Genomic DNA, 121,896 nt, shown 5'->3' on the forward strand with positions numbered 1-121,896 from the left:
CATCATCTCCCTTTACATTAGGATCCACTTGAAGCAGCTGAGCATTTTCTAGCAAGTCCAAGCACTTGCACAGATCTTTGATGTCACTTGTAAATTTCTATGTGGTGCCCCAACACCTACATCCAGACTGTCTGGTCATTGACCTGAAATATAAACACCGTTTCACTGAATGAGCTGCTGAGCCAACTTCCAACATTTTCTCTTTGTATTTTCGATTTCCAGCATCCTCAGTACTTTGCTTTCATATGCAGAAAGAAAAGACATTATTGAGGTGATATGTTGTTGGGCAAATAAAGGACTCATGTTTCAGAAATGTTGGACTTCTTTTCCCCATGGGCTAAAGTTTTTCAAAGAAAAAATTTGGAGAGAAGAACAAAGTAAATTTGCAAAGGCATCAAGGGCCATAAGCTCCAGTGATGAGGCAAAGGGGAGCTTTTCAGGGTTAATGAGACAGGCATTGCAATGTTTCCACAACAACTGGGAGCATTAAACAATATATCATCACTCTCAGATGGCCTAAGATAACATCTGACCATGCTGGGAATGATTTTATTTGTAGGATCTCAGCATGCAATGTCTACAGAGAATATACTCCTGGCAATGGAGGTGGCTGACTTTGGGGCCAATTCTTAATCCCAGTATGGAAAAGAAGATGGAGTTCTATGTTTCCCCTACACTTCCTGTAAATGCAAGGACAGAGAAAAGAGAAAGATGACACTTGAGTGACCAGTCAAATTATAACCTGGATCTGAAGTTAAGGGATAGGAGGTCAGTTTTTTTTGTCGTTAATAAAAGTTCTGAGAAATAAAAGTGATCCCAAAAAACTAGCAATTCAGCCCAGGAAAAGGAACTGTGCTGGCATTGTTATCACATTTAGGAGGTGCCAAGTGATTTGTTTTTGATTGAAGTTTATTTATAACTGTGGCTGCACACATTCATTCACAGTCCAAAATACAGCTTGTATCCTGCTTCTCAATAGAATGTTTTGAGTTGAAAGATTGAAAAAGCTCACATGGAACATGTCTGAAAGTCAGAATGTTCAGCTCAGATCACAGGGGCCCTGTTTTCAGCGAGGTGACACTCGCCTATAGATAGATATTGGGCAGCCCTGGCCACACTCTTGAATAAAAAGCATTCAGATTAGTTACAAGAGTGATTGCTTACAAGAATGTTGCAACACAAATTGTACAGCAACCCTTAAGGTTGTGACAAAGGCATTCACCAACATACTGCTTGAAACAGTGACAGTTCACAGAATATTAGATTAGATTAGATTATTTACAGTGTGGAAACAGGCCCTTCGGCTCAACAAGTCCACACCGCCCCGCCGAAGCGTCACCCACTCATACCCCTACACATCTACCCCTTACCTAACACTACGGGCAATTTAGCATGGCCAATTCACCTAACCTGCACATCTTTGGACTGTGGGAGGAAACCGGAGCACCCGGAGGAAACCCACACAGACACGGGGAGAATGTGCAAACTCCACACAGTCAGTCGCCTGAGGCGGGAATTGAACCCGGGTCTCTGGTGCTGTGAGGCAGCAGTGCTAACCACTGTGCCACCGTGCCGCCCACTATGAATCTCATCAAATAAATTTAAGTTCTTGCATTAGTTCAACCAGTAGCACTTTTGTTTCTGAGGTAAAAGGTTGAATGTTTAATGAGGATTTGAGCATAAAAGTCCAGCCTGACACTATAAGAGATCCCATAGCACTATTTCTGAAAAAAAAAGTTATCCCTGATATCCTTTTTAAATACCAATCATTATTCGACATTGCAAAAAAAAGGATTATCCAGTTATTAGCACATGGTTGCTTGTTGAGGTTGCTATGGATAAATTGGCTGCTGCTTTGCCTACATTGCAAGACTGCTGCTTTGGCTGTAAAGTCCTTTGGCCCTGAAGTTGACAGACAACCGAGCTCCTCTTTTCGCTATCTCTTTTGACTTGTCCTATGCCTCATATCATGCCTTCCATCATTTGTCAGATAAATTGCTATCAGGTTTCTGCCAAAGTTATAGTGTCACCAGCTGCTATGAAAAGCCCTGGTCTGACCTATTTACCCACATGGGAAATGCTTGGGCTCTGTGGCTGAGACAAGGCACTCAGAATGTGCCTTCCCTGGGCTTGATTGACTAACGCATTGTGACACATGGACACATTGAGCAAGCAAATAACCATTTACAGGAACACTACTTAGAAGCAGAGAAATAGGAAAAAAAACCCTGAGCCAAATGGGACATTTAAACCAAAAAAAAACAAAAAAATCCAAAAGAACATAATGACAGTTCACAAAATTATGGGAGCATAAACAAAATAGTAGGGTCCAGCAGAGTATGAGCAATATTAATAGGATAACCAAAAACAAATCACAGAGGAATGGATAGCTATCGGAGTGCAACAACATAATAAAATCAATAACTGACAACAGGATGCAAGAAATCATACCAATCTGGGTGGCAAAGGGAACCTAATGTATAAACAATGTCAGAATGTTTACAAAGATTTGTTCATTTAATTCACCATTTTTAATTCACAACATTTGACATGAACTTGGAAACCAAGGAGAAATAAAGTGAGATGGTATCACTCATAGATGAGCTGCTCTCTGCAAATTCACAAGAGACTGAGAAGCAACATCCCAGGAAACCATGCAGTTGCATTTTCTAAACGAACCTTACAGCTGTGAGTCAGAGTCCCAACAGCTCTGAGCATCCATCATAGACCTCACAAACTGATTCTCAGAGTGCCCCAACTCTTGACCAAACAATAATATCTGACACTTTTCAACAGAGGGATGTTGTGTTCCTTCCATTATACTTTTAGCTTCAAACTGTTTTTCTTCAATTGCACCTTGCTTCCAAAATGTTAAATATTATAATTAGAATATTCAGCAGAAGTAACAGACATGACTTCTGCTTTTCCAGATTAATATAATAACCCAGACCTTGATAAACTGGGCACAATTTCAAAATTTTCGAACATCTCAAAATTTGCAAGTATTGTGAACTGTGAAAAGGAGGGCAGTGTAAAGATTCAAAAGGATGTAAGTCAGTTGGACAAGTGGCAGATGAAATTTAAAGCAGAAAAGTGTGAAGTGATTCATTTTGGTAGGAATAGTGTGCAGAGACAATTCTAAATGGGGTGCAGGAGCAGAAGGACAAAGATGTGTAGATTAGATTCCCTACAGTGTGGAAACAGACCCTTTGGCCCACAAGTCCACACCGACCCTCCGAAGAGTAACGCACCCAGACCCATTTCCCGCTGACTAATGCACCTAACACTATGGGCAATTGGGCATGGCCAATTCACCTGACCTGCACATCTTTGGACTGTGGGAGGAAACCAGAACATCCAGAGGAAACCCATGCAGTCACATGGAGAATGTGCAAACTCCACACAGACAGTTGCCCAGGGCTGGAATTGAATCCGTGACCCTGGCACTGTGAGGCAACAGTGCTAACCACTGAGCCATTGTGTCACCTGCATGTACACAGACTGTGTATGTATATAAATAATTAAAGGTTATAAGATAGTTTAAGGTTATATTAAATAAATCTCAGAATACTTTATGCTTTATCAAATAAGAGTATCAAGTACGTAAAGAAAGGTGTTGGTTTAATGGTATTATTGCTAGACTATTAACCCAGGGATCCTGGCTTGAATTTCACCATGGCAGATGGTGAAATTTGATTTTAAAAAAAAATCTGGAACTAAGAGTCTGTTGATGACCATGAAACCATTGTTAATTGTCAGAAAACCCATCTGGTTCACTAATATACTTTAGGGAAGAAAACTACATTCTTATCCAGCCTGGCCTATGTGTCTGGCCTACATGCTTGAGTCCCACAGCAAAACTCTTAACTGCCTTCTGGGCAATTAGGGATGGACAATAAATATTAGCCAAGTCAGTGATGCCCTCATCCTATGAATGAATAAAACAAAAGTAGTCTTGTTGAATCTGTATAAAGCACTGACTCAGCCTCAACTGGATTATTGCATCCAGTTTTGGGCACCACACTTTGGAAGGATGCAAAAACATTTGACAGATTGTGGAAAAAACTTCATGAGTATGGTTCCAAAGATGAGGAACTTCAGTTACGTGGATAAATTGGAGCAGTCAGGAATGCTTCCTTGGAGATGAGGTGACTAAGAGATCTGGTAGCAATGTTCAACATCATGAGGTGCCTGGACAGAGTAGATAAGGAGAAACAGTTCTGTTGGTGATTTAATATAATTGACAACAGAAGTCAATGGTGACATGAGGAAAAGCTGTTACTATATTAAGGGTCTGGAATGCACTGCCTAAAAACGTGGAGGAGGCATGATCAGTCAAGGCATTCAAAGGGATTGGATTATTATCTGCAAAGGAAGCAAATGCAGGGTTATGGGGAGAAGGCAAGGGAATGATAATAGGTGAACTGATTCTTCCAAATATTAGTCCAAATGCCATGGGCTAAATGGCCTCCATCCATGCTGTAACCAGTGTAATTCTGAGATCCAATCCATGATCACTGGAGAATAACTATCACCCACCTAGGATTTTGTTACATTCTAACTGGAAAATTGGAACTTTCCGTTCACTCCTGCATCCTATTATTTTATCTGAGGCATAGAAGAGCGGAAAGGTTGTGAAGATGTTATTTTAAAGCTGGTCTGACTGCAGTGTTGTTTTGTTCGTATATGCCAGAATGCTGTTATATGTATATATACATAAGGCTGTGCACCTCTAATACGTTAACCCACTAGTCCATCTGCCAAAATGTAACTGTATACCATAACCTAAGCTCTCAGTCTCAGCTGTACAATGATATATGCTTAATGCAAACCAAATACTCCAGACCCCAGAGGACAAGCTGTACTTTCAATAATGAATCACATATAGTTCTCCATCATATGCAATTGGTTCCCACTGGGGTGGATTTCAGCTGGTCACATGACCAGATGCCTGGTAGTGGGGAGCTTTAATTGGGAGATTCCAATCTGGCCCATATTTGATCTCATTTGCCTGAAGGTGAGATCAGTTGTTGGTGGCTGTGAGGCTCTGGGGGAATTGGTGTAATTCTGCATGGCTTTTCCACATTAGCCCAGACTTCAACAGGTTTGTTTGTCTGTGTTGTTACTTGATGATAGTTTGATCCTTACTGCTGCAAACTAATCACTTTATTTAACTGGAGTTGTTTGTTACACTGGGATTCCACATGGTTTAATAAGTTGCAGGAACACCATGTTACACTTACAAGTGCAGCCTTCCACCATGGCGGACAGCTACAATCTCTCATCCACTCATCTCATTTGTTGTTTCAAACTGAGCCAGAAAGAGAAAAGTGCTATCTCCATCACAATCATTTCACCCTGTTGTAGATTATAAGTGGAACTTAAACTATCATTTATACTCTCTTTAAAGAAAAAGTTGGAGTGGGCTGAATAAGCTTCTTCTGTGCTGTACCATTGTAAGATTCTGAATACTTCAACTAGTGCAAGGTTTGTTGCTCTGATAATATGTACAGACCCAGAGAACATCCTGTTTAAGTACAGAATAGAGACAGTAAACAATTCATGGCAGCATTTTAGTATACATGACACATGATAATGTATTGTCAATAATCCATGACTGTGATGGAGACATACAACTATCTGATGAGGATGGACAGTATACCATACTGTGTGACAAGGAGATAGTGAGGACTGCAGATGCTGGAGATCAGAGTCGGAAAGTATGGCACTGGAAAAGCACAGCAGGTCAGGCAGCATCCGAGGAGCAGGAGAATTGACGTTTTGGGTAAAAGCCCTTCACCAGGATTGTGTAACTAGTAGTTCTGTCACTTTTGATTCAGAGTTGTGCATTCAATCTCCACACCCACAGGCTGAATGCATAATCAGACTGATACAATTGAAATTAATGCCAAATGAATTGCTACCCAGACTAGTTTGGAGTAGTATTTTTTGCATGAATATAGGCCACATATTTCTTGAAGCACAAATGAGCTGGAGGAGGACAGGTACCCGAGAGTACAATACAAAGCAGTCAATGTCGCTAAGGTCATAAAAACCAAAGAAAGCACTGGGTTAATTTCTCAAAGTAAAAAATTGAAAATCAGAGGCTATGTTAAATTTGTTCAATATCGTGGTTAGATCACACCTGGAATACTGTAAACAGCACTGGTCTGCATTATATATAAAAAATGTAGAAAGACACTGGGGAGAGCCAAGTAAGGTTAAAATAGAATTACACCAGAATTTTAAAATTATACTTCCCAGGAAAGATTGAGCAAGCTGGGAATCTTTGAGGAACGAGACTTGATGGAAGTCTATATGACTATGAAAACATTTGACAGCATGAGAAGCAAAAATATGAAATGCACAAAACTCACTAAAGGTGTATTTGATTTAATATAGATACATTTAAGGGGAATCTAGGTAAACAAAGGATAAAAATTGTTAAAATTTATTGAAGATAAGTGGCTCATTTGGAGCATTAACACCACCTTGGATTTGTTGGGTCAAAGTTCCTGTTCTGTATTGTAAATGCTACACAATATGACATTAATACTACATTGGAAATGCTATGATTTTGCTGAAACATTAACTATCTATCCCTCAGTTGCATATAAGATTCTATGATGTCAAATGAAGAACATGGAGAAATGGACATGAAATATGAACATGACAAACATTTATCCCTCAATTAACATCAAATCACATTATTTATTGGTTTCTCTCATTGTTTATAGGATCTCACTGCACACAAATTAGCTGTTGCATTTCCCTACATGAGTACAGCGAATCTTCAAAAAATAAAAACAAAGAACTGCGGATGGAAATTTAAAACAAAATCCAATTGTTGGAAAAACTCAGCAGGTCTGGCAGCACCTGTGGAGAGAAAGCAAAGTTAATGTTAGAGTGTAGTGACTCTTCTTCAGAATGCCTTCTTCAAAATAAATTGCTTGCTTATGAAGTGCTTTGTGATTTATTGTGGATATGCAAATTCTTTTAGTATGAGCTATACGAGCTAATTGAAAAGCAAATATGCTTACAAATATGAGTCACTGACAGCATAGTTCGCCATCCCTATTTAAAAAAATGCCTAGCCCATCTTAGGAAGTTTCAAAATTCTCAAAATATGTTTGTCTTGCCACCTCGATCTCCATTTTCAAAAGTCTCATTAAAACCTACATCTCAGAAATTGCTACAGATTCATTAAATAGTGGAAACAATAGAGATATATATCCTATGAGATATATCAATTTTGCATCAGCCCCATTGCTTATGTGATACTTGTGAAAAAATAGAACCAATTTATCAATCTTTCTTTCATTTCTGGTATTATTCTGGTGATTGTTTGGCATCATGTGATCCTTTCCATAATTTGGCGCCCAGAATTGGATACGATATTCGAACTGACATTTGGTGGTACAGAGTTTGATAGTTGCTGAAAAGAGCAATAAGTGTTTGGCCTAACACTCATCAAGACAAATCGAAGAATGACAAATTTCAAATGATCACAACAATACGTGCAATAGGATAAAAAGGGTGCTGATTGACTGGCAACAGACTATGATTGGCAATACTTCAGCCTTGAAGAAAGAAAAACAGCACAGAAATACAGCTCCCAAAGTCCCTGGATAATTTAAAAAAATCTGCATGGATTGAACATATCCTTCTTGTTTACAGGTTCTGCAGCTGAATTTGTTTCCAGCAAATGTAAATAAGCCACATTTTGAACATGACTGATTATCTTAAATTGGTTAATAGTACAACTATTATTAGGCTCAGGATGAGTTCAACTGCCCAATCACAGAATCGCATTTAACTGTAGACATTTTGTTTGAAAGAGGAGGGAATTTGAGTCCTACTTTGCCTAACATAAATAACCAAAGAAACATGCTAATAAAAGCAAATTATTGTGGATGCTGGGATCTGAAACCAAAAGAGAAAATGCTGGAAAATCTCAGCAGGTCTGGCAGCATCTGTAAGGAGAGAAAAGAGCTGATGTTTCGAGTCTAACTGACCCTTTGTCAAAGCTAAAAAAAGGGAGAAATAGGGAGGTATTTATACTAGGCTGAGAGAAGGTGAGTCATGGCTTCAGAAGCAAAGGTAGCAATAAAGAGGTGATAATGACAGTGCAGAGAGAGATTATAGGGAGATTAGGATCTGTGAATGACCAAGGCTGAAGACAGTGCTATGTGACAAAATATGTGGGGGATGGGGGGGATGGGTGAAGTAGAGACAAAATGGAAAACAGGGGAGAAGGCTAGCAAAGAGGGAAGAGGAGAGGAAAAAGGTGATAAGGGAGTGGGGAGCAAGAGAAAGTGAGACACTCAAGAAATATGAGGTACAGCACAGTGAAAAATTTTTTTAAAAATACATAAAAAAAGTAAATAAAATAAATGAAATAAAATTACAGAGCAGAATGAAAACAGAGGGGTCGAGATGGGAAAATCATCTGAAGTTGTTGAATTCAGTGTTAAGAGCTGAAAATGTGTTGCTGGAAAAGCGCAGCAGGTCAGGCAGCATCCAAGGAACAGGAGAATCGACGTTTCAGGCATAAGCCCTTCTTCAGGTGATTCCTGAAGAAGGGCTTATGCCCGAAACGTCGATTCTCCTGTTCCTTGGATGCTGCCTGACCTGCTGCGCTTTTCCAGCAACACATTTTCAGCTCTGACCTCCAGCATCTGCAGTCCTCACTTTCTCCTCGAAGATTTTAACCTACTGCGAATCCTCTTACAAGGATGCCTTCCTTGAAGAAGCTCTCTTCCTCCCTCTACAAGGATTTCAGTGAGTCCCTCTCTCACTGCACACCCCAGGTCATCTCCTCTGCACAGAAGCTCTTCAGCCACGTTCGGATTCCTGAAGAAGGGCTTATGCCCAAAACGTCGATTCTCCTATTCCTTGGATGCTGCCTGACTTGCTCCGCTTTTCCAGCAACACATTTTCAGCTCTGATCTCCAGCATCTGCAGTCTTCACTTTCTCCTCGAATTCAGTGTTAAGACCAGCAGGCTGTAACGTGCCTAGTCGGAAGATGAGATGCTGTTCCTCCAGTTTGTGTTGAGCTTCACTGGAACATTGCAGCAGGCCACGGTGGGTATGGGAGCAGGATTGTGTGTTGAAGTGGCAAGCCATGGGGAGGTCCGGGACTGTTTGATTCAATCAGCCAATCACTCGGCTTCACACCTACATGCCTGGCAATAATCTCAATATTACTGATCAAGTGCTTATGCCCAAAACGTCGATTCTCCTGCTCCCTGGCTGATACCTGACCTGCCAAGATTTTCCAGCACTACACTTTTAGACTCTGACTCTCCAGCACCTGTAGTCCTCATTTTCTTATCATCTTGGCAGCAAAGTCCACAAACATTGCTCACTACATATCTTTTCAGAGTAAGGAAGCATCTTGTTAACAGAAAATACAAATTGTGCTAGCTTTATGGTTTGCATCACAGTATGAAACAGCACAGGAATGCTCCCCTGAGACTGATTAATGTGTACGCCCCAGTGGGAAAGAGTGAACGGTTGGCCGACCTGCAGCAGCTTCCACTATTGCTGGCTACGTCCAGGCCAGTCATTCTGGCCGGAGACTTCAACTGTATCATTGATGCAGATTGATGATCCGGCGGCGGGGGGGACAGTAAACTGGACGCCACATCCAGAGTCCTAATGAAAATGGTCAAAGATGCCAAGCTGCACGGCGCCTTCAGCACCCCTGCAGATGAAGCGCAGCGTAGATACACCTGGTCGCAGGCAGACGGGTCTATCCGCTCAAGGATAGATTACCTGTTTGTGTCCCGAACGCTCTCAGTCAGATCCACTGACGTCAAGCCAGTGTTCTTCTCTGACCACTCCCTCCAGCTGGCCGACTGTCACCCACAGGACGAGCAGTGGTCTGGTAAGGGAACGTGGAAGCTGAACACAAAGCTGTTGACCCCGGGAAACATTCTGGAGCTCAAGACGGACTACGCAGGTTGGAGAACCATGAAGCCCCTGTAAGAAAGCTCTGCAGACTGGTGGGAAACAGTAAAAGGGAACATCAAGAGGTTCTTCATCCTCAAAGGTGTTCAGGAGGCGAGACAGAGGCGGGGAAAACTGTCCCAGCTCCAGGAAAGTATGCAGAACCTGCTCCTGCTGCAGACGATGGGGGTGGATGTCACGGAAGACCTCAAGGAGGTGAAGGGCCAGCAAGCCTCGCTCTTTGCCTCGGAGGCCTCCAAGATAATCTTCTAGTCCAGGGTCCGCTCCGTGGAGCAGGGTGAGACGTGCTCACGTTTCTTCTTCCAGAAGGTGCACAAAGAGAGCTCTGTGCTCAGCAGCATGAAGGAAGAAGATGGCTCGATAACGTCATCTCAGGCTGACGTCATGAGGATCAGCAAATTCTTCTATGCCAATCTGTATGACGCACAGCCAACCGACAGCGCAGCCTCCCAGTCGTTCCTGTCCTCTATCACGGAGATCTTAGACGATAGAATACGGGAGAGGCTGGACCAGCCGCTATCTCTGGACGAGCTGACCAAGGCCCTCGAGCCCTTCGAAAAGAATGAAACCTCTGGAAGCGACGGATTATCGGTCGAGTTCTATTCTGCTCTGTGGGACTTGATAGGCCAGGACCTGCTGGAGGTGTATGTCAGTATGCTTCTAGCAGGTACCATGAGTGAATCCATCATCAACCTCATCTACAAGCGAAAGGGGGAGAGGGAGGAACTCAAAATTTGGAGACCAATCTCACTGTTGAATGCGGATTCCAAAATTTTGTCAAAGGTTATCGCCAACTGGGTCAGGTCTGCTCTGGTGTCGATGATTCACTCTGACCAAACCTGTGCTGTGCCGGGCAGGAAGGTCGCTGAGAGTCTCGCACTCCTCAGGGATACGATCGCATACGTGCAGGACAGAGGGTTGGACACCTGCCTGATCAGCCTGGACCAGGAGAAAGCCTTTGACAGGATATCACACACGTACATGAGAGATGTTCTCTCCAAAATGGGCTTTGGGGAGGGAATCTTCAATTGGATCAGACTGCTCTACACCAACATTGTCAGTGCAGTCTCAATCAATGGGTGGGAGTCAGATAGCTTCCCAGTCAGATATGGAGTCAGGAAGGGCTGCCCTCTCTCTCCTGCCTTGTTTATGTGCTGCATAGAGCCATTTGTCGAGTCCATCAGGAAGGATGCGAGTCTGAGAGGGGTGACTATTCCTGGCAGCAGTGGCCTACAGGTTAAGGCCTCCTTGTACATGGATGACGTCGCCGTTTTCTACTCGGATCCCCTGTCCGTGCACAGACTCTTGTGCATATGTGACCAGTTCGAGCTGGCCTCGGGGGCCAAGGGAAACCGAGGTAAGAGCGAGGCTATGCTCTTCAGGAACTGGTCCGACCAATCCTCGATCCCCTTCACCGTCAGGACCGACCACCTGAAGGTACTGTGTATTTGGTATGGAGGGGCTGGGTCATGCGCCAAGTCTTGGGAGGAGCGTATCAGCAAAGTGAGGCAGAAACTAGGCAGATGGAAGCTATGGTCGCTCTCCATCGCGGGAAAAAACCTGGTCATCAGGTGTGAGGCACTGTCATTGCTGTTATACGTGGCACAGGTCTGGCCTATTCCCAGAACCTGGGCCGCTGCAGTCACCCAGGTCATCTTCCAATTTATATGGAGGTCAAAGATGGTCTGAGTCCGAAGGGACTCAATGTATAAAAGATCTGGGCAACGAGGGAAAAAACACACCCAATGCCACCCTCACCCTGATGGCCACCTTTGTGTGTGGCTGCATCAAGCTGTGCGTGGATGCCCAGTATGCAAACACCAAGTGTCACTAGGTACTGAGGTTCTACCTGTCCCCGGTGATGCAGCAGCCGATCCAAGCTCCTTCAAGACAGACGGAGGAAATGGAAGAGGAGGGATCAAAGGAGGCAGAGGATTGGATTACTGTCAAAAGCAGGAAGAGGAAACCTCCCAAAGCCACCCAGTGAAGGGGGAAGGGACACCTACATGATGAGGATACAGGCAGCTCTTCTGATGGTGAGGACGGACTCAAGGAGGGTCGTCACCAGAGGAAGAGACAGAGCGCCGCGGGGAAAAAGGAGGGCAGCATCGCCCAAGCAGGAAAAGATGATCCCTCTGAGGGGATGGGTAAAGGCCTCCCCCCACCCAGTGAGAACCAAGAGGTACCTACCAGCCCACAGCTCCAGGAAACTGGGAGCAGCGGTCCTGTGACAGCCCCGGTGACAGACAGAGAACTGGACTATGCGGACCCTGGGCCCGACCCGAAGACACCAGAGCGGGGAAATGGCTCCAGCGTGGAGCCGGACAGCTACTTCAGCCCTAGGAGGGTCCAGCAGTTTGCCGTCACCACGGGGATGCACACAGCTACCCCAGAGAGGCAAGACCAGCAGAAAATGGACAGTGTTAACCTCGTAAACTGTTAAAATGGGGTTAAAAATTGCCAGCATCAATGTGCGTAGCATCAAATCGGCTACGCGATGTGTTTCTACGATGGCCTTCCTGGCCAACGTTAAAGCCGACGTCCTGTTTCTGCAGGAGTGTGGGATACCGCACCTCAGCAGCTACAAGAGATGGTCGAGCTTGTGGACCCATGGGCCGTCAGTTTGGTCGGGGGGCAACGATAGCTGCGCCTCCGGCCTGTGTATCCAGTTGCGAGGAGGCAACTTCACCATCTCCGAGGTTAAGGAGGTGGTGGGCGGGCGCCTCCTCGTCGCCGACGTCATGTACAGGAATACTCCCCTGAGACTGATTAATGTGTACGCCCCAGTGGGTAAGAGTGAACGGTTGGCCGTCCTGCAACAGCTTCCACTGTTGCTGGCTACGTCCAGGCCGGTAATTCTGGCCGGACACTTCAACTGTATAATTGATGCAGATGGACGATCCGGCGGGGGGGACAGTAAACTGGATGCCACGTCTAGAGCCCTGATGGACACAGTAAAAGATGCCAAGCTGCACGACATCTTCAGCACCCCTGCAGACGGACCGCAGCATAGATACACCTGGTCATGGGCAGACGGGTCTATCCGCTCAAGGATAGATTACCTGTTTGTGTCCTGAAAGCTCTCGGTCAGATCCAGCGACGTCAAGCCGGTGTTCTTCTCTGACCACTCCCTCCAGCTGGCCGACTGTCACCCACAGGACGAGCAGCGGGCTGGTAAGGGAACGTGGAAGCTGAACACAAAGCTGTTGACCCCGGGAAACATTCTGGAGCTCAAGACGGACTACGCAGGTTGGAGAACCATGAAGCCCCTGTAAGAAAGCTCTGCAGACTGGTGGGAAACAGTAAAAGGGAACATCAAGAGGTTCTTCATCCTCAAAGGTGTTCAAGAGGTGAGAGAGAAGCGGGGAAAACTGTCCCAGCTCCAGGAAAGTATGCAGAACCTGCTCCTGCTGCAGACGATGGGGGTGGATGTCACGGAAGACCTCAAGGAGGTGAAGGGCCAGCAAGCCTCGCTCTTTGCCTCGGAGGCCTCCAAGATAATCTTCTAGTCCAGGGTCCGCTCCGTGGAGCAGGGTGAGACGTGCTCACGTTTCTTCTTCCAGAAGGTGCACAAAGAGAGCTCTGTGCTCAGCAGCGTGAAGGAAGAAGATGGCTCGATAACGTCATCTCAGGCTGACGTCATGAGGATCAGTAAATCCTTCTATGCCAATCTGTATGACGCGAAGCCAACCGACAGCGCGGCCTCCCAGTCGTTCCTGTCCTCTATCACGGAGATCTTAGACGATAGAATACGGTAGAGGCTGGACCAGCCACTATCTCTGGACGAGCTGACCAAGGCCCTCGAGTCCTTCGAAAAGAATAAAACCCCCGGAAGCAACGGCTTACCAGTCGAGCTCTATTCCGCTCTGTGGGACTTGATTGGCCAGGACCTGCTGGAGGTGTATGTCAGTATGCTTCTAGCAGGTACCATGAGTGAATCCATGAGGAAAGGCATCATCACCCTCATCTACAAGCGAAAGGGGGAGAGGGAGGAACGCAAAAATTGGAGACCAATCTCACTGTAGAATGCGGATTCCAAAATTCTGTCAAAGGTAATCGCCAACCGGGTCAGGTCTGCTCTAGAGTCGGTGATTCACCCTGACCAAACCTGTGCTGTGTCGGGCAGGAAGATCACTGAGAGTCTCGCACTCCTCAGGAATACGATTGCCTACGTGCAGGACAGAGGGTTGGACACCTGCCTGATCAGCCTGGACCAGGAGAAAGCCTTTGACAGGATATCACACACGTATATGAGAGATGTTCTCTCCAAAATGGGCTTTGGGGAGGGAATCTGCAATTGGATCAAACTGCTCCACACCAACATTGTCAGTGCAGTCTCAATCAATGGGTGGGAATCAGGTAGCTTCCCAGTCAGATATGGAGTCAGGCAGGGCTGCTCTCTCTCTCTCTCCTGCCTTGTTTGCGTGCTGCATAGAGCCATTTGCCGAGTCCATCAGGAAGGATGCGAGCCTGAGAGGGGTGACTATTCCTGGCAACGGGGGCCTGCAGGTTAAGGCCTCCCTGTACATGGATGACGTCGCCGTTTTCTGCTCGGATCCGCTGTCCATGCGCAGACTCTTGTGCATTTGTGACCAGTTCGAACGGGCCTCAGGGGCCAAGGTAAACCGAGGCAAGAGTGAGGCCATGCTCTTCGGGAACTGGGCCGACCAATCCTCGATCCCCTTCACCGTCAGGACCGACCACCTGAAGGTGCTGGGTATTTGGTTTGGGGGGGCTGGGGCGTGCGCCAAGTCTTGGGAGGAGCGTAACAGCAAAGTGAGGCAGAAACTGGGCAGATGGAAGCTACGGTCGCTCTCCATCGTGGGAAAAAACCTGGTCATCAGGTGTGAGGCACTGTCATTGCTGTTATACGTGGCACAGATCTGGCCTATTCCCAGAACCTGTGCCGCTGCAGTCACCCAGGGCATCTTCCAGTTTATATGGAGGTCAAAGATGGACCGGGTCCGAAGGGACTCGCTGTACAAAGATCTGGGCAACGGGGGAAAAAATACACCCAATGCCACCCTCACCCTGATGGCCACCTTTGTGTGTGGCTGCATCAAGCTGTGCGTGGATCCCCGGTATGCAAACACCAAGTGTCACTACGTACTGAGGTTCTACCTATCCCTGGTGTTGCGAAGGAAGGGCCTGGCCTCGCTGCCGCGGAATGCTCCGAGTAGTTGGACCGATCCGTATCACCTGTCCTTCGTGGAGAAATTTATGAAGAAAAACACCTTTGACCACAAATCCATCAGGAAGTGGTCAGCACGTAGTGTCCTTGAGACCCTTCGGGAAAAGGAGAGGGGGATCCTATCGAGCGGTTCCCTGAGCAGACTGTCAAAGCCATTTGGCAGAATGCCTCATCGCCAGAACTTTCCAACAAGCACCAAGACATGGCTTGGCTGGTGGTGAGAAGGGCTCTGCCTGTGAGATCCTTTATGCATGCCCGGACTCTCAGCCGCACTGCACGCTGCCCTCGAAGCGGCTGCGGGGGGGAGGAGACTATCACACACCTCCTTCTGGAATGTGCCTACGCAGAAGAAGTCTGGAGAGGAATGCAGTGGTGTTTGTCGAGGTTCGTCCCAAGCAGCGCCGTGACGCGGGACTCCGTGCTCTACGGCCTGTTCCCCGGGACACACACCGAGACTACATCAACTGTGCCTGGAGGATCATCAACTCGGTGAAGGACACTCTCTGGGTGGTCCAAAACCTGTTGATCTTCCAGCTGAAGGAGTTGGCCCCGACTGAGTGTTGCAGACTGGCACATTCCAAGATCCAGGACTATGTGTTGAGGGACGCGCTGAAGCTTGGGGCAGCTGCCGCCAAGGCGCGGTGGGGAAAGACCACCGTGTAACATCTGCCTGCCTAAAGAAGAACAGGGGGCCCACGCAGTCATTTGGGCTCCGCTGACACCTCAGCTAAAAATGTAACCGTACAGACCTGTAAATAGGAATGATTACTCTGTTTTCGGTATGCAAACAAATTGAATGTTTACACATGTCCAACTGTACAGACCATTAAAGTATTTTATGAATAAAATATATTTTTGAAATAAAAAAAAACCTGTCCCCGGTATTGCGAAGGATGGGCCTGGCCTCGCTGCCGTGGAATGCTCCGAGTAGTTGGACCGTTCCGTATCAACTGTCCTTCGTGGAGAAGTTTATGAAGAAAAATACCTTTGACCACAAGTCCATCAGGAAGTGGTCAGCACGTAGTGTCCTTGAGACCCTTCGGGAAAAGGAGAGGGCAGATCCTATCGAGCGGTTCTCTGGATAGACTGTCAAAGCCATTTGGCAGAATGCGTCATCGCCAGAACTTTCCAACAAGCACCAAGACATAGCTTGGCTGGTGGTGAGAAGGGCTCTGCCTGCGAGATCTTTTATGTACGCCCGGACTCTCAGCCGCTCCACAAGCTGCCCTCGAAGCGGCTGCGGGGGGGGGGGACGAGACTGTCACACACCTCCTTCTGGAATGTGCCTATGCAAAGGAAGTCTGGAGACAAATGCAGTGGTGTTTGTCGAGGTTCGTCCCGAGCAGCGCCGTGACCTGGGATTCCGTGCTCTACGGCCTGTTCCCCGGGACGCACACCAAAATGAACATCAACTGTGCCTGGAGGATCATCAACTCAGTGAAGGACGCTCTCTGGGCGGTCCGAAACCTGTTGATCTTCCAACTGAAGGAGTTGACCCCGACTGAGTTTGGCACATTCCAAGGTCCAGGAATACGTGTTGAGGGACGTGCTGAAGCTTGGGGCAGCTGCCGCCAAGGCGCGGTGGGGAAAGACCACTGTAGAGAAAGTGAGGTCTGCAGATGCTGGAGATCAGAGCTGTAAATGTGTTGCTGGAAAAGCGCAGCAGGTCAGGCAGCATCCAGGGAACAGGAAAATCGACGTTTCGGGCATAAGCCCTTCTTCAGGGCATTCCTGAAGAAGGGCTTATGCCCGAAACGTCGATTCTCCTGTTCCCTGGATGCTGCCTGACCTGCTGCGCTTTTCCAGCAACACATTTTCAGCAAAGACCACTGTGTAACATCTGCCTGCCTAAGAAGAACAGGGGGCCCACCCAGCCATTTGGGCTCTGCTGACGCCTCAGCAGAAGAGCTGGATAGTAAATGTACAGACTTGTATAGAGGAAAAATAAATTTCGATGTCTGTATGTAAAGCAATGTAATGTGTGCACAAGAATGGCATGACCAATTGTAAAGAGATCCAAATAATTTTATGAATAAAGTATATTTTTGAAATAAAAAAAATGAAACAGCATGCTTGATCTGCTGCTCTGGAGCCATACTGAGTCGAAGAAATTTAGATCATAATCTTTGCTTGCATCTTGTTTTTTTTTGTGTTCTTTTTCTTTTGATTGTTTATTTCTTTCTTGCCCTCTTCATGTTATATGCAGATAACTATTATATGGCCATTCACACCTCATCTGGACATGGCATTTGGCTCTTTAGTATACCCATTACCACTGCCTTTTGTGTTTCAAAACATCTAACTGAAAATAAATTAATCACTCCAATCCACCACTCTATCAGACCAACTATTTTCTTCTTCCTGATCCTTTTATTGGCTTTTATAACTTTGAAATTTCCATCTTTCTTTAGTTCTCACAGCACAGGGGATCCAGGTTTGATTCCAGCTTAGAAAATTGCAGCTGCTGCATTCTCCCTGTGTCTATGTGGCTCCACTGGTTTCCTCCTAAAGTCCAAAGATGTGCAATTTAAGGTGCATTGGCCATGCTAAACTGCCCCATAGTAACCAGGGATGGGCAGAATTGGTGGATTAGCCACGGGCAATGCAGGGTTAGATAGATAGGGTGAGTTCCGGCTCAACGGGCTGAACAGTCTCTTTCCACACTGTTGGGATACTATGATAATTCTAAAGTTATAACAATGCAGCATCTGTGGTGCAAAAGTACAAATTTCCTACAGTTTACATTTTTGTTTGATTTCCAACATCCACAGTATTTTGCTATTTTACAGAGAAAATTAATGTCCTCTTCCAACCAGCTGCTGACAGAACACCTCCTGCCATTAATGACTATCAATAGCAAAATAAAAAACATTTTCTATATCTTGTGAGTCTCCATTTAATGGAGAAAGTGAGGACTGCAATGCTAGAGATCAGAGCTGAAAATGTGTTGCTGGAAAAGCGCAGCAGGTCAAGCAGCATCCAAGGAGCAGGAGAATCGACGTTTCGGGCATGAGCCCGAATTCCTGAAGAAAGGCTCATGCCCGAAACGTCGATTCTCCTGCTCCTTGGATGCTGCCTGACCTGCTGCGCTTTTCCAGCAACACAATTTCAGTCTCTATTCAATGCAGACATAATGAAATGATTTATCATTGCCTCCAATGCATTAACTCAGCCGTTAGCTGACTGAAAGAATAAAGTATTGGAGGATCAGATCTCAAACCCAAGGCCACGGCTATAGTGATCCCCAAACTTTGGAGAATTGGATGGCCAAGGAGCCACTAAGCACTGGAGAAGCATTAGCAGTATGTATCGCAACATATTCTCCCAGCAGCTAGGAAAATGGTCAAACAGCAGCATCTTCCAAGTCAACTTAACCAGCACAGAGATGCTAGTCACACAAAACTAGCCTGGATTCTAGTCCTGACTCCCTACACAACTGCTCCATGATGAACTCAGTCATGGTAGAAGACTCCCAGGAGAACAGTGGGAACACTTCAGTGGTGTACTCAAAACATCCCAAAAGAGATCAAACATCTCTGCCAAGTCATAGAACCCCCTGGTTTGGGTGTGAACAAAATGGAGAAAGCTCAATCAGCAAGGCACTGAATAATTCAAAAGAGGCAAAACCAACATGAAAGGGGGAAGGCATGAGCCACCACCAACCAATCTACCCAACCTTCCAACTACAACCTGACCTAAATGTGACAGAACCTGCAGATCGTGCACTGAACATAACAGCCACTTCAGAAGGCATCAGGTTGGCAGGACTGCACAAGAGCAGACACTCCTTCACTTTTACGTAGCACATCATCAAATACTTTCAACAATTCCTTTAGTAATTTTCCCCAATCCTTATTACTCCTAATATCTATTTTAACTTGAATGTCTGAGGTTGGTTGCTAAGTTACAAGGGTTTATTGTAATTGGAAAGAATCCTTATTGTAAATGACAAAATTAGAGAGCATGCTTCACTCAGTAGCACTGACCTACTTTATCAAAAAAGTCACAAAAAGGTATTTTAACATATTAAACATCAAAGCATCAGTTCAGTATTGTTCAGTGAAGGAAGAAATGGTTAAAATTGAGGTCATCAAGCTCCAATACAAACAGAACACCGGACAGTTAGGAAAATGGAGATTTAGATTAAGCAAAAATCTTGCTCAATAAATTAATAAGAATAAAAAGCCGAGGAAGTCAGTGCTGATGTTTTGTACTTAAGTAGCTCAAGGATAACCCATTACAGAAAGCTTTTTAGTCAGTGGCGCTACTGTTATCCACACAGCTGTTATTAATGACCTTATGGAATGATGAATTTTCACTTCAGTTTCATGTGAACAGATCATGGCAGTAAATTAGCATGATCTTAGGAAAAAATAAATACAATGTGATTCCACACATGTGCCACAGACATCACTCCTCCATCCTCTGCAAGCAATTAGGAGCACTGGCTTGAAACTGGCTTAGGGGGTTAAAAGAAATATTGACAACATTCAGCAGGGCTGAGCTTTGGAAGTTTGCTTTAGTTGTTGCAAAACTGGCCCCTACAGTCAGGATTCCAACTGACAACATTCCAGCATCAAATGGAAAAAGAGATATCTCAATGATTGAGAAATACCTCTTGGGGCTGATGCTGAGCCATATAAAACGTAAACATCCCAGTCTTGTTTCCTGCTCTGGGGTAATTTAACTGACTTCACTGGCATCACTCCCAAACACGATCCTAGCAGAGAAAAAGTTGGCAGTTTGGGATCTTTCTAGACTACTACCCAGGCCTCTACCCAAACCAGACCGTGAAAGAATTGTCAAACTTAACATTTCCCTTCAAAAGTTTACTATCCAGACTACTTTCAAGACTATTCCGTCCCCACTCCAAAACTCCACCTGCACACAGGAACAAACTATCCTATCACCGTCAATTATCACTAACTTTCAGAGAAGTAGAGATTTGCTTCTGGATTCACTTGAAATCTCCATGAGTTGGAAGACTAAAACTCTGTCAGGAAAAGGTGATGGGGGGGTGAGGTGGGGGCGGGGGGGGGGGGGGGGGGGAAAGAGGGGGGTTGTGCAGGGTGCAGCGGATGCTCGCAGGTAAAAGAATGACTGGAAAATGGGAAGCCTTCAGATATGAGACAACAAGAACCCAGAGACAGTATATTTCTGTCAGGGGTGAAAGACAAGACTGGTAGGTGTAGGGAATGCTGGATGACTAGAGAAGCTAAGATTTTGGCCAAGAAAAAGGAAGCATAGGTCAGGTATAGATAGAAGAGATCAAGTGAATCCTTAGAATGTGAAGGCAGTAGGATTATACTGAAGAGGGAAATCTGGAGAACAAAAAGGGGACACGAGATAGCTTTGGCAAATAGAGTTAAGAAGAATCCAAATGGATTTTACAAGTACATTGAGGACAAAAGGGTAACTATGGAGAGATAGGATCCCTTAAAGATTTGCAAGGCAGTCTATGTGTGGAACCACAGATGGGAGAGATACTAAACAAGTATTTTGCATCAGTGGAGAAGGACATGGAAGATATACAATGTGGGGAAAAAGTTGGTGACATCTTGAAAAATATCCATATTACAGAGGTGGTGGTGCTGGAGCTGGATGTCTTAAAATGCATAAAGGTGAATAAATCCCCAGGACCTGATCAGGTGTACCCTAGAACTCTTGTGCGAAGCCAGGGCCCCTTGCTGGGACAAGCCAGGGAACTTTAGACCAGTGAGCCTGACATCAGTGGTGGACAATTTGTTGGAAGGAATCCTGAGGGACAGGATTTACATGTACTTGGAAAGGCAAGGACTGATTAGGGATAGTCAACATTGCTTTGTGCATGGAAAATCATGCCTCACTTTAACTTGATTGAGTGTTTTGAAGAAGTAACAGAGGATTGATGAGAGCAGAGCGGTGGATGTGATCTGTATGGACTTCAGTAAGACATTTGACAAGGTTCCTCACGGTAGACTGGTTAGCAAGGTTAGATCAGATGGAATATTGGGAGAACTGGCCATTTGGATAAGAACTGGCTTGAAGGTAGAGGGTTGCTTTTCAGACTGGAGGCCTGTGACCAGTGGTTTGCCACAAAAAAAAAAAATCGGTGCTGGGTGCATCATTTTCATCTATATGGATGCAAACATAGGAGATATAGTTAGACAGCTTGCAGTTGACACTAAAATTGGACATGCAGTGGACAGCAAAAGTCAGATGAGCCAATGGGTTGAGAAGTGCACTTTGGAAAGACAAATCAGGACAGAACTTCTACACTTAGCCATAAGGTCTTGGGGAACGTTGCTGAACAAAAAGACTTTGGTGTGCAGGCTTTTGGTTCCTTTGAATTGGCATCACATGTTAATAGGATAGTGAAGACAACTTTTGGTTTAGTTTCTTTTATTGATCAGCGCATTGAGTGTAGGAGTTGGGAGGTTATGTTGCAGCCGTACAGGGCATCGGTTAGGCCACATTTGGAATACTGTGTGCAATTCTGGTCTCCCTCTTAAAGGAAGGATGCTGTGAAACATGGAAGGATTCAGAAAAGATTTACAAGAATGTTGCCAGAGTTGGAGGTTTTGAGCTATAGGGAGAAGGTGAATAGGCTGAGGCTGTTTTCCCTGGAGCTTCAGAGGCTGACGGGTGACCTTATAGAAGTTTGTAAAATCACGAAGAGCATGGATAGGGTAAATAGACAAAGTCTTTTTCCCTAAAGTGGAGTGGTCCAGAACTTGAGGGCGCAAGATTAAAGTGAGGAGAGAGATCGAAAAGGGACGTAATGGGCAACTTTTTCACACAGAGAATGGTGCATGCATGGAATGAACTGCCAGAGGAAATGGTGGAGGCTGGTACAATTACAACATTTAAAAGGCATCCGGATGGGTATACAAATAGGAAGGGTTTAGAGGGATATGGGCCAAATGCTAGAAAATGGACTAGATTAATTTCGGATATCTGGTCAGCATGGATGAGTTGGACTGAAGGATCTGCTTCCGTGTTGTACATCTGTATGACTATGACACAGTTGGAAGCAACCATACAGTTAAAAAAATAGTGGTTGAGTTTTCTCTATTCCTCTGCAACTTTGTACATATTCACACAAAGCATTGGATGTTCACAGTAAGTACACACTATTTTACTGTTTATTATCAGTATTTAAACATAAACTTACGGGAATCATGTCTGTCTTAGAATCTTACTATGCAGGTCACATGAAATTAGACATAGCATTATAATTGACTTTTTATTAGCTTATGTCAGAGATATTGTTTTGTTAGATGTAAGTTTTACAGCTGTAAGAATACTGGTTTCATGTGGAGAAAACAAATTGCATCAAAATAAACACTGTAAAAAAGGGTCCAATCTCTTTAATCAAACAAACAATCTTTAATGATTACTAATTACCTTCACCTTTTAAATGGAGCAGTTAAACCAACTCACTTTCCACAATGATAGTTAAAAGCTCTGCTGGTGTGTCGAGTAAAAGCCTAATGTTCACTGATGAATGCAACTGTGGGGTTCCACAAGCTAAAAAACGGACATCTCATGAATAGGGCCGTAACCACTTGCCCACCATGCAAGAGTCACAGTGTCTAGCACAAATATGTTGGATCTCTTTCCCTATCAGCACCTCATGCAGGCCACAAGTTGCCCAAGAGAAAAAAAACTAAAGAGGCTGAAAATGGAAATATTAAAGTTACTTTCACTCCTTCAACGCCCTGTAGCAAAACACAATACATATACGTGGCTAAGGTTTACAATTATACTTTGAAGTGACACAGAGGCAGAAGTATTTTGGTTTTATTGGACACAATACACTACAATTACTATGGCTTGTGGTGTTTTCAGCTGCTTTCAAAGTTTTGGAGGTCCTGATAAGCGCCAGCCTTCCATCATGCCCATCTTTGTGAGAGCTGCGAGTGTGCCAAGGCCAAGGCAGGCAGAGGTACCAGTCATATAGCTATGAGCTGTGAAAAGAGCCAAGGTATTCTTGTATTAAAATTAGAAAATTCTGACAAAACATCATGAATCTAAAACATCATCTTATATCGACAGTAATGCTGCCATACCTGCTGGGTTTCTAACATATTTCTGAATGCATTAGGTTGAGAAACCACGACAGTTTTTGTTTTGCAAAATTATAGCAGTACTGTTTCACATTACTGAAACAAATACTAAACCAATACATTGAAATGAAACATTTAATATGTACTCTGGAGAGATCCCCACACACCTGAAAACACTAACTGCATACCTAGAGCAACACATGCAAAACTTTGTAATAATCACAAACTTCAATCACTTACTATTAGGGATTATAACCCTGAAGTATACTGGAAGCCTTTAAAAGCTAGTTAGGATATAGGTATTAGCATGCAGAGTTTCAAATCTTTGTATTAAATCACAAATCATGGGAAATAATTAGGTGAGAGAATATTACCATGTTTGGTCCTTAATGTTTTCATAAAACCATCTGGTGCTATCTAGTGGACAACATTAGAAACAACAAGTTTAGATAGCAGTATCCTTCAGGGGCATTCACTGATGTCCTTCAATTGTAACCCCTCCAGTCGAACAAGAGAAACAGCTCTTATATCCAACTTGGGGAAAAAAGAGGGAATAATAAATTTAACTCGGATACCCAAAATTCAAACTACTTTTAGAATAAATCAGAGAATCATCACAATTGAAAATCTCCCAATTATACAACTCTATCACTGTAGGGAACCTCCACAATTGAAAACACTAATCATTCTTTCTGGTCATTACTAGAACGTTTGCCACCCTGCTGGCCACTGTATAGTATATAGTTCAAGAACCTGAAGGTAAGCAACAAAATTAAATGGGTAGAATTCCGAGGACAGCATTCATCTTAAATGAAACGACCGCAAATTTGGGAATCAGCCCATCACATTCTAGTAATTCATTGAATGTCCCATCCAGGATTACTTAGTTAGTTTGTTAGGAAGTCTATATACAAAATTTGGGCATAGAGTTATAATTCAACTTAATAGGAACTCTAACATAATACACTTAATAGCATCTGTTCACCCTGGGAAATGATGGTCTCTACCCAGACTCTACATTACTTCCATACGGAACATCGCCATAGCGACTGCAAAGGCCAATGTGTGAGTGGGAACTCCTTTCATACTGGCACAAATGAGCAATGTTAGCCCAAAGTCAACTCTTGTTTTTAATGCTATCACTTTTCTATCATAGAAACGTACAGCATGGAAACAGACCCTTCGGTCCAACCTGTCCATGCCGACCAGATATCCCAACCCAATCTAGTCGCACCTGCCAGCACCCGGCCCATTTCCCTCCAAACCCTTCCTATTCATATACCCATCCAAAAGCCTCTTAAACGTTGCAATCATTTGGTCATTTCTTTTATCCTCAGCTCTCTCTATAACTTCTTGACTGCTAGTCTCCTGCACATCGGTCAGCACAAGGACTTCCCAAGTATTGGCTCTGATCTGACTAACTTGAAGTCTTACTGTCGTTCTTTTATTGTAAATGTGGGTGGCAAGTTGGTTTTCTGGTAACAGCATCTCACCATAGAGCATGTAACTTTGGGGATGCAGCCATCATCCATTTGGCTGACATGGCCTAGCCACCAGTGACATTGCTAACCCAACAGGGCAAACATGCTGTGGAACCCTGCATGCTGATGCACTTTCACATTCAACACTGTCTTACCAGATGACAACCACTATTTTCAGATAATTTAATACCAACCAGTAATATTGGCTAATACAGCATATAGCTGAAAATGTGTTGCTGGAAAAGCGCAGCAGGTCAGGCAGCATCCAAGGAGCAGGAGAATCGATGTTTCGGGCATGAGCCCTTCCTTTTCTCCTAATACAGCATATATTTGACCAATTAGAATGTAAGTTATCCCCTGCCAACCAGGCTTTTATACACACACACACATCCCTAAGAATTGGTTCAATTCAAACAAAAATATATAACAAATATTGAAGGGTAGAATAGACTTTATTTTTAAAATGCCACTGAGGATGACTACTGCACTTTTTTCACTATTTATTTAATGTAACATGGACAATAATGAAAAAATGCAAAAAAAAATGTACAAGTTTAGAGTGCGAAGGCCCGGTAGAAAACTAGTCCAATGAAATTAAAAATCTGGCGAGGGATGCACTAAGGTCGATGAGATAGAAAGATAGTCTCAGTAATGTTATCCATAATTATTTCCCCTCAACAGACCTACATGCTCATGTGAAACTATCCAATTTGCAGTCCAATGTAATTATTAAGTTAACTTCTTTGGGAGGATGAAAAGCATAACACCTTTGCTACAGATTTGTAGGGTTTTGTAGCGTGTTCCAAAAGAGTGACAAAGAAAATTCTACAAAAACTTGGAGAGAAAAAAAAACGAGGCATCCTACACCACCCTCAGTTTAAGAAGAATCAAAGGCCTCCTCACAAAAGCCACTTATCAATTTGTTCATTTCTGAATCTGAACTCCCAATGACATTTTACCATCAATGATAACTTGCATAACGGAATGATTGCCATTTTTTTTGCTATACTGTTACAACATACAGGAATCTAGGCAATAGGTTACCTACTTCAAAGGCAAGTATCTCAAATTAAAGTTTGGCACTTGCTAGTGACAATGGAGATATAGGTTAATCAAAATGTACCACCAATACAGGAACAGAAGTAGGCCATTTATCTCATTAAGTCACTACACCCACGCTTTGTCCCCTGCCATTCAGCCAATTTCCTAGTCAGGTCAATAAGTCATCTTCTTTCTATGAATTTCCATTTCAACTAATAGTTAGTACCCTATGATAGACTTTATCAAATGTCTTTTGGGATGCTTCCTTTCAAGTTAAAAGCCATTCAAAGATATCTTGGAAATGACTGCCAAACTACTCAGACCGCTTGGCATTATGGTAGTCCACAAACCCACCAACACACTAAACGAGCAGCTAATGAACTTGAAAGACCCTATACAAGCAACACTAATGTCATTTACAAGATACCTTGCAAGAACTGTAACAAACATTACATTGGACAAACAGGCAGAAAACTAGCCATCAGGATACATGAACATCAACTAGCCACAAAACAACTTGACCCACTCTCAATAGTATCCTCACATACAAATGAGGAAGGACACCACTTTGACTGCAGTTGACCACATGCCACCAGTGCTTCATCCGGAGGCTCACTGATGATGTTACCTAATATGGTGAAGAAACATCTGAAAATGAACCTTCCAGCTCAGCAAGCAAACATACATCCTAAGAGCCATTTCTTGTATTTTAAGATATCTTTGGTGGCAAATGAAGTTCTTAACCTTTAGGATTTGCCTGGTTCTGCATCTCGTACCATTCTTTTCTTAACACCTTCCACTGGTCTTCCCTTTTGTTTGCACAGTACAGGTCCCTGCATACTAATGCACCTTGCATCTACCAAGTGTAAATAAGTCAGGTTGAGTTCATGTGATTATCTTAAATTTCAAAACCTTTTGCTTTATTTTGAGTTAGAGGAACCTCGATTATACGGATATCAATTATCCAAATTTCGGATTATCTGAAGATGATTTCAAGGTCCACGGTGGCACAGTGGTTAGCACTGTTGTCTCACCGCGCCTGAGACCCGGGTTCAATTCCCGCCTCAGGCGACTAACTGTGTGGAGTTTGCACGTTCTCCCCGTGTCTGCGTGGGTTTCCTCCGGGTGCTCCGGTTTCCTCCCACAGTCCAAAGACCTGCAGGTCAGGTGAATTGGCCATGCTAATTGCCCGTAGTGTTAGGTAAGGGGTAAATGTAGGGGTATGGGTGGGTTGCGCTTCGGCGGGTCAGTGTGGACTTGTTGGGCCGAAGGGCCTGTTTCCACATTGTAATGTAATCTAATCTAATCTAATCTAATTACATTAAAGAGGTATTTCCAACTCTAATCAAATTTTTTGTTTACAATGATTATAAGTGAATTCGGCTTACTGAAATGCTGCCGAGAATAATCCTGGACATCGATGGGATCCCAGGCACCGCCTCCAAATGACCCTCTCTCTCTCTTTCTCCCCACACTTTCCCTGGAGCTCTACACAGAGGTGTACTCAAAATCCCCCTTCCCCAGATAATCTCTCCAACATTGTCCTGTATAGGGCAAAGGTGGAACTTGTCAAAAAACTTGCAGTAAAAAGTTGTGTGTGTGGCTCAGTGTGTGCTATTTTGAGACTCATCGCCCAAAGGCAGCAGCAGTCTTGCTGTTGGTGTCCAGTCTGGTTGCGAGGCTGGGGGAGGGGGGCTCACGCTGTGTGCTGCTGCCTAGTCTCCTGAGCTGACCTAGCAAGTGTTCGCTGTGTCAATCCCATCGAATTGATGGGGTGGTTGGGGAGGTGGGATGGGGGTGTTACAGCGGAAGGCTTCAGCAGTGCTGTAGGTCCCTAGCACACAAGTGTGAGGAAAAAGGAAACTTCAGAGTCCCAGAGGAGAGGCATTGAATCAGTTAACCAAATAATCAATTAGCCAAACAAAATACTGCCCACCTATCTCATTCAGATAATCGAGGTTCATCTGTACACGAGAACTAGGGAAGACATTGATCTTCTGCTGTTTCCCATCATCGCAATGCCTTGGCCAAAGTTGACTTGCCAACCAATCAACAGCATTTTTCTAATGTATTATAAAACTGATTGTTTGAAATATGTCAATTCTTGCATTTGCCCTAAATCAAGCCTCCTTTGAAGAATATTCAAATTCTGTACTAGGTCATTATGTATTTATACAATATCTTTGTGTTATCCTTGATTTTACTTCCAAAATGTTTTAATGCCCTTTCTCTGCTTTCCTAATTTCTTTCTAATTTAAACCCTATATTTTGTGTTCCTCCAGGCTTTTGAAATATGTAGCACTTGAAATACAACACAAGCGTCTCTTCTTTGCCTGATCCCACTCTGCTCTTTCACATTCAGTTGTGCTTGGATTTCTGAGTTCCATCCTTTTTCTTTTGTGGGAGTATACTATCCCATTCATTCTTAAATGTCGCCATTCCCACTGCTCTGATTTTGACTTATCTTTGTGCAGCTGCTTCCAGTGCACCTTTGTGAAATCACATTTCAGAATAGTAAACTGGTCTTTCCCTGGACTGAATACATACACACTTAGTTAAGGGAAAGGACTGACTTAGACTATGCTGACTCTAACTGAATTGTGATCCCTACACCAAAGTATTCTCTCACTATTATATGCTCCAACGGCCCAACTTCATTTTGAATTGATGTGTTCAAGTAGATGTTAATTAATAAAACTGGAAAATTAGTTCAATGCCTTTACCTAGATATAAGATCTTAAGAAGTAGATGCAGACTTGTGCCTGAGTATATTCAATGACACAGCTTTCACCTAGAAGAGAATTTCATAGACTAACGACCTTCTGAAATAATAAATTGCTCATCTTTGCCTTAAATGAGAGACCCGCACTTCCAGTGCAGACTGCCCTCACAAATGCCTTATACAAATGTAGCAATACATTCCCCTTTTATATTCCATCCTTTTGTAAGAAAGACTAATATTTTCCAGATGCCTTCCTAACTCTTTCAGGATTAACTTACAAGGACATCCAGATAGTTCTGTACTGTAGCATTCCACAGTCTCTTTCTATTCACATCATATTCTCCTTTACTGCTCAATTAGATCTCAGACATGCCCACACTATACTTCATCCAGAATTTTTATCCACTCACTAAACTATCCCTTTGTAGACTCCTCATATCCTCAACTTATTTTCCTACCTAGCTCTGCATCATTAGCAAATTTAGCTAAATTACACAGTCTGTCCCTTGATCTAAATCATTAACGTAGATGGCAAAAACCTGAGGTCCTAGCACTTAACACAGTTTTCCAACCTGAAAGTGAGCTATTAACCAGAATCGGTTTCCTGCTAGTTTGCCAATCTCCTATCCAATCTAATATACCACACCCAATACTACTAGATCTAATTTTGAATAATAATAATTCATATGCTACCTTATCACGTGTCTTTTGGAAATCCAAATACACTGCATCAACCAGTTGCTCTTTATCCACCCAATTTGTTACATCCTCAAATAATCCAAATAAATTTGTCAGACTATTCTCCTTTCACAACTCCATGTTGACTCTACTTGATTGTACTATTATTTTCTAAATGTATGCACTACCTCCTTAATAATGGATTCTAGCCTTCTACCAATACTTGGTATTAGACCAACCGGTCTACAGTGATTTGCTTTACAGCTCTTACCTTACTTGGAACATTTGCAGTTTTCCAATCTGCAGAGACTTTTCCAGAATCTAAATAACTATGGAAGATTACAACCATTGCATCAACTTCAGCTACTTCTTTCCAGTCCTTGGGACACAGTCCCGTGGCTTGATGGCCTATCAGCCTTTAGTTTCATTAGTTTGCAAGGCACCCTTTCTCAACTCAAACTAATTTTTAAAAATCCTCTTTCCATTTGTTTAAAGATTTTCTACAGTTCTTGGGACATTGTGTCTTCTAAGTGAAGGCAGTTATTGATTTTGTTTTGTTTTCAAATGCTTTGCCATTTTCTTGTTCCCCATTATTTATTCAACAAATCTCCCCACTAAAGGGACCAACTTATTTAATTAGCCTTTTTCTTTTTATATACTTGTAGAAGCATTTACATTTCTTACTAGTTTTCTCATATACTCCAACTTCCCCATCTTTACTGTTACTTTTAAGTAACTTTTGTTAATAAAATGTTAACAATGTTCTGGGCTATCACTAATCTTTCCACATTGCATGTTTCTTTTCAATTGTTTTTCTCTAAATTGTTCAGCTAATCAAAGACCCTTCTAGGAGTCTTTCTTTCTTAAATGGAGTAACTGTTGAGTATTAGGAAATATCTTCTTAAATGCCTGCCACTGCTTCTCGATCATCTTACTCCACATTAGCCAACTCTATCGTCATAAAGAGTTAAGACTAAACCATGAGCTTCAGATCCAAATTTCTCCTGCTCAAACTGAATGTTAATTCCTATTATGTTATATTCAACCTTATCTAGAGGATCCATTGCCAGGAGGTGATTATTTAATCCTGTCTCATTATCTGCTCTAAAAATTGACTGTTCCCGGATTGGATCCAAAATAAATTATTCCAAGAAAACACTCTCAAATATACCCTATGGACTAATTTTACAGGCTACTTTTGTCAATTTCATTTATCTAATCCAAATTTAAACTTTACCACATTATTTGAGAAATCTCTCACAATCAATTATTCATTGCTTCATATTCCTTCCTTTAGTGTAATTATGAAGGGAAGCTATTCCCAATAGTTACTTGCTTTTTTTGTTATTTCATATCTCTGCTGAAACTGATCTTACATGTTGATTCTCTGAAACAAATCATTTTTCACTATCACGCTGCTCTTGTCCATTATTAACAGAGACACTCCACCTTATTTTCTTCCCGTCTTTCCAAAAGAAAGATCAAATACACCTTAATATCCAGAACTTAGCTGTGGTTACATTGCAAACATGCCTCAATATTGGGGATCATATCATATTCATTAATTTCTAATCATTCTATCAACACATTCATCTTGTTTAAAATGCTGTACACATTCAGACTGAGATGTTTTAATTCCCTGCTTTTTGCAATTTTAACTAGTCTGACCGGTTTATGCTTTCTCTTATATCATCTTTGTCCCACACATTAAAAATGTAACAAAAATGAGAGATTAAATCTAATGAGTTCCTTGCATTGTCAAATTTCCTTAAAAGAAAAATATTTGTTTTGAACATATTGTTTTCCAGTAGCCATAACAAACTTCTCAAAAAATTCATTCACCAGACCACAGTAACAAGCACTCACTTCTCACTCCAAGAAGGATTCCTGAAGCACAGCCTCCAATGAAATAATTCAATGGATCATCTTCTGTTCCTCTTATTTGTGAAGTAAGGCAGGTTGTTACTCCAAAAATTGCACCAAGTGCAGCTAAAAAGCAAATGGATATTAGGGCTTATTATATTGCTCAAAAGACAGATTTCAAAATATAATGTGGTAATTGCTAAATTACGAGATTTTTGGTCAAACACCACCTGATAAGAATAGTCCAGAATTCAATCTATTGAAAAGGAAGATTGAGGATATACTGAACACAACCTGATTTCTTTATGCAGATGCCAAACAAAATTAATAATGTAAAAAGCAGTGGGTCCACAAAATTCTAGGACAGTAAATACTGCATGATAATCATGCAATGACTCTGGATAATGCAGGTTTAACTGTCAAGTTTTTTTTCGATTTTACTTACTGTGCAGGATAAAGAATGGTCATCTGTTGAAGCAGAAGTCTCCCTAACCATTATGGCATTTGTATTTTAATTTGATCAATTTTTTTGTCTTATTATTTTAATGTAATGGTTACAAATGTAATTTATATTCATTTCTAACCACGTCTTTTTATCTTACTTTCTTGGTAGACTTAAATAATCTAGATCTATTTTACATATTGGTGTTACTTAATAAAATGAAACACTTAATGAAGCCCATCTTTGACCTATGGTAGTTTTGGAGGTCATGCTAAATCTACACAAGGTACTGGTCAGTCCACACGTGGAATACTGTGAACAGTTTTGGACCCCTTATCTAAAGCAAGTTACAATTGCATTGGAAGCAGCGCAGAGAACGCACATTAGGTTCATCCCAGGTATGGAAAAGAATGAGGGGAGACTGGATTGAAATATACGACTGTCAGAGAACTTGACAGGATAGATGTGAAAAAGCTATTTCCCCTTGAGGGACAGTCTAAGAGCAGAGGGCAAACTCAGAGTGAAGGGTTGCCCATTCAGGCAGAAGTTAGGAAGATATTTTCTTTCTCTCTCGCTCTCTCTCTCTGTGCTAAATCTGTGAAATTCTTTACTGCTGAGGGTTGTCAAGGCTTGGTCATGGAGTACAATCAAGGCTGAGATAGACAAATTCCGAATGTTTAAGGTAGTCAAGGGTTATGGGGATAAAGCAAGAAAGTGGAATTGGGGATTATCAGGTCAACCATGATCTCATTGAATGGTAGAGATCACCTGATGAGTTGGCCTACTTCTGCTCCTATATCTTATGGACTTGTATCAGAGAGCTCAAACACATTCTGTTTTTCCATTTTCTCCTCGAGTCTCAATATTCCTCTCCTCCATTAAACTAATAATCTTCATCGACTCAAAGAATCATAGAATCCCTACAGTGTGGAAATAGACCAATTGGCCTGACCTTCCGAAGAGCATCCCACTCAGACCCACCACCACTATCCTATCCCTATAACCCTGCATTCCCCATGACTGACCCACCTAGCCTGCAAATCCCTGGACACTCTGGGTAATTTAGCATTGCCAATCCACCTAACCTGCGCATCTTTGGATTGTGGGAGGAAACCAGAGGTCCTGGAGGAAACTCATGCAGACACTGGGAGAATGTGCAAACGCCGTATAGACGGTCGCCTGAGGCTGGAATCAAACGCAGGTCCCCAGCGCTGAGCCACCATGCAGCCCCAAATCAATCTCATTTTGTTCCAACACCCAATTATACTACTTTACCTCAACAATCTGAAATACTGGCAGCAACAACTAATCTCTTTCCTGCAGAAGCACTTCAAAGATCTTCCAACCAACATTAGAAACGAATGGGGATGTTGATTATGATTGCATGGTGCCAATATAATTCACAGTTCTTCAGATACTGAAGCAGTTCATGCCCACAGTCAGCAAGACCTGAATAAAATTGAAGCTCGGGCTGATAAGAGGCAAGCAACATTCAGTCAAATGCTATGAATATCTCCAAAATAGATAATCTATCATTTTCATTTGACGTTCACCGCTATCAACTCATGAAGTTACCATCTTACTGTAACTGAATGAAAAAGCTACTTAAATCCTGAGGCTACAAGAGCAGGTTTGAGGCTGGGAATTCCTCAGTGAGTAACTCACCTCCAGACTTCACCTAATTCTGTCATCATCTCTAGTGGTTCAAGTCACAAGTTGTGTTGGAATATTTTCCATTTGTCGAGAGGAAAGCAGCTCCAATAACACAAGAAGCAAAACCAAAGCAGTAAGCTTGATAAGCACGCCACACCACCTTAAATATTCTCTTGATATCCCCTGACATAAGTAGCAGCAGTGTTTACCATCTGCAAGCTGCACTGAGGCAGCTGACCAGGTTCTTCAAAGCACCTTCCAAATCAAAACTCTAACATCTAGAAGGACTAGGATAACATATGCAAGGGAATGCCATAACCTGCAAGTTTATCTTCAGTCACAGACAATCCTGATTATTAGAATTATAAAATTGCTCTTTCACTGGATCAAAATTCTGGAAACTCCCTCCTATATTTAACAGAAGATACGTTCCAATAGTTTAAGACCATGGCTTACCACCACCTTAAGACAATAAGAAAAACAAACAGGAGTAGGCCGTTTGGCCCCGTGAGCTTGCTCTGCTATTCAATAGGATCATAACTGATCTGACACACCTTACCCACAAGTTTTGAGAAGATTTGTAGCTCCGGTTGAGGTTCTGGATGTAGGTTTGCTCGCTGAGCTGGAAGGTTCGTTTCCAGACGTTTCTTCACCCTACTAGGTGACATCTTCAGTGGTCCTCCAGGCAAAGCACTGCTGATAATTCCTGCTTTCATAGGAAATAATATCACCAACCCAAAGAAACCCAAACATATAAATAGAAAACTGAAGATGTTACCTAGTAGGGTGACGAAATGTCTGGAAATGAATCTTCCAGCTCAACGAACAAACCTACATCCACTCCTTACCCACTTTTCTGTCATTTCCTCGTAATGCTCGATTCCCTCCTCTCTTTCAATCTTAAATACACACACTTTCAAAAGGATAATTAGAGATGAGCAATAATTGCTGTTTGTCAAAACCATATATAAAAAATTTCCACATCTCCTTTACACCAGTTGTCATCATCTCCTTTGTTTGCATAACAGTACTTGCCATTTTAAACATACAAACAGTTCCCTTGATGTTACACTGTCTAAAATCGTATTCATGTTGGTCATATTATTCTGGTTTAGGTTTAAGAATTCAGCAAGACTATTGAAGTGCTCCAAAAGAGAATGATTCATAAGCCACTTCCAAAATGTTCAAACAGTACACTCAATATATTACATTCATTTCTCTTTCTTAATACTTCACTCCCACTGGTACTTTTATACTTAAGGTAAAATTTATGCTGAACGTTTCCTTTGCTGTGCTATCAATGCCCCAGCGCAGCCCACATTGATCCTAGCATTTAAGAACCCCATAGAGTGTCAATGTCTCTTAAGAATTCATGCTGCCAAATAGAACTACATTCCCCAGAATCATAAGCATCCACAGTACGGAAGTAAAACAATAAAAGTACTTGATGAAGACAGATTCTCCTGAGAAACAATGAATGAGAAAAACTTCTTTGAAAATAACAAACATACTGGGCTATACCATACACAATGCCTCCTTACCCATAGTTAGGGTGCCATTGGTTGCTGTACGCACTGCCTCAACAACACTTTTAGGTGGCAATGCAACAATATGATAGGCCGAGCCGACGAGACCTGGAGAAGAGAAAGTATAATCACAAAATCACATCAAAATTGCACACACTGTTGAAAATAACCATTAACACAAACATTTTCACTTACAATGTTCCCTACCACAAACAATTGCCAAATGTTACCCACAAACCTGAGTAACGAGATCCAAAACAGGATTGTTCTGAAGATTTCTTTGTTTCAAACACAAATAATCACATAGCTAAGTGAAAAATCTAACTTAAAAAAAAAGTGTATTCCATCTAATCAACTCATATACATGCAAGAAAGTTCAAGAGCTCGTGTAAGATTCACGTCTTAAACTTAAATAAAGGCAATTACAAAGGTATGAAAATAGTTCAAATAGTAAAGTGGTTTTAAAAAAAAAGTCAACAGCACACATCCAAGAAGTTTCATAACTCGCAGCAAAGATATGTTCCTTTGAAAAAAATGGTAAACCAAGAAAGTTACAGATACTATCAAATTGAAAAGTACAAAATGCAATGCTGTCAAGGTTGGCGCAGTAGGCCAGAACATTGGGAAAACTTCAGATACAGCAAAGGATGCCTTAAAGAAAAGAGAAATCAGCAAGAATTAGAAACTGAAAAGAGCAGCTAAAGTAAGCATTTGCCTCTAATAGGGAAGGGACTACAAAATTATTGATGGATAACGAGGAAATGGCAGAAACATTGACCAAGTATTTTATATCTGTCTTCACAGTAGAAATTACAAAAGCAACTCAAAAATACTAGAAAATCAAGATTTAAAACGGAAGGAGGAACTACAATTTATCATAACATTCAAGAAAATGTATGAGGAAATAATAGAAACTAAAAGCTGACAAATTCCCAAATCTGATAGCCTACATCCTAATGTCTTTAAAAAAAAGAGGCTGCAAAGATAGCGAATGTGTTGTTTGCATTCTTGCAAAATTCTAAACATTTTGCCATGCATATTGGACAACTGGAGTTTGGAAAACCCAAGATTGGAAAACCACAGCACGGTGGCACAGTGGGTGGGCGGCATGGTGGCACAGTGGTTAGCACTGTTGCCTCACAGCGCCAGAGACCCGGGTTCAATTCCCGACTCAGGCGACTGACTGTGTGGAGTTTGCACATTCTCCCCGTGTCTGCGTGGGTTTCCTCCGGGTGCTCCGGTTTCCTCCCACAGTCCAAAGATGTGCAGGTCAGGTGAATTGGCCATGCTAAATTGCCCGTAGTGTTAGGTTAAAGGGGTAAATGTAGGGGTATGGGTGGGTTGCGCTTCAGCGGGTCGGTGTGGACTTGTTGGGCCGAAGGGCCTGTTTCCACACTGTAAGTATTCTAATCTAATATTCAAGAAAGGCTGGAGACAGAAAGCAGGCAACTACAAGCCAGTTATTCAAAAGTCTGCTATTGGCAAAAGTCTGCTATTGAGAATTCAATATTAAGGGAGCAGTAGCAGGACATTTAGAAAATCAATATACAAACCATGCATAGTCAATGAAAAGAAAATTCTCTTTGCCTAATTTATTAGCAAACAGGTGGATAAAGAAGTATCAGCAGATGCAGTGTAACTGGATTTCCAAAAGACACTCAATAAAAAGTACCACACAAAAAGTTACTAAGAAAGAAGCTCATGGTGGTAGGGCTGATGTCGTAGTATGACTAAAGGTTTGGTTAACTAACAGGAAACAACAGTCTTGTTTAAATGGCAATTTTGCAATTGAAAAACTGGAAAAAACAGGAGGGCCAAAGTAATCAGGGCTGATAACCTCAACTATTTATAATCAATATCAAAAATTTAGATAAAAAGGAACCAAATGCAAAATTAACTACAAGGACAGGTCAGAAAGCAAGTGTGGGGAAGACACAAAGAGTTTGCAAAGAGATATAGACAGGTTATGTGACTGAGCAAAAAGCCGGCAAATAGAATATATAGTGTAAAAATATGAGGTTGCCTACTTTGATGAGAATAGGGGAGCGGAAAGGACAGAGACTGTAGAAGGCAGTGGAAGAGAGGGAGTTGGATGTCTTTGTACATGGTTATCACATGGAATCAATAACGAGGACAGATTTGTTGGCTATTCAAGGAGAAAGTGAGGACTGCAGATGCTGGAGATCAGGGCTGAAAACGTGTTGCTGGAAAAGCGCAGGAGGTCAGGCAGCATCCAAGGAGCAGGGGAATCGACGTTTCAGGCATGAGCCCTTCTTCGGGAATGAGGAAAGTGTGCCCAGCAGGCTAAGATAAAAGGTAGGGAGGAGGGACTTGGGGAGGGCCCCTCCCCAAGTCCCTCCTCCCTACCTTTTATCTTAGCCTGCTGGGCACACTTTCCTCATTCTTGAAGGGCTCATGCCCAAAACGTTGATTCTCCTGCTCCTTGGATGCTGCCTAACCTATTGAAAGATGATTGCCTAGTCTGAGTGAAGCTGAAACAAAGAACAAGCAATCTAACAATACAATGTCAACAGACCTATCAAAAGCTCGGAGGAAAGAGCTGGGTGCTATTAATCCATAAGACCATATGACACAGGAGTGGAAGTAAGGCCATTCGGCCCATCGAGTCCACTCTGCCATTCAATCATGGCTGATGGGCATTTCAACTCCACTTACCCACATTCTCCCTGTAGCCCTTAATTCCTTGTGACATCAAGAATTTATCAATCTCTGCCTTGAAGACATTTAGCGTCCCGGCCTTCACTGCACTCTGCGGCAATGAATTCCACAAGCCCACCACTCTCTGGCTGAAGAAATATCTCCACATTTCTGTTCTGAATTTACCCCCTCTAATTCTAAGGCTGTGTCCACGGGTCCTCATCTCCTCGCCTAACGGAAACAATTTCCTAGCGTCCACCTTCTCCAAGCCATGTATTATCTTGTAAGTTTCTATTAGATCTTCTCTTAATCTTCTAAACTCCAATGAATACAATCCCAGGATCCTCAGCCTTTCCTCGTATGTTAGATCTACCATTCCAGGGATCATCCGTGTGAATCTCCGCTGGACACGCTCCTGTGCCAGTACGTGCTTCCTGAGGTGTGGGGACCAAAACTGGATACAGTACTCCAAATGGGGCCTAACCAGAGCTTTATAAAGTCTCAGTAGCACAACAGTGCTTTTATATTCCAACCCTCTTGAGATAAATGACAACATTGCATTCGCTTTCTGTGGTGTAAAATTATGTCCCAATACATGTGTGAATCATAATGTAACACATGTATTGGGCCAAGCAGTGGAATGTGGTGAAACGGTTAAAAATTATGTCCCAATACTTGTGTGAATCTAACCGGAATGGAGGTGTTGCTTAGTCCCGTGTGAATCTTATTACACACCTCCCCGTGTGAATCTTCTTATCTGTATGTAACCAGAATGGAATGTGGTTTTTAGCCTTGCTCTGCTGTTCACATGAATGTTTATATCTGGAAAAGAGTATATCAGCTGGAAAAGTCTCCAGTTCGGTGAGTCTGCTCCGGGGTTACGTTTAACCGCCGAGCGTGGGTTGTTGGCAACCGCTCTACGAGAACTGACGGCTCCCAGTTCCGGTAACATGTAGAGTGAGTATAAGCCAGACCCAGGAGTCTGCTCCGGGGTTACGTTTAACCGCCGAGCGTGGGTTGTTGGCAACCGCTCTACGAGAACTGACGGCTCCCAGTTCCGGTAACATGTAGAGTGAGTATAAGCCAGACCCGGGAGTCTGCTCCGGGGTTACGTTTAACCGCCGAGCGTGGGTTGTTGGCAACCGCTCTACGAGAACTGACGGCTCCCAGTTCCGGTAACATGTAGAGTGAGTATAAGCCAGACCCGTTGTAAGTATGAGACCTGGTTGTGGCGACGCTGCGGGGAATAAAATGCTCATATTCTAGCAGACTCGCCTCTTGGTCGTTTGTTCTGTGTCAGACTACTCTCCTACGAACCTGACCTTGAGAATTTTTTAAAACACTTTCTTAATCACGGACTAACCTGCATGTTTACCTTTAGAGAATCCTTGACTAGCACTTCCAGATCCCTTTGTACTTTGGCTTTTTGAATTTCCTCACCGTTTAAAAAGTAGTCCATGCTTGTATTCTTTTTTCCAAAGTGCAAAACCTCGCATTTGCTCACATTGAATTCCATCAGCCATTTCCTGGACCACTCTCCCAAACTGTCTACATCCTTCTGCAGCCTCCCCACTTCCTCAGTACTACCTGCCTGTCCACCTAACTTCGTATTATCGGCAAACTTTGCTAGAATGTCCCCAGTCCCTTCATCCAGGTCATTAATATATAATGTAAACAGCTGCGGCCCCAACACTGAACCCTGCGGGACACCGCTTATCACCGGCTGCCAATCTGAAAGAGAACCTTATCCCAACTCTCTGCCTTCTGTCAGACAGCCAATCACCAATCCATGCCAGTAGCTCACCTTGAACACCATGGGCCCTCACCTTACTCAGCAGCTTCCCGTGTGGCACCTTATCAAAGGCCTTTTGGAAGTCGAGATAGACCACATCCACTGGGTGTCCCTGGTCTAACCTACTTGTCACCTCTTCAAAGAATTCCAACAGGTTTGTCGGGCATGACCTCCCCTTACTAAATCCATGTTGACTTGTTCTAATCCAACCCTGCTCTACCAATAATTTAGAAACCTCATCCTTAATGATGCATTCTAGAATTTTACCAACAACCGAGGTTAGGCTAATTGGCCTATAATTTTCCATCTTTTGTCTTGATCCTTTCTTGAACAAGGGGGTTACAACAGCGATCTTCCAATCATCCAGGACTTTCCCTGACTCCAGTGACTTTTGAAAGATCTCAACCAACGCCACCGCTATTTCCTCAGCCACCTCCCTCAGAACTCTAGGATGTAGCCCATCGGGGCCAGGAGATTTATCAATTTTAAGACCTTTTAGCTTTTCTAGCACTTTCTCTTTTGTAATGGCAACCATACCCAACTCAACACAATAGTACAGAGGAGGAAGTGCTGGATGTCTTGAAAAGGGTAAAGGTGGATAAATCCTCAGGACCTGATCAGGTATACCCTAGAACTCTGTGGGAAGCTAGAGAAGCGATTGCTGGACCTCTTGTGAGATATTTGTATCATTGATAGTCACAGGTGAGGAGCCGGAAGACTGGAGTTTGGCAAACGTGGTGCCACTGTTTAAGAAGGGCAGTAAAGACAAGCCAGGGAACTATAGACCAATGAGCCTGACATCAGTGATGGGCAAGTTGTTGGAGGGAATCCTGAGGGACAGGATGTACATGTATTTATAAAAGCAAGGACTGATTAGGGGTAGTCAACATGGTTTTGTGTGTGGGAAATCATGTCTCACAAACTTGATTGAGTTTTTTGAAGAAGTAACAAACAGGATTGATGAGGGCAGAGCGGTAGATGTGATCTATATGGACTTCAGTAAGGTGTTCAACAAGGTTCCCCATGGCAGACTGATTAGCAAAGTTAGATTTCACGGAATACAGAGAGAACTAGCCATTTGGATACAGAACTGGCTCAAAGGTAGAAGACAGCGGGTGGTGGTGGAGGGTTGTTTTTCAGACTGGAGGCCTGTGACCAGTGGAGTGCCACAAGGATCAGTGCTGGGCCCTCTACTTTTGTCATTGACATAAATGATTTGGATGTGAGCATACGAGTTTGCAGATGACACCAAAATTGGAGGTGTAGTGGACAGCGAAGAGGGTTACCTCAGATTACAACCGGATCTTGACCAGATGGGCCAATAGGCTGAGAAGTGGCAGATGGAGTTTAATTCAGATAAATGCAAGGTACTGCATTTTGGGAAAGCAAATCTTAGCAGGACTTATACACTTAATGGTAAGGTCCTAGGGAGTGTTGCTGAACAAAGAGACCTTGGAGCGCAGGTTCATAGCTCCTTGAAAGAAGGCGTTTGGTATGCTTTCCTTTATTGGTCAGAGTATGGAGTACAGGAGTTGGGAGGTCATGTTGCGGCTGTACAGGACATTGGTTAGGCCACTGTTGGAATATTGCATGCAATTCTGGTCTCCTTCTTATTGGAAAGATGTTGTGAAAGATGTCAGAAAAGATTTACAAGGATGTTGCCAGGGTTGGAGGATTTGAGCTATAGGGGGAGGCTGAACAGGCTGGGGCTGTTTTCCCTGGAGCATCGGAGGCTGAGGGGTGATCTTATAGAGGTTTACAAAATTATGAGGGGCATGGATAGGGTAAATAGACAAAATCTTTTCCTTGGGGTCCGGGAGTCCAGAACTATAGGGCATTAGGTTTAGGGTGAGAGGGGAAAGATATAAAAGAGACCTAAAGGGCAACATTTTCACACAGAGGGTGTTACATGTATGGAATAAGCTGCCAGAGGAAGTGGTGGAGGCTTGTACAATTGCAATATTTAAGAGGCATTTGGATGGGTATACGAATAGGACGGGTTTGGAGGGATATGGGTCGGATGCTGGCAGGTGGGACTAGATTGGGTTGGGATATCTGGTCAGCATGGACGGGTTGGACTGAAGGGTCTGTTTCCATGCTGTACATCTCTATGATTCTAAGACTTGTTGCCAGGAGCTACTACCAAGTTGTTATGTCAAAAGGATGGGGTGGGATCAACATTAAGAGCCTGACAGTGCAGGGACAGGAAGAAAAGCAATTACGAAGAATGATCTGTCTCGTGGGAATAGACAAAAGGGGGACCAAGGGACTCTAATCTGATTAGGCTAGAGAAGGATGCTTTGATGAAGCATGTCATAGGCCACTGTGACGTTAAGGGTTATTGCACATGGGCCACCGCAAACATCACTTCCAACATTATTTGTGGCACCAGTCGTGATCTCTGCTGTTCCTATCATCACTCATCAACTCAAAGGAATCAGGCAAAGAAAAGCAACGTCATTTTCAAACTGACCTGGGCTCTCAATTGTTGTGTTTTGTATTAGAGGCAGACAGAGCAAAACAGGTCCAAGCTTAGATGCACACGACAATACAGGTTGAAAGAAAAGAGGGGACAAACACAAGTACAAAAAAAAATACAAGGTTTAAGATGATAAAACTTGTGCATAAGAATATGTGAGGCTAGAGATTGGTTTTATTCACTGTCACAGATGAACGAGTCAAGTGAATCACCCATGAGAACATGCTTATAAAATCTAAAATGGAAACCATTTTGTTCTCAAGCATCAGGATCTTGCTTTCAGCATTATATCTGAAAAGAATGTACAGTATAGGGAATCTAGGGAGAGGGTAAAGGAGTGCCAGAACATGATTTGCTCCTCTGACAGGCCAGCATACAACCAATGAGTCAAGTGGCCTTCTTCCACGTTCAATGATTTTATGATTGTGTTTTTAATCATTAAGAGCCAGCAAGTGTCCTGCTTATTTCCAAGGATAAGGGGAACTGATGGCCTAGTGGTATTAATCCAGAGACCCAAGCATTGTTCTGGAAACCTAGGCTCAAATCCCCTCATTGCAAATGGTGAGATTTGAATTCAATAGAAATCTGAAATCAAGCCTATTGATGATCATGAAATCATTGACAATTGTTAGAAAAATCCATCTGGTTCACTAATGCCCTTGAGCGAAGGAAACTCTCAGCCTTACCTGGCCTGGCCTAATGTGATTCCAGACCCACAGCAATGTGGTTGACTCTGAATGCTCTCTGGTCAATTAGGGATGGACAATAAATACTGATCTAGCCAGCAATGCCCATGTTCCAGGAATGAATTTAAAAAAAAGAATGATACCATAAGACCATAAGACATAGGAGCGTGAGTAAGGCATTTCGGCCCATCGAGTCCACTCCGCCATTGAATCATGGCTGATGGGCATTTCAACTCCACTTACCCGCATTCTCCCTGTAGCCCTTAATTCCTTGTGACATCAAGAATTTATCAATTTCTGCCTTGAAGACATTTAGTGTCGCAGCCTCCACTGCACTCTGTGGCAATGAATTCCACAGGCCCACCACTCTCTGGCTGAAGAAATGTCTCAGCATTTCTGTTCTGAATTTACCCCCTCTAATTCTAAGGCTGTGTCCACGGGTCCTCGTCTCCTCGCCTAACGGAAATAATTTCCTAGCATCCACCCTCTCCAAGCCATGTATTATCTTGTAAGTTTCTGTTAGATCTCCCCTTAATCTTCTAAACTCCAATGAATATAATCTCAGGATCCTCAGCCGTTCCTCATATGTTAGACCAACCATTCCAGGGATCATTCGTGTGAATCTCCGCTGGACACGCTCCAGTGCCAGTATGTCCTTCCTCAGGTGTGGGGACCAAAACTGGACACAGTATTCTAAATGGGGCCTAACCAGAGCTTTATAAAGTCTCAGTAGCACATCAGTGCTTTTATATTCCAACCCTCTTGAGAGGGTTGGAATATAAAAGGGATACAGTCCACAAGAGGCCACTTCTGGAGGGAAGATAATGCTGTGATGTTACCGGGTTAGCAATTCAGTAGTACAGGCGAGCACTCTGAGAATGACAGTTTAATTCACATATTTAAACACAATTAAACCTGAAATATGACTACACTCACTAGTAGTAACCATGAATTTAATCACTGATTGCTGTAAATGTCCTTGAGAGAACAAAATATGTCACTTTACTTGGATTGGCTTACATGGGCTCCAGACCAACAGGAATGTGGACTTTTAAAAAAAAACTAAATGTTCTCTGAATTGGACAAGCAAGCAACACTTCAAGGGCAACTAGAGATGGGCACCAAACGCTGGGCTTGCCTATGACATCTATAGCAACATGCACATCCCATGAAATAATTAAAACATTGGCCCAATGTGCTTGTGCCATCCAATCTCATCTCCTTTTAGGCCAGCAACACTCTTAACTTGTCAGAGGCCCAGGTTCAAGTACCACCGCTCTACAAGTTTATCATAACACATCTGATCAGGTTGATTAAAAGCATATACCTTTTCCTTTACAAATTACTATTCAATCTGCTTGCAGTATCTCTTCAGGCAGTGCCCGCCATACCATCCCGAAGCTGTGTGTGTACATGAAATAAAATACTCAGTAACCCCCTGCCCCTGTGTAAAGGTTAAAGGTTCAGCTGGTGGATGGCGCTCGTCCCTCTGTTCCCGCATTTAGTGAATCCTCCCATTTCCACCCCCCGGATCCCAGCACTCACCGAGGCCTGCCCCAGCCTGTGTAGCGGCCCATGTTTTGTTGGGACAGTGCTCGCCATCGGCCGAGTCCCAGTAGCCCATCACCGAGCGCCTCAAGGACACCGTCTCCACTGCGGGGAAACCAGTCAGATATCGCGAGAGGACGGCGGGGCCGGGAGCACGTGACCGGCGGAGCGCAGGCGCAATGAGCTCGCGCTCGGGGTGTGATGGCGGCGGGAGTGTGCGTGCGCGAGCCGGTGCATCTCTGTGGAGGATTGTCGGATCTGGAGGTCAATCCGGGGGCGGGGAAATGACTGAGATATACTGAATGAGTGTTAAAATTAGGCTGAACTTCGGTGTGGGGGATCCAAACTGAAAATGCTGGCGAAACTCAGCAGGCTTTAGCAGCAAGGTTAAAAACAAGGTTTGCAGATGCTGGAAACCAGAGCCGAGATCAGAGTGTTGCTGGAAAAGCACAGCAGGTCAGGCAGCATCCGAGGAGCAGGAACATCGACGTTCATCGGGAATAGAGACCTCGGATGCTGCCTGACCTGCTGTGCTTTTCCAGCAACACTCTAATCTCGGCTCTAGCAGCATCCGTGGGGAAAGCTGCAGAGTTTACGTGTCCCCGTGGTCTGCCAGATCTGTTTCTCCAGTAATTTCTGTTTTAATGTGTTTATTTCAGGTTTTCTTACTATTCCGCTTTTATTTTAAGTGCGGGATTCATGAGTAGCAGAGCATTAGAATAGGCAAGGTTAGAGGTAATACAGACATTGCAGCATTCGAGAGGGTAAAAAACCAGGAATACAAATTGTACTCGAACGTGAAAGTACTGGAGCTCCTTTTCGAAATATCAATCAATCAGATTAGTATGTGTCATAGAGATATACAGCATGAAACAGACCCTTCAGTCCAACTCATCCATGCCTACCAGATATCCCAACCCAATCTAGTTCCACCTGCCAGCACCCCACAAGTTTTACTTTCCATCTTTCTATCTGGGTAACTGATGAATTGGGACAGGCACGCTAGCAAGGTTGTGATAGATAGTCTTGGTTCTAGGGTCAAATCTCAGCTCAGGGTTAAATGGGTTGAGAAGGCCTTAGTGTACTCATGGGGAGAGGTGGAACAAATGTATTGGGAATGTCTTCAGTGTTTAATTGGAACAAAATTTCTACTCATCCAATACTGTTTGTCAGATAAGCACTGTGATAAATGGCACTGCATATACAACTTCAAACTGAACATCACTCATTATTACATCTGGTAACTACTGAGTTGAAAACAAATCAAAATTGGCTACTGATATCCCAATGCCTCATCTAATGTGTGTATTCTCACATTTAATCTGTACATGGGCAGTTACTTTGCTGTATTGATTGTTGAATTTTATCATGATGTTCAGAGGCAGAGGAATGTGCTTCAGCCCCCGATTCTGAGTACAAAGGTGAAATAACTTTCAGATGCTTCGAAAGAAAACTAGACTTTTATTGACTGAAGCCATCTGTAAGTGACAGTTCTGTTGTCAGGAAATTAAATTCACGGACTGATTAGATATTTTATTCTCTGTACTTGTGTGAAAAATACCTATGTGTTTCAACTCAGTAGTTACCAGATGTAATAATGAGTGATGTTCAGTTTGAAGTTGTATATGTGGTCAAAGAGAGAGAGTAATCAAGTTTTTTTTATTTTACATATCACAGATACTGATCTCACTGTGTAAACTTTTGTTTATTCCTATATATTGCAAATAAAACTATTTAATTCTTTTGTAAGAATGCTTATCAAGCCTAAGTTCATAATGTAGCATGCAATACACTCCAACAATTGGGGTATGAAGCAAGTGTTCTTTGTTCCAATACCAAGGCTGTGCTTACCATTCATTTAGATATCGGGCAGCAAAAAAATGTCTGGATTACAGGGGCCAGATCCATTTGCGGAGATAACCAATGATTCAGACGTCTTATGTACAACCTCCAGAATTGTGACAGTTAAGGAAATGCAACAACCAATTTGCACACTGAAATTTCTAACACTGAATGACCTGAATAAGAAGTTCACTTGTTTTTGCAGATGTTAATTGGTGGAGAGGGAGATTTTAGCTATTAGACTGATAAAACCCCAAATAGTGATACAGAATTTTTTAATATCCATCCAAAAAATGCAAGCAAGGTTGGGGTTTAATAATAAAGCAGCCCATTCTCAACCCATCTTGAGATTTCAAATAGGTTGCATGTTTTGTGATATTATCATTTTATACATCTGAACTGTTGTCTTCTCACTTTCAAGGTTATGCAATAGTAAATCAATAAAGCTTTTTTACATTTATAAGATACTAGATGAATCAACTCAGTTTCAAGCATTAGAGCTTGCATTTGAATATGCTTACATTAGTGGGTTTTGAGAAGATTTGTAGCTCAGGTTGAGATTCGGCATGTAGCTTTGCTCACTGAGCTGCAAGGTTTATTTTCAGATATTTCGTCACCATACTAAGTAACAGCATCTGTGAGCCTCTGGATGAAGCATTGGTGGCATAGCCCGCTTTCTATTTGTGTTTAGGTTTCCTTGGGTGGGTGATGTCATTTCCTGTTCTTTTTCTCAGGGGGTGGTAAATGGCATCCAAGTCAATGTGTTTGTTGATAGAGTTCCAATTGGAATACCATACTTCTAGGAATTCCCGTGTGTGTCTCTGTTTGACTTGTCCTAGGATGGATGTGTTGTCCCAGTCGAAGTGGTGTCTTTCCTCATCTCTATGTAGGGATACTAGTGGGAATGGGTCAAGTCTTTTTGTGGCTAGTTGATGTTCATGTATTCTGGTAGCTAGTTTTCTGCCTGTTTATCCAATGTAGTGTTTGTTGCAGTTCTTGTGAGGTATTTTGTAAATGACATTAGTTTTGCTTGTTGTCTGTATAGGGTCTTTCAAGTTCATTAGCTGCTATTTTAGTGGGTTTGTGGATGACCATGTTGCCAAGAGGCAGTAATGCAGCGATTCGAACAAACAGCTCTGCCAACCATCCAACCCAAACTTTGGGTCCGCTACGTGGATGACACCTTTGTCATCACTAAACAAAACAAATTAGAGGGAACCTTCAAGACCATCCATAATACCCTTACTGGCATAAAATTCGCTAAAGAGAAGGAAAACAACAACAAACTGCCATTCCTAGATGTTGCAGCACAGTGAACTTCAAACCAGCATCTACAGGAAAACAACACATACTGATCAAATACCGAACTGCAGAAGCAATCATCCCAACACCCACAAAGAAGATGCATTAGAACATTATTTCAACGAGACACTACACACTGCAGCACAGAGGAATTATGCAGATCAGAGGAAAATCACCTATACAGAGTATTCAAAAAGAACAGGTCGCCAGTGAGCACAGTCTGCCAATTTCTCAGCAACAAACCCCAACAAGCAGACGAAACACATCCAGAGACCCTAGCCACGCTCCCCTACATCAAAGACATCACGAAATGACTGCCAGACTACTCAAACCTCTTGGCATCGTGGTAGCCCACAAACCCACTAATACACTAAAATATCAGCTAATGAATTTGAAAGACACAATACAGAAAACAAGCAAAACTAATGTCATTTACAAAATACCTTTCAAGGACTGTAACAAACACTACATTGGACAAATAGGCAGAAAACTAGCCACCAGGATACATGAACATCAACTAGCCACAAAAAGGAGAAAGTGAGGACTGCAGATGCTGGAGATCAGAGTTGAGAGTGTAGTGCTGGAAAGGCAAAGCAAGTCAAGTAGCATCCAAGGAGCAGGAGAATCGATGTTTCAGGGATAAACCCTTCATCAGCCTCAAAAAGATATGACCCACTCTAACTAGTATCCTTAAATACAAATGAGGAAGGATACCAACTGGGACAACACATCCAACCTAGAACAAGCCAAACAGAGACGCGCACGAGAATTCCTAGAAGTATGGCCTTCCAACTGGAACTCTATCAACAAACACATTGACTTGGATCCCATTTACCATCCCCTGAGAAAAAGAACAGGAAATGACATCAATCACCCAAGGAAACCCAAACACATAAATGGAAAGCAGGCCATGCCACTAGTGCTTCAGCTGGAGGCTCACTGATTATATTACCTAGTATGGTGACGAAATATCTGAAAATGAATCTTCCAGCTCGGTGAGCAAACCTACACCCAGAAGCTTACATTTGCCAGTCCTTATTTTATTAAGAGGCACACTAGCACAAACCTATCACAACCAGAAAACTGTGAAAACATTTCGACTTGCAATACATGACATTCAAAGTCAGATGTAGATCTGCACAATTACCAGCACTTTAATTAATTAAATAATACCTGTTTTAATTCAGGTCGTGCCACTGTATGATTAATCATAGAGAATTACAATAATGACTTGTCTCTTAGCTGGGTTATTTTATTACAGACATTATTACAGAACAATATTAAATACCTAGGATTGTGACACAGTTAGCAAGATTAAGCTTACATTTCACATTCAAAATGACACAGAAAAATCCAGACTATTTCAAAATTAAAACATAAATAAATATAAAACCTGTTCCCTTAATAGGCACATGCATGCCGCTTTGGCTCCTGACTGGTGCTAACAAACTGCTACTTGTGGCTACTGAGAACATCCACACTGTTGTCTTCTTTGATTATCATCATCTTGTCCACTCTTAAATAACAAAGCATTCATTTCATCTCTTTATACTAAATACTACTGCTTTCCTTTATCTAGGTTTGGAGATTAAGCATTAGTGCTAAAGCAATCTATTTTTGAACTTATGGTACTTCAATTCAATTAAACTTTTAACATGCATTGAGTCTTTCAGAAGTGCTTAAAAAAATTGTTCATTGTACAACTTTTCTGGAATCTTACTTAAATATTTTATACCTACTTACAAATTTTATCTGGACTCTGGGGTTAAATTGCTTTGCCCCAATCAGGGATTGTGATTAACCCAAACTCATTAAATAGAATGCAAGTATAATACGTTCTGCTGCGTGTTCATTGTAAGCAACAACCCCATTACATTTATAGTCTAAAACTCCTTACAGCTGGCCTGTAATCCTTAAAGCTAGTCTGCACTTGCTGAACATGCATTGTGAATAGTACGCTATGCAGTAATCAATAATAAAGCATGGAAGGGAGCAGACAATAAGGTATTTGCATGTTCCACTCAAGGTCCTTGTCAACAGATGAAACAGAAGATAAATGTCCAGTGCTGTTGGGGCATACTCAGAAAATAATGGCAATAAATTGCTAAGGACCCCTCCAACCTCTGTATCTGAATCTGTTCCAAGACGAGGATGTTGTGGCTATGGTGCTGTCCTAATGGAGATTTTGTCCTTAATGCACAAGTCTTTATTCAGTAGTGTTGAAGAATCATAGAATGCCTACAGTAAGGAAAAAAGTCATTTGGCCCATCGATACTCCAAAGAGGATCCAACCCTATCCTGTCACGTCTTGACTGCAATGAAGATGAACCTTAGAGCTGCTGAATTGCAATCATTAGCACTGCACACTTGCATAGGATTGGATTTCATTACCCTTTTCAGCTAATTCAATTAGTCATAGTCATAGAGCATAGAGGCAAGCTTTTCAGCCCAGTTTATCCTTGCTGACTAGGTTTCCTAACCTGAACTAATGCCATTTGCCAGCATTTGGCTCATATCCTTCTAAACCTTTCCCATCCGTGTACCTGTCCAAATATCTTTTAAATTTTGTAATTGTACCCACCTCTACAACTTCCTCTGGCAGCTCATTCCAAATATGCAGCACCCTCTGCATGAAAGAGTTGCCCCTCGTGTCCCCTTTATATCTTTACCCCCTCACTTTAAACGTATGCCCTCAAGTTTGCACTGTGGTTCAGTAGTTAGCACTGCTACCTCACAGCACCCTCACATCACCAGGGACCCAGGTTTGATTCCAGCCTCGGGCAACTGTGTGCAGTTTGCACGTTCTCCCTGTGTCTGCGTGGGTTTCCTCCGGGTGCTCCAGTTTCCTCCCACAATCCAAAGATGTGCAGGTTCGGTGAATTGGCCATGCTAAATAGCCTATAGTGTTCAGTGATGTGTGGTTAGATGCATTAGTTAGGATAATAGGGTAGGGGAATGGGTCTTGGTGGGTTACTCTTCAGAGTGTTGGTGTGGACTTGTTGGGCTGAAGGGCCTGTTTTCACACTGTAGGGATTCTATGATTCCCCTCACTGGGGAAAAGTCATTGGCTATTCACCTGATCTATGCCCCTCATGATTTAGAGGCTCTATTCACTCCCTAGTTACTCTTTTGCCATTAGTATTCTTGTAGAATCTCTTTGGATTCTCCTTTACCTATCTGCCAAAGCTATCTCATGTCCCTTTTTTGCCCTCCTGATTTCCCTCTTAAGTGTCCTCCTCAAGGGATTCACTTGCTGCCTATACTTGACATATGCCTCTTTTTTTCTTGACCAGAGTCTCATTCTCTCTAATCATTGAGTGCTCCCTACTCCTGCTACAGACTTGCTCTTTACATGCTGGGCCTGAACTCTTGGTATCTTGCTTTTGAAAGTCAGACATCCCTTTAACTGTGAACAGCCTTTCCCAATCAACTTTTGAAAGTTCCTGTTTAATACCGTCAAAATTGGCCTTGCCCTAATTTAGAACTTCAACTTGTGGACTAGACCCATCCTTTCCCTTATCCATTTTAAAGCACACAGAAGTTTGGTCACTAGTCCCAAAGTGACCCCAATAACACCTCAGTCACTGCCCTTCGTTATTTCTGAAGAGGAGGTCAAGTTTTGCCCCTTCTCTAGTAGGACTATGAGCAGAAAACCTGCACTGTCTTACAGGGACATTAATCCTTCCTGGAGTGCAGTATCACAGTGAGATGAAGCCACAGAACAGGGCAAGGATGAAACTGGTGATCACTGGGCCCCAAAAGCTCTAAAACTTAGATTCCTTCCAGGCTGGAATTGGCAACATTACCAATATCTCGGAGTTTGTCCTACATCACAGAAAGGCTAGAGAATGAGACTTTAGAGTCTTCTTTCAAACTAGAGAGAAATAGGACAAGTGGTCATGTAGCTTTGCCAGAGTGTTGAGACTCCCAGTGGTGTAAGGTGCCTCAGACTTTGCTTTGTGCCGTATAATTCAGGCCAGCCAGCCTGGACATGTCCACAGAAGAAACAATATCTGAACAAGCCAGTTTTCATGTTATCAAAACAGTTCCTTAGACTATTTTTTCAATGTCTAGCTGTCAGGAAAACTTCTGATGTTGCAGTAAATCAATGTCAAAACCTGTCCTTTTATCAGTTTTATGACTACAGTGTTAAAAGTAACCTACTAGCCATGGTGAACTGACGTGACTGTTTAAAGGCTGGCAATGGGGGATCCAAGATGGCGGCGACCCAGTAAGACTGAGTCTATAGTGCTCCTCCCAAGACTTGGGCACAGTGGGTCACCTACCCCCTACCAAGCTCACCAAATCATTTATAATAGTTTTGTAATTCAATTAGTTGTGTAATATTACATTTAAACAATTTAATCCTAAGTTAAAATGACTAAAGGGAAGGGAGCCCGCAGCTCTCAGCAAGCAGGAACCCCTCCCCCACCCTCTCCAGCTGCAGCAGAGGCGTCCACAGCCGCCCCGGGGGACTTACCAACAGTAACAGGCCTTGCAGAAATGCTTTCCAAGCTTGACTCGAAGATCGATGCTTTTATTGTCGAATCCAGAAATCGTTGGGAGTCGCTCTCGGCCGCGCTGCAGAAGCACGACCGTGAGATTGAAGAAATTCAACGCCGAGTCGGAGGGGCGGAGCTAAAGGCCGCGACCTCCAAGACAACCGCTCAATCCGCCGTGGATCAGGTCCGGACTCTCGAGCAGCGAGTCCGGACCTTGGAAAATCATATTGACGACCTCGATTATCGAGGTCGCCGAAAAAATATTCGTTTGCTGGGCCTTCCCAAACGGGAAGAGAAAGGCCAGCTTACAGCATTCCTAGAGCAGTGGCTGCCACAACTTTTAAATCTGCAAGCTGGATCAGGCCAGGTCAGGGTAGAATGGGCCTACCGGGTCGCAATACGCGGGCCCGGCTCGAACCAGCGCCCACGCCCGGTCCTGTTCCGGCTGCAGAGCTACAGGGAGAGGCAGATACTCCTCGAAGCCTCTAGAAATCTCGGAAAAGACCCCCAAGCTATGATCTACAAAGGATCCAAGATCATGCTATTTCAGGACTTTTCCCCGGCTCTGGTTCGAAAGAGGAAGGCATTCGACGAGGTGAAGAAGCGTTTAAGGGACTTAAATGTTCAGTACTCCTTACGCTACCCAGCAATGTTACGCTTTAACCATGAAGGATCCGTATATAACTTTGGATCACCAGAAAAGGCTAAGGAATTCTTGGACTCTCTTAGATAAACTGTAGGACATAATGGATGTTGGTCTGCCTTCCACCCCCCCCCCCCCCCCCCCCCCCCGTTTTGATTTATATCCCCTACCTTTTTTTTTCTTTCTCTTACCTTCCTGCTTAATATTATCATGGGGGGTGGGGAGAGGGATTTGATTTTCTCCCCCCCCCCCTTGGAGTTGTTTTCTGTTATTATTTTATGTATATATGAGGGATGTATGTCTTTGTGTGTGTATGTATATATATATATGTGTGTATGTGTATATATATATATATATAAGCTGGGGGATTTGGTTAATGTTGGTGGGGGGAGGTGGTTACCTTATTCGATTTTACCTCTGTCTTTAGGAGCGGGGTTGTTTTCCCTTCGTTATTTTGTATTATCATATTTAATTATTATTTGTTGAAGTGGTAATTTTATAGTTATATGTTTATATATGGTATTAACATTACCAAATATACCCAGGTGTTGGTATGGGTGGGGGTGGGGTGCTCACTGTTAACTCTAGCTTTGTATTATATTTGAATTCTCCTCATTTTATTGAGGAGTGCCTGGGTTAAGGGTGGGGCATTGGTTGGGAGAGGATATGAGGGACTTTTGGAGAGGAAGTGACGCCCCCTGGGAACAAGGGGGAAAGTCTCCACTTAGATACGTTTTATTTTTTTTTATTTAGAAATAGTTTTTTACTGTATTGTTGTGGGTGTATTAAAGAGGATTTATTTTTGTAAATTTTACATGTTCCACGCTCGGGATGTTCTGGATAGGGTTCCCCCTCCCGAGGGGTCTCGGATTGGCCCAGAGGATTATGGTTGATCAGTCGGTTAAGTGGTGCACCTGGAATGTCAAGGGGAGTAATTTGCCACTCAAAAGGAAGAAAATATTATCAAATCTTAAGAAGGAAAGAGTTGATATAGCTCTCCTACAGGAGACACACCTGTCAGATAAAGAATACTTGAAATTACGACAGGGTGGATTTGATCAGGGCTTTTTTTCTTCTTTTAGCTCAAAAAGCAGGGGAGTTGTTATTCTTGTTCGGAAGAATTTCCCTTTCAAAATCCTAAAGCAGATAAAAGACGAATCTGGACGATATATCTTGATTAAAGCCCTCATAAATGGAGAGGAATATGGGATTTTAAATTTGTACTGCCCCCCGGCACACCCCTTTAAATTTATAACGGAAGCCTTTTCAAAATTGATGGCTTTTGATGCCCGTCATATAATTATAGGGGGAGACTTTAATTGTATTATGGATCCGGAAATAGACAGGATTCCCAAGAGTACTGCAGGAGAATCTCCCAGATCTAGACAATTGATGGATCTGAACAAAGAATTAGGATTAGTAGATGTATGGAGATGTCTTCATCCACAGGGTAGAGATTTTTCTTTCTACTCTAATCCACATAAATGTCATACCAGAATTGATATGTTTTTTGCCCCCTCGATTTTTTTAAATTCCATATCATCCTGTAAAATAGGTAATATAGCAATTTCTGACCACGCTGCTGTATATATGGAAACTAAGGCAAGGAACAGTGGGACATCCCCTCGGCATTGGCGTATGGACCCCTTCTTAATGAAAGATAGTAAATTTGTAAAGTACTTCTCTCAAGAATTTAAAACTTTTTTAGAAATTAATTCAGGTACAGCTAGCAACCCGTCAATGATGTGGGAGACCATCAAAGCTTACACGCGAGGCTTGATCATCTCCTACTCAGCGACCCAGAAGAAATTAAAGGGAGAACAACAGCGTCTGCTTGAAGCCCGCTTAAAAGCGGCTGAAACAGCATACACTGATAGACCTTCTATTATTAAATTGCAAAGGATTACAGCTCTTAGGACAGCTCTAAACACTACACTTACTCAAACAGCTAAGAGGGAAATATTATTTGCAAAGCAAAGGTTATATGAATATGGCGACAAACCGGGTAGATACTTAGCATTTCTTGCAAAGAAAAAAAAGGCCCCTCAGACTATTATGTCTATCAAGGAAAGTACGGGTATTTTGACTCATGATCATAAAAAGATTAATGCGACCTTTAGAGAATTCTATTCTGAGTTATATAAATCACAGGATTGTGAAGATAGGACGAAGACGATGCAGTCATTTTTTAAAAATTTGACTTTTCCAGACCTAACTCCGGAACAAGTATCGGTCCTAAATGCTCCTCTTACACCCCAAGAAATAGTTGATGCAATTAGGCACCTTCAAAATGGTAAGACGCCGGGCCCAGATGGCTTTCAAGCTGAATTCTATAAAGAATTTACAGAAATACTGGCTGGTCCACTTATGGACATGTATAACTATGCATATAGTCAGGGCTGTCTCCCGCCTTCGCTGAAAGAGGCAAATATCTCTCTTATCCTTAAAAAAGGAAAGGACCCAGAAGATTGTACATCATTCAGACCAATATCCTTGCTAAATGTAGATTTTAAAATCCTCTCTAAAACGTTAGCACTGAGACTAGAAAGGATACTGCCACATATAATAAAGGAGGATCAGACGGGGTTTATTAAGGGCCGTAGATCATCCAATAATGTTAGAAGGGCTCTGAATATGATTCAAGCTTGTCATCAGGGAAAGATACCAGGAGTAGTGGTTTCATTAGACGCGGAAAAGGCATTTGATAGGGTCGAATGGTCATATTTGTTTTACACATTGGAGAGGTTTGGCGTTGGACAGGTGTTTACCAAATGGGTCTCAACATTGTATAGTGATCCCAAAGCAGTTGTGGTTACCAATGGATTAAGCTCGGATAGCTTCAGTGTGGGTAGGGGCTGCCGTCAGGGATGTCCCCTCTCGCCATTGTTATTCACGCTAATAATTGAACCACTAGCAGAAGCTATACGAGCTGATCCTAATATAGTGGCCCCAAGGATTGGTACAGGTAAACATAAAATTACCCTTTATGCAGATGATGTTCTTCTATTCCTCAGTAACCCTTTGATGTCCATACCTCGCTTAATCCAAGTTATTAATACATTTAGTGCATTCTCAGGCTATAAAATTAATTTTTCAAAATCGGAGGCTATGCCAATGGGTGGCCTTGCTGTGATACCCCGCTTAGCGGACGGTTCCCTTTTTTCCCTTTCGCTGGTCCCTGGAGGATTTCTTATATTTAGGCATTTTTATTACTCCAGTATTTGGTCAGTTGTATAAGGCTAATTTTGTGTATTTATTGGAAAGGATAAGGCAGAACCTCCAGCGATGGGGAGACCTGCCAATTTCCTGGTTGGGTAGAATAGCATTAATCAAAATGAATATCCTGCCCCGTCTCCTATATCCTATGAGAATGCTTCCGGTGATGCTGCCGAGGACGGCTTTATGTAAATTATACGGCTGGCTGAGTTTCTTTATCTGGAATCATAGGCGGCCCCTCATTAAGCTGAAGAAGCTACAGCTTCCACAGGCAAGGGGTGGATTGGACTTCCCAGATTTTAGGAAATATCAGTTAAGTTCCCTATTAAGTTACATAGCTGATTGGGTCTTGTCTGATCCACAATCAATCTGGTTGGACATCGAGGCTTCTCAAGTAAAATACCCACTTATTAACCGTTTATTCTCAGACAAGAGGAAAATCATTACAGATCACTGTAAAAACCCTATAATACTAAATACAATCAAGGCTTGGAATATAATGCGGCAAAATGAGGGTAATTCACATAAAACATCCCCCTATGCACCGATAGTGGGAGCATGGGGATTCCAACCGGGGTTAACAGATGCCACTTTTAAACTCTGGAGATCCAGGGGTATCTCATGTCTCGGGGATTTATTTAAAGATGGGGTCCTGATGTCTTTCGGACAGCTGCGTCAGAAATTCGGATTACCCAATGGAGACCTCTTTCGATACTTCCAAATTCGAGATTATATACAGAAGAAGACTACGTTATTAGATAGTCTTTATAAATCCGATAGAGAATGTAGTGTCCTACGACCAGTGGGGGTATCTTCCGTCAGTAATATTTATCATTTACTACATGATGAAGTATCGGGAGATATGGATAATCTGCTTAAAACATGGGATCAGGATCTGGGACTAGAAATCTCCACAGAAACGTGGAATGATATCTGGGAAAATGCTAGAAGAATTACTATTTGTAACAGAACCCAGGCTATCCAGCTGAAGATACTTCATAGGGCCCATATAGCACCGGTTCGATTGGCAAAATTTAAGGCAGGAGCATCTCCAATGTGTCCTAAATGCAAAATAGAGGTGGGCACTCTTGTACATTGCTTATGGACCTGTCATAAGATCCGTAGATATTGGACTGAAGTAGCAAGTACCCTGGCAGAAATTTTAGGAACGGAAATAAAAGTGGACCCCGTATCTCTCCTCTTGGGCTTTTCGAACTTTCCCTCCCTGGACACGTACGGGAAGAGACTATTTTCTATTCTTTCTTTCTGTGCAAGGAAAAATATTTTGGTGAACTGGGCGGCGGAGGGCCCCCCGGACTTTCAAATTGGCACAGACTAATTATGGAATGTATTCCCCTTGACTTCCTTACAAATATGGTGCACCGAAAGACCGAATTATTTTATAAAATATGGCAGCCCTTTTTGAATTACATAAATACAGATATTTTGGCTATCCTAACAAGGGCTTTTATTTAATTGAGATTACAAACCTGGCTGGTCCGCGGCCCCTCGGGGGAGGAATCCCGCACGAATACGGGTTTTATTATATCTGATGCTAACACATCCCGAGCATGTAAGAGACTTAAATATACACCTTGGTTAGTTGTAGGTTAGATTAGTAGATAGTTGAGTTTTGTTTGTTTGTTTTTTTTTCTTTTCGGTTTTTTTTTGTTGTTTTGTTTTTTTTTTGTCAAATTTTGGCTATTGTATATGTGAACTAATTGTATATCAATGTTTATATCTGAGAGTTTTGTTTATTTTTGTAAACTTGTAAAAATGTTAAATTTCTAATAAAAATATCTATTAAAAAATTTTTAAAAAATAAAAAATAAAAAAAAAGCTGGCAATATTCAGGTCACCTTTTCATGTCTTTTTGCCAGAAAGGGCTTCTTAGATATCCAGAATGCTTCTGAATGATCCTATAGATATCCAACAATCAATCAGAATCAAGTCTACACTTGAAACTCACTCCATCCCTATGTCTTGTTGTTTTACCAGTCACTCATTGTAACAATGTAAAAATGCTTATGTTTTCTTGTTTGCCGCAAAAACGAATGAGACTTGTACAGGATTGGATTTAAAGGTGAGTATTTTATATCAAATGATTCTCACCTCCTTGTCTGTTATTTTGTGATCCAATGATAAGCACAATATGAAAGCTTCACCATTAAGATCAACAATCTTTGAGTGCCTTCCACTAGACACCGTTGAAGCTGGAGATTGAGGATCTTCATTGAAACAAATTAGAACCTTCAGTAATGAAGTAACCTGGTTGTACTTTGGCAGGCTCTAGGCTCTTAGCGGCATAATTGCTTTTTGTGAAAGCTCCACACTTAGCATGCACTTTCTTACCGTAATACAGCTACGCTTAAGACAAAGGTCTTCAGGCATGTCTCTTCACCATGACTGTAGAGTGATATGACACATAGGCACAAGAGAAAGCAGAGGGAGAAAATGATGCAGAAAATCTATGAATAAATTAGGTTATGTAGAATGGGAGTGACTTGTGAAAGGAAACATAGTCAATTGATTTTTAGAAGATCTGTAATTATTTCCTTACTTCATTTGTATAGCTTTACAGTACATAAGCAAAGGAAAACATGTTTTCACAATTGTCAACTTTCATGAACCTGCTATTACTAAGCAACGTGTATCACCTTATACATATATATAAAAGTTATGATATGCAATTCAAGTTATATTCACTAAAGCAGTACTGAAGGAGTGCTGCATTGTTGCAGCTGCTGCTATCCAAACAGATAGACAAGCAGGAGGCTGGAAGAACACAGCAGGCCAGGCAGCATCAGGAGGTGGAAAAGTCAACGTTTCAGGTGTAACCTTTGTTCAGGACTGGGGTGGGTGTGAGGGGAGCTGCAGATAAAGGGAAGGTCAGGTGGGGGAGGGTTTTGGATGGGGATGGGTGAACATAAGTAGAGGCTACAATCTGGTTGGTCAATGGGAGGAATTAATCTGGTTGGTAGCTGGAAGGAAGGGTCAATCAGAGGAATGGAAGGGAGGGGGAGGGACTGGAAAGGGAGTTTGGGGACGGGAAGGGAGATTATTTGAAATTGGGGAACTCAGTGTTGAGTCCTCCGGGCTGTAGGCTAACCAGGCGGAAGATGAGGTATTGTTTCTCCAATTTGCAGCCTGATTCGCTGTGGCAATGCAGGAGGCCAAGGATGGTCATTCAAATTCCTCTCTGCCGACTTAGCATATCTTACATTCATGTGAATTAGCCATCACATTGTCTGAAGAGGAGTCCGTAGTTCATTTCCCTGGTATCTTCCTCAACCAAACTTATAAAACCTGTCATTCATTTTATCATTGTTTGTAAAATCTTGCTTAGAGAAGAATGCTACAATATAATAGCAATTACACACCTGAACGTGAGACATTTGAAATTTTTTGAGAGATGTGTCAACATCTCAGACAAAAGCTAGACTGGTGCTTGCATGTGTGTTTGTTTAATCTAGCTTGTGGCAGGCAATACTTGAACACTGACATTTAAATCAATCTCTCCTATCCCAGAATTGGAATCATACCTCATACCTATTCTGAATATTTATGAAGAATAGACCTTTATTTAACTTTTTTTTAAAAATGTGTAAAAATTAAAACCTTTTTAATCATCTATTTGATTTTAAATTGAATATTTATCCAGAAAAGTTATTCATTTATATGGCTGCTGGGATTCTAATAGTATGTGAGACATTGTGCGAAAAATAAATATTTTCTTTATTTTCAGAGAACTATTACTGACAGTTCCAACACAGAGCATACCTGAATCCTAAGTATTTAATGGCTATTTACCACCTGAAACTAGGAGAGGTTTCTTAATACTGTACTCACTGCCTCATCAGCCATCTCCATCTTCAGCCTTGGCAATATCTAGCTGCAACATTTCATACCTTGTTAGAGTAACGTTGGTGTGTGTGCACCAGAATTAGAGTTTACAGAATTAGACACATCCGTGAAGTCTGCACACGTGCTTTGAGACGCTTCTTCCGGTTTTCATTCAGCCTGGGTTTTGCAGGACAATTGTTCATCATGACAGGACCGTCTGAATAGTGCCTCTTATGACTCCGGTGGAGAAGGATGCGATAAGTCCCAGTGATGGGACTGTGACAGTCCCAATTAGGATTATTACAGATGTGCTCCTCTGTGATTCCCAGGCCTCTCAATGCCTTCTTCACCTCCTTTTCCTCTTCGTTTAGAGGGAGAGAACTGACTAGGTGTGCTGGATTCAAGTGGAATGGTTGGTATGGCTCAGGACATTCCATTCCCTTCAGCCATGGACTGTCCAGGATGTTGTCCAGGGTGTAACGGTTTGTTGGAATGATTTGAAGAATTCCATGAATTAGTTTCCGGCAAGGATCTGATACATATGATGGAATTGTGTATGATCCTAGTAAAATGTACTTTTTCAGCTTCCTGATAGTTTCCGCACGGAAAGGCAAGGTTGCCGTCACCATGAAGTACAATAGGATGCCCAGGGCCCAGATGTCCACATGAATTCCAAAGTAGCTATTTTCTTTAAAGAGCTCGGGTGCTGCATATGGAGGAGAGCCACAACAAGTGTTTAAGGGTTCTGACAAAGGACACACTGCACTGAAGCCAAAGTCACCCAACTTCACACAGTTAGTAGCTGAGTAGAACACATTTTCTGCCTTGAGATCCCGATGGATCACATTGTTTTCATGCTGAAAAGGAAAATGGAAAGTTAAGCAAATATGAAGGAAGGAAGGAATAGATGGGAAAAATTTGGAATTGATAGTAGATTAGTTTTAATAAACATACCAGGCACACCAGAGCTATCACCAGCTCCAACTCCATCACTCCATTCCAACATTGACTTCTCCCCAGAGCATAGCCAAGATTAACATTTCTAAGGTTATTAAGAATAGAATAGAAGAAGAATCTTAACCCTGCCTCTTTATTTCTCTGACAGACGTCCATCGGGCTTCAGTTCTTTGATATTCAGATAATATGGAGGGGATCTCTAGATATATGTGCCACTAGTGAGGCCGGGTAAGTAATTCTCTGGGAGTTGGGATTCCAAATGATTCTTTATACCTTCCTTATCTGAATAAAGAGGTAATTCTTCTACAACTCACAGAGTATCAGAAACAAATAGATCGAATTCAACAACACAATCGCAATTTGGTAATCTTCTCTTCATTTTCTGTTGCATCTACCCAGTCTTTTCTGATGGGTCTGCACTGTGGATTCCTTTCCTGCACTGGCCTCCTTTCCTGAACTCTGGATTCCTTTCTGACAATGAATTTCTTTCTGACACTGGATTCCGTTAGTCAAGCACAGTTGGAAGATGGAGGAGGATAGAAAGCAACAGTGATATACACCTCCCAGTCAAGTTTAGTTGACAAATTGCTGCTTTACATTTTTTAAATTGTCACGTTTTTAACAGGTTTTTTTTAATTCTTTGGGCTAGCATTTTCTCACCCATCCCTAATTGCATTTGAATTGAGTGGCTTCTTCGGCTATTTCAGAGGGGAGTTGAGAATTAACCACATTACCATCAATCTAGGGTCATGTCAAGGTGGCAAGATTTCCTTCAGTAAATGATATTAATAAGCAAAATTAATATTTTTAACAACAATCAATGATAGTTTTATGGTCACCTTTACTGAGGGGAGTTTATAGTCCATATTTATTAATTAAGTTACAATTTCTTTAATTTCTAAAAGCTGCTGTCATAACATTCGAACCTATGTTCCCCAGAGCATTACTCTGAGCCTCAGAATTATTAGTCCGGTGACAATATTACTAAACTACTGTTTCTATATCCTGTTTTGACTTCCATAAAGGCTGCCTTTTAAGGATTGTTTTTTCTTCCTTTCTCATGGTTGGTGCTGATGAGAATTTGAGGGACCCACAGAAGTTCTGATCCCAGATAAGGCAAATCCTATAAGCTTACTTGTGTCACTGAAAACTCAGGCCTCAAAGGACACAACTGATCACCATTGGTCAGACTGATCAATTATCATGCTGAAGGGGGCAATGTCACTGAATTCTAGAGTTGATGCGTTAGGGGCCCTCTTGCAGCAAAGTGAGGGTAGTGTCCCTACCTCTGGACCAAGAAACCAGGGTTCAAGTTCCACTTGCTCCAGCAGTGGGTAATAACATCTCCTAATAGGTTGATTAGAAAAATAAGTTTTTTTAAAAGAGATCAAGCTGTTGGAGCAACAACAGTCTGCTATTTTGCTCAGGCCAGAAGAACAGAGGCCATGACTGCACCTGACCTGTAACCCCTTCCTAACTGAAGTTTGGAGATTATATACATCATTTTTTGACTACCCTCTTTACTTTTCTATGTATCTGATAATGTTGACCTGCCACAAAAAGAGTGTTTGTTGGATTATATCTTATAGCTGGAGAAAGCTTCAGACTGTTTGCTGAGAAACTGGTTAAAGCTATGCCGACTTTCATATCACCAATCCACTGGATTATTGCATATAATCTTGGATATGTTTAGGATCACAGGGCATGGGTCTTTACACCCAAATTGCTATTGGCATATTCTTACCTCAGAAAGTTCATGAAAATGCTTCTACTGTTACAGTTTAACTGTTATCACATCCATGTCAATATCTTTTTTTAAACATTTGGCTTTGTGATGGCTATTCATCAATAAATATCTCAAGCTGTTCAAAAATCTCAACATCCTCATTTCAAGGAGTCTCATCTGTCACCAAAGCTAAATATGATTTTCAGACAATGCATGATTTGAAGTCTTGCAATATGAACTGATGCTGTCTTCACTCAGGACGATATCATGGTAGATAACTACCTGCTTGTACTCAGGCGCAGTGTCACGTAGTGTTATGTATAATATTGTTCAGACAATCTCTGCATTCGAATGTGTTTCACCAGCCCACTCACATGTGTCCTCCTTGATAGAAACAGATGACGATGATGATCAGGAATTAATAATGCTCAGGAAACTTGCTAGCAAATACCATCTTGATCACTGACCTTGGTCCTTCTGAAGGAACCAAAGTCAAGAGCCATGGTCACATGCCTGTTGGTCATGCAGTGTTGTATAAATAAATGAGCACCAAATAAGTAACTGCAATTCATTTTAGTGAAAAATGAGTCTTTTAAGACATGAGTAATATTTGGATGAGGGCAGAAGAAGAAAAGAATGACATACCTTGTAGGATCTTCTTCATTCTCTGAATGTTGTGGCAACCTCTACACTATGCTGCTACCTGGTCATTCCATAAGGACTTTGAAGTATATAAAATTGATACTGCTTTCTTCCTCTCACAATATCCTCTGGCAGTCTGAAAACTAAATGCAATCTGGTGGATATGTCAGACTTTAGTAATGATGCAGGAACGGAAAGATTATATAGACAATCGACCTTAAACGATTTGTCTTTAATATGAGATTGTCCATTAGGTGAATGTTTGGTACCAGTCTAATTTAGTCATGTGCAAAAAAGGCAATATCAACTTAATGATGTCAATACAAGAGGCTTATTTTAAAGCCAAGACTACATCTCCACTTACCATATGTTTAACAGCTGATACAATCTGAATAAATATAAATTTACTCTCATATTCCAAGAGACGTCCCCTTGTGGAGACCTTGGTAAAAAGATCCCCTCCATCTGCATACTCCAAGACCAGGTACAGTCTAGATTGTGTTTCCAGCATCTCATACAGCCTGATGATATTTGGATGATGAAGTTGCTCCATACTCAGAATTTCGTTTATGAACAGTTGTCGTGACTTCTGGGTTATTTGCTTTTTATTCATGATTTTAATTGCCACCTTTTCTATAAGTTACAGAGAGAAAGACACTCAATTATATTAATAATTCATAATATTTCAATATATCTGCTGAAGAAAGGTGTCTGGATATTTGTAGCTTCTATTAAATGCAAGTAGGCTATATTACAAACCTAACTGATAATCTTAAATTAGTTGTTAATGTAACTCTTAGCACACTCAGAGTTATTTAATAAATACTGCCCAATAGCATAATCACATGTAACATGAGAGATTATACTCTGACTTTTGTAAGCATGGATTCATTGAGTATAGCCTGTTGAATATGTGGAACTTCGTATGCAGAGACATGTCCAGACATTGTACATTTTTAAGTAAGTAAAAGCATGAAGAATAATAGTTCCTGTGCATTTGTCATTGGCAATCTCACAACCAGTAAGATCTGAACTGCCAACTAGTCAACATCACTTTTCTCATGCAGTACAAAATATTCTACCCATTTGAGACTTAACATTTTTCTATCTGTCCTGCTGAGTGCAAGATGAAAGATTTTAACAGCATATCTCTTTTTGAAGCAATACTTAAGTTTTGTTGCAAGCCAATACTCATGGACTGTATATGCAGAGTTTTCCAAGCACCACTATACATCAGGGTAGTGCGTACTAGGACACAAACAAAAATCTTTAATTTACTGAGATTGTGTATGCTGACTGGTACTATACTAGACTAATTCCTGAAGAAGGGCTAATGCCCGAAACGTCGATTCTCCTGTTCCCTAGATGCTGCCTGACCTGCTGCGCTTTTCCAGCAACACATTTCCATCTCTATACTAGATTAAGCCAAGCAGTTTTTAATATTTGGATGTTTTTATGCTGCTTTAATGTTGCCCCTTTCAATTTAATCACTATTGGTAATCTTCAGGACAATTTTATGTTAATGTTTGGATATAATTTTCCAGATTATTAAAACAGTATCACCTTTATCTTGATAGCCCTAGTTCACATTCTATGTTAGTAAATAGGATGGCTCACTGGGGTGGGGAAAATGGTGCGAGGGGTTTGTGGAGGTGGTGATTCAGTGCCTTGGTGAATAAAACCCCAGGAGATCATTGTCCCAGTACCAGGCGTGTGCTTTAAATTAATATGACTACAATATGTTGATTTATAGTCACCTAATAGCTAGTGTGATTTCCATTCTGGTTCCAACAACAGACAACTACACCTTTACCAGCTCAGCTTTAATTTAGTATTCTTTTCTTCATAAACTTCAATGTTCTAGGATTTATGAATTTTACCTGTTTGAATGATTTTGCCTCTTTTTAAATTACTGACCTCATTATTATTACAGGTAATGGGTATTTTGGAATTTTGCCATTATCGTTTTCCGCTGCTTGACATCATGTAGCAGGTAACTGCAGTGTACTGAGGGACAAAACACTTCATAACACAATCTGATTCTACATCAAGTAACTGGAGCTTGCAAAGCAGTTGAATATCAGATTTATTAGTTAGGGTAAGGGTTGAGAGTTTACTCGAGGCTGGAGTCAGGGGAATAAAGAGTTTAGGTGGAGATTGAGGGTAAGAAACGGAGGATCAAAAACAGAATGAGTGCCTTAAATTTTGAAGTGTAATGCAAACAAAACCAATGTTTGTCATAGAAGGCAAGATTGCAAGGTCAGCAGGACTTGATGTGGGATATAGTACAATAGCCAAGTTTTGATGTGCAATAAAGTAATTATGGCACAGAAAGGGGTCTTTTGAATCTTTAAATCCACGAGCTGAAGTAAAGGGAAAACAAAACGGTGAGTGAACGATGAGATTTTAGCCTGGAACATTGAAAATAATCAAGTCTGAAGGCACTAAAGGTATGAATTCACTTTTTTTTTAATGCTAAATGGAATGAGGCAAGAGCAAAAATAGCTAATGTTGTCCAAGTGTAAACAGTTGATCTTGTTACAGACAAGACATGGGTTGAAAGTTCAACTTGGGAAAATAGGACCCTGAGGAGGCAAACAATTCCAATGAACTAGAAATGGAAGGGAGACTTTGGAGGGTAACCCAGTCACCAACCCTGTCAAAGGATATGGAAAGGCTAATAAAGATGGGATATGTAATGGCCATGTTCAGAGCAAATGTAATTAGAGAATCTGGTTAGGGATACTTCACTAAAATAAAGAGATTGAAGCATGGAATTGCATCAAATCGAACAAAACTTTTGAAGGCAGAACCACATTGAATTAGTTTGCAGAAGATGAGGCAGCAGTTTACAATGACAGAGAGGTTGAGTTGTTTTTTTTTTAAGAAACAGGACTTTCTAAGTATGGCAGTTTCAAAAAGGAGAATAACAGTATCTCAGGGCCTATTACAATGAAGGTTGAGAAGGGAAGTTCAGTTTCATAACTGTGGAGTCAAAGAAGCAGAAACTGGGTCTCATGGATAAAAGAGGAGGAAGGAGAGAAACTAGACAAAACTAGTTCAGGGCTCACATGTGGGAGATGTGGAGCACAGTAGAGTTTGACTTTATGGCTAAGGAGAAGCAATGCAGTAAAAGTTGAATGGATAGTCCCAGTCCCCTTTACAAAGGATTACTGTTGAAGGTTGGAGTGGTGATGCACAGAGGAAATGTGTTAAAGGCAATTGTTGGTCTTTTAGAAAAAAAGCTAAGAGCTATTTTTGCCTCCCGGAAGTGGTGGGTGGTTTTGGCAAACGAGGCAGAGGTTGATTGGTCTGTTGATATTTAGCTAGACAAGATGCATGGAACATAAGATTAAGTCAGTGGCAAATGAAAACATTGAGAAGGAAGACAGAAAGCAAAGGCTTTTTAAGAGACATGTATATGAGAGATGTGTCTGAACAAACTGAAGACAGCCTTGAGGTCCATAAAATCTTTGAAATATGGAAATACACCAACTCATGCAGCTAAAGCTGCATTGTCCACCTTATGACGTGGGCCACTCAGGATAAGAGGCTGAACTGCCAACTGTTCCTAAGTTCAAAGCTGAGGCATCCTACACAAATAAAGACTTGGTAGTACTACAATAACAACGTTTATTGATTAACACAATCCTATCATGGGATCACCAATAAAGAAACATTTGACTAAGTACTCCAACTATCGAGATCAAGTTGAGCTGTCCAATTTGAAAATGTCAAAAAAAAGTTATCTTCATTACTCCAAAACAGGCAAAAAAAATTGTAAAGAAGATGCTCTCACCATCCACATTGTAAAAACTCATGTGAATGTTAACTGTAGTCAATTGGTGCTGAACCTGAAACAGTAACAAATTACCTTTGCTGATAGTGGTTGTGTCTGTGATAATCTATGGTTGCATTCCTAGTGCAGGTTTTCTAGTGCTCTAAATGGGCCATGTTTCCAAATTAACTTGTGTTTGTTAGTCTTTGTGCTTCAGAAAGCCCACAACTAAATGCTTCTGTCACAGATGATGGCTGCTGTCAATGAGACTTCGTTATTAATTGAATGGAGGTGGATGCTGAAAAACTGAAGTGCACAGAAACTCAGCGAGTCAGGTGGCATGTGTAGAAAATGAAATCAATATTTTAAACCTCTAAATTAAGCTCAAAATTAATATTTTAAGCTCTTCTGAAGAGTCATAATGGACATTTTCTGAAGAAGAGTCAAATTGGACTTGAAATGTTAGCTGTTTCCGTCGCCACAATTGCTGCCAGATCTGCTGACATTTTCGAACACTTTCAGTTTTTATTTCAGGTTTCCAAATTGTCAGTTTAACAATGTCAAAAATTGGTGATGATTGTCAGTGGTATTTTCCTCTGCTAGTTTTAATGAATGGTTTAAAGATGCATTGCTTGATGCATTAAGCTCCATACTGTTTCATATTGTTTAGTTTAGAATATAATGCTACTATTACATTATTTCACAATACATTACAGAATCATTGTATGGCACCAAGTATTGTAAAGCAGACAGATTGTTGTTTATAATCTGGATACCAGTATAAATTGTCTCTTGTGAAAATGGAGACAACCTCTAATCAGTCAGACTGCTCAGTATATAGGATAGGAATGGGTCAGGTAGACATACCTTTTGTCAAGCAGTGTATTCCAAGCTTCACTTTTGAAAAGTTCCCAGTGCCAATTTCTCCACGGAGTTGGTAAAATCCAATCCTTTTTCCAAGTATCAGTTCATTTTTAACTTTCTTGCTATTCTTCATGTCAGAAATAACTTTCTCAAATGGTGAGAGTAAGATGTTTTGCTCCTCTTCTTCCTCCTCCTCATCCATATGGCGTTGCATCTGCCATTTAATACTTTGTGTTGTGCCGAGGTAACCCCTCAAACTCTCGTTGTGAACAGAAAGATTTGCAATAGCCATCAATAAGGTTCACAGGTTGTGTCTGATAAACTGGAACTTCTTCCTCAAAAAAAAGTCTGTCAAAGCTGGTAGGAAGTTCCCCTTTAAAGGAGCATCCTCTCAATGCATTAGTTGATCCTCATTAAATTTTATTTCATTTAAGTTCCTAATGAGCTCTTTTCTTAAAAGATCCTTTTCAAGTTTGCAGTTGTACTTCAGAAAGCCCAGGACTAAATGCTTCTGCCACAGATGATGGCCATTGGCAATGAGACAATAATATTATTACTTCATAATCGTTTGAGTAGAGGTTGAAAAATATTCACTCTGTCTTCCCCTTAATGGGAGATCTTTTAATTTTTCAGACAATGACTGAACGTATTCTGTGATGACACTGGAAGAAAAATAAACGTAATTTTGATAATGGACAGTTAGTAGATCTGTGCAAAGAATGTTATTTGATAAGGTACACAAAATCTATTGTCTGGTTTATAAAATAGCATAGAGAACTATTTCATGTTGTTGAAAAACTGTGATTGGAATGTTTATGTTCAACAACTTATGCAGTACCATGTTATTTCCCCCTACCAAGTATATATCCAATTTTCTTTTTAACTTATTTAACATTTTCACTTTCATCACCCTTGGAGGCAACAAGTTCCAGGTCATTACCATTCAATTCTTAAAACAAAACATCACCCTCATACTCTTGCGCAAAACATTATGTCTGTGTCACCTATACCTGGTACCACTAGCTAATGATAACTGTTTTTCTTCAATGAGGCACAAGGTGTTTCTGAATCTTCAGATGTCAGCCAAGAATATGGCTCTACTCTTTAAAGAGTGACAATCCCACTCTTCGTGTGACCCTTTGACAGTCCCACTTCAAAGCAAGGTGCAGGTTCACTACCAAATGAAATTCGAAACAACTGTGGATGCTGCAAATCAGAAACAAAAATAAAGACTGCAGGAAAAGCTCAGCAGGTCTGGCAGCATCTGTGGAGACAAATCAGAAGTAATATTTTGTGTCAAATGATTTTTCCTCAGTTCTGATTTCCCTCCACAGATGCTGCCAGACCTGCTGAGCTTTTCCAGCAATCTCTCTTTTTGTTGCAGGTTAACTAATGCCCTTCAGGGAATGAAATCTGCCATTCTCACCTGGTCTGGCCTATGTGTGACTCCAGACCCACAGCAATGTGATTGACTCTCGACTACCCTCTGAAATGGCTTAGCACTCAGCTGTATCATTCACTACAAAGTCTCAACAAAGAAACTGAACCAGAGAGACCACCTGGCATCCATCTAGATATCAGAAAAGATAATGGTAGAAATAACCCTGTCAACCTTGCAAAGTCCTCCTTATTGACATCTGGAGGTTAGTGCCAAAACTGGCAGAACTGTCTCACAGACTAGTCAAGCAAAAGCCTGACATAGTCATACTCACGGAATCATACCTTACAGACAATATTCTAGACATCGCCATCACTATCTCTGAACATATCCTGTCCTACTTGTAGGACAGACCACTACAGTTGGTGGCACGGTGGTTTACAGTCAGGAGGGAGTTGCTTGGGAGTCTTCAACATTGTCTCCAGACCTGATGAGGTCTCATGACTTCATGTTAAACATGTGCAAGGAAACCTATTGATTACCATGTACTATTCTCCCTTGACTGATGAATCAGTACTGCTCCATGTTGAAAAACACATGGAGGAAGCACTGACGGTGGTAAGGATACAAAACATACTCCAGGTGTGAGATTTCAATGTCCACCACCAAGAGAGGCTTGGTTGAAGCACTACTGTTTGAACTGGTTGGGTCCTAAAGAACGTAGCTGCTAGATGGGATCTGCAGCAGGTGATGAGGGAACCAACAAGAGGGAAAACATACTTGACCACACCCTCACCAATCTGCCGGCTGCAGATGTATCTGACCATGACAGTATCGGTAAGACACAGTCCTTGTGGAGTTGAGGTCCCACCTTCACATTGAGAATAATGTCCATTGTGTTCTGTGGCACTATCTATGATCTAATTGGGATAGACTTCAAACAGATCCAGCAACTCAAGACTGGGCATCCATGAGGTACTGTTAACCATCAACAGCAGCACAATCTGCAAACTCGTGGCCCAGCTTTTCCCCCACTCAACTATTACCATCAAGCCAGAATCAACCCTGTTTCAATGAACAGTTCAGGAGGGCATGCCAAGAGCAGCACCAGGCATATGTAAAAATGAGGTTTCAACCTAATGAAGCTACCAAACAGGACTACTTACATGCTAAACAGAATAAGAAGCAAATGATAGGCAAAGGTAAGCAATCCTACAACAATGGATCAGATGTAAGCTCTGCAGTCCTGCCACATCCAGTTGTGAGTGGTGGTGGACAATTAAACAACTCACTGGAGAAGGAGGCTCCACAAATATCCCCATCCTCAATGATGGAAGAACCCAGAACATCAGTGCAAAAAGCTGAAGTATTTTCAGCAATCTTCCGCCAGATGTTTGAGTGAATGATTCATTTCGGCCTCCTCCAGTGGTCCCCAGCATCACAGAAACCAGTCTTCAGCCGGTTTGAATCACTCCATGAGATATCAATAAATGGTTGGAGGCACTGGATACTGCAAAGACCCAGACAGCATTCCAGCAGTAGTACTGAAAACCTGTGCTCCAGAACTTGCCACACCCCTAGTCAAGCTGTTGCAGTATAGCTACAATGTTGGTATCGACCTGACAATGTGGAAAATTACCCAGGAGGTCCTGTATATAAAAAGCAGGACAAATCCAACCCAGCCAATTACCTCCCTATCAGCCTACTCTCAACTTTCAGTAAAGTGATGGAAGGTGTCATCAACAGTGCTATCAAGCAGCACTTACTCAGCAATAACCTGCTCAGTAATGCCTAGTTTGGGTTCCACCAAGGCCATTCAGTTTCTGACCTCATTATAGCATTAAAGCCAAATATGAATAGCTGTATTGTGCCAAATTGATTCAGGAGAGGTCTCCTGCATGGACAAAGCGGGCGGCACGGTGGCACAGTGGTTAGCACTGCTGCCTCACAGCGCCTGAGACCTGGGTTCAATTCCTGCCTCAGGCGACTGACTGTGTGGAGTTTACACGTTCTCCCCGTGTCTGCGTGGGTTTCCTCCGGGTGCTCCGGTTTCCTCCCACAGTCCAAAGATGTGCAGGGTCAGGTGAATTGGCCATACTAAATTGCCCGTAGTGTTAGGTAAGCGGTAAATATAGGGGTATGGGTGGGTTTCGCTTCGGCGGGTCGGTGTGGACTTGTTGGGCCGAAGGGCCTGTTTCCACACTGTAATCTAATCTAATCTAATCTAAAAGAAAAGCCTTCCTTGATGTCCCATTCATGATCCCCAGGAAATTTGCATAGAGACATGACTCCTACCTTTAAAATGTCCCAATCCCAGGATTTGACACACCATGTCATTAAGCTGTGTATTACTGCTATGGGGTTTAATAAAATCAGGACTTCATTGTCCAAAGGTAAGTGTGAAGAATGGGCAAAGTAAGAACTGTCTCTCCTGTTGAACCATATGCAAACAGAAATCAATGCCTTCAGATAGCAAATGATATGTTTAAAACCTCTCTGACAACTTTACTTACTGTATGTAGAGAGTACATTCATGTGCACAGTAGTTTTAACATCACACCACCACCATGCAAGCCAGCAAATCAGTACTTCAGATGAGTCTTATTGGTGAGGTCCAGCAGATTGGGATGCCAAATGGTGCAGTGGTACAGTGGTTAGCACTACTGCCTCATAGTGCCAGGTATTCGGATTCGATTCCAACCTTGGTGACTGTCTGTGTGGAGTTTGCACATTCTCCCCGTGTCTGCATGAGTTTCCGCTGGGTGCACCTGTTTCTTCCCATAGTCCAAAGATGTGCAAGTTAGATGGATTAGCCATGCTAAATTGCCCATGGTGTCCAGGGAAGTGCAGGTTAGGTGGAGTAGCCATGGGAAATGCAGGATTGCTTGGATATGGTCAAGGAAGTGGCCTGGGTTGCGATGTCCCTCGGATGGTTGGTGTCGATTGAATGGGCTGAATGTCCTGCTGCCACACTATAGGAATTCTATTCTATTCTAGTGATGTAAGCTCAACTGACAGATCATAAACGAACACAGCATAGATCTCTCACTCTACTGTTATCTACTGCATTCCAGTTATTGAACCCTCTCCCATTACTAACCTTAGGTTCAAAAGGACCTGTAAGGTTTCTGCTCTGTTCCCATTCTCAATGATCAAACCTGGACTGAGGCAGCATTTGGAGCTGACAGGGTAGAAATATATAACAAATATTAAGTAATTTCTCAATAAGAATAACACTGGCTTTCAGATTTGTTATGGCATTAGTGAAGAGACTTGTAATTATAAGCCATTAAAAACATTCAGCAATTTGGTACATTAATAATTTTAGGGCTAAATTAAATTTGTTAAATTATAATTTTAAAAATGCCTGAATTTGTCTTAATAACACTACGATTAGTGAAAATATGGCATATCATGAATTCATAGGATTAGTTACCTGTTTCATTGAATTTGTATATTACTTTCTTCACCATCTGTTGTAGCTTTTTTTAACTGCGTGGTGCCTTTACATTCCGTGTTTCAGTATCCTCTACTGTTCACTGCTTCTGTGTCAACTGCACATGGTGGGGTCTGAAAGGGCTTCAATCTCTGGTGAGTGCTACAAAGGACAGACAGAAATATTCTGCTCTCTGGGTTAATCTTACTCAGTCACTCACAGTCTTAAGGATGAGGATTAATGCAGTTACTTTGCCTTTTTATATGTGACCTGGTTATTCATAACAGGATTTCAAGAATTACTGCCTGATCTAAAATGACTAGGTTCTATTTATTCAAAGGTGTCATTAGTGCAATTATTTCTTTTAATAGAACGCAAGCACTTAAAACAAACTGCCCTTTGTTATTGACCATATTCTACAGTAATTTCTCACATTATGCTGCCAGAGTCATTTCTCACACAATAATACCAAATTATATTTATAAAGGTAAAGTCATCATAGTCCCAGAGGATCACAGAGCTGCTCTTTTATTAGATAAACATGACTGGTGATGAATTTAACCTTAGAGTCTCCATGTCTCAGGAAAGGGACGAGAAGGACTTTATTACGATCTTAGCCAGTAAGGGAAGTAAACCCGCACTGTTGGCATCATTCTGAAACACAAACCAGCCATCAAACCATTTCAGCTTATATTGATCTAATGTCTTCAACATAGAAAAAGACCTCCCAAGAGGCTTGACAGGAACATAATCAGACAAAAGCAAAATAAAACAGTTTCAAACTGGTCCATGTTAACACTACAAAATGGTCTCTCAATAGCAATTTATTTTTCATAACGCCAGCCTTTATTTTCCATTGACTTAGAAAATGACTGTTCAGATTCTTAATTTCAAATAGAAATAAAGAAGTGAGATTAGGAATCGTTTCTGCAACTATTGCTCTGTGAACCTCATGGAAAGGAGATTGGATGTGTTGAAAAATCAGCTGCTGATTCACACAGGATCCCTTTTACTTTGTGGATGTAAAACAGTTTTACAGGCATGTCAGGTCAAAGAGGAGCGTGTTGCTTAAGGAAGCTGGCCTGAAAGGGTTAACTTGAAAGCTTTGGAATAGCTCTATCCACTGATGTATAAAAGACTGGCTTCTTCCAGAAACAGCCAGTTTGCTGTTGGTGAGTTCTACAATCATGTAGCGTTTACCTAGTTACAATCGCTTAGGAGATAACAGCATGTCTTGCCTAATGTTAACCAGTCTTAAGCTAATGTAACCTGTTATCTTACTATTACATAATAATAATAACATTCTACTTATCTGTGGCTCATCCTTCACTACATAAGAGTAAGCCCTGTAGACTAATAATAGACTAAGAAGGGTTGTTGGCAGCATATTTAACTGAACAAGATCCCAACACAACTATGTGCCAGCTGTGCATGTCTCTTAGAACAGGGTAGAGTAAGAAAACTACTAAAAGGATGTTTGGAGGGACTTAGTAGAATTTCAAAGCTTAGGCCCTGGATGACTGAAAGCATTGCCATCTATTGCGGCAGACAAGCAGGAGGCTGGAAGAACACAGCAAGCCAGGCATCATCAGGAGGTGGCGAAGTCAACATTTCAGGTGTAACCCTAAAGTGATTTTTTTTTTAATGTGATCACTGTGTGTGCATGTCATTGACTAGGCCAGCATTTATTACCAACTCCTAATTGTTTTTGAAAAGATAGTGGTGAGCTGCCACCTTGAACTATTACAGTCCATATGATGTAGGGACAATGACAGTCCTGTTAGAAAGGGAGTTGCAGGATTTTAACCCAGGGACAGTGAAGGAACAGCAATGTAGCTCTAAGTCAGGATGATTTGGCTTGGAGGAGAACTTGCAGATGTAGGTATTCCCATGTACCTGCTGCCCTTGTCCTTCTAGGTGGTAGTGGTCATATGTTTGGAAGGTGCTATCAAAGGAGGCTTGGTGAATTACTGCAGTGATCTTGAAGGTGGTATTTGGGATGCATAAAATGCCAGAGTAGGAGAAACAGGTTTGTGTGTGTTTCTGTTCCATTTCTCCTATAAAGTTTGTCTGATTTTTGGATATCTTTCATTTCTCACACTACAGTGTACGTATTCATACCCATCCATGTGTGTGCCTGTCTGTTTTATAATGCTCCTGTGAAGATATGTTTTAATTTGTTAAAGATGCTATATAAGTACAAATTGTTGTTGTTCCCCATTTCCTCCACTATATTGTGGTTTGTGAACACAGATATTCTTGCCATCACCTCATGCTTAACTTTCTGCCCTGGTCTCTGTGGGGTAAACACTTGTGTCCGACAAGCTGGGTCCACTATCCTGAGTCGTATGTTGAGGGTCCAGGTTGGTTCGACAGTTTATGCTGAGACTATCAGGGACATCAGAAACAAGAATTTTATCTAGACAGATTTTCATCACTATAGAAAGGGATAATTCAGATACGTCCCTACACTTACTGAGAACATGTCACTCTCAAGTGATTTGTAACTTAAATAGTTTGTAAAATAATGAGCAACAGGAGCATTACTTTTATGAAGGACGGGAGGTGGGAAGAAAGCTGTTGCTGCATAATTTTAAAGCCTGCTTGCACAGGAAGCACGTTACTAAATTTTCTTGCAGCACCTGTTAATGTGTTAAATTCAGTTAATCCTCCCCTTTTATTTGCTTCTACAGAACCAGGAGTAGACTAGTCAGAATTATTTCCAAGTACTGAGTAACCAAAAAATAACTCCATTATAATTATCAGTAGTTCCATGCAATTCCCTGGTAGCCAAAAGACCAAAGTGAAAACCTCACATTTTTTTCCTTCAGATGCAGACCCATGGTACTAATGGAACAGATTAGCTTGTGCAAGGAATGACTGTGAGGTATTCACAGAAGGAAGATAATCAAATGGGTCATAATAGCCGTATGTGGGGAGAAGTCAGTGGTTCTGGATGTGTCAAGATTGCAGACCATTATTAGCACTTAACTGACAAAGTAGGTAAGATTAGAGAACTGCTGCGTCTTTCAATTCACTCCAATTCCTCCAACACCATGATGTCCATCTGCATTGCTTCCATGGAATAAAATCCTTATACTCAGTACAGCATGGGTTAATGACTCTGTAACCCCCACCCCTCCACTGGAAACTGTGTTTGGGATTCCCCTCAAGTCTTCTTTGCACACAGTGCTCCTTTGGCAACAAATATCCTGCAATAGCATGAGTTTTCTGGTAGTTGGAAGATATCCATCCAATGCTCATCTTATCCAATGTTATTACAGTATTCTTACTGCAGGACAAAATGGCATACTGTGTATAGGGGAGGTTTGTTGTGGATGGAATTGTACTCACAGTGAACAAGCAATGGAGTTAGACAGCCGCTTTCAACCAGAAGGCCACAGATTGTAGAAATGGGTAGTTAACACTGAATTACAGAGCACAAGGAAATCTGAGAAGTAGATGCAAAAACTCATTTTATCTCTTCTAGCTATTCCTAAGAATGAACAGATTTGACTGAGGAGCCAGTGGATTCAGATTTTGTGAACTGTTGTCTAATGAGAATCACACTACGTTCCTGTGAAGAAATGCAGATTCCAAAACTTCATTTTCCTCATTAGACATTTAAAAGAATAATCAATTACAGGACTGAGGGGAAAGAACTGGGCAGTAGAAATCATTGGAAGCTATTTCAAGAAAGCAGGCTTAATGGCCTTCTACAGTACTGCATAATTCTACAAAAAGGAGTTATTTTTCTCCTTTAGAGACCAATGATGTGCAACAGCTTCATTTCAGACCAGAATCATTCTCTAGTCCCAACAGTATAGCCCAGGCCAGTGTGATCTCCATTTTGGAAGCAAAGACATTGTGCTGGAGACAGGTCTGAGAACGCCGCATTCCAGAGACCGAACTACCAGGAAGCAACCTCAATGACCACTCTAAACTCAACCGCATCAGCCTTTAGCGATGTCTTGACCTAAGGTTATCAACCCTCCAGAAGACTCCTGGAATCTCCAAGGATTTAAGATCAACATTTCCTGGAGTGCATTCAGACACAATTTACACTTTTAACCCCAATCTACATTCTTCCATACTGACCACTGCAGAAAAAAAGCATTAATTGACCTTTGTGAGGATGTAGCTACAATGCAGGGTGTGCAGCGGAGATGCACCAGGATGCTGCCTGGGTTAAAGCACTTTAGCTGTGAAGACAGATTTGAAAGGCACAAATCATTTTTTAATTTTAACAGAGTAGAGAAGACTGAGGGGAGAACTGATTGAGATGTGTGAATTTATATGGGGCATGGACACAATGGATAAGAAGTAGCTGTTCTTCTTAGTTGAAGGATCAATAACAAAGGAGCATAATTTTAAGATACACAGTAGGAGTTTTAGAGGGATTTAAGGATAAACTTTGTTCACCCTGAGAATGGTGGGAAACCCGAATGCACTGTCTGGGAGAGAAGATAAGATGGGAAACCTCAAAAACTTTAACAATGCTTGGATAAGCTAATGAAATGTCATAACATTCCAGGTATTTTTTTATTGCTTCAGAGAATGTGGGCTAGGCCAGCATTCATTACCATTGGCAGTGCAGAATCAACAACAATACTGTGGATCTGAAGTCACATGTAGACAAGACAAGGATTGCTGTCTCCTTCCCGTTTTTTTTCCCTGACAATCAACAACAGTTCATTGTCATCATTAGACTTATAATTCCTGATTTTTTTAAAAATTAAATTGCCCAGAACATTACCTGGATCTTTGGATTATGGTCTCGTGATAACACCACTAGGCCATCATCCCCTCACTATGAGCCAAGTGCTGCAAAGTGCATCTTGGTTGACCACCGAACCAAAAAGTCCCTTCTCCACCCTATAACTCTATGCTTTAAATAAAGAAAATGAACTGCGTATATAGGAAATCAGAAACAAAAACAGAAGTTGCTGGAAACACTTAGAGTCATAGAGATGTACAGCACGGAAACAGACCCTTCGGTCCAACTCATCCATGCCGACCGGATATCCCAACCCAATCCAGAACAACCCGCCAGCACTTGGCCCATATCGCTCCAAACCCTTCCTTTTCATATACCTATCCAAATGCCTTTTAAAATTTGCAATTGTACCAGCCTCCACCCCTTCCTCTGGCAGCTCATTCCATACACGTACCACCCTCTATATGGAAGAGTTGCCCCATAGGTCTCTTTTGTATCTTTCCCCTCTCACCCTAAACCTATGCCCTCTAGTTCTGGACTCCCCCATCCCAGGGAAAAGACTGTCTATTTATCCTGTCCAAGCCCCTCATGATTTTGTAAACCTCTATAAGGTCACCCCTCAGCCTCCGACGCTCGAGGGAAAACAGCCCTAGCTAATTCAACTTCTCCCCATAGCTCAAATCCTCCAACCCTGGCAACATCCTTGTAAGTCTTTTCTGAACCCTTTCAAGTTTCACAAAAAATGTGCAGGTTAGGTGAATTGGCCATGTGAAATTGCCCATAGTGTTAGGTGAAGGGGTAAATGTAGGGGAATGGGTCTGGGTGGGTTGCTCTTCGGAGGATTGGTGTGGACTTGTTGGGCCGAAGGGCCTATTTCCACATTGTAAGTAATCTAATCTAAACATCTTTCCGATAGGAAGGAGACCAGAATTGCACGTAATATTCCAACAGTTCAACGGTCCTAACCAATGTCCTGTACAGCCGCAACATGACCTCCCAACTCCTGTATTCAATACTCTGACCGAAAAAGGACAGCATACCAAACACCTTCTTCACTATCCTACCTACCTGTGACTCTATTTTCAAGGAGCTGTGAACCTGCACTCCAAGGTCTCTTTCTTCAGCAACACTCCCCAGGGCCTGACCATTAAATGTATAAATCCTGCTAAGATTTGCTTTCCCAAAATGCAGCACCTTACAGTTATCTAAATTAAACTGCATCTGTCACTTCTCAGCCCATTGGCCCATCTGGTCAAGATCCTGTTGTAATCCGAGATAACCTCCTTCGCTGTCCACTACACCTCCAATTTTGGTGTCATCAGCTGCCAGAGGAAGTGGTGGAGGCTGGTATAAATACAACATTTAAAAGACATCTGGATTAGAGGAATATGGGCTAAGTGCTGGCAAATGGTCATTGCGTAGCACAGTGGATAGCACTGCTGCCTCACAGCACCAGGGACCCATGTTCAATTCCCAACTAGGGTGACTGTCTGTGTGGAGTTTGCACATACTCCCTGTGACTGTGTGGGTTTCCTCTGGGTGCTCCAGTTTCCTCCCACAATCCAAAAATGTGCAAGTCAGGTGAATTGGCTATGCGAGGTTGCCCATAATATTCAGGGATGTGTAGGTTAGGTTCATTAATCAGGTGTAAACATAGGGTAATATGGTAGGGCAGGTCTGGGTGGGTTACTCAAGTGCCCTGTTTCCACAGGCTAGGGATTCATCCTCTTCTAAATGGGACAAGATTAGATTAGGATATCTCATCAACATGGACGAGTTGGACCGAAGGGTCTGTTTCCATGCTGTGTATCTCTATCATATTTCGTTAACATCTGGTGAATTTTTCCAACAAGGGCCCTTCTTGTAACTGCTGTGCTACTTATTGCAGCCTCTAAAATCTGATTGGTTAGCGATGTTAATGCTGCACCACCTAATTGGACCACAGCGTAACTGTCGTGCTATTAGACCGCTAACTCTCTATTCGTGGTTGGTGTTTCTATCCAGTGTTGGATTAGATTAGATTAGATTACTTTACAGTGTGGAAACAGGCCCTTCGGCCCAACAAGTCCACACCGACCCGCCGAAGCGTAACCCACCCATACCCCTACATTTACCCCTTACCTAACACTACGGGCAATTTAGCATGGCCAATTCACCTGACCTGCACATCTTTGGACTGGCGGAGGGGGGAAAAGGATGTGTTGCGATTGGCGGAGGGGGTGAGTGCGCGCTGCGATTGGCGGAGTGGGGTGAGGGCGCGCTGCGATTGGCGGAGGGGGATGAGGGCGCGCTGCGATTGGCGGAGGGGGGTGAGGGCGCGCTGCGATTGGCGGAGTTGGGTGACGGCGCTCTGCGATTGGCAGAGGGGGGTGAGTGCGCGCTGCGATTGGCGGGGGGGGTGAGGGCGCGCTGCGATTGGCGGAGTGGGGTGAGGGCACGCTGCGATTGGCGGAGGGGGGTGAGGGCGCGCTGCGATTGGCGGAGTTGGGTGACGGCGCGCTGCGATTGGCAGAGGGGGGTGAGGGCGCACTGCGATTGGCGGAGTGGGGTGAGGGCGCGCTGCGATTGGCGGAGTGGGGTGAGGGCGCGCTGCGATTGGCGGAGGGGGGTGAGGGCGCGCTGCGATTGGCGGAGTGGGGTGACGGCGCGCTGCGATTGGCAGAGGGGGGTGAGGGCGCGCTGCGATTGGCGGAGTGGGGTGAGGGCGCGCTGCGATTGGCGGAGTGGGGTGAGGGCGCGCTGCGATTGGCGGAGGGGGGTGAGGGCGCGCTGCGATTGGCGGTTCGGGGAGCAGCAGGCGGTGAGGCGGGAAGGCGGTTGATGGAGGAACGCGAGAGCGGAGTGGGGCTGCAGCAAGCGGGGGAGTCGGCCCAGAGCCTGCAGCCGGAGGTCGAGGTGGAGAGGCCGGGCCTGCAGCATAAACTGCTCCGGCTGCCGCTGAGCCGGATCAAGGGGCTGATGAAGGCTGATCCCGATGTGTCGCTGGCGAGCCAGGAGGCCGTGTTCGCCATCGGGAAGGCCACGGTGAGTGAGTGATGGCCACCCCGACCCCCTGCAGAGGGTGATCCGGCGGCCGCCAGAGGCCCTGACGGTCACTGAGGACTCCTCCCGGGTGCAATCCACTGGGTCTCTGCCCGCGTTCCTTTATTGATCATGGTCCCCAGCTCTGGGCTGGTTGGTGAAGGTGCAGAGTATATTTACCATAATAATCTCCAGGAGTTAAATTACAAATAGAGACTATACAAATTAAGAAAAAAATTAAAATGCTGGACATTTTACCAGAACTTCTTTAGTGTAGCCCATTCCTGGATAATGGGTTAAACGTCAATTACTCTAGAAACCTGGCCACTAAAATAAAACTCAAACGTTGGTGCAGTTTCTGAAGCGGTATCAATATAACTTTTCCCCGTCTCTATAGATGCCACCAGATTAAGGAGCATTATCAAAAATAATCGAGCCTGACTTTTCAAAAAAAAAACTGACTCATCAACATTCAAAGGCTTCATCAGAGGCTCACTGATGATGTTGGGGGTCAAGATCAGAGTGGTGCTGGAAAAGCACAACAGGTCAGGCAGCATCGGAGGAGCAGGAAAATCGACAATTTAGGCAAAAGCCCTTCATCAGGATGAGGCTGGGAGCCTCAGGGTGGAGCGATAAATGAGGAGGGGGTCTGCTGGAGGAAGGTAGCTAAGAGTGCAATAGGTGGATGGAGGTGGAGATGAAAGTGATAGGTCAGAGGGGACGGTGGAGCAGATAGGTGGGAAGGAAGATTGGCAGGTGGGACAGGTCATGAGGGCGGTGCTGAGCTGGAAGGTTGGGTCTCGGGTAAGGTTGGGAGGGAGAATGAGGAAACTGGTGAAATCCACATTGATGCCATGGGGTTGAAGGGTCCCAAGGCGGAAGATAAGGCGTTCTTCCTCCAGGCATTGGGTGGTGAGGGAGCGGCGGCGGTGGAGGAGGCCCAGGACCTGCACGTCCTTGGCAGAGTGGGAGGCAGAGTTGAAATGTTCAGCCACAGGGCGGTGGGGTTGATTGGTGTGGATGTCCCGGAGATGTTCTCTGAAGCATTCTGCGAGTAGACGTCCAGTCTCCCCAGTGTAGAGGAGACCACATTGGGAGCAACAGATACAGTAAATGATGTGTGTAGAAATGCGGGTGAAACGTTGATGGATATGAAAGGCTCCTTTGTGGCCTTGGATGGAGGGGCGGGGGGAGGTTTTGCAGTTGCTGCGGTGTCAAGGTAAGGTGCCAGGAAGGGAGGGTGGGTTATTAAGGGGTGTGGACATGACCAGGTAGTCGCGAAGGGAACAATCTTTACGGAAAGCGGATGGGGTGGGGATGGAAATATATCTCTGGTGGCGGGGTCTGTTTGTAGGTGGCGCAAATGGCGGAGGTTGCTGGGGTGGAAGGTGAGGACCAAGGGGTTTTGACCATGTTGCGGCTGAGGGGTGGGGTTCGAGGGTTGAGGTGGAGAGCATGGATGAAGTGCACTGGAGAGCATTATCAACCATGTGGGAGGGGAAATTGTGGTCTTTAAAGAAGGAGGCCAGTTGGTGTGTTCTGTGGTGGAACTGGTCCTCCTGGGAGCAGATGAGGTGGAGGAATTGGGAATAAAGGATAGCATTTTTGCAAGAGGTAGGGTGGGAGGAGGTGTAATCCAGGTAGCTGTGGGAGTCACTGATGATGTTACCTAGTTTGGTGACAAAACGTCTGAAAATAAACCTAGCTCAGCGAGCAAACTTAGATCCAGAGCCTCAACCTGAGCTGCGAATCTTCTCAAAACTTGCTATCTTTTTCCATAAATCAGTCATGTTTTTCTGTTTGGCATTTTAGAAGTTCGAATTTTAATTTTTCAGCTTCAGTTAATTTATCTTGATGGATCACTTATACAGACTGATATGTTGATTCTGCCTGAGTTTGCATAATCATTAAATCCTTGATGACAGTGACATTGCTCACCTTGCATAAAAATGCTTTAATTTAGATTAAGACTTAAGGAAACTTCAATCTTGGCATCGTTTTATTAATTGCTAATGAGGCAAAAGCAACCTGTCTCTGTGGGGAGGGGTACAAAGGTTTGCCTGAGGGAGGAAATGCTGCTTCTGCTCAGGAAAGAGATTAGAGCTGTATGAGAGCTGGAGCTGTATACTGGGTTCCTTGTGAGAGAGAGAATGTATACTGAACAAACTGGGTATCCCATTGACTGAACAATGTATTTGGTTTCTCCCAACAGGAACTATTTGTTGAAGTGATTGCGAAGGATGCATATTCATTCGCTTTGCGGGGAAAACGCAAAACTATCCAGCGAAAGGATGTGGGTGAGTCTGCCAGCAATTTGTTATTCCAGACTGCTACTTTGTTGTCAGAGCATACTCAAGGGTCTTTGTAGGATTATAACATATGTGAGTGGCTGAGTTTTAAAGTCATACAGCCATAGAGATGTACAGAACGGAATCAGATCCTTTGGTCAAACTCATCCATGCTGACCAGATATCCTAAATTAATCAAGTCACACTTGCCAGCATTTGGCCCGTATCGCTTTAACCCCCTCCCATTAATATACCCATCCAGATGACTTTTAAATATTGTTATTGTACCAATTTCCACCGCTTCCTCTGGCAGTTCATTCCACACACGCACCACCCTCTTCATGAAAAGGTTGCCATTTAGGTCCCTTTTAAATCTTTCTCCTCATCTTAAACTTATGATCTCTAGTTTTAGAACCTCCTACCCTGTGAAAAAGACCTTGACTATTCACCCTATCCATGCCCCTCATGATTTTATAAACTTCTTTATGATCACCACTCAGCCTCTGATGCTCCAGGGAAAATAGCCCCAACCTATTCAGCCTCACCGTATACTCAAACCTTCCAAACCCGTGAACTGTGAACCTGCACTCCTTGTTTACTTTGTTTGGCAACACTCTCCAGGACCTTACTGTTAAGTGTATAAGTCCTGTCCTGATTCGCAGCACTAAAATGTAGCACCTCACATTTATCTAGATTAAACTCCATCTGCCATTTTTGGCCCATCTGATCAAGGTCCTGTTGTACTCTTAGTAACCTTCTTCAATGTCCATTACACCATCAATTTTGGTGTCATCTGCAAACTTACTAACCATATTTCCTGTATTCACATCCAAATCACTTAAGTGCTGAGCTAAGTTTGTTTGCGGGGTGGGGGTGCAAAGGTGAAATAGTCAATTGTTGTTTTGTTTGGAAGTTATCCAAATTGCTAGATGATGTATTTTTATTTCTCTTTCAGACAATGCAGTTGATGCTACAGATGAATTTGCATTTTTGGAAGGTGAGTGCTTCCTCATTGCTTAATAGCTATAACTTTGTTTTGTTTGTCATTTTCTCCTAATCCTTCTGTCGATCCTTCTTACCCCAGGGGAGAAGGCATTGCTGCAACAAGGTGCAACAGACAAAATTATCTTGAGTTGAGTTACTAATATGAAGGCTCAAACTTGTTGAATTCCACGATCATTCAAGACTGTTGTTCATCTTTCATAGAAGCAATAATTGTACTAATACAATGTACCGTTCTATTCACTCAATCACTTCTCTCACCTATTCTTAAAAGTACTCTTAATCAAACTGTTGGGACATCTTTTTTTATTCATGATGGAGTCGCTGGCTAGGCCAGCATTTATTACCTATCACTAATTGCCCAGAGAGCAGTTAAGAGTTAACCACATTGATGTGGGTCTGGAATCACATGTAGGCCAGATCAAATGAGGACATTAGTGATCAGATGCGTCTTCGAGCTAACAGTCCAGCAATAATACCAATAGGCCATCATCTCCCCTTAATGATGCACAGCTGACATACATGGGACTTGAACCCAGATCTTTTGGCCCACTGATGGGAGCATTACCTCTGCTACAAGATCTGCTTAACCTATTCTTAACTATTGACATACTTTTTGCTTTATTCATATTTTGGTATTGCACTCCATAGCTTCACATTTGTTTTTAATCCTAACTTACTTGTTTATAATCTTCTTTCGTTCCCCTGTAAATAGTTCCTGTACATTGTCACACCTCTTTATGATTTTAGTATTTATCACATCACTCATAATTGTATTGTACCTAATTGTGACCTTATGATTATATTCACCATGCCATTTTGACTCTTATTTTAAACATCTTAAAACTCAGTATTGTATAAGCTTATCTCTTTATAGTCTTATCCTGCTGCTTTTAATGTCTTATTTATCTGAATTCCAAATCCCTCTTCATTTCCACATTGCCTGGCTTTCACTTCAATTACTAAGTTATTACATTTCTCGCTCAATTCTCCCTCTCAAACAACTCAAAATAATTAATTGACTGTCAACTACTTTGAGACGTGCTCGGATCACTAATGCGAAATGTTAATGCTGTTTGCTTCTTAGAATTAGCTTTACTGTCACGTACTCACATGAGTACAGTGAAAAGTTTACAAGTCACTACTTACGATACCATGTTAGGTACAAGAGTACGTAGGCACAGATTCTTAAGTATAGATTCTTAGGGATACATTAGAAAAATTCAAAATCATAGGAATAAAATAAATAAATGAATGTGTTTTTAAATTAAGAATTGCAGTCCTTCCACCCCAGTGTGCGACAGTACCTAGCCTCCAGACTACAAAAGGAATAAAAAATTACATAAATAGAGTTCATCATCTGAACAAGGGGTCTACAACACAAATACACTGCTTTTGCAAGGTCCCAGCCAGAAGTCTTTGCTCCAGGCACCACGTCCACCGAGTCCAAGCTTCAGGCACCACCATCACTGCATCCAAAGACCCCCTGAGTCCCCACTGCAGGCCTACCACAGGTAGAAACCTTTTTTTGGGCACAGTCATGACCAGTGACCCTCCGAGTCCAGGCACTAGGCCTACTGCAGTCAGGAATCATCACTCCGGGCACTGTAACCACCGCAGCCAATCAACATTTCTCCTGTTTCCCCATGACATCAGAAAATAACCAAAAATGTCATTCCCCCTCCTATCTTTCTATCCTTCCTATAGTATCTATATCCTATATGCTACCAGTCCTGTGCATCCCTGAGCCACGTTTCTATAATAGCTACGATATCCCAGTCCCATGTTCCCAACCATGCCCTAAATTCATCTGCCTTGCCTGTCAGGCCTCTTGCATTGAAATAATATGACCTGAGGGGTAACTTATTCATGCAGAGGTTGGTGCATATATGGAGCAAGCTGCTAGAGGAAATGATGGGAGCGAATACAATTATAATGTTTAAAAGGCCTCTGGATGGTTATATGAATGCAAGGGGTTTAGAGGCATATGGGCCAAATGTTGGCAATTAGGACTGGGAAATCAGTTGGGAGGAGTGGGATCAAAGAGTCTGTTTCCATACTGTATGACTGACTATCTAATGAAGACAAAAGGGAAAGAAAAGAAAAAGACAGCAGACAAGCTCCAGGCTCCTGGGGTTAGGACCCCACCTGCTGCATTGCTACTCCGCTGCCATCTTGAGAAGGAATCACAAATACTGTATAACTTTGAAATTTTTGGCCTCTGTTCATTTCATATTTTCAGCATTTGCAGTGTTTTGCTTTTGATTCAATTAATTTTTTCTTTCTCTCTCCCTCCACTTTCTTGCACCCTCTGTCTTTTTTCTCCTGCATGGTTACGCTTGTATGCCACACTTTATTTCGTGGTTATCTTTCTTGATATAGAATTTTTTTACTGGCACTTTTGTTGGCTTTTAATGGGAAAGGTAGTGTGAACGAAGAAAATTGGTTTCCATCCTGATTGTTTTGAAATGATGATTCTAAATGATCTGATTGTTTGAGTCCCTAAATCAGTTTGATCCAAGGAACGCCATTATTTTTCCCAGGTTCTGATGGTGCCGCTGCAACTCTGTAAAGGTGGGCTTTGCAATAGTCACTGTTTCTTGGACTGCATGTTGTTAACATAATTGCTTCCTGTGTGTATGTTCCAGAGAATTTCAGTGTACTTTATTCTTCCAGGAACTCTGGACTGAATTGGAACCAAGCTTCACAAGAGGCCAAATTGACAATAGATAGAGAGCTGTGTTCAAAGGTTCTCACTATATGTGTATGTATATTTTGTATAATCTGTAAAAAGGTTGTTGTATCTGTAATGATTGATTCCAGATGTGAATGTTTGCAATTATATGACTATATTAAGAAGCTTTTGTGATTTTTATCTTAAATACTGTCCTTGACCATAAGGCCTTTCAATCATGCTGCTGCTGAGGTTAGGATGTGCATGCATAAAACAAAATCCCAACACGTAACGCAGGATCAATAGTGTACGCAAAACAGATCATCACTTGGAATATATCTGTAATGCAAAGCTAGCATCACCACCTAATGATATATTATCTTAGAAGGTGTGCTGACACAACAAAAAGCTTCAGGGCACAGGCTTTTACATTATTGCAGTTGTACAGGATATGATCTGAAACCTGTGCTGCTTTAGTGTGGAAACTTAACTGCCTTGACCCTCAGTTAATTCCAACCTGAAATATATTCTAAGAGAACTATTCTATTCGTTCACGTTAGTTTCCAACTCACTTCCAGATGAACTTCCTATGCATTGCAGGAGGGTGTTAATATTGAAATACAATTATGTAATTTTGTCAGTAATTTCAGACCCTAATGGTATTTATTCGACTTGAAGTCATCTTTGTATCACTACAGTACATGATGTCAAATAACACAAATCATACTCTGCATCCTTTTTTTGTTTGAACCAAGATTACTCCAATCCCACAGCCCACAATTTTTCATTACCATCAACCAGTTTGGTCGCTTGTCTACCTGATAGTAATATACTTGAGGAATCCATTGTAATATCTATTTGTAGGATTATTGGCCAGTAAACAGTGTACCTGTTGCTACATGCACAAGGGATTTTGTGCTGCTCTATCAGTGCTGCAATATGGATTTGCTGGTGAAGGGTGAGAATTATAGGTCAACTTGTGTAATATCTAATATCTTGATGACCTATTTTCAAGTGATAATCTTCTTTGTGTAATCCCTCATAACCTAATTCCACTAATTTAATGTGCCCTGTGGTGTATCATGTTTTGTCTAACCTCCCTGCCCCCCCCCCCCCACCTTCAAATTACAAGAATGCAAAAGGTCTTCAATAAATACTATTAAATTAACAATGACCAGAATTTGTTAAACTGGATTCAAAGTTGGTCATAATGCCTGTTAATGCTAATGGCCAGGAAGAGTCCAGTTTAAGAGTCAAGTTTTAAAGGATAGTTGTCGATTTAAAGAAAACTGTGCTTTATCGTTTTGACTAAGTTCAATTGTTAATGACCTTTGTGATTGTTAGTTGAGTCCTTCACTTTGCTGTACATTTCCTCATGTGTTCATTTTGCCTGGTAGTACAATAGCTCATTCTTGATCTGAATTGACTTTGTTTTCTCTCATCCATTTTCTATTTTCTTAGCTTTTGATTTCAGAGGTTATTGGTCCAGATCTTGTGCATGAGCACACAAGGCTGACCTTGTCAATGTTGTAACAAATGAAAATATATTAATAAGTTGGTTGGAGAGCTGAAGAAAAATAGGGCTGTGGTTGCAAAATGTAACAGTAAGAAATTCCTTAAGCATTTTATCCATGAGAGGTTTTTCAGAAAGAAGCTGGGAAACTTCATAACATAAATAGATTTAAGCTATCACCTGCTTAAGATAGTAAGCATTCTACATGATTAAAGTTATCAATTCTAGACTGGTTGAAAGCTTTTATATTCGAATAAATGCTAAGAATAGATGGAACATATTCCTGCATACTAAATGGATAAGCTGTGTAATTGTAGATGTGATGTTGGCAATCATCGAGAATGTTGGTAAACAAAAGGCAGAGACCATAAGATTTCAAATGGGTTAACATGATTTCCATACTATACATATCCTTAAAACAGTCAACTAGAGCTTACGAATAGTATTCAGAACTGCTGCAGGTCTTTCTCTGCTTCTAAGAATGTGGTTTTGCTAATGTTTGGATTCCGGTAATAGACTGAATATAGTAATATAGGTTGCTTCAAGCAATCAAGGTGAGGCTTGCTTTACAACCTTTGTGCATGAGATTTTAGGAGAGATGAGAAAATGCATTTCAGTTTATGAAAGTGGGTAGACCAAGAATAATGAGGTGAAGGGAAGAGTGAAACAGCAAAAATGAGCAATGCCTTTATGCCATTAGAAGAAAACAAACTGGAGTTTTGAGATAGTGAAAATAACAGAAAACCAGTGAAGGAAGATGAGAGTTTCACTTGAGCAGTAAGAGACCAAGGAGCAGTGACAGAACTGAATTTCAGTTCATGGTAGAAATGAGAATTAATGAAACAGTGAAGACTTGGGAGTATAATAGTGGAGGTGGGAAAGTAAATTATTAACTAGAGTCTGAGAGAGAGTGTGATTGAAAGGTGGAAAGAGACAAGATAATATCAGTGAAGGAGTGAAATAATAAAAAAACTGAAGATAAATGAAACAAAACTGAGATCATGCTGTTTGTTCACATTACGTTCTTGTTTGAAAATTTACAAATGTGTTGAAGTCACCAATCCTATTATGCTATATGTATTCTGTATAATACATCAATTTACATTAATCAATGCCAGAATTACTCTTGATCCTGATATATTAATACATCTGTATAACGCTATATACACATTTACACATTTTACAACTCATTCTGCAGTCTGCACACGTTGCTTTAGGGAATGCCATTAGAAGAAAACAAACTGGAGTTTTGAGATAGTGAAAATAACAGAAAACCAGTGAAGGAAGATGAGAGTTTCACTTGAGCAGTAAGAGACCAAGGAGCAGTGACAGAACTGAATTTCTGTCTTTTTCTTTAAAGCCATTGCTCAGACCAACACTTTTCTTGTAGTAAGCATTTTTAAAACAATTGCTATTAACCCCATTGCTTTCAGATCTCCTGAGGATGCTGGTTTCTCACCTCAGGAGCCAGACGTTATGCAAGACTGGGATGGTTATGAGAACTCAGTGAATGAGGGGTCAATAATGAGTTAATGGCACCCACAGCTTCCAGCAACCATGTCATCATACTGTTTCAGGACTACATTGTCATCATCATCAAAATAGAGAAGATTAATGGAGAAGAGTTTGTCTGGGATACAGCACGGAGATGCCACATCATTGGCTAGTTTAAGAGCATTGATAATAGACTGGACAGTGGCATGGTTGGTTGGTCTCATATTTTGGCCCAGTGGGAAGAAACATGCTCCTTTACAATGATAAGCATTGTAACCTCGAGGGGAGATAATCCAACCAGACCAGCCAATCTCTTCAAAATCTACGTATAGAGGATGCCTTTGACATGCTTGGAAATGCAAGGACCTTGTCTTTCGGTTCTGGCTTGCTTTGTTCTGGAGTGTTCTGTGAGAGAGAAACGGAATCTCTGTGGCCATATCTGTAAATGTGGAGTATAATGAGTTAAGTCATCTCATGTATTCAGGGGTCATTTATAAAGAAAAATCTTTTCTTGCTCTTTAAGATTCAAGCACCATTTGTATTTTTTTAAAAGCAAATGTTGTAGACTTTGGCATTGTGTATTTTCAGCATTTTTCAATTACAGAGGAGCTGTGATTATCCGGCACTCGATTATCTGAATATCGGATAATCCAGTAAGATTGCAAGGTCCCAAAGCTCGACTAAACTATGTTATCCAAAATCTGATTAACCTAATGAAATACTCCCTGCCCATGTTCCTCTATATTTCAGCTGTGGAGAAGGAAATAAACTTAATCTGACCTGAAACTTTTACTCTGTTTCTCCTTCCAAAGGAGACTGTCAGACCTAAGTATTTTCTGTTTTTATTAATGCCCTCTATGTGTGTGTCAGCAAGGATTCTTGACTGAAACTAGTTTTTGGGAAGTTAAATCTTGTTGTGCTGGATTATGGTAATACTCCAAGCAAGGAATCTTTGAATTTTTTAGATTAATCTCTTAAACAAGCATTACTACCGGGAAGTAGAGGGAGAGAATAGCTTTGCCTTTTACACCTGTTATTGATCTGAAATCTATACTCCAGGTGTTGACCTACCTTTGAGAGTGCTAACAACTTAAAATCAACCATGGATCTGTCCGGTAGATACAATAGTGCTTGATGGCTCAAAACAGTCAAGTGAGAGAACAGTTCCAGTGCATGTCTGGCAGAAACTTCAGTGGAAAGTCTAGCTCACTATGTCTGAATCTGCCATCTGGAATGAGGGATTGCAGTCATATTTTCAAACTCCTCCCACGTAACTTTGCTAATGACTCACTCAGCTTCCTTGCTCTTTCTGGCATGGTATTACCTTCCAGTCAGCCACACATTGACTGTTACAACTGACATTACTCCGATTCCTGTTTTGCAGTAAGTATTTGAAATAATAAAGGAAGAGCCCTCATGTCAGTCAATCCATCCATTGTAAAACCACATAGCTTTCCATTACTGTGAACAACAGTAGTTTGGGTGTTCCTGCAATAGATGGACTGCACCTCTTCAGGGTGGCAACTCACTAACATCTTAGGGCAGTTAGGGATGGGCAACAAATGCTTGTTTTGCCAGTGACACTATCATCCCATGAAAGGTATTAAAAAAATTACAATAGTTCTGCAGTGTCTCTTCCAATTTACCGCAAGCATTAGTTGTCTATTCAGGGCCAACGTCTTCTGCTAAGCACTTAGATGTGGGTTAGATGCAGAAGTAATTTAGAATTTTAAAAAGCCAATAGCTAGATGGGATGTAAGGGTATTAATTAGGTTTAAAAATAAATAGTTACCATGTAAGGTGAGGGAGAATGAATTGGCTGTCCTGTTCTTTATAGTAGTAAAGTGATTGCACTGTTTTTGTGGTTTTTCACTTTGCCTCAGTCTGGCAGTCCTGACTTTTTCTGAACTAATGTATCAGATTAAGAAGTAGACCTATAATTTTTCATGTTGTGTCCAGCTGGGCAGCACACAGGACAGATGCCATAAGAATTTAAAGTTAAAAATCACACAACACCAGGTTATAGTCCAACAGGTTTAATTGGAAGCACACTAGCTTTCGGAGTGACGCTATTTCATCAGGTGATTGTGGAGGGCTCAATCGTAGCACAGAATTTATAAATTCTGTGTTATGATAGAGCCCTCCACAATCACCTGATGAAGGACCGTCGCTCCGAAAGCTAGTGTGCTTCTAATTAAACCTGTTAGAGTATAACCTGGTGTTGTGTGATTTTTAACTTTGTACACCCCAGTCCAAAACCGGCATCTCCGAATCATAAGAATTTAAAGTTCATTACTTTTATATAAATGAAGAGAATTACACTTTTGGCTCTTAAATAAGTTTGAAGAAAGACTGTCAATAAGTGATCCAAATGAGACTGAAACCAACTAGTTAAAGCAGGAGCCCAATGACAGCTTTTAGTAAATGTGTTTAAACAGAGTACAGTAGTGAGGTGGATCTTATCTTTGGTACCAATCATAAGGACTTTACCTTTTAATGACGGGGAAGTGGTAATCCCTCTCCTCTCCTCGTCTGTGAAGAGGACCAGCATTGGTTGCTTGCTGCTGTGATGGTCTCTCCCTGTGGCAAAACGGACAAAATGATTGCTGGTCTGCTGCCCAGCCAGAGTTTGCACAATGACCATCAAGCCTTTGTTGCTCTTTGTATCCTGTGTCCATGCATATACCTGCACAAATAAAGAAATCTTCCATCAATCTAATACAGCAAGTGTTTCATGCAGGTTATGGTTCCCTCTATTGTACCTCATGAACACTGTCAAGTCAGCTGCAGCAGATGTCAGAAACAGAACAAAATTCCTTTTACTCATTTCAAGCTATGTGCCTTCACCATCAACCCCAGAACAACAGCTCCCATTGCACCAAAGAGACATTTCCATTTTCCACTTGCAACACCGATATATCTGAGGTCATTGGGCTCTGCATTGCTCACCTATCTCGAATAAGGAAAACCCTGATCAAGTTGTCAATACCTTTGAAAGACAGCTTTTTCATGTCCATTGCATGCAAACCAATCCACTTTGTGTGAAGTTCATATCATATGTCCTTTTGTTTTGTACCATTTAAAACTGTTCTTGCTTTAGTATCCTATCACGTATTTAAACAATGCATTGGATTAATTTTATCAGTGTCATTGAATTTACACAAAGCTCAAGTCACCGTTTTGAGGTTTAAGTCATTCCTGAGGAACTCAATTGTTGTGGATCAATCCCATGATTTAACTATGTACCATTCTGTAGATTGAATATTACTTTCCTTTCTTTATAGCCAAAACAGGGTGCTATTTATTTTGCAGTTTTAGCACTATTCTTTCTGACATAATTGACTGTTTGGATATCTGCTGTAGAGCCACAGATGTTAATCCAGTTTAGTTTACAGAGTCAATAGTTTGATTATTTCTATACAGCATTCAGTGAGCTCTTTATCCTTGCACAGACCCCTAAATTTGTTAATATGGTTCATTATACCAGAGCACAACTGGCATCTGTATGCTGGTTAGTATGCACATTCTGTTGGAGCGTATTGGTAAAGGCTGAAATACTGGTACTGTTACTCTTACAAATAAAAGACAATAACAAATAAAAGTTCTAAGATTGTAATCTGTGTAGTTCCATATCCCTAACAAGGAGAAACATCTACCTAACGTGTCAAGTTATAACAAGATTCTGTGCAGTTACTACAATATATTTTTCTATTTTATGTGAGAAGGACCGTAATGTTTTAAATATCTTTATTTTTCTATTTTGTACTTGAGTACATTGTATCTGATGATTTTGTGCACTTTTCACTACTGTATATCTGTACATGAGTATACATTACAATCTTATTGTAAGTTCTCCTGAAAATCTAACAGGCATTGGTTCACTTACTCCTGTATCAGCAGTTGCTGTGATTATTCTCTCAGTTGTAATAATCAATACAAGTACTGTACATAGATGTTTCTGTGGACTGTTTCTATGGAACAGAAGGCCATTCATCTCATGAATAGTGGGTTCCCATAGAGTGGTCTCGTCAGTCACATTCCCCTGTTTGATCCCTGTAGCATTGCAAGTTTTTCAATTACCCATACAATTTCATTGGTTGTTTCCATGTCTACCACATTCTGGGACGGCAAGTTTCTGGCTATTACCACTATTGGGTTTTAAAAAAATGTTCTTCCTCTCATTCTCCTCTGTTCCCGAGACTTCGTACCATCAGCTAAGGGGAAGTGTGGTTGTTTTCTTGTCTTTGCTTATTTACTCAAATTGTGATCTGAATTCCTCTGCATTATCCAAGGAGAACAGTCCCAAGCCTTTGCAACCTAACTTTGTAAATCTCCTCTCCACCCTCTCAATGGCCTTCCCATATTTTGTCAAATGAGGTGACCAGAACTAGACACTAGTATAGTTGTGGCCTAATCAGAGCACTATAAAGATTGAGTGTAACCTCCTGTAGATTTAATGTAGGATTTTCAAAAAGCTGACAGAAACAGGAAGAAATGTTTGTGGAAACTGTTGAATTTTAAATTTTAGCAGTAAACCCTATGTTAAATGAGACCATTAAAATAATGTGCTTTTTACTGTTCATGTGAGGGTCATGCAACAGGGAAAATGTATTTCCTTCATAAATCATTCTACACTAACATTACAAGGTCCTCTCTAAGCCACTCACTATCCTGACTTGAAAATATATTGCCTTCCCTTCACTGTCACTGGATCAAAATCCTGGTCTTCCATCTCTAATGACATTGAGAGTATTAATGTATCATGCCAAACGATTGTGAAAACAGTTTGTTTGGACGCTAACAAGATAATGGTACAAGTTGACATGGTTCCTGTTGCATCTTACTAGAGGGCACAGTGATTAGTGATATTGTGGGTATATCATGTTTCAAAAGTTATTCCTGTAAGTTTTATTAAATGTTGTGATCCAATGTAACTTACAGCCTTGGTGATTGTGAAGACCTCCCATGTGCTGTCATGGATTGCCAGTATTCTGGATGACAGCAGTCGTAATTCCTCTGCTGTAGATGTGTTATTACTGTCCAGTATCTGGTAGACACTGACCTAAAATAGAGTTTGCAGCTCAGACAAGTTGTTACAGCTCATTATATTTAAAAAAAACCCAGAAAACAAAGTAAAATCGCTGCACTACTCCTGATCATGAATGATTTCCACATTCTTTACATCTCGTTGCAAAAACTGCCTTGTTTCTTACGTGGTGCAGCAGTGCACACTGAAGTGGTGACATATTGCTTACCTCCTGCCCAAGCCAATTATTCCTACCTGTTTTATCAGTTCAGTTTTTATGTTGTGCATTCACGCTAATATTCGACCAGTTACGCTGCTGTATGTGAAACGTGGCAGAATCAGTGTAAACAATCCAGTGATCGTATCAAATTCAGATAAAATTTCCTTCTTTAAGTACAGCAGCTGATGATTTGGGCAGTCCCTCATTCATACATAGAACGCATACTTGACGTTTTGGGGTCAACTTTAACTTTGTGAAAATGGGTGATCAGGAACAAGCAGTCTGTCATAATATCTATTTAGAACTAATAGAATTACGTTCTGACTTTTATGCACCTTTGAACTTCTTTCCGGCTTGCCTGCCACTGCCCCTCTCTTAGACCTAAGGACATTCTGAGTGAAACGGTTCTCTCCCTTATTGTGGGGTAGTGTCGTTTTGAAGAGCCTTGCCCCGCTCTTACCTGACAGAAGTGTTGTTGTCTTTCGTACAGGTTATCCTGAAAGAGTCGACCTCTCAATTTGAAGAGGTGCAGCTGAGCGGTAAGAATGGTTTCGCTCTTAGCCACACTGGACAGGTTGAAAAAGAACTGGAACTGCTGGCTGCGAGCTGGGAAAGAAAAAATGTAAAGATGAGCAAAGTGGGGTGGGGGAGTTGTCAGTAACCACGTCTTTACTTAATACAACATGGGTCAGCTAGGCTCTCACTTCTATCCAGGAAGCTGCGCACCGTGTTTCCCACGAGTAAGTCAGGTTGCTTGGTCACTCCGTCCACGTCTGCAACTGCATTGTAAAGGTCCAGCATATACTGAGGGGGCTGGCGGGCCCTGTGAGGGGACTGTGGGGCGTCCTCCATCCCGAAGACCTCGAGCAGCCTCTTCAGTGCGTGGGATCGGAACTGCTGGTTGTGACCGGGCAAACTGGTGGCGCAATTCGGCCGCAGGGACATGAGCAGGAGCAACAGCGAGGCTCCGAGTCTACAGCACATGGCACACTGTCAGCCGAGAGTGGGCAGTGGGACAGCGGCCACCGAGGGAGCCGCAATATAATGAAAACCCACCCCCTGTGCAGCCCATTAGGGTGGAATATGCAAACGGACAATTACTGAGTGTGAGGGATCTGCCTCTCCTGCTAACGAGGTGTGACTCCAAAGCCAGGAAGGACCTTGCTTTTCAAGTGTAATACACATTGACCCTGGCCCCACATGAAGGGCCTCCCTCCTGATTGTATTCGCACAGTCGGGGCCACTTTCTAAACCCTTGAGTGATTAATTTTCGCTAATGAAACCATTAGCTGTACAAACAGAGGGTGCTGACATTTTTCAAAGGGACAAGGTCAGAGAAATAACTTTTACAAACAGGTTAAAGAGTGGAAAGGAAAAATTAAACTCAAGAAAGATTGAATTGGCAAAGTACTCTAGATCAGGGAGGGAGATGTCAGATGCCTAACGAGAAACTGTTGAGTTAAGGGCAAAATTGAGTCCTGTTCTCATGCTGGTAGTGTGTAAATGCTGTGGTGTAAAACGAATGGACCGTTTCTTCCTCCAAGTGTGCAAGCAGCTGATATTCAGGTGGCACTGCAGAAACACAAAGTATGTTGGATCCTGTGGGACAGCATTCTATTGCATTTCACACATAACAACAAATGTAATGACATTTGGTCCATCATATATAGAAAGAACTTCTGAATGAAGGACGATTTCTTTTGGAAGGAAGGAAAAAAGATACAAATCTACATACTCTTCTGCAATAAGGGAGATTGCAGTGTCAGTTCACTTAGTTCAAGGAAAAATGTCTTCATGCTTCAGATTTGTAATGTTGCCCTTCCACCTCCTTTGGTTTTCCATGTGTTTTCATCTGCTCTGGGCTTCCTTACCCAAACACACTGCGGCATTTAAATGGATTGTACTAACATTAGGTGGGAAATGAAGACCTGTATAATGCCATTCACGGTGTGAAACTCCTTTTACAGCTGAGGAAACACATTAGAAGGCCTTTGGTGGTGTTCTAATGAAAGAAGTGTGGCAATATGCGTGCAGCAAAAAAAAGCCACAGATCATCTCTTTTTTAAAATATTGGTTGAAGGATATAAAATAGTCAGATATTGGGAGAATGATGCTGTTTTTCTTAGGGTAGTGGGGTCTTTTATGTCCACCTGAAAATTAATACAAGGATGTAGTTTTATATCTAAGGGGGAAAATATAACTGCAGCAATCCCTCAGTACTGCATTGGAGTGAGACTTAAACCTACAGTCTCATGTCTCAGAAGAGAGAGTACTACTATTGAGTCATAGCTATACGAGATGATAACACTGCAGTTGTAAAAATGAAGCATCTAAGTGACTGTACAGTGGTTGAGGTGATATTGCTGTTTGGGCTAGCTGAAACTTGTTGGTCTTCCAGTGTAATGAGTTGACCATAATTGAGTGTTGCAGACTGGCATGTTCCAAGTCCCAGGACTATGTGATGAAGGACGCACTAAAGCTTGGGGCAGCTGCTGCCAAGGCGCAGTGGAAAAAGACCACAGTCTAAGGTCTTCCAGCTAAATTATAATGAGAGGTTGTTCGGTTTTCAGAACCTCTGTGTCTCAAAATGAACATAAGTAGTTTTCTGCTTTTATAGAAAATGATTTTTTTTGCAACTGTTGAAAAGCTCTGACAACTGTCAAAATTCCAAAGTTTTGTTTCTTTATCTCTGCAAGGATTGTACAGAATTGATTTAGAATATTTGTATATATTTCTAGATGATTTTTTATCAATAAGTATATATTTTCAATAAAAAGTGGTTGAAGTGATGATTCATTACAGACATGCAGTAACAGTACAAAAGCAAAATACTGCGCATGCTAGAAATTGGTCTCAAAAACAGTAAATGCTGGAAACAGCAGATCTGGCAGCATTTTGTGACAGTAAATTCCTATTGAGTAGCTGATCATTTCTCTGGATTAAGACCAAGATTGAACATTACGGCTTCCATTTTATGCTTCTTGGCTTTCTTAAAAAAATTCCCAAAATAGTGGTTTTGTGAGGTGATAGAGCTCCAGAGGCAGCAAACAAAAATTGAAAGAAGAGAGAACAACAGCTAGATAATTAAGACAAACAAAAACCTGATAACAAACTGAAAGGTATGATTGTCCCTGAAGTAGAAAGGGGTTGGGAGAGTAGAGCTTTATGTCAAAAAGAATGCAAATGAATTTGGTTTCTAAAAATGTCTTTATCTCTCCTGATTCTATATCCAATAGGAAAGAAACTCTTTGGAAATCTCTTACAAAAAGTACCTGTAATGTGACAAGAGTGAGGATCACTTCCTCAAAGCCATGGTAAACCAAGGTCAAAGATCAAGTTCAGTCTGATTTGTCCTTGTATTTCTTATTCACAGATTTGCTCTCTGTGAATTGTATGGGGTTGGAGGTTTGCACAGATCTTATTGCTTACAGCATGCATGCCCAGCCTTTTTACTTAAGGGGCCACATTTCAATTTCTCCCTCACTTTTGGGGAGGGTGTGTAGTTCAGTGAGCAAATTTCAGAAAGATGAGGTTGCTCACAACAGTAAACATCATGTGAATCTCAGGAGATCCAAAGCAATAACCTAATAATTTAACTGAATAATTTTAAAAAGTCCATTAAAAAGTGCCAAGCCTCAGAGCCACTAATAAGAGCACTCTTTTGCCCTTGGAATTCAGTGGGGGGTTGGGGAAGGGGTGGCTTTGGAAGTGGATTGTCTTTCAACTTGAAATTTAATTTGCTGCAAGCCTTGTAGATAGGTTTTGCAGATTGGAGGGTGGAAAGAAAAAGTAAAGGACAGGTGTATATATGTCTCATTCTTTCTTAATGACCCACCCATCCCAAAAGATTCCCTAGTGGCTCTTTAGTTGAGTGTATTGAGCAGCAAACATTGGAGAGAACTGGCTTCTTATTGGAGTAGCGGCTGCTTGCAGAATGTTCAAGTTACACATACCCATATTTATAAAAAGGCTCAGCATGCCATACATCTGGGCAGGTGGGACCTGTTGAATAAGCCTAGACAAGACTAGGCTATTTAGTAACTTGAACCTTTTTGCAATCAAATCAAGACCAATCTTCAAATCAATACCATCTTTGGCACATTTAGATTAGATTAGATTCCCTACAGTGTGGAAACAAGCACTTCAGCCCAACCAGTCCACACCGACCCTCCGAAGAGTAACCCACCCATACCCATTTCCCTCTGACGAATGCACCTAGCAGTATGGGCAATTTAGCGAGGCCAATTCACATAACCTGCACATCTTTGGACTGTGGGAGGAAACCGGAGCACCCGGAGGAAACCCATGCAGACACGGGGAGAATGTGCAAACTCCACACAGATAGTCGCCCGAGGCTGGAACTGAACCTGGGACCCTGGTGCTGTGTGGCAGCAGTGCTAACCACTGAGCCACCAAATTTAATGATTTAATTTGATGATTTTATGGAATAATCCTAACAATCTCAATTTGAAACATTTTAATTGCCCCAACATCCTAGGCTTTTGGGGAAAGGAGTGCCACATTTCATCAAACCTGGTATGAAAATATTTGCTCCTGAATGACGAGGCAGCATTTTTAAGATTGTCCTGAATTTCTCTACTGGGGAAATACTTTGTCTGTACCTGCAACAAAAACACCAGAACTGAAATAACTCTCAACCTTTTAAACTCAAGGTAATACAAATCAATCTTGATGCAATTGTCCTCTTTATTTAAACTGTTAAGCTCCAGTAGCATTTTGATTAATCAGTGCTGTAACCCTTACCAAGTTAATGCATCCTCGACACCTGTACACTGGAAGATATACTCCTTTGTAAGTTTGCTGTCATGCGAAGTGATCATATATACTGCATATTTTCTTATCGTAGATCAAATCTTTTGAAAGAGATGAAATAAAGTTTCTGGGTTTCCTTTACATTGTTTGTTAGGTGACAAGGAATGTTCACTCCTTACCACTTCATTTGGGACATTTGAGGCCAGTAGTGAAAAAAGATGAGAAGTACTAAAATAGCAGATTCCCAGGAAAATCAGCATGCAATAGAAATTCACCAGGCTAGGCTGAAGAATTTGTTGGGAATCTCAGTAGTAATGGCGGTGAAGCATTAACTTACTGGTAAAAGATCAGAAAATAGAGTCTTTATGACCATAACCCAGGCCTGATTTCTAATCCATCTATTTGCTTCTGGTAAACTCCACACTTCTAGCATAGCTTCATAAAAGGTCGACAACTATACCTTCACTTTAGGGAATCCCTGAGGATTGACAATGACTTGCTTCTGCTCCAGTTTGAAAGGCTCTGGAATGGCTGTTTAGACTAATCTGTAGACTCTATCATGGGTGGGACAGGTGGTGCTTGAAATGTTGGATGGATATTTGGAAATTTGTGTACTCCCTTCAGCACCTCAACTTCCCCGAGCACATTCCTGGTGAAATCACTGGATGTGCTAGCTGCCCTCATGAACTAGCCTTCTCCCTCTTCTTCAGTTACAAGCCAGGGTCTCCCATGGCAGGGATGTTTGACCTTTCAGATTAGCTTTAAGGACATCTCTCAAATACCTCAGACTGTGCTATAACTGTAAGTAAAGGTAACTGTCACTCCAAGCAGAGCATTTGCAATCAGGAGTCTGGTGTCAGGGATACGAATGATGTGTCCCACTAGCAGAAATTGTTTTTTAGTGATTAGCACCTTGATGCTGAGCAAGTTGACCTGCTACTAATCCACACAGAGCCTAGATTTGATCCTTGGTGAGAAGAACTTTGCATGATGTTTATGTGGTGTAACCAAATTAGTGTGACATTAGTAACTCACAGTATTGCCTCATAACTTTATTGGTCAGTGCTTTAAGTATAGGAGTTGGGATGTCATGTTGCAGCTGTATAGTACATTAGTTAGCAACTTTTGGAATTCTGCAGACAAATCTGGTCTCCCTGCTATAGGAAGGATGTTGTGAAACTTGAAAGGGTTCAGAAAAGATTTACAAGGATGTTGCCAGGGTTGGAGAGTTTGAGCTACAGGAAGAGGCTAAATAGCCTAGGGCATTACAGAGGTTTATAAAATCATGAGGGACATGGATTGGGTGAAGAGACAAGGTCTTTTCCCCAGGGTGAGGCAGTCCAAAACTAGAGGGCATAGGTTTAAGGTGAGAGGAGAAATATTTAAAAGAGACCTAAAGGCAACTTCTTCACACGGAGGGTGGTGCCAGTATGGAATGAGCTGCCAGAGGAAGTGGTGGAGGCTGGTACAATTACAACATTTAAAAGGCATCTGGATGGGTATATGAATAGGAAGGGTTTAGAGAGATATAGAACATAAAGGTTTACAGTGCAGTACAGGCCCTTCAGCCCTCGATGTTGCGCCGACCATGTCTGAAGCCCATCTACCTACACTAGTTCATTTTCATCCATGTGTCTATCCAAAGACCATTTAAATGCCCTTGAATTTGGCGAGTCTTCTATTGTCGCAAGCAGTGCATTTCACGCCCCTACTACCTTTGACAAGAAACTACCTTTGACATCTGTCCTATATCTATCACCCCTCAATTTTAAGCTATGTCCTCTCAGGCTAGCCATCACTATCTGAGGAACAAGGCTCTCAATGTCTACCCTCTCTAACCCTCTGATTATTTTGTATGTCTCAATTAAGTCACCTCTCAACCTCCTTCTCGCTAACGAAAATAGCCACAAGTCCTTCAGCCTTTCCTCATTAGACCTTCCCTTCATACCAGGCAACATCCTGAACCCTCTCCAAAGCTTCCACATCCTTCTGAAATTACAGTGACCAGAACTGTATGCAATATTCCAAGTGAGGCCGCACCAGACTTTTGTACAGCTGCAGCTGACTTTGTGGCTCCCTCTCTAATAAAAGCTAATATACCATAGATCTTCTTAACAAACCTATCAACCTGACAGGTAACTTTCAGGGATCTATGTACATGAACACCAAGATCTCTCTGCTCATCTACACTGCCAAGATCTAACCATTAGCCCATTACTCTGCATTCTTGTTGCCACCTCGCAGCCCAAATCTGCTGCTAGTCTATGCCCCTCTGTAACCTGCAACATCCTTCAACATTATCCACAACCCAACGACCTTAGTGTCATCCGCAAATTTACTAACCCATCCTTCTATGCCCTCAACCATGTCATTTATAAAAATAACAAACAGCAGTGGCCCCAAAACAGATCCTTACGGTACATCATTAGTAACTGGACTCCAAGATGAACATTTCCCATCAACCACCATCCTCTGTCTTCTTCCAGCCAACCAACTTCTGATCCAAACTGCTAAATCACCTTAATCCCATGCTTCCGTATTTAGTGCAACAGCCTATGTGGGGAACCTTATCAAACACCTTTGTGAAATCCATATACACATCAACCGCTTTACCCTCATCCAAGGGTAAGGTTTGTGAGGCATGACCTACCCTTCACAAAACCGTGTTGACTATCCTTAATCAATTTATTCTCCTCTCTAGATGATTATATATCCCATCTTTTAATAACCTTTTCCAACACTTTACCCACAACTGAAGTAATGCTCATTGGTCTATAACTACCAGGGTTGACTCTATTCCCCTTCTTGAAGAAGGGGACACTTGCTATCCTCCAGAATTCTGGCACTATTCCTGTACACAATCACGACAAAAAGATCAACGCCAAAGGCTCTGCAATCTCCTCCCTGGTTTCCCTGAGAATCGTAGGATAAATCCCTTCCCGCCCTGTGAACTTATTTATTTTCTCACTTTGCAGAATTGTTAACACCCCCACCTTGCAAACGTCAATCCCGTCTCATCTAGATGCATTTATTTCAGAATTCTCCTTGACAACATTGTCTTTTTACAGAGTGAATACTAATGAAAAATATTAATTCAGTGCTTCCCCTATCTCCTTGGACTCCACTCACAACTACCACTACTGTCCTTGACTGGCCCTAATCTTTCTCTAGTCATTTTTTTATTCTTGATTTACCTATAGAAAGCTTTATGGTTTTCCTTGATTCTACCTGCCAATGACTTCTCATGATCTCTCCTGGTTCTTCTTAGCTCTCTCTTTAGGTCTTTCCTGGCTAACTTGTAACTCTCAAGCACCCTATATGGGCCAAATGCTAGCAAATTGGACTAGATTTGTTTAGGATACCTGGTTGGATGAGTTGGACCAAAGGGTCTGTTTCCATGCTGTACAGCTCTATGACTCTAATTAATATGAATAACACTGACAACTATGAAATGTCAAATTTTGCAGATGACATGAAACCTAATGTAGTAAACACAGAGGAGCAATGTTTCCTCTAAGCTGTATGGCCATGCGCACTGATCAGTATAGCAACGCATGGACTTCTCGAGTTTCAGAGTACTGCCATTCATGGATCTTGGACATCTGTGCAGAAGAAAAATAAGTAGAGGAACATATCTGAGGAGGCTAGTAACAGACTTCAGGAAAGCAAACATTCTAGCTATATGGGCAAAAGAAGTTTAACAGATGTGAAAAATGATACATTTTGGCAGGTTGAATGAAGCAATGTATGAACTCAGTGCTACAATTTTAAACATTGTTTGGAAAGGTGGTGAAAACAGATTTAATTTTACCATTCAAAATGGAGTTGAAAATGTACCTTTTCAGTGCTGTGGGGAAAAAGCAGGGAAATGGAGCTGATTGAGTAGTTTGTTCAAAGCTCTGGCACATGTTTCATGGGCCAAATGGTCCTGTTTGTCCCACATCATTCTGTAATTCTACGATAATCGAGCGCAGTGTAGAATCCCTACAATGTGGAAACAGGCCATTTGGCGCAAAAAGTCCATACCAACCCTCCCACCCAGATCAATTTCCTGTTACTCAGACATTTCCTCAGACTAATGACCCTCACCTACACATCCCTGAACACTATGGACAATTTAGCATGGCCAAATTACCTTACCTGCACATGTTTGGAAGAAACTGGAGCACCCAGAGGAAATCCACACCGACACGGGGAGAATGTGCAAACTCCACACAGATAGTCACTTGAGGATCAAACCTGGGTTCCTGGCACTGTGAGACAGCAATGCTAACCACTGAGCCACCATGCTGACCCAATACATGCCAAATATTTCTTGGAAAAGGAGAAAACTGTGCATTTTTCTGGAACAAAACCTTTAAAGCACTTCTCTTGTCAGCTAATTTCAAAGACTAGACAGCTATGTCAAAGACTAGACAGCAATTTATTCTTTCCCTTCATGTCCATATTAAAATCCAGCCCAGGATAAGAGGAAATTTCATCTCTCTGTCAGGCAGTAGTTGTATGGAGTAGTTTAACCCTAATTCCTAGTGCCTCCATACCACCTGGTTCAAATTGGTAGTCCTCTACTTTTTGTCATTTACATAAATGATTTGGATGCGCGCATAAGAGGTACAGTTAGTAAGTTTGCAGATGACACCAAAATTGGAGGTGTAGTAGACGCGAAGAGGGTTACCTCAGATTACACAGGATCTTGACCAGATGGGCCAATGGGCTGAGAAGTGGCAGATATAGTTTAATTCTGATAAATGCGAGGTGCTGCATTTTGGGAAAGCAAATCTTAGCAGGACTTATACACTTAATGGTAAGGTCCTAGGGAGTGTTGCTGAACAAAGAGACCTTGGAGTGCAGGTTCATAGCTCCTTGAAAGTGGAGTCTCAGATAGATAGGATAGTGAAGAAGGAGTTTGGTATGCTTTCCTTTATCGGTCAGAGTATTGAGTACAGGATTTGGGAGGTCATGTTGCGGCTGTACAGGACATTGGTTAGGCCATTGTTAGAATATTGTGTGCAATCCTGGTCTCCTTCCTTTCGGAAAGATGTTGTGAAACTTGAAAGGGTTCAGAAAAGATTTACAAGGATGTTGCCAGGATTGGAGGATTTGAGCTATAGGTAGAGGTTGAATAGGCTATGGCTGTTTTCTCTGGAGCGCCAGCGGCTGAGGGATGATCTTATAGAGGTTTACAAAATTATGAGGGGCATGGATAGGTAAATAGGCAAAGTCTTTTCCTTGGGGTCGGGGAGTGCAGAACTAGAGGGCATAGGTTTAGGGTGAGAGGGGAAAGATATAAAAGAGATCTGAGGGACAACTTTTTCACACAGAGAGTGGTACGTGTATGGAATGAGCTGCCAGAGGAAGTGGTGGAGGCTGGTACAATTGCAACATTTAAGAGTCATTTGGATGGGTATATGAATAGGAAGGGTTTGGAGGGATATGGGTCAGATGCTGGCAGGCAGGACTAGATTGGGTTGGGATATCTGGTCAGCAAGGACGGGTTGGACCAAAGGGTCTGTTTCCATGCTGTACATCTCTGTCACTCTATGATTGTATTAGGACATCAGAAATAACAGTAGATAGTACAGTAATGGGTGATCTGAGGTTGAAGTAATGATAGTAATAACGAACAGTATTTATATAATACCTTTCAAGTCTCTATGATGTTCCCAAGTGTTTTATAGCAAAAGTAATTTTTAAGTTTGCTCTGTGATAATGTAGGAAGATTTTAACTATGCACTAGGTACATCTCTGTCATAAATAGATTCTTTAGAAATGGATTGACAGATTAAATACATCTTCTTCCAAGCACTTATGAACCTGGATTGTATCTGAACTGAGAGTGATTGCTGCTGACAATGGAGGATAAAGTAAGAAATAGTCAATTTCTTATCAGTGATGTTCCTCAGCTTGAGCAGAGAACCACATTCCTAGAATATTTTTAATTTGCAAACATTAAATTCAACTGAAATGCTCCAATCTGAAAGACTACATACTGTAGATAATAAATGCTGTAAATCGAGTATGGTTTCACAGTGCTTCAATGAGTTCTATTTATTTGAATCATCTTATCATCTAAGTGTTGCATTACAGAATCACCTCAGGACCATTTCATCAAACCCACTGTTTGTGAACAGCTTTAAAGGACCATCCTGCTGCGTTCTAGCTGTCAGCATCCAACACTGATTTCAGCCAGTGGCGGGAGAAAATCAGTGAAGCTTCATTTAATTGTCATATTTGATTAGTCTTTTTTTATATCAATCAATTAATTTCAGGCATTGAAGGTTTTGTAAGCAATTCTTATTTTAATGGTTAAGCACATTAACCTAAAACTGAACAGTTGAGTTGAGGTACCTCTGTAGTACCTAACTTATCAGAAACTGCAACTTGACAAATCTAATAATGAAGTCAATACTGAAAATTCTGGAAATACTCAAGGAATCTAGCAGTATCTGTGGAAAAAGAAACAGAGTTAATGTTTCAGCTCTAAGGATGGGCAGTAAAGCTGGCCTAACCATGGACTCCTACATCCTTAAATGCATACTTCAGAAGACTTTTAGAATACTGCATACAATTCTGATCACCCTTCTACAGGAAGGATGTTGTTAAACTTGAGATGACGCAGAAAAGATTTACAAGAATGTTTCCAGATTGGAAGGTTTGAGTTGTAGAGAGAGACTGAATAGACTGGAATTATTTTCTCTAGAACACCAGAGGCTGAGAGGGGACCTTATAGAGGTTTATAAAATCATGACGGTCATGGATAAGATGAATAGCCAAGGTCTTTTTCCCAGGGCAGAGGAGTCCAAAACTAGAGGGCATAAGTTTAAGGTGAGAGGGGAAAGATTTAAAAAGATCGTGAGGGGTAACTTTTGTTTTTGCAATTTATTGTCAGGTGTATTTTTACAAAAAAGTGAAAAGTTTTATAAGTCACCATATCACAGTGCCTAAATTAATGACAGAAGTTATAAGTTATAAGTAAGAAGAAAGAAAGTAAAAGTTTGGGGTACACTGGAAAACTGGACTAAGACCACCATGCAGTACTGGGCTGAGACAGCCCCACCACACCGAAGTCTGCTCAAATGCCCGGAAGCTGCTGAAGAAGACCTCCACGTGGGACCTCCAGACTCCAGCTGAAACTGCCCCTCCTGGACCACCACATCATGACATCGCCACACCGGAAGACTGCTCCAGCAGGCACCAGGCGTATACTGCCAATCCAAGCTGTTGAAAGCCACCTCATTGCTGGGCCTGGGCTAGGGGAAGACACCTTCCATTGAAGTCATTAAAAGAAGGTAAGGCACCATAATAAATTGGAATTTGCTGTGTGTAAATCCTCCTCTCCTGATGTTCTGTAAAAGGAGTTTAAAAACTTCATCCCTGAGAGTCCAGAAGAGACATGTACGAAGTTCTCTCCCCTGACCCAGGATGACCAGGCAGAGGGTAGTGTGTGTGAGCTGCCAGAGGAAGTAGTAGAGGCGGATACAATTACAACATTTAAAAGGCATCTGGATGGGTGTATGAGTAGGAAGGGTTTAGAGGGATATGGGCTAAATGCTGGCAATGGGACTAGGTCAGAATTGGATGTCTGGTTAGCAGGGACAAGTTAGACTGAAGGGTCTGTTTCCATGCTGTATGACTTAATGACTCTAAAACAATGGTTGATGATTGTTTGTCAGAATTGGAAAAATAAAGTTTGTCTGTAATGGTGCATTATTTATTGACACAATAGAATTTATTTTCCATCTGACACATGTGGTATAAATAATCCTGTCACACACATCACCTTATCAGGCTGTTTGCACCTTGTTTGCCATGGTTTGCTGCCACTATCCGCATGTTGGGTTGGGATCTACAGGAGCAAGTTTGCGCTAGAATGGTAGGGGAAAACCACTTACTAGACTAATGAGAAGATGCTGTTGTCCTAAATAAGAGACATATAATTTCTAGCATGTGATAAACTACAAGCCTCAACATAGAATTAACTAGCTTCCCAGTATGTTCACCCCCACCTCATCCCATGTCCATGCCTCCTTCTTCACCCCGCCCCCTTGACCTGACCTAACCTATCCATGTTCCTTCCTACCTATCCCCTCCACCCTTCCCACTGACCAATCTCAATCACCCCCTACCTGAATCCACATATCACCATCTCATCTACCTTTTACCCAGCCTAAACCCCCTCCCTCTATTTAATTCTCAGCCCCCATCTCCCCACTCAAGTCCTGATGAAGTCTCCGTCCTGAAACATTGCTCATCTGATGCTGCTTGACCTGCTGTGCTTTTTCCAGATCCACATTTTATCAACACTGAAGTGTTAGACATTGTTACAGAGACTATGAAGAGGATGTGAATGGTATACCTTACTCTTCCTAAGCTGTGCTCCAACCAAGTCTGGATGATTTCATCATCGTGAATCATCTTTGAAGCATTCCACTATAATAACCCTTTCAGAGCCTTTACATCTAACACAACAGTAATGTATGATATGAAACAAATGTATAAATATGTTGAAAACAGAGCTATTGCAGCTCAACCAAGAGTAGAACAGCCATTGAGAATAATCCTGGGTTGTTTGTTTTCTTTCCTCAGATTGACTTGTATGATTGCTCTTAAATGGAATCAACCCAATTTAGTAGATTCAGCCTAGTCACAGTGGCTACACCTGGAGCTCTCTGCATGAGTCTGAAATTCTAACTGGGCCCAAGGAGAAGGTCATCATTAGTCAATCTGGTTCCACTTCAAAGCTGCCTATACTCTAAAGAACTTTTCCAAGGATCAAAACACGGTCAATTCTACACTTGCCTTCTCCCATACTAAATCAAATAAGCATTTCTGGGCAAACCCAGGATTTCTGTTTGATAGCAAAACAAATTCTAGCCATAAGCTATCATGAATCTGACTGAAGTCCCAGGAAAGGACCTGATAATGTGCAGCCATTAGTAGATTGCAGAAGGGATCAATTACTTTCTGAAAGCTTTGTTTGGACTGAATATTTAACCACTTTATAATTCAATGGGTCCTTGGCTTCCTGACCTGTCAGAACTCAGCTTAATTGCTGGTTGCTCAGATGAGCGCTACTGAGCTGTCCTTATAATGGTGAGCCTCTGACTCCAAGTATGCATATTACTCCATTTATATGATTTGCTAGCAAGTCAAAGGCTCAAAACCTATTCATTACCTAGCAAGTGTAGAATTGACCCTATTTCAATCCTTGGAAAAGTTCTTAAGAATATGGGCAGCTTTGAAGTGGAACTAGGTTGAAGAATGATGACCTCCTGAGACCTAGTTAGAATTTCGGACCCATGCAATGAGCTCCAGATAGACAGTTGATAATGCAAAGTTGCAGTCAGTGTGATAGGTTGAAATATGTCTATTCTAACGCAAGAAGTATCAGGAATAAGGGTGATGAACTTAGAGCATGGATCAGTACTTGGAATTATGGTGTTGATGCCATTATGGATACTTGAATGTCACAGGTGTAGGAATGGCTGTTGGATGTTCCAGGGTTTAGATGTTTCAAAAGGAATGGGGTTGAGGTAAAAGAGGTGGAGGAGTGGCATTGCTAATCAGGAATAGTATCACAGCTGCAGAAAGGGGAGTCGTCAAGGAGGGTTTGTCTACTGAGTCATTACGGGTAGAAGTCAGAACCAGAAAAGGAGCAGTCACTTTATTGGGAGTTTTCTTAAGATCCCCAATAGCAACAGAGACACGGAGGAGCAGACTAGAAAGAAGATTTTGGAAAGTTGCAGAAGTAAGAGTGTTGTTGTCATGGGTGACTTTAACTTCCCTAATATCGATTGGAACCTCCTTAGTTCAAATAGTTTAGATGGGGTAGTTTTTGGCAGGTGTGTCCATGAAGGATTCCTGACTCAATATATAGATAGACTGACTACAGGGGAGGCCATATTGGATTTGGTGCTTGGCAACAAACCAGGCCAGGTGTCAGATCTCTCAGTTGGAGAGCATTTTGATGATAGTGATGTTCCTATAGTCATGGAGAGGGATAGGAGTGGACAGTATGGAAAAGTACTTAATTAGGGGAGGGAGAATTACAATGCTATTAGGCAGGAACTACGACCATATTGGGAACAGATGTTCTCAGGAAAATGCATGACAGAATTGTTGAGATTGTTTAGGGAGTATTTGCTGATAATGCTGGATAGATTGGTTCCTCTGAGGCAAGGAAGAGATGGTAGGGTGAAGAAATCTTGGGTAACAAGGGATGTAGAACATCTAGTCAAGAGGAAGAAGAAAGCTTACTTAGGGTTGAGAAGGCAAGGATCAGACAGTGCTCTAAAGCGTTACAAGGTAGCCAGGAAGGAACTGAAGAATAGACTCAGGAGAGCTAGAAGGGGGCATGAACAAGCTTTAGTGGGTAGGATTAAGGAAAACCCTAAGGCATTCTACACTTATGTGAGGAACAAGAGGATGGCCAGAGTGAGGTAAAGCGGATCAGGGATATTGGAGGGAACTTGTGCCTGGAGTTGGAAGAGGTAGGGGTAGTCATTAATGAATACTTTGCTTCAGTATTCAACAGTGAGAGTGACCTTGTCATTTGTGAGGACAGCATGAAACAGGCTGATATGTTCAAACAGGTTGATGTTAGGAAGGAGGATGTGTTGAAAATTTTGAAAAACATAAGGATAGATAAGTACCCTGGGCCATATGGGATATACCCAAGGTTACTACAGGAAGCGAGGGAAGATATTGCTGCACTTCTGGCGATGAACTTTGTGTCCTGACTGTCCACAGTAGTAGTGCCAGATAATTGTAGGGTGGCAAATGTTATTCCCTTGTTTCAAGAAAAGAGGTAAGGATAATTCTGGGAATTACAGACCAGTCAGTCTTAAATCTGTGATGGGCAAATTATTGAAGAGAATTCTGAGACACGGGATTTATGATTACTTAGAAAACCATGGTTTGATTGGAGATAGTCAGCATGGCTTTGTCAGGGGCAAGTCATGCCTCACAAACCTTATTGAATTCTTTGAGCATGTGATAAAACACATTGATGAAGGTAGAGCAGTGGATGTGGTATACATGGATTTTAGCAAGGCGTTTGATAAGGTTCCCATGGTAGGCTCATTCAGAAAGTAAGGAGGCATGGGATACAGGGAAATTTGGCTGTCTAAATACAGAATTATCTGGTCCATAGGAGACAGAGGATGGTGGTAGGTGGAACATATCCAGCCTGGAGCTTGGTGACCAGTGGTGTTCTGCAGGGATAAGTTCTGGGACCTCTGCTCCTTGTGATTTTTATAAATGACTTAGATGAGGAATTGGAAAAGTGAGTTAGTAAGTTTGCCAATGACATAAAGGTTGGTGGAGTGGTGGATACTGTGAGGGACTGTTGTAGATTGCAATGGGACATTGACAGAATGCTGATATGGGCTGATAAGTGGCAGATGGAGTTCAACCTGGAGAAGTGTGAAGTGATTCATTTTGGAAGGTTGAATTTTAATGCAGAATGTAGGGTTAAAGTCAAGATACTTGGCAGTGTGGAGAAACAGAGGGACCCTAGGGTCCATCTCCATAGATCCCTCAAAGTTGCCACCCAAGTTGATAGGATTGTTAAGAAGGCCTATGGTGTGTTGGCTTTCATTAGCATGGGGATTGAGTTTAAGAGCCGCGAGGTTTCGCTGCAGCTCTATAGAGCCCTAGTTAGACCACAGTTGGAATATTGTGTTCAGTTCTGGTTGCCTCATTGTAGGAAGGATGTGGAAGATTTAGAGAGGGTGCAAAGGATATTTGCCAGGAAGCTGCCTGACTGGAGGTCATATCTGTTGAAGAAGGGTTGAGGGAGCTAATGCTTTACTCATTGGAACAAAGAAGGGTGAGAGGTGACTCGATAGAGGTGTAAAATATGATGAGATGCATAGATAGAATCAATAGAGACGTTTACCCAGTCAGAAATGGCTGTCACAAGGGGACATAATTTTAAGGTGATTGGAGGAAGGTTTAGGGGAGATGTCAGAGGTCAATTCTTTACACAGAGAGTGATGGGTATGTGGAATGCACTGCCAGCAATGGCTGAGGAGTGACAGGTGGAGTTAAATTTAGATTAGTGCAAGGTGCTGCAATTTGGAAAATCAAATCAGAGCAGGGCTTAAACGCTTCATGGGATGGTCCTGGGGAGTGTTGCTGAACAAAGAGACCTTGGAGTGCAGGTTCATTGTTTTTTGAAATTAGAGTCACAGGTAGATAGGACAGTGAAGAAGGTGTTTGGTATGCTTTCCTTTATTGGTCAGCACATGGAGTATAGGAGTTGGGAGGTCATGTTGCAACTGTACAGCATATTGGTTCGGCCACTTGTGGAATATTGTGTGCAATTCTGGTCTCCTTCCTATTGGAAGGATATTGTGAAACTTGAAAGGGTTCAGAAAAGATTTACAAGGATGTTGTCAGGGTTGGAGGATTTGAGCTATAGGGAGGGGCTGAATAGGCTTGCACTGTTTCCCAGGAGCATCGGAGACTGAGGGGTGACCTTATAGAGATTTATAAAATCATGAAGGTCATGGAAATGGTAAATAGACAAAGTCTTTTCCCTAGGGTGGGGGAGTCCAGAACTAGAGGGCATAGGTTTACGGTGAGAGGGGAAAAATTCTAAAGGGACCTAAGGGGCAACGTTTTCACACAGAAGATGGTGCATGTGTGGAATGAACTGCCAGAGGAAGTGATGGAAGCTGGTATAATTACAGCATTTAAAGGCATCCGAATGTGTACATGAATAGGAAGGGTTCAGAGGGATATGGACCAAGTGCTGGCAAATGGGACTAGTTTCGGTTGTGATATCTGTTCGGCATGGACAAGTTGGACCAAAAGGTCTGTTTCCGTGCTGTACATCTCAATGAATCCATGACTCTAGTAGAGTCAGATACATTAGGGACATTTAAGCGATTCTTGGATAGGAACATGGATAATAGTAAAATGAAGGGTATTTAGATTAGTTTGATCTTCAAGTTGGATAAAAGGTCAGCACAACCGAAGGGCTTGTACTGTGCCGTACTGTTCTTTGTTCTATGTTCTAGTCTCTGCCCTGAAGAGGGTGCTAAGAACATGGCTAAGGGTTACTGCTATTGGCTCAACAGAGCTCTCTCTAATAGCTCTTGCTGGTAAGCACAAGCACCAAGTGAGGACAACAATTGGATACTGGTTTGTGGAAATCAAAATCATGGGATAGCTCACAATCACTGTGAAACCATTCAGTTGTCTGGGAAAGGAGCAGTGCGTAACATATATTAATGTGAGACATGATACAAGACATTCGATTGACTGTTCGGGATGTGGTAATGTCTACTATTACTGGCTCGGAAAGTGGATGTGAAATGGATATCTGACAACTGGCGGCGATTACACTGTCGTGCAATCCTACTTTCAGTCTCTCTGTTCATTATTATTTTGTCCCGTGGCAATTGCAGGGTTTGATGGTATAGATCGACTTGAACTTTCCACATCAGCTTCTGAATGAGAGAGTTTCTATTCCCACGGGGTACAATCATTTGATGAGCTGTCTTCACAAACCAAGCACTGGTCCTTCTGAGAATTCCTGAAAAAATTGGGAAGAGCCATCTACATCTTTGATAAGGGGAACAGATTTCATCCATGGAACTTTGGTCAAGTATCAGCTGTGAGTAGGGAACTTGAAACTGTTTTGGCATTCCAATTTAACAGTGGGTGCTTTTAAGATTAACTCAATATTTCAATACATCACGATCTTGTCAAAAATCCAACCAGTTTTTAAGTACAGTACATTCAAAGAACAGCTGAACATTCAGTTACCGCATCACTGTCTTTATAGTAAATGTCTTCCTTTCAGTTCAACAACTGACTGTCAGAAATACACAGGTCTTCCGAAGTTAAAGCAAACCAAACTCAAAAGGGCTTACAGATCATGGCAGGAAAGGCAGAATTCTAGATGTCGTATTCTGAAACAAACCATTAAAACCAAGCTGAACTGTACTCCTATAAATTTCCACTGTAGAAATTATTTAAAATTGTCTTTAATAATAGTCTAACCCTAGCTCTATCAGAGTGTCAAGCAGACGTGATTTACACAGAGATTAGATATCTCTTGTTGACTTGCACAAAGATTGGTAAAATCTCAGTAAATTCCACAGAAATTGGATAGTTCTGAGAGAAGTACATGAAGATTGGGTACAGTACCTACAAATAAAGTTACATGTAAACTTTATTCTGCTTCTAACTGTGTCTTGACTTGCTGAAGAACATTATGTTGTTTATACTGTGTTAGGTGTACTTAAAATTTTTAAATCATTTTTTTAATACTGCAAAACCCTAAGATGCAGGCCCAACATCTACAGTGCTGAATACAAAGGCAATGAGGTATATCATTGTGATTAAGTTAAGCCTACCTTGCATACTAAAAGTTAGAAGATTTTGGTTGAAAATAATTATGTGGAGAATCTTACACATTCAACATATTAAAGGTCTCACTAATAATTTAAGGATCTATGGATGTGTGAACTTTCAAAAGAATTTCCAGTGGCACATCATTTCATCATGTTTACATTCCTCTAACACAATTTTAGCACAACAGTAATTTTATCTGATACTTTCCCTGAAATAGTGATCCAGTGAACACTTCTGGAATCCACTAAACATTCTTTGCTAATTATGTTGCAATATCTTAAAACAGTTTGGCAAGAAAGGTCAAACAATTGAATAAAATTCTAATTCAGAACGATCTTTGAAAGTATGTTAATCTTTTCAGTAGTTTGAATAAAAGAACTCTGATTCTTAATTTCATAATAAAACAAAATTATGAATTATCTTTGGCTTTTGTTTTGCTCTGTTGATGTTTCTATTTCTGTACTACTGTTTCTTATTAAAGGTAATTCAATTTTACCGCATCATTAGCATTAAAGTAAATTCATTTAATCCCTTGTGCCAGCTCTGTTTCCATATCCATTTATTTCCCTTTCTTTTAAGCACCTACCCAACTTGCTTTTAATGCTGACATTGACAATAGAATTTCCTCAAAGATTCTCCTGATCTCCCTCTGTAATTTTGCCAGAAATTCAGAGAAACAGCATGAACAGCTACTTAAGCTGTTATGGCACATCCATTAATATTTTTGCAAGAGTTTTGGAGAACCTTGTAGATCATATACACAATGGTTCCTGCTTTAATCCTGGCTCCAGTAGTGCTTACAATAACCTGATGAGCTTCTGTAAAATGTTGCTCTCATCCTAAATCTTATATTTAATCTTATGTTCCTCACTTTGAGCCTTCAATCTCCAGAAAGAGTTGGTTTCTACTATTTCATTTCTATCTTTTCATGATCAAAAATATCTTTATTAAATCATGTTGAACACAGTTCACACTCAGCTAACTTACATTTTTCATCCAGTCTTCATATATATATTTTCTCAGCAGACAGGCAGGCAGCATCCTGTTAAACCCTTCTTGTCTCCTCTATTATTTTATGAGCTTTCCTAAAGCGTGGTACCAAAATCTGCAGAAAATACTTCCGCTATAATTTTACTATGGTTTAATATACCATTGCATCTTGACTTTGGTATTCTATATTTTGTGATAAACCACAGCATGCCATTAGCCTTTTATCGGCCTATATTGTTTGAGGTGGTGCTTTTAACTTCTTGCAAACCTGAACACCTAAATCTCTTCTCTCTTGCTGATTGAAAATACAGTTAATATTTTAAAAATATTTTTGTTGCTGCTGTACAGGGAGAATCTGTCTCTTGAGTTTGGACCAAGCCTCTGTGGACAGCAATACCAAATCATTTAGTGCCCAAAATTAACCAGATGTCATGGCATCCGCAAGAACATTACTAATAGTGAAACTCAGCATCAGACTATCTTTTGGAAAACATATTCATGGGGGTGGGGAAGATACTTGGACCAGCTGTGCTCACCTGAAGTGACAGCCACTTCCTGCAGTACACACTCCCAAACATCTGCCAACCTCAATTTCCTGTAACATTACCACAACAAAAAGGTTCAATCACTTCTGGAGCCAATGCAATGCACAAAAGCCAAACACTGAGCAAACTGCAGCTGCTGAGTAATTAACACCTCCAGTACCTTGAGGCTCTCTTCCTTCTCACTGCTGGAATTAATGGTGATCACATAGTAATACTCCACATGGGGCAGTCTGTAACGGTTCTCTGTCACTTCACACAATTCCACAGTTTGAAAAAGCTCTAATGCATTTGGATTCTCAAACACAACTGATTCAAATTTGGTGGGTACACATCCCAAGCCACCTGCAGGGACTAAACAAAACAAGGGAAAATATTGAGGAAAAAGATTGGCTTCCTTTTAATGATGGTATTTCCCTAATTTCTTCCTTAAGGATTTACTGGAGAACATTATGTAAGCAGCTGTTACCTTACAGGGAGTTACACGATTATATCTCTCAAAAGCAATAAGTATTTATAAGCACCAACTATAATATAGGCAGGAGATTATACTTTTGGCATTAGTGATACAATGCAATGATTGGAAAATTAAATGTTCTGCAACTTTTGCTGTTGATTCAGGCTTGATCACGACCTCCAAGTCTTAATATTCTGCCATGAATTATATATAGCTATTTTGTTTATTTTCTCCCTAAAGTTAGATGTTCCCATGAACAAGCACCAACCTAATGTCCTGTCATAATTGCTCTTTCTCACTCGCCTTTTCTGCTTGTCCAAGCTATCTTCTCCTCCCTATCCTGATTTCAGTTAGGATGGAGTCTAATGGAATCATGGAAATGTACAGCACAAAAACAGACTATTCAGTCCAACTGATCCATGTCAACCAGATATCCTAAATTAATCTAGTCCCATTTTCCAGCACTTAGCCCACATCACTCTAAACCCTTCCTATTCATCCAGATGCCTTTTAAAGGTTGTAATTTTACTAGCCTCCACTACTTCCTCTGGCAGCTCCTTCCATACACGCACCACCCTCTTCATGAAAAAGTTGTCCCTTAGGTCCCTTTTTAAATTTTTCCCCTCTCACCCTAAATCTATGCCCTCTAATCTGGACTCCCCCTCCCCAGGGAAAAGACCTTGTCTATTTACACTATCCATGCCCCTCATGATTTTATAAACCTCCATAAGGTCACCCCTCAGCCTCTGATGCTCCAGGGAAATGTCTGCTGAAAGTCCTCCAGTAGCTTACTGATGTTACATTATGTACACTATTGGAGTTAATGGAAATTAAATTTAGGAGAAATGGAACAGGCTTTGATTGGCTATCACCCGTTGGATAGTACACACTCTGAGATAACACAATGAGATCACCCATGTAAATTGCACAACAAAATTACACATGGATTAAATTTTCTTGGTCACATGGTGGTGGACTTAGAGGTAGGTCAGGTCAGTCTTGTGCACTGACAGCGTGCACATAATTAATTCTCCTTAGTTCATTCCTGGCATTTTTTCATATGGGTGCCTGTCTGTTTAAAAAGTGTCTAATTCCTTTCCTCACAAACAAGCACTGGCAGTGAGTTTCTTTTTATGAAAACCTCTTATGGTTACATTTCCAGACAACAAATGACCTCTCAGTAAAACACTGTGTAATTAACACAGTTTTATTAGATAGACATTAAGAAAAGGTATATTCACATGTTGAATAGTTCAAAGTGGCAGGTCAGAAGGATCACATAATTATCTGAAACAATGAATTCAGGATAAATGTCTTATCTTGTGAATGTGGAATGGAATATGATTAGAATGTGCAACTTGTTACCATGTGGATGAGTTGAAAAGAATAGAATACCATGAGTTTGGACTCATGCCATTTGGCCCATCAAGTCCACACCAACTCTCCAAAGAGCATCCCACCCAGGCCCACCCCACCTCTCCCATGGCTAATCCACCTAGCCTGCACATCCCTCACAATTTAGCACAACCAACCCACCTAATCCACACATCTTTGGACTGTTGAAGAGACCAAAACACCTGGAGGAATCCCATATAGATAGGGATAGAATGTGGAAACCCCACACAGACAGTCGCCTGAAGATGGCATTGAATCCAGGTCCCAGGTGCTGTGCGGCAGTAGTGCTAACCACTGAGCCACCATGGTCTAGTTTAGATGTATTTCAGGGGAAGCTATATAAGTGCAAGAGGATGAAAGAAGTAGAAGCAAGATGACCAAATTTTCAAATGTCAAAACCGGACACATTGAAAAGCCATTTGAGAAGCTGACATGTTGGCTGCCAACAGCACGAATCTACAAAGGACAGTCAAAGATGGGAGTGGATTTGATGACATCTCCTAGAATGTTCCAGCCAGAGTTGGTAATCCTATACTATAGGTTGTTTAAAAAGGCATCCTCAGCAATAGAGCCATTGACACTAAAACTATAGTGATAACTCCCTTAGAAATGCCCAGGGGGCAGTAGAGAGAGAGCTACAAGTCCTCTGCATGCAATTCAATATGCTTCATTGTTTACAGGAAGGAGGATAAAATTTCCAATCAATTTCCTCCACCAGACCTAGTTTGATAAAGAAAAGGGGGAATGTTAACCATGTATAACCAAATGATTTTTCGGATGTTGTTGGAACACCAGGTCATTTAATAAAAACTTGACTTCTAGTTAGTCTAAATAGAAGAATAAAATGTTAGACGTCATTGTGGGAGGAGAGTTATGTCATGCATAAATTTCAGAACAAACCAGCTAAACTAAATGCTTGTTCTGGTGCTATAAATTCTGTGTGATTTCAGTTCCTTTGTTTTAGCTGAAGACACAGGTAATGACGTTTATAGGAGAGAAAGTAATGCTCGAGATGGAATTTTCTCTATTTTGTATCCATTATACCTATATGTGAGCCAGGAGACTGAATTATAACATTCACTGCTGATTTCTAGTTAGCTGCATTCAAACTGCCTTGTGAAATAACTCCACAGATGCCAGAATCCCATCATCAAGTCACCCTTTATTTACATGTGGAAATTCCTTGACACTATTCCAGCTCCCTCAGAGCCAGCTCTCAGAGTGAACAGAATCTCTGACACTCCTGTTTATGTCTGTCAACCAGGGCTCACTGTTTGGACCAGATTAACAGCCCCAAACATGGAACTCATATTCCACGAGGTCCACCTGGCTGTCCTTGTTACAATCACTACACCTAGGAGCAAAGATGGGACTTACTGCGAGGATTTCAATTGGCCATAAAAAGCAATTCAAGGGACTCTGAAAGAGCAGTTCAAAGCTAATAGGCAATTGGGGGAAGCAGAGTAAGAATCAGGTTTCATGGCAAGCAGTTGGACTGTTGAGAAAAGCAACTGAATTGGACCTGTGTGTTGGGGCTCAGGAAAAAGCTGCAAAAGAAATTGTTGGGTAGTTCTGTGTCATGAGGAGACAAGAAGGAGCTACTTTATACAACTGAGCAAGATTAGAACACAGGGAAAAACCCAGGGGCAGTACTTGCTTGACGAAGCTAACTGTTGGTGAGAAGCAGGAATTGTGGTTATAAGGGCTGGAGGGCAGTTCACAGCATCTAGAGGACTGGACTCCCAGGAAAGGAAGGTAAAGTCCAGAATGTAAGCAGTCATTGAGGCTGTCTATCTGGCTTTCTAGGCCAGATAATCATAAATGAAGAAGTCTAATCTATTGTGTAGTTTTAATGAGATTTGTTGACCCAATTTATCACTAATGTCAGGAGGAGAATTGCTAATCAATCAAGAATGTGTCTTGATCACTTATTGCCAGTTTTCTCTCTTCACAGAGAATAATGTATGTTGAAAAGATTTACAGGAGGTTATCAGGTTTGTCAGGACAACATTTCAGTAGTGCAGAAGTACAGCTAAATTCCTTGTTCACTCCACCACAACCCTTCTGCATGTGATGTTAAACTGCTTCTGCCTTCTCAGGTGACCATGAAGAATTCAGTGGGGGTTCTAAGAATAGTTACGAGTTATTAATGGTGTTCCCGATGAGCCTTTCTTGCCTTCTAGAATATAATTGAAAAGAGATTATCTGGTCATTCTTACAATGTCATTTGTGGGAGCTTGCTGTGTACAAATTGGCTGTTATCTTTCCTATGGTGCAATAAAAACTACACTTGGAAAAGCATTTGATAGCCTGTAAAAAGCCTGGAAATATCTCAAGGCCATTTAACGGCACTTGTAAGTTCTTTATTCCCTTACTAATAGCTAACCACTGCATGGAATTACCTGGAGTTCTTGGGTTAGAGCACTTGCCCACATCTACAGTGACCTCCAGTGGACTATCAGCTGAATATGTTTTCAGAAGGAATGATCAAACACATGTTGGTCTGGAGTTGCACTGACGCTCTTTGACTCCATTAAACAGCAAAACCCGCTCAACCCTTACCAGCACCGTTCACACAGAGAAACTTGGGGGGGCATGAAGACCCCGTTGGCATTCAGGCAAATTCCAATGTCTGTTCTAACGCTCGCTTTTGGAGAAAGGAAAGTAAGTAATGCGAAACAACAGTGAGACAAAGTTTAATTGAAACTGAATCCATGTCCTATAATCCTTCTTAAAGTGAATAGCATGCCACCTATTCTCACATTAACCAGGAACTCAAGGTTTCCACAGAATCATCTTTCTATTCTGCAGAATACATACTGAACAAACTTAAGAAAATATTTTTTACAAGATAGAAAAACAACATACTCCAGATACTGCAAACATAAAATTAAAACAGAAAATGCTGTTAATAAGCCATATCTGTAGAGAGAAACAGAGTTGAGATTTCAATTGATGACATTTCCCAGGAGAATTGGGTTCAAACCTATTACTGAGGAAATTCACTCCTCAATTTTCCTTATAAATACCTCATTAGTTTTAATTTTATATTTTTTGTGAGTTAGTGAAAAGTGTTTTTTTTTCCCTTGAACCTTGTTAATTTGGAGTTGATCCAGCACTGAGAGATGTTTAGGAAATCTGAGGAATTCATTGTTGTACTTTTCTGAGCTCTGACGGTTACCACAGGGAGAATGACACCTGAAAATGTGTTGCTGGAAAAGCGCAGCAGGTCAGGCAGCATCCAAGGAACAGGAGAATTGATGTTTCGGGCATAAGCCCTTCTTCAGGAATGAGGAAAGTGTGTCCAGCAGGCTAAGATAAAAGGTAGGGAGGAGGGACTTGGGGGAGGGGTGTTGGAAATGCAATAGGTGGAAGGAGGTCAAGGTGAGGGTGATAGGCCGGAGTGGGGTGGGGGCGGAGAGGTCAGGAAAAAGATTGCAGGTTAGGAAGGCGGTGCTGAGTTCGAGGGATTTGACTGAGACAAGGTGGGGGGAGGGGAAATTAGGTAACTGGAGAAATCTGAATTCATCCCTTGTGGTTGGAAGGTTCCTAGGCGGAAGATGAGGCGCTCTTCCTCCAACCGTCATGTTGCTATGGTGTGGCTACCTAGACTACACCTCCTCCCACCCTGCCCCCTGTAAAAACGCCATCCCATATTCCCAATTCCTTTGTCTCCGCCGCATCTGCTCCCAGGAGGACCAGTTCCAAAACCGTACAACCCAGATGGCCTCCTTCCTCAAGGACCGCAATTTCCCCTCAGACGTGGTCGACGATGCCCTCCACCGCATCTCTTCCACTTCCCGCTCCTCTGCCCTTGAGCTCCGCCCCTCCGACTGCCACCAGGACAGAACCCCACTGGTACTCACCTACCACCCCACCAACCTCCATGTACAGCGTATCATCCGCCGTCATTTCCACCACCACCTCCAAACGGACCCCACCACCAGGGATATATTTCCCTCCCCTCCCCTATCAGTGTTCTGAAAAGACCACTCCCTCTGTGACTCCCTCGTCAGGTCCACACCCCCCACCAACCCAACCTCCACTCCCGGCACCTTCCCCTGCAACCGCAAGAAATGCAAAACTTGCGCCCACACCTCCCCCCTTACTTCCCTCCAAGGCCCCAAGGGATATTTCCATATCCGCCACAAATTCACCTGCACCTCCACACACATCATTTACTGCATCCGCTGCACCCGATGTGGCCTCCTCTATATTGGGGAGACAGGCCGCCTACTTGTGGAATGTTTCAGAAAACACCTCTGGGACACCTGGACCAACCAACCCAACCACCCCGTGGCTCAACACTTCAACTCCCCCTCCCACTCCACCAAGGACATGCAGGTCCTTGGACTCCTCCATCGCCAGACCATAGCAACACGACGGTTGGAGGAAGAGCGCCTCATCTTCCGCCTAGGAACCTTCCAACCACAAGGGATGAACTCAGATTTCTCCAGTTTCCTCATTTCCCCTCCCCCCACCTTGTCTCAGTCAAATCCCTCGAACTCAGCACCGCCTTCCTAACCTGCAATCTTCTTCCTGACTTCTCCGCCCCCACCCCACTCCAGCCTATCACCCTCACCTTGACCTCCTTCCACCTATTGCATTTCCAACGCCCCTCCCCCAAGTCCCTCCTCCCTACTTTTTATCTTAGCCTGCTGGACACACTTTCCTCATTCCTGAAGAAGGGCTTATGCCCGAAACATCGATTCTCCTGTTCCTTGGATGCTGCCTGACCTGCTGCGCTTTTCCAGCAACACATTTTCAGCTCTGATCTCCAGCATCTGCAGTCCTCACTTTCTCCTCAGAGAATGACACCTCCCAATGTCAATGCTGACAGGGCTGCTGCTGATATCTGTCAGAACAGAATGGCACAGGTCACAAACGAAAAGGATGATCTAAATGTACACTATGTTTGAAATGAAATTCACATCACTTTACCAAAATTCTTTTCAGCCATGCTCAGGAAAAGCATTACAGCAAAGCGACCAAAATGTTTCACAAACTGAGCATCAAAGAACAAACATTACAAAAACTAGTTGAGGTAGAAGTGTAAGTCTGCCTGAGAGAGGAAGGAATTGAATCAGACAGAGGGTGAGACTGGACCAGACAGAGAAAACATAAGACGATAAGAAATGGAAGCAGGAGGAGATCATGTTCCTGTCAACCCTAGCCCTACATTCAATATGATCATGGCTGATGTTTGGCTTCAACTCTTCTTTCTACCCCAATCTCTGTATTCCGTCTCTGACAGACCAAAGATTTGCCTAATTCAGCCTTATGCCCGAAACATCGATTCTCCTGTTCCTTGGATGCTTCCTGACCTGCTGTGCTTTTCTAGCACTACACTCTCGACTCTGATCTCCAACTGCTAACTCAACTTTAAACATATTCAATGATGGAGCATTCAGAATCCTCTGGAGTAGAGAATTCCATGGATACGTATCCTTTTGAATGAAGAAATATTTTTACGTCAGTCCTAAATGACCACCCCTTATCCTGGACTG

General features: G+C 41.9%; 5 protein-coding genes across 9 annotated transcripts; 1 reads left to right on the top strand and 4 right to left on the bottom strand.

The window, feature by feature from the left end:
- Nucleotides 1–22,930: 22,930 nt before the first annotated feature.
- On the bottom strand, nucleotides 22,931–43,918 carry ndufa11 (NADH:ubiquinone oxidoreductase subunit A11). The gene is made up of 4 exons (XM_043721077.2): nucleotides 43,779–43,918; nucleotides 34,634–34,726; nucleotides 31,001–31,123; nucleotides 22,931–23,113 (listed from the first exon to the last, which is right to left on the bottom strand). The coding sequence occupies exons 1-4, from the start codon at nucleotides 43,855–43,857 to the stop codon at nucleotides 23,001–23,003; spliced, it is 408 nt and encodes a 135-aa protein (XP_043577012.1). The 5' UTR covers nucleotides 43,858–43,918; the 3' UTR covers nucleotides 22,931–23,000.
- Nucleotides 43,919–57,818: 13,900 nt separating this feature from the next.
- Nucleotides 57,819–72,099, bottom strand: LOC122565285 (serine/threonine-protein kinase NIM1-like). Of its 2 annotated transcripts, XM_043721075.2 has the most exons (5): nucleotides 71,911–72,099; nucleotides 71,575–71,655; nucleotides 67,100–67,758; nucleotides 62,819–63,087; nucleotides 57,819–59,986 (listed from the first exon to the last, which is right to left on the bottom strand). In XM_043721075.2, the coding sequence occupies exons 3-5, from the start codon at nucleotides 67,386–67,388 to the stop codon at nucleotides 59,237–59,239; spliced, it is 1,308 nt and encodes a 435-aa protein (XP_043577010.1). In that variant the 5' UTR covers nucleotides 67,389–67,758; nucleotides 71,575–71,655; nucleotides 71,911–72,099; the 3' UTR covers nucleotides 57,819–59,236. The 2 variants fall into 2 exon arrangements, with proteins under 2 accessions (XP_043577010.1, XP_043577011.1); XM_043721076.2 differs by lacking the exon at nucleotides 71,575–71,655.
- A 7,330-nt stretch (nucleotides 72,100–79,429) lies between these two features.
- pole4 (polymerase (DNA-directed), epsilon 4, accessory subunit) lies at nucleotides 79,430–89,141 on the top strand. 4 transcript variants are annotated; one of them, XR_015751843.1, is made up of 6 exons: nucleotides 79,430–79,651; nucleotides 81,861–81,945; nucleotides 82,892–82,933; nucleotides 85,482–85,512; nucleotides 85,615–85,702; nucleotides 88,559–89,141. XR_015751843.1 is itself a non-coding variant. In XM_043721073.2 (5 exons), exons 1-4 carry the CDS (start codon nucleotides 79,448–79,450, stop codon nucleotides 85,508–85,510), a joined length of 360 nt encoding a protein of 119 aa, XP_043577008.1. In that variant the 5' UTR covers nucleotides 79,430–79,447; the 3' UTR covers nucleotides 85,511–85,512; nucleotides 85,615–89,141. The 4 variants fall into 4 exon arrangements, 2 of the variants coding, with proteins under 2 accessions (XP_043577008.1, XP_043577007.1); XR_006316125.2 differs by lacking the exon at nucleotides 85,482–85,512; XM_043721073.2 differs by having other exon boundaries at nucleotides 85,615–89,141.
- admp (anti-dorsalizing morphogenic protein) lies at nucleotides 88,655–95,178 on the bottom strand. The gene is made up of 5 exons (XM_087976084.1): nucleotides 94,570–95,178; nucleotides 94,326–94,471; nucleotides 93,559–93,681; nucleotides 91,110–91,305; nucleotides 88,655–89,058 (listed from the first exon to the last, which is right to left on the bottom strand). The coding sequence occupies exons 1-5, from the start codon at nucleotides 94,847–94,849 to the stop codon at nucleotides 88,655–88,657; spliced, it is 1,149 nt and encodes a 382-aa protein (XP_087832210.1). The 5' UTR covers nucleotides 94,850–95,178.
- A 16,771-nt stretch (nucleotides 95,179–111,949) lies between these two features.
- LOC122565554 (uncharacterized) lies at nucleotides 111,950–119,003 on the bottom strand. Its single transcript, XM_043721607.2, is given in 6 exon segments — nucleotides 111,950–112,114; nucleotides 112,117–112,171; nucleotides 114,519–114,590; nucleotides 114,701–114,882; nucleotides 118,792–118,960; nucleotides 118,962–119,003. Coding segments are annotated over 6 exon segments (606 nt in total). The 3' UTR covers nucleotides 111,950–112,028.
- Nucleotides 119,004–121,896: the final 2,893 nt, after the last annotated feature.

This window comes from Chiloscyllium plagiosum, unplaced genomic scaffold (genome assembly GCF_037043375.1).
Source record: "Chiloscyllium plagiosum isolate Xiang-an unplaced genomic scaffold, Cpla_swu_hap1 HiC_scaffold_28, whole genome shotgun sequence".
Lineage (NCBI taxonomy): Eukaryota > Metazoa > Chordata > Chondrichthyes > Orectolobiformes > Hemiscylliidae > Chiloscyllium > Chiloscyllium plagiosum.

Coding starts and splice junctions, on each gene's coding strand:
- ndufa11 (XM_043721077.2), bottom strand. CDS start 43,857: ATGGGCTACTGGGACTCGGCCGATGGCGAGCACTGTCCCAACAAAACA. Junction 31,124..34,633: donor CAATGGCACCCTAACTATGG/GTAAGGAGGCAT, acceptor TTTGCTTTTTAG/CTGCACTTGGTGCAATTTTT. Junction 23,114..31,000: donor AATCCTTCTTGGAGTGAGAA/GTGAGTGCTTGT, acceptor CTCTTTTCACAG/CTCATAGCTATATGACTGGT.
- LOC122565285 (XM_043721076.2), bottom strand. CDS start 67,388: ATGGCTATTGCAAATCTTTCTGTTCACAACGAGAGTTTGAGGGGTTAC. Junction 63,088..67,099: donor AATACACTGCTTGACAAAAG/GTATGTCTACCT, acceptor TGTAACTTATAG/AAAAGGTGGCAATTAAAATC. Junction 59,987..62,818: donor TATCAGCTGTTAAACATATG/GTAAGTGGAGAT, acceptor TTTCCTTTTCAG/CATGAAAACAATGTGATCCA.
- pole4 (XM_043721072.2), top strand. CDS start 79,448: ATGGAGGAACGCGAGAGCGGAGTGGGGCTGCAGCAAGCGGGGGAGTCG. Junction 81,946..82,891: donor TATCCAGCGAAAGGATGTGG/GTGAGTCTGCCA, acceptor TTTCTCTTTCAG/ACAATGCAGTTGATGCTACA. Junction 82,934..83,020: donor TGAATTTGCATTTTTGGAAG/GTGAGTGCTTCC, acceptor TTCTTACCCCAG/GGGAGAAGGCATTGCTGCAA.
- admp (XM_087976084.1), bottom strand. CDS start 94,849: ATGTGCTGTAGACTCGGAGCCTCGCTGTTGCTCCTGCTCATGTCCCTG. Junction 94,472..94,569: donor GCGCAGCTTCCTGGATAGAA/GTGAGAGCCTAG, acceptor TTTCTTTCCCAG/CTCGCAGCCAGCAGTTCCAG. Junction 91,306..93,558: donor TCTTCACAATCACCAAGGCT/GTAAGTTACATT, acceptor TTATTTGTGCAG/GTATATGCATGGACACAGGA.